This window comes from Thamnophis elegans, chromosome 9 (genome assembly GCF_009769535.1).
Source record: "Thamnophis elegans isolate rThaEle1 chromosome 9, rThaEle1.pri, whole genome shotgun sequence".
Lineage (NCBI taxonomy): Eukaryota > Metazoa > Chordata > Lepidosauria > Squamata > Colubridae > Thamnophis > Thamnophis elegans.
Window position 1 is genome coordinate 27,126,091 of NC_045549.1, and position 132,114 is coordinate 27,258,204.

The window sequence follows — 132,114 nt, forward strand, 5'->3', positions numbered from 1 at the left end:
CCTTCAACCTGAGTAAAAACCCTCTGCACATTTATCTGAAAATACCTTCAGTTAGAGAAGAACACAGGCAAAAATTGAATCAACCAATAACCTCGGGGGAAATCCTGCAGGTAATTAAGCAATTAAAGCCAGGGAAAGCACCAGGTACAGATGGCTTGACAGCGGTTTACTACAAAAATTTACAGTTAGAAATGGTAGAACCTCTTAGAGAATTATTTAATATGATTCAAACGGAAGGTAAAGTCCCTCCATCTTGGAAGACAGCGTTTATATCTTTGATACCCAAAGAAGATCAAGATACTACTCAACCCAAAAATTATAGACCCATTTCATTACTGAATGTAGATTATAAAATTTTTACTAAAATATTAGCAAATAGGTTAATGTTGGTCATTCAACAATTGATACATACGGACCAAACAGGTTTTATACAAGGGAGACAGATGAAAAGTAATGTCAGATTAATTATTAATGCATTAGAATATTTGGGAAAGAACAACCAGATCCCTGCTGCGTTTATATTTTTGGATGCTGAGAAGGCCTTTGATCGAGTTAACTGGCAATTTCTGCTGAAGATATTGCAAAAAATGCAGATAGGAGATAATTTTTTACAGTCAATTAAAGCAATATACCAACAGCAAACAGCACAAATCATAGTCAATGGAAGTTTAACAGACTCTTTTCAAATTGGAAAAGGTACAAGACAGGGTTGTCCTTTGTCCCCATTATTGTTTATTATAACTTTGGAAGTATTGTTGAATAAAATACGGGGCTTGGATGGTTTAAAAGGGATCAAGATTAGGCAGCAAGAATATAGAGTCCGCGCTTTTGCGGATGATTTGGTCATAATATTGGAACAACCGCAGGAATCCAGTATGGTTTTAATGAATACGATTAATCAATATGGTCAAGTGTCTGGCTTTAAAATAAACTTAGGAAAAACCAAAATATTAGCTATAAATATGAATATTAAACAAAAGGAAGAATTAGGAGTGATGCTAGGATGTGAGGTAGTTAAAAAAGTCAAATATCTTGGAGTTAACATTTTAACTTCAAATGGGAAATTATATAAGCATAATTATGAACCACTTTGGCATAGCATACAGACAGAGATGAAAAAATGGGAGAAATTGCACTTATCTTTGCTGGGCAGGATAGCGGCAGTGAAAATGAACATTTTACCAAAATTTTTATTTCTTTTCCAAATGTTACCTATACTTAAAAAAGATGCGAACCTTTTAGAATGGCAGAAGGGTATCAACAAATTTGTGTGGGCAGGAAAGAAGCCGAGGGTAAAGATGAAAATAATGCAAGATGTACGTGAGAGAGGAGGATTGAAACTACCTAATTTAAAACTATATTATGATGCAGTGGCATTATCTGTAATTAGTGATTGGATTCATTTAACCAATGATAGAATATTGAACATTGAGGGACACGATCTGCTATTTGGTTGGCATGCTTACCTGTTATTCAACAAAAAATTGGATAAGAACTTTAAAAGTCATATTTTGAGAAATGCTTTATTGCGGGTTTGGAAGAAATACCAATATAAATTAAATGACAAGATACCCATGTGGGCAATTCCTAGACATGCAATTGAAAATATGAATACAGCACAAAAACAGGATAGATTTACTTACAGACAGCTTCTTACCTCGGAAAGGGGGGTATTACAATTAAAATCTTTAGAGGTATTAAAAGAGGAGAAGGTAGTTCAAACATGGTTCCAGTATGGGCAATTACAGGCTAGGTGGAAAATAGATCAAAAAATTGGCTTTATTCAAGTTGAGGATAATCTGTTTAAACAAATAAGAGATCAAAGCTTAATGCATATAAAGAGGATATATAATGTATTAATACAGATGGATTCGGAAACAGAATTAGTTAAAGATTGTATGATAAAATGGGCTCAAAATATTGAGGAACCAATAATGTTGGATACATGGGAAAGAATTTGGGTAAGAAATGTGAAATTTACACAAGCTCAAAATCTGAGAGAAAATTTTTACAAGATGTTTTATAGATGGCATTTAGATCCTAAAAAGTTGGCTTCTATGTATCCGAATGTACAGCCTAAATGTTGGAGGTGTGGTTCTCTCGATGCTACATATTATCATATATGGTGGACCTGTCAAAAGGTTAAGGCATTTTGGATAAAAATATGGTGGGTCATGCAAAATGTTTTTAAAAAAAGGATAAAGTTTATTCCTCAGTTATTTTTACTAGGTATATGTACTGATTTTACAGTGGTAGAGACCAATTTGATTCTGCACCTGATAACTGCAGCAAGACTGTTGGTGGCGCAATATTGGAAGAAGGAAGACTTGCCTACAATCCAAGAATGGACATTGAAAGTAACAAACTTAGCTGAAATGGCTAAAATATCGGCATATCTTAAAGATCATTCAAATGAGAGATATAAACGAGACTGGAAAAAATGGATTGACTATATACAAAATAAATACGGGACTAAGAAATTCCAGTTAGCCTATGCTTAAGATCAGAAATGATTTAAACTGTTAAAAGTTAGTTCAGTAAGAAGAAGCTAAGTTCAATCTAGAATGTCATTAATTTCTTTATTTCTTTTTTCTCAATAGATTTTAGACTGTGTTAGTTAAAAATCCATACCGTGTACGGGTTCGGGGAAGTCGGGGGGGGAAGGAGGAGGGGGGATGGGGGGGTGGAGGGAGGGAGGGGTACACACAACAAAAAAAATTGTATTTCAATGTCTTAATGATTGACAAATGATGATATATTTGTGTTTGTTTGTTTTTTTAAAGAAAAATAAAAAAGTTCTCTTAAAAATAAAAAACCTGAGTAAAAACCCTCTGCACATTTATCTGGCCAACCTACTTTATTGGTCCTAAAGTAGAAACCTCGCCTCTAGAAGGCAGTTTAGATTTAGATTTTGACAACAAATTTGCTGATTTTCTGGCCACCATCAGATGAACTGAAGATAAGTTCTACCTGAGTTTCCCCCCCCCCCCCAAAGTGACTGAGGAGTCCACAGGGATACTTTAGAAAGCTGTTGTAGCAGTAATAGTTGTCTTTAAAAAGGAAAGTAGAGCTCGAGCCCCACCCAGATGCAAACGATGTGTTAATGAAAATCTCCATACATCTTGGCCTTTAAAACTATGGCAGCGATTGCTGGGAGAGTTAAGAGTTTGAATCTTTAAAAATATGCCAGTGCTCCGCTGGGAGATTCAACCTAGAACCCTGGCCAATGCAAACAATGTGTGGACAAACATCTCTACACATTGTCTCTATACGTCTTGATCTTTAAAAATATGCCAGCACGGCCTGGGAGTTCAAGATAGAAACAGAACACCCCAGGGCAGAGACAGGTATTAACAATCTAGTGCTTAAGGAGATAAAACAACGGCCGTAACTTCGAGCAAAAATAAGACATTTAGCAGGTAATAAGGTAAAGCCTATCTGAATGGGAAGACCTAGGTAATTGGACTTGATTAATTTGATGTAATGTCTGTTAAAATTCTTAGGTGTGCATCTATACTAATAACATGTAGAATTGAATGGCGTTGCATTGATTGTGATATGTTTAACCAAGCTAGCAGAATAAATAAGCTTCTCAGCTTGGACTTGAAGCTGTGGGGAATGGGAGTGTAATTAGGATTTAAGCTGCTCTCTGAGTTTCCTCACTGCTTGGAGAATGAGCCACATGTTCCCCATGAAAGAAATTTGAAGATTTAAAGGAGATTCTTGTGTGGGTTATTAATTTTTCCCCTTGTCCTCTTTCTGTCTAGTGGGATGGAAAGTTTGTCCAAAATGTCTGTATTTTCCATAATGTAGAAGCAGCTACGCACACACACACACACACACAGACAGAGAAAGAGAGACAGGGAGAGAGACCCCATTCAGAATTAGATTGAAACTATCTCCTTGACTTAACTTAACAAAGCTTTTCCTAGGTTGATTTTTGCCCTGGCACAAAAGCCTAAGCAATGATATCTCCCTTTTAATCCTGTGGGGTAGGGTCAATTCCCCTCAGACAATCAGTAGCAGGAAAAGTGGGGGAGTGCAGTTTTTCTGCTCCCTTTAACAATTTTTTTTTCTCTTTACCCTTCTGTCTGAGAAAGGAGGGGCTACTGGGTGGACTGCTCATGTAGCTTTGCCTTTCATTGTTTTGGTTTTCTTATATTTTCTTTTCTGCTCTGAATATAATTTTAATTTTGTTATTTCTGGGAAAGTTTTGAGGTTTAAGATGTAAACTAAACCTATATAAAAAGAAATATTTTGAAAGATTTTGTTTGCATTTGTACCTGTTTTAACCTACTTAATGAGAATTTGCTTCCATCTGAATGGAATCTGAACTTAACTCACATTTTACTAAAAGTAGAGAACTGACACAAAAGTTTGATCCAAATATATTTCACAGCATGGACCCAAAGTACTCCATTTAGATTGTTTGTTTTATTTTTGAAGCTTCTTTTCTTACCCCTATTTTTCCCCTTCCTTAAATGTCTTTATGTTTGAATGCATTTTGAATGCTTTGTTGGGGCATCACAAGTTGTTGCCCTTTTAGAAAAAAATCTAAAAGATGGGAAATGTGAAATGGAAATTGTGACAGAAGCTCAGAAAGTATATGTGAATAGAGATGGCAAGATAGAAGAGAAGATAAGAAAGTGTTGTTGTCAGTTGTAGGAGTAATGATGAATAAGAGGTTAGGAGACCAGAAAAGACAGAGAAGGGACTTTGGAAATTGAGGATAATGGAAAGGAAGGTGGCAAGGCAGGGGAAGAGGAATGTGGGCAAGACAAAGTGGAAGAACTCAGTGTTTTAGATGTGGAAAGGATGGACATTTTTCTAGAAACTGTCCACAAAAGGAAAGAGAAAGAGAGAGGGAACAGCAAGTATATTGACTGATGGATGAGGATGGAAGGAATAGGGTGGATATTGTGGATCATTTGACTCGATGGGGGGAAATGCAAATGCAAAAACTACTGTTAGAATTTTGTTGAAACATATCGTACCCAGAGGAAAGAAGTGGGAATATCACCATTTAAGATGTTATTTGGAATACCAAATATGGGGAGGGAAGGTCTACCAAACATTGAAGTAAAAGACAAAATGTTTAGAAAATATGTACAGGAACTGTCCAGATGTTTTTCTTTCTTAAGACAGAAAGGCATTCATGTGCAAAATGCCTCCCTTGAACTTTGCAGTGCACCAGTTAAAAGCAGGACAGTGGGTGCTGATAAAGACCTGGAGAGATGGAAAACAAACTCCAAGTTGGGAAGGACCTTCAACTGTCCTGTTAAACTGATGTGTTTCTTCTTGGATACATTTTCTTGTAAATGGTCTTGCAAAGTTCAACATATTCCAGTTTATTAATGAAACTTCTGATATTCTTCATTATCCATCATTTTTTCATTTTTCATTAAATCAATAGTTTAATCAGAGATTATTGCTATCTGGAGAAGAACTAGACCTAGTAGTAGTAGACCACTACATATATCTTGGCCAACAGATCTCAATGGAAGGTGATACAATAAAGGAAATTGAAAGACATGTTAAATGTGGTTGGCAGGCATTCAGCAAGCTAAGCATAATTTTCAACAACAACCTCTCCCTTTACCTGTAGAGAAAAGTTTCAATCGGTGTGTGCTAGTTTCTCTAACATATGCCAGTGAAATACGAATACTAATGTCAAATCGACACAAAAGTTTGAAATGGAAATAGGCTGGTCACATAGGAAGAAGAACTGATGGCAGGTGGACCACGGCACCTGGTAAGTAGAACTGCTCTATGATGCTTCTTGTCAAAAGGCTAGTAAATTTCTTGATTAGAGAGAGCTGCCTGCAGTCTGAATGAAAAGTGATCTCTCTGACCCATGATCCTTTGTTGACTCTTGTATGTTGTTCGTATGAATCCTGTTTGTGCAAGAAACCTTCAACTTCTGATTTACAGACTAGCTGACAATCCTTACTCAACTCTTGGAACCTTGCACTGAATCTGGACTATTCTTCTGCATGCACCTATTAAAAGCAAACCACCCATTTCTTTTCAAATTTGTTATGAGCTCTTAATTCTTCTTAAGATAAGAAGAACTAAATTGATTAAATAAAGCAAAGGAAAATATAGAACTATTTTAATATTTATTTAGATAACATAGTAAAGGCAATATGTAAGGGTAGGTGAAAGTCACTTTTGGTCTCCCTAACAGATTTTCACTAAAAGTTATATGGGTCTTAATTATTTGCTCCCAAATATCTACTTCAGAAGCATTCTTTTATGGCTATGCAACATTCTGTTTCAGTTTCCAAAATACATTTTGGAGTGTGTAGTGGCATGAACCTAATATTTCTATCTACTTCTTTAAAATATCCTTTTTTTCTCCCTAATATAGGTGGCAAACACAAACTCAGAAGAATGAAATGCTAAAGTGATTAATATTCATATTTCAGGACTTTCCAAAGTATCTTTTTATTGCAATGTAATATTATGCCAAATGTGTCCCTCTAGTTTTGAAACAATTGTTCTGTGGTTGCAATTCTATACCCACTTCCTGTGATATTACATAAAATAACGCATGTATCAAAAGAATTGACCACAAACTGCAAAAACAAATGAAGTTTAAACGATCTTCCACCCTGTTTAAAGCATTATCAGTCACCTAAGTCTTAGGGTAGTGAACATAACACAGCAATAAGTATAAATGTTTCATAATTAACTCCTCTAGTTCAATTTTAGAAGCTCTATAACAGAGGCCAATAGTAAGATATCTGTTTGACAACAGGAAAAGCTATTGCCAACCAACATAAATACTAAGGGGCTATTTGGATTGCTAAGCATATACAGGCATATTCCCATGTTCATTTTTTGTCAACTTTTCCAGATAAGCAAAGTCAGGAATTAAACAATGCAGGAATGTCTATGGAGAGATTCTCAGTTATCCAGGTCATAGTTGTCTTAAAGGTGCTTTTTCAAAAGGCAACTGGAGTCAGACCTAGATTTACAGAAAGCTTCATTTTAAAATATTACATACATTGCCTTGAAATCACAACATCCATACAAAAAGGCTTTAAAATTGCATTGCCCAAGTTCATTAAAAATCAGGCTGTTGCAATGATTGCCAATCATAACATTTGTTCTCCATTCTGAGACTGAATATTAGTTACATTGGAATAATGGGAAAACAATGTTGCAGTCATTTCTTCTTTTGAACTTCCTTTCAGTGTATATAGTTGACTTTCTATTGCGGAAAAAAACATTTTACAGAAAATTTTTGAACTGCTCCAACAGAACTCTTTGTATTTTCTTATGAACCCTCTTCCCCTATCAGTTGGTATATAGGAGGATAGGAAGAAACGCCTGCATTGTTTTATGCTGTTCAATCATTTTTACATTATGTGAAAAATAAAAAAAAAGCTTTTCCCCCCCTCCATCTGGAAAGAAAGAACATTAACGTAGGATGGTCTGATCTAGGGCTCTTAATACAGATGTTGGTTACAAATTAATGAAAATTTGTCTATGATCATCTTCTTTTCCACTAATGCTACCATCTCTCCAGTAGTTTGCAGTCTCCCTGCCACCTGATACTTCAATTAAATCCTAAGAGAAAGTGGGCTTCTTCAAATCAGGCTGCCAGAAGTGACAACAAGGTGGAGCCCATCCCACTAAATCAGTGTTTCTCAACCTTGGCAACTTGAAGATGTCCGGACTTCAACTCCCAGAATTCCCCAGCCAGCATTTGCTGGCTGGGGAATTCTGGGAATTGAAGTCCGGACATCTTCAAGTTGCCAAGGTTGAGAAACACTGCACTAAATGGAATTGCAACATCTGCCATTGTTCAGCAGTCAAGCTCAAAACCAGCAATTCAAATGAATTCAAAAGAAGATCTCAAGAGCCCTATGAATGAGATAGAAAACTGAAACCTTCTTTTGTAAAGACGACTTTAAAAAAAAAGAAAGTAGGGATTTCAGCAGGATGTTTGATTGATAAGCTATTGAAACAATGTATAAATTTAGTAATTTCCTTTCTTCATGAATTATAATTATTATTACTTAAATTACTAAGCACAAATGCACTAACAATGACGCCTAATAAAACAATTCTGTTCCACAAGGTAACTCTCTGCTTCTGTCTTCAGGAGCTCATTGCCCTGATTAACTGGATTTGGCTTGGTAGCTCATTAAATTCCCTGTGCAGTTTTACATTTCTATCAGGAGGTCATGTTCGCAAAAGAGAGATGCCCTCTAGATAAGCTTGCAAAGCTTATAAAAGGCTTTGAATATCATCAAAGAGACCTTACATAGGATTCTGTCAAATGGAAACACACATTGAAGATAGCAGCATTTAGGTTTGACCATAGTGACATGGTTATTAAGCAGATGTAGTAACTGTTGTTTCTTTAATGATGTAGCTTTGTCCTGGACTTACTCTTAAACTGAGTTTTATGATGCATGCCCGATTGTGAGTTTATCATAGGTTTAGCTGAAACACTTTTACTTTGCATCACAAATTACATGTAAGAGGATACCACTGATCAGCTGAGTTTTGGTATCTATCCAAATTAGCAAAAAGATGGTGAGGATAACTTTACAGCTTGAAAGTTCTCTTCATATGCATTTGATGCATACAACACATACATACTTCCAAATATGTCATAGAATTATCTTCGCTGTATATTTATTGGAAGTAACTAATTTAGGCTAGTTAGCTGTTGTTAAGAATGATGGAAAGAGAATTAAACTTGGAAAATAATTAGGTGGGTTAAATACTCAAAATGTTCAGATGTTATTTAAATATGATGTTTTTCCTTCTTTTTGTTTGTCTTTCTGTCATTTCTTTCTTGCACTGAAAATGAAGAAGCATACTTTACAGGTATTTTTTGTTTTTAGAGAACAAATAGCTACATCTTTAAGGGAATTTGGATTCTACCTAGGAAATTGATGCCCTTGCCTATTCTCCAGTTACTTTCTCATTTGATTTCCCTTCAATCTTTCTTTAACAATAGACAAGTGTATGGAAATAGCTGACTCTTAGTAATAGAAATTGGAAATATTTTTTATTTAGATCAATTTATTATTAATTATCTAGAATATTTACATTAAAATGACCTCCTTTGTTATACTAGTTTCATATTCCAATAAATGAGTGAAATAATAAGTTTAGTTTTTGAAAATCACACATTCTCAAATTACACATTATACCATATATTGGCCACTCATACTTTCAGCTTTAAGCCATACTTTATGTCTTGTGCAAAGCTGTTACATGCCTCTACTTTTTCTCCACTAACAGATGATAGATTTAATTTTTATTGCTTTCTCTCCTTCAACTACTTTCATCAAGATTGCTGAAAGGGCAAATTATAAGTTCATTAAAAATAATAACATTATAGTCTGGCATATAGTTGAGTCAGTTGTTTTATGGAGTAAATATGTGGTCCAGGGATGGTATTCACTTTCTTTCCCTACCATTTTTCAAATGTGAGTGCATGCACCCCGTCCACACATGCGCTCAGCCTTCAGCACCTGTACTTTGATTGCACGTGTGACTTTCACACATGCACGTAGCTTGAAAACATGCCTAAATAGGACGGCATAGAGCCGGGACAATTTCCACTACTGGTTCGGGTAAACCAGTCCGAACCGGCTGAATACCATCTCTGATGTGGTCCTGTATATTTATCCCTGTAAAGCGAATACCTGTGGATGAGAAAAACCAAGAAACTGGGATTGGAAAATTCTATAGGCAGAAAAAATTAACCCTGTCTGCAAGAGGGCAATGATTCAAATCCCCCAGCTGCCTTTGCCCTTTTAAACTAGTAAAGGACACTTCAGTGAATTCATTAGCTTTGCTTTTACAGAGAATCAAACTTTTACTGAAGATTTACAAGTACACCAACAAATTCAGTTTGATTTTTATGATCATTGGTTTGATAAAAATTAAATCTTGTAAATAGATTTTGCATAATTGTCCATTTAAGAAAGAGAAGGTTGAAGGCTCATTTATAGGTAGAACATCCTTTCATTGAATTAAATATGAGGACCGTGTTGCTAAGGAAACTAAACTGTTCAGGGCCGTGTAAAAGAATATTTTGAATATTCTGAAATTTTTGAAGATAAGCTATGGGTAGCTAGGAATGTTTTAATCTTAAAGCTGTTTGTGAAGGGAATAAAAATGAAGTCTCATTTTTGAGTCTGGAAGAAATGAAGTATCTTTGGGTATAATATGGGTACTGTAGGTTAGAGTGCTTCTTTGAGTGTCTTAAATATACCTCTAATCAATATGTTTTTAAATAAAAGCAAATACTATAAAATATCAATACTTTTTGAAACCTGTGTTATAAGCACTGAGCTTCTGAAATTTCTTTTAATTCACATGTAATATCTTGAAGGAAAGGATAAAAAGAAACATAACATTTACCCCTATTTTTCTAATATCAGCTTTTTTATATTCAAGATTTGAAAAAGGAATATTTCTGAAATACAACGATGGCTTTTTAAAAACTCTCTGTGATATGAAATGCTTTAAACAAAAGGCTGTGTTATAACATAATGGTCATTTGACCAAATTCTGCTTTGTGGTACATCAATGCTTCTTTGTTAGGGTGACATCTCTAAAATATGCCTTTGTCCTGAGTGGAATGTTTCTAGAGGCGTTATACATAAGTAGCTTGGTAGGCAGTTGGTAGTCTCAGGATGAAATATGCAATCAAATCATTTAAAAACTAATTTTAAAACAGTATATTATCTGTATCATATCCAGTTCAGGGGTGGGTTTCAACCGGTTTGCGGCGGTCCCTGCGAATCGGTTGGTCGGCGAACCCGGAAGTAAGTAACTTCCGGGAACGGCGACTGGCCCACCCGCCAATGTTCCCTCTAATTTTTTTTCAGTGTGAGCGGAAAAGTATAGTGTTTGAGCGGCACATTTTCATGCCTGAGCACCTGAATTTTTTTCACAGATGTCACCCAAGACCATTCTAGTTCAAACTTCCAGCTGCACTTTTTCTTCGGAACAACATTTACTCCAGCTTTATGTTTTGACATCATCACTGACTGATGATGTACCTATAGGGTTAGGGTTTATCAATTATTACAATTATCTTTTCAAATTCATTTTGGATTAAATAAAAAAGAGCTTTGAAATGAATATATAAATGGCACTTAATACCACTAATATTAAAATAGTAAATGTTTGATATACTTCATTTTAATGAATTTCCCTTGATATACTTCATTTTAATGAGTTAACATTCAATTGCAAAAGTTGTCTATACACTGTATGCTTCTGTGAATGTATTATATGCAATTTGCTATTTTAAATGAGTAAAATTATTAAAATCACCATAATTTAAGTCTCATTCACATCTAAGAGTTTTCTTCCATCGTTAATTTGTAAACTCAAGGATTTATTGCCTGCATGTTCAACAATGCTTGTTGATTGTTTAAAAATTTGTGGGAATTTGCTCCTTGTACTTCAGTAGTAGGTTACTGAAACCCTGTACAGAGGGTTTCAGTAACCTACTACTACTGCAAAACTGCATACTACTTGCAAATATAGATTGTTAAAATGGCTCCACCATAACCAAATAAGAGAAAAAAACACCTTCCTTTTGTTTATAAAGTAGTGATTTTAGTTTGCTCTATGGAAGTCACTATTTTAAACTGACAGATAGGAAGTTTAATTAGATTAAAAGCAAAAATATTCTCAATGACTTTGAAAATCCCAATGAGTTATCAAATATAGGTACTCCTTCGTTACAACGTGGGACTGGAATTTTTATTACTCAGGAATGTGGTCACAAAGCTGATGTCGTGTCATGACTCATGTGACCGGGCTCTCTCGCCTCTTTCCAACTCCGAGGGCATCAATCATGTTAGCCAAGTGTTCTGCAAAAGTTGGCTCTTTTAAGACTGGTGGACTTCAACTTCCAGAATTTTGAGAGTTGAAGTCCACCGGTCTTAAAACAGCCAACTTTGCAGACCCCTGTGTTAGCCCAAAGCCTGGCGCTGGGCTTTGCTCCCCCATTGGTGGAGCCCCGAGAAGCGAGGAGGGAGAAAAAGAGCTCAAAAGAGCTACATTGTTGCTAAATGAGCCAGCCCAGGCAATAGCAAATTAGCCGATCTCGCAGCAGGTCTGAAAAGGGGGGGGGGAGCAAAACTCCAGGCAGGGCTCTTTGAGTCTGTTCTAATTCCCCATGAAAACTGTTGTTGCCTCTGAAGCATTAGCTCCAGAGTTTTAAATCTTTAAGATCCCCCTCCCTCCTCCTTCCTTTTTTCTTTTTGATCTACACAGAATCACAGAGAATCCTGAAGTCGGGTGGGGCTGAGGAGGGAGAAAAGGAGCTCAAAAGAGCTACATTGTTGCTAAATGAGCCAACCCAGGCAATAGCAAATTAGCCGATCTCGCAGCAGGTCTGAAAGGGAGGGGGGGAGCAAAACTCCAGGCAGGGCTCTCTGACGGTTCTAATTCCCTGTGAAAACTGTTGTTACCTCTGAAGCATTAGCTCCAGAGTTTTAAATCTTTAAGATCCCTTTCCCGTTTTTCTTTTCAACCTACACTGATTAGAGAATCCTGAAGTCGGGCGGCAATGTGCTGCAGTAGAAAAGGTTTAGCTGGAGGAGGTTTTGATTGCGATCGCTGGCTCTGTAGTTCGTGTCCAGATACCTGCCCCACGTGCCTCTGCGCGGCAATTAGAAACTACTGCGTGGGGAATTGCAGCCATGTGCGCGGCCGTGCAGGCGCGCACCTTAGAGGGAACAGTGCCACCCGCCCGCCCGCCTGCGCTCCTTACCTGGTTTTGACGAGATCTGCGCTTCCACGCATGCGCAGGATGCATACAGCGCCTGCGCGATCCTCCAGGAGCAGCTGGAGCATCGCACAGACGCTAGTACGCATGCGTGCGCCGCGCGCGTGCACAAGGATGCCGCCGGCCCCGTTCCAACTGAACCGGTTGGAACGGGGCGAGAAACCCACCCCTGATCCAGTTCTTTACCTTACTGAAACTTAATCCTGAACAGTAGAGGCTAAACGCTCTAACTCAAGGAATCCAAAATATTTTATACATAACTTACTGTATAGCAAAGCATGAAATAAAGGAGTATCATATTTTCCTTTTCAGTATAACAAATTGTTTGTTCAGTTCCTTTTGGACTTTGATGTCTCTGTTCACATATGGAAGTATTGTGAGAACTATACCTAGGAATATTTAATAGCTACCGTATTTTTCAGAGTATAAGACGCACCAAGGTTTTGAAGAGGCAATTTTTTAAAAAAAGGTTTTGCACTCTGCAAACCTCCTAGAAAGACCTGTTTTTCGTGAAAACGGGCCCATTTTTTTTCTTCAAAAAAAGAGCATGGATAGTCTTTAGGAGGCTTATAGAGTGCTCCTGGGAACTGGGGAGGGCAGAAATTAGCAAATAATGGCCCGTTTTTTGCTCATTTCTGCCCTCCCCACCCCCCAGGAGCACTCTGAAAGCCTCCCAAAAGCTATGCATGGCCATTTTGGTGAAGGGGGTGGGGTTTTGGGAGGCAAAAAATGCTGTATTCAGTGTATAAAACGCACCCAGATTTTCAGCCTCTTTTTTGAGGGAAAAATACTCTGAAAAATACGGTATTTAGCCCCACTGGCAATGTTGCTACCCTTCAAAAAGACCTTGACTATGTTTCAGAATGGTCAAACAATTGGCAACTTCAAATCTCAACCAACAAATGCTCTGTCTTACACATTGGCAAAAATAATCAGAACACAAAATACAAGCTGGGTGGACACAACCTTGTAGACGACTCTCACTCTGTCAAGGACCTTGGAGTACTCGTATTTAATGATCTAAGTGCCAGAGCCCACTGTAAAAAGACATTAAGAGTTGTTAACCTAATCTTGTGTAGCTTCTTCTCTGGTAATATAGTACTGCTAACCAGGGCATACAAAACATTTGCTAGACCAATTCTCGAATACAGCTCATCTGTCTGGAACCTGCACTGCACATTAATACAATTGAGCGACTCCAGAGATACTTCACAAGAAGAGTCCGCCGCGCCTCTGCTTATGCCACCAGAACACCTTATGCCACCAGACTTAAAATTTTGGGCTTAGACAACTTAGAACTACGCCACTTTCGGTCTGACCTAAGCGTAGTAAGTACATAAAATTACGTATCTGCTACAATGTCCTACCCGACAATGACTACTTCAACTTCATACACAACAATACACGAGCACACAATAGATACAAACTTAAGATAAACTGCTCCAAATGCGAATTCTGAAACAGAGTGGTTAATGCCTGGAATGCATTACCTGACTCTGTGGTTTCTTCCTGAAAACCACAAAACTTTAATCTTAGACTGTCTACTGTCAACATCACCCCATTCCTAAGAGGTATGTAAGGGGCATGCATAAGCGCACCAAGGTGCCTACCATCCCTGTCCTAATGTTTCTTTTTATTCATATCCATTTCATGTATCCAAAATCATGTTTATACATGTATACTGTATGTTGTCTAATACATGCTTGATGAAACAAATAGATAAACATAAAATAAAATAAATTTGGAATCATGTAAGGTTTGTCTTGTTCTTAGATGAAATAGGGCAACTACTTTAACCAACAGATATTTGAAGATTATTGAAATACAATAAATTGTCATAGATATGGTTTGATATATATTATTTAATAGTAGCAATAGGAAGAAGGATAATTTGGATCAGATACCAAAATACTTTTAGTCAATTATTAGGTAATTATTACACATTAAGATATATGAATCACCAATATTTCACATGTACCATGCTCCACGTGACCAGATGATGGCATGGAAAAGAACTAGATCTGCCAATAACCTTGAGGAAATAGCAGATCTCTGCAATTGATAGATGAAAATTATATCTCACTGCACATTGAAAGCACCTATCCACTAGCCTCATAAAATGGAACAATTATGGCTCTTTTATTATATATTATAGAGCCGGTTAGGTTTAGCTGTACCAACAGAAAGAATTGAGAAGAATTGCAGAGCTATTGTGTGAGAAATCAATAGTCTCACCTGCTTCCAGAAACAGTTACAGATCTACCCTTAGATGTAAATAATTTAAAAAATAAATAGCAACTAGTTCATATCCTGATTCTGAACCAGGAACATTGCATGGACAAGCAATCATGATGACATAACAGTTAAACCTCATTATTTTTCTACAACATCCTACACCACAGTACAGCTTGTGCAATTCAATATGATCAAGTTATCATGTTTTTAGAATTTGAAGAAATTACAGGAAAGTGAGATAACCATGACTTGGAATTAATCCTTTGAAACTGGGTATCAGATAGAAAAAAACTTTCTCATAAATAAGTGGTCAAAAGTGTGTGTGTGTGTGTGTGTGTGTGTGTGTGTACGTGTGTGCATCTACGTACGTACTAACAACATACAAAAAAACCTTGGAAAACAATATAACTCATTCCTGAGCTGAGCTCTTAAGAATTCCCCATTCCTTACCATAGTGCATCAGTACAAGTCTTGTTGCCTATTTAGACATTAAACATAGCACATCAGTTCAGGATAAATATAATTGCCATTTAATTAGAATCAATTAGCCATATTATAAATCTCCCACATTTTTTTCAAAAAAGAAACACTTTAATATTGCTTCTCTTATTGCACTTATAGGTCTCATAGCTTCATCAAACTGAATCTTTTTTTAAAAAAATCCTCCTACACATATTTTCCTAAATAGCGCCTGTTTTAAATGAATTGAGGATTTACTGAAATTGTAATAGAAAATAAGTTTAGAAATGATCTAAACTGGTTTCTGGATTATGATCACAATTATCCAAAATTCACTTTTCTTCTGAGAAAGTCTAAAGCAAAATGTTCTTCACTAAATTGAAGGAGAATCATGAGGGGAAAAACCGTGCCTGACATCATTATTAACATCGATGTGTGAACAGGATAACAATAAGAGAATGTACACTGATATTATTGGTTAACTAGGAAAGTCTTACTTACTTTGTACATGTTATACAAGGGAATTCACTGGAGAAAGCAATTATGTTTGGAAGAGTTAGTGGTAAAAGGAAATCAAGTAGTCAAAGCTGACAGCAGCCAGAGCATAGAAAAACTCAAAGAAACCGTGCAAGATCAAAGATGTGGCGAAACCTGGCCCATAGAATCATCAAGACCCGATTGAACCGATAACATCACCATCACCAACTGAACACAAAAACATAAGCACCCATAAATGTTAACCATGGTGTGAATAAACTACAAAGTCAGACTGATTCTGATTAAGTAGGAACCTAACTAATTGATTGGAAACTGGGATCCTCTGGGTATATTATGCAAACTTTCATTCATGCAGCCACATCCTAGCTTCTTTTATATTTTTTAAGGTCACTGGCTATTTCTTCAGGTCTATGGCAAAAGAAAGAATGTGGTCAGCTTCCCCATCACTGTTGTAATATTGTTGTGAACTACAAATAGCCCAAATTGTCCACAAACAACAAAGTTGCAGGGTCTTATTTTCTTTGAAAAAACAAACAGGTGGGCCTGTGATAAGGCAAAGAAATATTGGGTAAGATTCACATTTTAATAAAGATCTCAAAATGAATATTAAAAAGGCGAAAGATTTATATGATCTGAAGAGAAACCAAAGATCTTTTTTAGGCTTAATGAACAAATTTTTTTTTTAAAGAAATCTGGAACCTTGCTGTTATATATATTGTCAGCAGCAAGAATGCTTTAAGGCACAAAAGTTGAAAGATACTTTGATTCTCACAATAGAGAAATGGCTGAAAAAAGTGATAGAAATAGCAGAACAGCTAAATTAACAGGTTTAGTTGAAAAAAACACACACACCCCACATTGTTTCTACTTAGGAACCACTTCTGGATTTTGTGGGAGAGATGGAAAAAAATGAAATATTGACTTTGTGTTTTGCTGATTAGATACATAGTTATAGAAATGGCTAGTACTTGTGAAGTATGTAAAAGGACAAAGTTGAGGCTGTAATATTATGTTATTTTCTTCCACTAAAGAGAGTCAGAAGGTAATGCGTTTCTTTCTTTTCTCTTCTCCTTTACTGTACACTTCTTTCTTTCCCCTTTTTCCTCCTTAGTTTTCCCACTATTTTCATTTTCATTGGTATTTTCTAGTTTGATAAGTTTAATAAAAACAATTAATTAAAAAAGAAAATAAAAAATGTTAAAAAACATAATTCCAAGAAACAGTCTGCATTTTTGTTTCTTTTTTAATCGTAATAATTTTATTAATTTATAATTTATTATAATAAAATTATTTATAGCAATTTCAATTTAAACAAACTACTACAAACTAAAAAAAATAGAATGGGTTAAAAAAACAAATAGAAGGGGAAAAAGACTATAGTCAAGAGAAAAAAAGAAGAAATATGTTTAAAAAATTACTTCCCCCTTCATCAGCAATATAAACAATTTAGTAACTTATCACCTTCTCTTAAAATAAGATTAAGAAGCTATTTTTCCTATATCTTTCTTATCTATAAACCAATCTTGTAATTCAGTTCTGACAGCAAAGGCCCATTAAGAGCTGGCCTTTTAGCATCCATTTTAACTTTGATCAAGTAAATCAATTTTAATTATTTTCCTTTACTTTTAACATCTTGATCTTTAATTCCATCAAATAACGTATTGAAACTTGTTTTTATCCAGCTCCCTCTTTTGATTTGCAACTTGAAAATCCCCTTTAATAATTATGACATCACTTGCCTTCATTTGTATATCCAATGCAGCATCTTTTTCTATATCAATCTTGTTGCCTATCTTTTTAAAATCCATCTTCAGTTCAGTCTCAGTGTTGAAAGGTAAAACTTATTCTTCTTCTATTACTTCTTTTAAACACAGTCTATCTATAATGGCAGACATTTTTGAAATTAACTTCTGGATCTATTGTTCAAAAATATCTTTCAGTATGTCCAATGGTAAAAAATATTGCTCCCTTCTGTATTAGTAAGTCAAACTTAAGTGTTCTCCCTTAATTGTAATCTTTAGTACCTTCAGGTTTCCTCTAATGTCCAATTTCAAAGCTTCACCCTATCATTTTAAAGTAATTCAAAAACCAAATCATTTTGTCATAGGAAGAATTGCTATAATTAATTTCAAAATCTTATTTCATAGTCCATTGACATGTTCCAAAATCAGTGTTCTAATTATATTTTTTCTGTTTATTAAAAAATGTTTAAGTTCTTGAACTTGTATTTAAAAGTTTTTTTTCACTGAGTATTGAACAAAACTCACCCAGTGCTATAAAACCTGTCAACCCAAAGATTCATAATAGTTAAAATGCAACTAACAAGCAATTTCTTAAAATAATTGGGAAAGGAAATATGAGAACTCAGTGTCCCTAAAGGCACCAACAATACATTAAGTGAACCTGGCTTTCCCTTGTCTTCCAAAAGTCTAAAACATCTAATATCACTGTTTAGTGGTCTGTTTGTGATACGTAATTGACTGGAGCACTTGTGGGCAATCTCAGGTTCTCTCCTTATCAGAAGAAGAATTACAAAGAGTCACTCTACTTGAAGGCTCTTCTTTCCACTTTTACAGAGCTATCTTCTGCTTATAATTCCTTCCCCAGAAATCTAGGAAATGTTAGAAGCACTCATTGGCCCACCAAATTAATCCTCCTCTGTCAATATTTCTTTTTTTAAATTATTATTACAGATTTTCTGATGCTAATCAACTGGAGGTATAAATCTCATTTCAGAGTTGACCTCAAAATTTAGTCAGTCAATGTTATTGCATTAAATTGGACTAGGTTCTAAAACATCAGACCAGAATACAATCCTGTGGTCAATGCATATCCTTAGTATTAACTAATAAAGCTATAGGTGTAGGAGAAAAGCAGGAAGAACTGGGGGGTAGAGTTAAACACATCATAACTTTAGAGTTCTTGCATTACCACAAGAGATCCAAGTCCAGCTGCCTCACCCTTGAATTCCATTCCATCTTTATCCATCTAGCCGCATTCTTGTGTATAGATGTGAGCAATAAATCTTTCTGAGCCACAAGTCAACCTATGGTCCAGATCCTTTGTGCCTGACAGTAGGCAAAATAGTACTGGATTGTCTTAAGGGCATTTTCTCTTTTTCTTGAGAATGTTCTTCAATATCTGAAGCCTTGCTTGGCAAGTGCTAACCCACTTCTTTAATTTATTACATATAGAAAGTTACAATCTAAGATTTGGCACTAGATAAAATGATTAAACAATTTAACAAATAAATGATCTGATAAATATTAATATGATTTGATAAATATTACATAAAACACTTTAAATCCCTACTAATTAATGTATTTAAGATCTTATTTTTAATAGCCATAATTAAAAAGCTGGGTTGTTGCCTCTGTACTTTTAGGATTTTTATTTGCAAGTCAAAATGTAACATGCTCAGAAGTGGGCCTTCTGTTTTTTATTTTAAAATATGGCAGATAGCATCCTACTGAAGAATTTTATTAAATTCACAAAACTATAAAATAGGATTCACCTTTTCAAGATCATTACTGTTATAGGGACAACAAGTTTGAGTGATGGGGATTTTTTGCAATCAACTATATGGAATATTTGATGTTGCTACCATACTTGATGGATACTGATTAGGAATAAGGATTCCATGATTGCTACATCCAATTTAGTTCTTTCTCCTATTTCTCTATCAATAGCAATAGCAATAGCAATAGCAGTAGACTTATATACCGCTTCATAGGGCTTTCAGCCCTCTCTAAGCGGTTTACAGAGAGTCAGCATATTGCCCCCAACAAACTGGGTCCTCATTTTACCCACCTCGGAAGGATGGAAGGCTGAGTCAACCCTGAGCCGGTGGGATTTGAACCGCTGAACTGCTGATCTAGCAGTAGCCTGCAGTGCTGCATTTAACCACTGCGCCACCTTGGCTCTATCACCGTGACTTCCTTCCATCTCCTAAAGAAACACAACTTTTGCCTTGGTAGTAACATAAAGTGAGACGCTGATGAGAAATATAGCTCCAAATGCAGCATGTTTGTTAAAATTGAAATGTATCTTGCTATTTCCAAAGACTATTCTAAAGGAGAGGACATGTCTTAGATTATTCTTAGTAGTGAATCAGGAGGGCAGTAGGTGGGAACTTTCCCTGAGTGACTATTCATGCTGATTCATGAATGGTGGTGATGTTATTTATTCAGTCATGACCAACTCTTGGTGATTCTAAGGGCCAGGTCTCTCTACATCTTCTGATCTTATACTACTTCTTCAGGTTGGTCCATGCCCTGGCTGGTCAGCTGAGCCATTAATTACAGCAACTAATGCATAATAGAACTTACTTTGGAACAAACATGCTTAACATTGCATTCTAAATACACAATGAAAAATATGAATTTATGTACACAAAGTTAGTAAATTCAGAATGATCTTATAAATACTTTGCATGTAGTAAGTTTGTAAGATTATGCATTAAGCTACAATGTAAGAACAGTTGTCTCAACACCAATAATATATTTAGTCTGAAATTTTTATTGAAGGACAATAATTATACTTCTCAAATACAGAGTGTGATTTATTTTTGTAAAAGCTTGCCTCCAAACAAGTTAATGATTTAAGAACTATAGCAGTTGGGAGTCAATAACTACACTTTGCTGTCTTCTAAAAGTTTTTTTTTTAAAAAAAATATTGTTTGCATTATTCCAGGCTTATACAATTTAAGTCATGAAAGACTTATATTCTTCTGTAGGAACAGTATCAGTGTGGACAGTTGAAAGTATTTTGCCCTATTTTAACCAAACAATTCCTGAGAATTAGTTTATATTCATTCATATCAAACTAAAACTATTAATCTTAGGCATGTACTCTACATATAGAGAGATTTTTGAAACAGGTTTGGAAAATTTCATTTAGGAACAGCTAATGTTCTCAAAAGGAAACTTTTCCTAATTAAGATTTATTCTATGTACTTGTCTAAGCTAATGTAGCAGAATTCACCTATTTGCCTACCTAAATATCATATTAACTTTTTGTGATGTGTAGGATTATATCACTATGAGGGAATCTGCTTGGGGTGTGCATGTTTGTTTCCAGATATTGGCCATGATGGCTGCAGAATCAAAAACTCCCAATTTGCATATTGCCAAATCTCTTAACCGAAACTATTTTGTTCTCAGTTTCACAAACCAGTGAAGTTCATCTGAAGTCTTCTAGATGAACATATGAATCTTTTGCATATCACAGCCAAGCGAATTTCACCATAACATCTGAAACCAGATGACTCACATGAAACCAACTGCTTGAGCCTTGGATTGCTAGGAATGTACTCTTTGTTGTATCATTAGTGTCATTCTTAGAATAAAATAGAGATTGCTATCTTGTGCGAGAGTTCACAGTCACTTTATCTTAGTTCATTATTTTTCCTGCCCTACTTTTAAAAAAGGAAGTTAGCAGTTACAAACTAAAACATCATCCTTTAGCATCACTGTTTATCAGAATAACTTACAACATACATACAATTTATAGAAAATGGAACTTGCAAGGGTCTAGAATCTTCAATTTTGTTTAGAAATTTGCCTAGCTACCTGAAAAAAATCTAAAAGAGATGGTAGGTACTCTAAGAATTAGAAGATATGGCAGGCATTTCTCTAATAAATCTGCACATTATTTATTCATTAAACAGATTTTTATGAAGTCTTACTCACACATGAAGACTCTGGGTAGCATGTATCAATAAACAGCCACAATTTAAAAAACAAACAAAACCCAACACTCTCTCTCCATCCTGCAGCAGCAGCAATAGACACAATCAAACAAACCACTCTGTACCAACATAGGGTCACCAAGCCTGCTGACTGAACCATGCCTTCAGGGCATTTCAGAAAAGTAACAAGGTGAGAACCAATCTTATATCTCAGTGAAGATGTTCCACAGGGAAGGAGCCACTATAGAGAAGGCCCTCTGTAAGAATTGGTGGGATCACTCCAGTGGTGGGTTGCAGGCGGTACGTCCCGGTGCGCGCATACTGGAGCCAGTCTGGAGCACATGATACCGTTCTAGTACGGTGCTCTGGAGGGCCCACCCACCCACCCGAGCTCCTTACCGGAGTTTAAAGGCTTTTGCGCTTCTGCGCAGGTGCATGGCACATACAGCACCTGTGTGACACTCTGCGGAGCAGCTGGAGCATCATGGAGCATCGTGGAGCATCTTGGAGCATCCTGGAGGCGCTTGAACGCATGCGCATGTCCATGAGGATGCTGTCGGCCCTGTTCCAACTGTACCTGTTGCAACGGGATTTGCAACCCATGACTGGACCACTCCAACTCTCAAGAAGAAATTAATCATTGCTCAGACCCACTCACACATCCACTCTCATGAGGCTTCAATCAGTCAAGAAGGGCTGTGGTGGGATTCAAATAATTTAACAACTGGTTCTCTGCCCTAATGATTTCTTTCAACAGCTAGTTCACCAAACTGCTCAGAAAGTTAATAACCAGTTCTCCCGAAGTGGTACGAACTGGCTGAATCCCACTGTTGAAGAAGGGCAAGGATAGAAGAGACAAGTCGCCAAACTAGCAACTGAGAGAATCCTGTCCACTTCCTCAGGTTCAATGGGCTCAAACGTCTCAGACTGGCTTGTAAGATGTAGTTCCCATCACCTCCATAGACTCTGCTCCAAAGCTGAAGCCCAACATAGAGTGAACGTGGCTATTTTATCTGCCAGATGCGCAGCATATTCTTCACAGTAATCCTTTAGGTAGATTTTGGCCTTACTCCCTCCAAGAAGGGACTGAGTCACCCGAAAGAGGTTTGCTAGGCAACTATCATCAGACCCACAAAGGCAGAGAAATAATTACATTTTGCCACCCTTATCGCCATGAGGTAGACCTGAACAGTGGCTCTAGATTGTTTGGTCATCTCTTTCCCTTTCACCAACAACACTCTAGGCACCTCTTAGCTCACTTAAGTTCCCTTAGTTCCATTGTGCACCAGGGAGAAGATTGAGAATCATGGGGAAGATTGGGCACACCCACTCAGATGTGATCCAATCTAAAGCTGCTGCCACTTATTATTCCATGTGACTATCAAGGCTTCAACCAGCCTAAATAGCAGGATTTTCAGAATAACCCCAAGTTCCCTCTGGAACTAATTGGATCCATTAATTGCCTGGGGAAGACTCAGTGGTGGATACCTACCGGTTTGGCCTGGTTCAGCTGAACCAGTAGTGGTTTAGCGGCCTGGGTCGCTGGAACTGGCAGCAACCCAGGCCTGCCACGCCTCTGAACCAGTTCTCCTATGACGGTGGCATCTTGATTTTCTGTTCTGCGCATGTGCAGAACAATTTTCATTGCCCAAATTCATTTATTTTTTTCATTTGTTAATGTTTTGCGCATGCACAGATTTATTTTTGTGCAGATGCACACGCACACACCAAACTGGCAGTAATGCCAGCAGCAAACCACCCCTGGACAGACTGATCCAATCTGCCTGCGGAGAGGTGTGGCATTCAAGAAATTGAGGCTCATTTGTGAGTGATCTGTCCATGGCAGGAGAGAAATCAAAATTTCCAATTCCAGAACACTCTTATCATTGTTCCAATAGAAAAACCAGCTTTATTAAGAGTAGTTATATTTAATCCTACATGTGTTGCTTTGGACCTTTCTTTTACAATACAGCATTATTGTTGACAGAGGGAGGTTTCACTTAGCAGGGATGACTCTGGTGCTTTGATAAGCTGTCGGAAACAATCTCTAATTGTAAACCTGGCCTTTTTTTAAAAAGCAGGTTGAGTTATATTAGAAAATCATGAGTTTACTTAGGCTACTCTCTGGGACTTGGAGACTGAAAAGTTTTAGTAATAATCTTAAAATAAACAAAATTAATAATCCTAAATAAAGGTCAGTTAGTATTTTGATTTTCTTTGAGGCTCAAATATTTGCTTGGCTAAGAGCATTTAGTCTTCTTGCTTCATTAAGTCTAAAATATGGATAGTCCTCGACTTATGACCACAAATGAGCCCAACATTTCTGTTGCTAAGTGAGACATTTGTTAAGTGATATTTGCCCCATTTTACAACCTTGTTTGCCACAGTTGTTAAGTGAATCATTGTAGTTGTTCAGTTAGTATCATGGTTGTTAAGCAAATTTGGCTTCCCTGTTAACTGTACTTGTCAAAAGGTCACAAAAGCAGATCACATGTTCCTGGGACACTGCAACCCTCATAAATATGAGTCAGTTGCCAAGCATCTAAATTTTGATCATGCGACCATGGGGATGCTGCAATGGTCGTAAGTGTGAAAAAATTGTGTCAGTTTTTTCAGTGCCGTTGTAACTTAGAAAACTCACTAAATAAACTGTTGTAAGTTGAGGACTACCTGTAATTTGTGAAACTCCTTAAAAAGGGCTGTCACAGGGATGGAGGTATTTCAGGTGGGCACTGCAGATCTGGCAGAAGCTAAGCGAAGACACTTTTGAGTGTGAGTAGGCTGATGGGGCTGCAAATGGGTCAAGGGGAGTTCTAGCATTTGCTACGGAGTGCAGGTAATGGAAAATGCTCCAAAGCAGCACATCTTTGCAAAATTGGAATGTATCACAAGCATACATTCTGAAATTTAATTCGATGCACATTTGGCAGTTGTTATATACTTTGGCTACCTAATGGGAAGGAAGGACTCACTGGAGAAGAGCCTAATGCTGGGAAAGATTGAGGGCAAAAGAAGACAGGAACGACAAAGAATGAGGTGGCTGGATGGAGTCACCGAAGCAGTCTGCGTGAGCTTAAATGGACTCCAGAGGATGGTGGAGGACAGGAAGGCCTGGAGGAACATTGTTCATGGGGTCACAATGGGTCGGACACAATTTCATGACTAACAACAACCACAAATCTAAAATGGAAATATTATATGTATATTTTATTTCCCATGCACATTAAAATAGTTTATTATTTATTTTATTTATTTATTTGTTTATATGGCGGTCCAACTCATAGAAGGTGACTTGGGGAACCAAATTGTGGGTCGTCAGTCATTCAGTTTCAGTCCTTAGTGTAGTGCAATAGGGATATAACAGCATGAGAGCTTAAGGAAAAAATATACAGTATAAATAGCTACAAAGGCAAATATGATGCTGAATTATGCCCCTAAAATATAGAATTTGAAAAATTCTAGTTTTATCAAAATTATGTATGTAGATACCAAAAATATATACTACTATTAATATTAAAGAATGGATTCAAGATACTGTATGTGTTCTTTCTCAATAGTCTAAAAATAAATAAATTTTAATAAGATTGAGATTGGGTTAATTTTATTTTGAGGTCAAGGTGGCGCAGTGGTTAAATGCAGCACTGCAGGCTACTGCTAGATCAGCAGGTCAGCGGTTCAAATCTCACCGGCTCAGGGTTGACTCAGCCTTCCATCCTTCCGAGGTGGGTAAAATGAGGACCCAGATTGTTGGGGGCAATATGCTGACTCTCTGTAAACCGCTTAGAGAGGCCTGAAAGGCCTATGAAGCGGTATATAAGTCTACTGCTATTGCTATATTGCTATTGCTATTGCTATTGCTATCTTTTGTTTTCTTTTTCTAAGTTATTTTCACTTACATTTACTGTATTTTATTCATTCCCAAGCATGTACTTTCTTATATTATCACTACTCTATTATTCCTTTTGTTTATTCATTTTTTATAGTTCAATAATTATAATAAAAACACATAAAGTAGCATACCCATCATAAGCAACATTTTCCCCGTGTTCTATGGCTGAAATGCTTTCTGTACCCACTGAGTGACCATTAGAGCCAATTCAAGATAACACCCATCATTGCTCTTTCTCTTCAGAGTTGCTGGAGAATTACTTATTTGATCAATGATCAGCAATTATTACAAAATGACATATCAATAATACAACATAAACAGTTACTAGACAATGTCGGCTGGCGGCCCCCTGGGTGAGGACCTTCTCTGTAGCTGCGCCAGCCCTGTGGAACGATCTACCCGTAGAGATCCGGACCCTTACCACTCTCCCGGCCTTCCATAAAGCCACTAAGACCTGGCTGTTCCGGCAGGCCTGGGGCTGTTGACCAATTTTCAGCCCCACTTAAACAGTATGGATGGTGTGTAATTTTAACAATTGTATTTTTACCTTTAAATTTTTAAATGCTTTTTTATCTTGTCTGTAAGCCGCCCAGAGTCCCAAGGGAGTGGGCAGCATACAAATTTTATTAAATTGAAATATAAAACTGAAAAAGGAAAACTTTAAAAAATGGAATTAAAACTATATGTAAAAATTTAACATCAGCAGATAAGATGATTCATGCTGGATATAATATTTACTCTTCACCACCTCTGAGCTAGTTTTGTGATAGTTGTTTGCATACTTTCTTGTACTTTTTACAGCCACCATGTGAAAGGCTGAGGTTGTTCTTCACGGAATGAAAGATTGCATTAATGAGGTAGAATGTTTTATATGCTGGTGGAGTTATGTATTAATGCCTTTTGACCCAGTGCAGCTCAGTTGTGAAAAAGCTGGAACAGTTTTAGCGGATTCTCACAAAGAATAATTGTTTGGGTTTTTAGGTGTGGCTTTGATTCTTTCCACTATACTACAAGTAAACTCACTCTGTGAAGAAAAAGGAATAAAGCACAAACCATCCCACTCTCCTGCTTAACTCAGTATTGGTCATAACTTTCTGATCATGTTTTCTGCCTCTTTTTGTGTCTGTGACGGATCAAAAAATCCTACCTGTCATGAGTAGAAGCCTTTCTACCTTGAGAGTCTTTTAATTAAAAATAATAGGTTATGAGCAGTTCACCATGAAAGCCAAACTATTAGGAGCACAGCTGATATTTTCATCTGTACTTCAACAGATAAAGGTGAACATCCAGTGAGGGAATGGAGGACATTAGAAATAAAACACTGGCTTTCAACAGATGGCGCTATATAGAGATATTCGGTTTCTATACCATGATCTACACTGTCTACATGAAGGGCTTGTAGCAGAGGAGGACCTGCCCCTCACAAGAACTGGGAAGAATATATTTGGAAAATGTCTGCCTTTGCTTATACAAAGGGCTGTGGACTAAAATTGAAGGGGAAGGGTGACCAATCTTTAGGATCTTTAAGATTTAATTCAAAAAAATAAACCCAAGACAACTAATCAAACAATGAGGTAGAGAGTAGTGCAGTGATGGGTTGCAGGCGGTATGCCCCGGTACGGGCATACTGGAGCCTGCCTGGAGCACCGGCTACCATTCCTATACAGTGCTCTGGAGGACCCACATGCATGCATGCGCTCCTTACCTATCTTTAAACTCTTCGGGGCTTCCACGCACGTGCATGGCATGTACAGCATCTGTGCGATGCTCTGCCAAGCAGCTGGAGCATTGCGGACGTTCATGGAGGTGTTGCTGGATGGTAAGATGCATGCACGCGTCCATGTGGATGATGCCGGGACCGTTCCAACCATACCGCTTGGAACAGGATCCAGAACCCACCACTGGAGCTGTGGGAAGGCAAGAAAATCCAGTTATAAAACAAGAGATGTCAGAAGCAAATGTGGGGTCAGCCATAAAAGACTCAGATGCCTATACACTATGCTCAAGTTTTAAGAAACAGAGTGAAGTAGTAGTACATGAGGGCAGGTATGATATTGTTGCCATTACCAAACCCTGGTGGGATGAAACTCATGATTGGAATGTACTGTTGGAAGGATATAAACTGTTCAAAAGAACAGACCTAACAAAAGAGAAGGTGGATTTGCATTACATGTAAGAAGTTATTATGCCTCTACTGAAATGCATAAAACTTCTTCAATGCATATGAGTTAATATAAAAAAGCAAAAGAATGACTTGCCATACAGTACTATATGCCACCCACCCACCCACCCGAGGAAATAGATGGATTTTTTGCTAATGTTAGCTATTTAAGCTATGAATTAAGGTAATATTATGTAGGAAACATGCCACAGTAGTAATGAGGAATTTTAACTACCCTGATATCAACTGGTAGACAAATTCTGCACCAAATAGGAGATGAAACAGGTTTCTGATAAGCTGACTGACAACTTTGACATCCAAAAGGTAGAGGAGAACACTATGTCAGCTGTGCTCCACTTAGTCCTTACTAACAGAGATTAAATGGTAGAGAGGGTTGAAGTGGTAGGTATTTGGAGGACAGTGACCATGTCATAGTGGAATTCAACATAATATAGGCACAGGTATTGTCTTTATAAGGGGCATGGGGGCTCAAAGGCTCAGTGGCTAAGATGCTGAGCTTGTCGATCAGCATCTTCGTAGCAGTTTGGCAGTTTGAATCTCTAGTGCTGCATAACAGAGTGAGCTCCCGTTACTTGTCCCAGTTTCTGCCACCCTAGCAGTATGAAAACATGTAAAAATGCAAGTAGAAAAATAGGGAAAACCTTTGGTGGGAAGGTAATAGCATTCCATATGCCTTTGGTGTTTAGTCATGCTGGTCACATGATCACGGAGACGTCTTTAGACAGCTGGCTCTTTGGTTTTGAAATGGAGATGAGCACCGTCTCCTAGAGTCCAGAACTACTAGCACAAATGTGCGAGGGCAACCTTTACTATTGCCTTAATTTTGATGTAGACACCTATAGTTCCTTAGACTGTAGACCTAATGCAAACAATTTTATTCAATTAGTTAAACAATTTATTTCTATCAATTTAGGATTGAGCATTGTCATGTTTAAAAAAACATGGCTTATGCCACATAATAGTAGCCTAGCCTATACACACCTGTAATTGGTTGTTTCTCAGCTACTTAATGTATTAGCAAGAAGACCTAATTTCTGCTTGAAACTCAGAGGAGTGGGGAGGGGGAGGAAGTTCTTTTTCTGTTAAGAGATTTCTCTTGTGATCACTTCTGTTTCCAAAATTCAGAGTTGTGTGTGGCTATTTTGGATTTTATTATCCACACAAAAAATATAGAAAAAGGTATAGGAAAATCCATCATGCATGCAGGAATGCTAGAATTCTTAAAGCATTCCAGAAGGTTCTCTGTTTCAATATATATGAAATGCTAAATAACTCTTGGGGAAAAACAAAAAACTCCATTAAGAAACAGAATTATTTGGCAGAATGGCATGGCTAACTAGAATTCCTTAAAAGGAGTTTCCACATGGCAATATTTTGTCTCTCATCTGTTCATTTATTATAACTTTCAGAAACTCGAGAGGTGATTTCTCTCCATTCTTTCCAATTTTTACTTCAATGTTTCTACATTTAAACCGGTATCTTGCCTGATGATATCTGTCTTATATGTTGTTTGCCAGATTTGTTTTTAAGGCCCTCCAATCATTCCCAGCATAACTGATTTTTCTAAGAAATTGTATTTCATCAAAATAAGACATCCTTTGTTGGTAATCTAGAAATTCTCTGATATTTCTAGATTAATTTATCCTTGTTTATCCACAATATACAAGTAGCCCTCTTGAAACCAATGTTCAAAGGAATCAAATTTTCTTTTGTCTGCTTTTTATTTCTAGCTTTAACAACTGTAGTTGTTTAAAGAGAAAACAATAGCTTTTACTATCATACTTTTGGTATTTGCATTTTCAATGAATACAAATTAAATAAAGTGACTGTATACAAGCTTAGTTCCTATTATTCCCACTGTTAACTATTTTGTAGCCTCATAACTTTGCTTTCTAGTTTTCAGCAGGCTGGAGATGAAGGATTGGTGCATCCTTGATTTTAATAGTTATCATTATTTGTTGTAGTCACATAATTAAAAGCTTTAGTAGAGTAGCAATATCAATAGCACTTAGATTTATATACTGCTTTACAGCGCTTTAGAGCCCTCTATAAGCGGTTTACAGAGTCATCATATAATCCCCGTCTCTGCTGGCGGGCTGCCGTGGACATAAGCAGGCAAAAGAAATTCTCTATCGCCCGCCTCTGCTGGCGGGCTGCCGCGGACACAGGCAGGCAAAAGAAAGTGACTTTTGGCCATCTCTACTGGCGGCCTGCCGCGGACACAGGCAAGCGAAAGAAAGTCTTTTTCGTCCGCCTCTGCTGGCAGGCTGCTGTGGACACAGGCGAGTGAAAGAAAGTGCTTTAGGCTCAGACAGGTGAAAGAAAGTCTCTTTTGCCTGACTGTGCTGTTGGTCTGTCCTCCTTGCCTCTCCTACCCCCTTCCCTCAAACAAACTCTCTCTCAAACAAACACACACACTCTCTCTCTCACACACAAAAAGTTGCACCAGGAGGATGAAGTTTTAATTCCTCCCCCTCCCTCCGACCCATACATACCTTTTCCAGCTGTTTCAGAGAGGATTTCAACTCTGCTGTTGCCTGCCATCATGAAAAGAAAAAAATATAAAAGGAAAAAGGCAAGAGCTGAGGTCAGACTAAGCTATTTGCTGCCAGAGTCCCCATGGATGACTGTGCTTAACTGTTTAAAAAAGCCTCTAAAAAAACGCCCTCTACAGGAGGAGACAGGAGAACGACATGCCTCATCTACATCAGGAATTTTTCAGCTTTTAACCCTTGCTTAACTCTGCTCGAGTGATCATAAAGTAAGACTAGATGAGGCACGTCGTTCTCCTGCCTCCTCCTGTAGAGGGCACTTTTTAGAGGCTTTTTAAAACAGTTAAGCACTAAGCAGAGTCATCCACTGTGACTCTGGCAGCAACTAGCTCAGCCTTTTTCCTTTTACATTTTTTTTCTTTTCATGATGACAGTGATGAGGCTCTGCCTCCCCTGACTGCACATCACTGCATTGATCCATTGCTGTCTCTTGGCTACTGCTGCATTTTCTGTATCTGCTCACCAACCTCAAATATAACTTTAACTCATGACCTCAATTCCTTTAGACTTGGGAGATATGTTAATTGAAAAAAAGTAAGGAGAGTTCATTAGACTGTGTGTGTGTTTTTTTTTTAAAGATCTTAATCTTTTAACTTGTGTTCACTGAACTTGATTTTCTTCTTTAGACAACTCATTACCAGATGGAGTCTGGTAGTAAACCTGACAATTCAACCCCGAGCTACAAAAATTTTCCAGAGTTGAGACTGTCATTTCATGCACTCCTGCTGAATCAGTTTCCTCCTCAGGGCAGGAGGACCTCCTTGGATTTCTGAGAGTGGATTTCAGTTAGTATATAAACAGAAATGAGCTTATTTTGTAAATAGTTCAAAGTAAATCACTTCCTAATCAAGATCTGTTCATTTAGGATTGAATAATAGCTGTATTTAAAGGTTGATCCCTAACTCACATTTTTTTGGCAACTTAACATTAGTTGGCTGCTTAAAAAAAATAAGTTTCTATATGCTAGAAAGAAAAGAAATTGGATGGCAATATCATAAAAAAAAGGAAGAACACCCTGCCATTTTCTTTTTTCTTGCTTGTTGGGTAGCTTTTAAAGTGCCTTTAAAGCTAAAGAATTATATTTATAAAAGTATCTTGCATCTCAATTTTGTTATTGTTGTTTTTCAAAAAGCAGTGGCTTACATTTTAGGCAGTCAGGACAAATGGGCACATCACATAGCAAAATCCATGTATTCCTATTTAAAGGAAGACATACCATAGGCATAGAAAAACATATTATTGCCATTGATTCCACTCACTTTTCAATAGTCATATTGTTTGTCATCTTTTATTTATTAATTTTAAAGCCAACTAATATCCCAAATTCTGTTATTTTTTCCATTAATAGTTCTATTCCTTCTAGAGAGTCTTCCAAAGTTGTCATCAGCAAATGCTTTTAATTTATCAATTTCCCTTTTAATCTTCACTCCAGAAATTATCTCACCTTGATTGATATCAATACTTCAAAAACCATAATAAATAACAATGGTGACAAAGTATCCTTGCCTAATCCCTTACCAGTCTCCTCACAATTTTTGTTAATTTCTCATTCACAATGATCTATGCCTTTTGTGGAATGTTAATTGATTTTACGTATTTGATAAAATTCTCACCAAACACCTTATCACCCAAAATTTTAAACAAAATCAGTTCAAATTGTCAAAGACCTTTTCTGCATCAAGAAAAATTAATGCTGCTCATTTCTCATTATGTTGCTCCATGTATTCCAAAATATCCAATACATTTCTAATATTATCTAATTCTGTTTTTATGTAAAAACTGAAGCTGACCTTCATGAACAATATCCTTTTAAAACTATCTGTATTCTCTCACTTAAAATTATCATAAATAATTTAAAATCATTATTCAATAATTATAGAATGCTGGTAATTTTTTGGTGAGACAAAATCTGACTTTCTTTAAATACTAATGCTATATTACTCTCTATCCAACTGTCCAGTATCTGATCTGTAAAATAGACATCACCATATGTCGCAATGGTTGTAGTAGTCTGTCTTCAATATGCCTATAATAAGCCTAATTGGTATTATTCTTTTATATAACCTTGAGCGTTTGGAGAAAAGATGAGAATTATTAGAAGACAGCAGCTTTGGACTAATATAACAATTAATTTGCTACCCCTGTACCTGGCTGGTTTTGCAAGCTGATTGGTTACAGCAGGGATGTCAAACTCATGTCATCATGACAGCATCACATGATGTATCGGGACTCTTTACTAAACCGGGCATGGGTATGGCCAGCATATGACATATCTGGCCCGCAGCCCGAGACTTTGACAGCCCTGAGTTACAGCAACTTTTTTGTCTTCTTTTCTGAACTAGGCCCTCTAATAAAACACAATGAAGATCATTATTATCTGAAAGTGAACAAGATGGAATCAATTTGGTCTGTTTTGGGATAGAAGGACATATGGATTTGCTAGTATGTAGATTGTTTTCCTTTTTTGGATGAGTAGTTTGATTGTAGGATTCAGAAAGTTTATCATGATGATCTGCAGAAATGTCAGATGACAAATCCAAAGATATCAGGTCAGTTAAAGGTTTGGCTGCTCCTCTTCTTAACAGCCATGTTTCTTTCAGTTGATCCAGTGTTCTCAATATTTCATCTTGTTTGCAGTTTGGTAAGGTTTCAAGAGTTCATTAATCCTGTTTCTAGAACTTCATTAGCACCAACATGCCTGAGACGTTAAGCCAAGGAGTGCAGACCAGAGGTGGTATTCAGCAGGTTCTGAACAGTTCTGGAGAACCAGTAGAAGAAATTTTGAGTAGTTCAGAGAACCAGTAAATACCACTTCTAACTGGCCCCGCCCCATCTATTCTCCTCCTCCTGAATGATCAGGAGGAACAGGAGATTTTACAGTATCCTTTCCCTGACCCACCCAACAAGCCATGTCACACCCACCAAGCCACGACCACAGAACCAGTAGTAAAAAAAAAATGAATCCTACCACTGGTACAGACCTATTTCCATTTTGGAAAATATGAAGTAGGTATATTTGAACATTAGAAAAAAATATTTCTTTTTGAACAGCAGGCAGGAGATGGTGGCATAGTTAAAGGACAGCAGAATTAATTTATAGGCTAACATTCTAAGAAACCATTTGATAGCACTCAGATCAATCATATGATATTAGCACTGAAGAAATGAGCTAAGTGATACAATGATAACTCTTCTCATAGACCAATGACCAGCAATGGTTGTGTTGAGCAGTGACAACAATGTTAACAATAAGCAATGTTAGTTCTGTTAAATCAATGGAAATATATAGCTGAATTAATTTGGGTTTCTTTGGTAGGAAATGAGGCTGAAAGCTGTGCCTGTACTTGTTGTCTTTTCTAATCTTTAGTTCCCCTGAGGATTTTTTTTCATTTGGTTGACCAGTAAACCGACTGGAATTGTTTCAATATTTTTAGTACCTGAAAGCTGCTAGCATATCTGCATAATTTTGTATGAAAGTTTCAGAGACTGTTTTTAAAGAGTCCACATTTGTGTTTGTATGGGTTAAATATTCAAAAATTGGAATTGCAGTTTATGCAACTAATAGATATTGTCTTACAGCAAAACCTGTTGCGCAGTTTTTGGTGATTGATGCTGTCCCCCCACCTTCAAAATGGTGCAATGCAATGCAAAGTAGAGGAGTAAATTATCTTTAAATATCTGTTTCCAAATCCCAGTTCAATATATTGTACATAACGGAGGTAGTGATTACAGGGAGATCATTTGTTATTTTGTTATTATTCTTACTCTCAGTTTCCTTGTTGATCAAATGGTCCAATTTTTTGCCTCCTTTATTTATTTAGGCATGAGCCTGTGTCCTCTCTTGTTCTTCCCCATTGCTTCAATCATGAAAAAAAATCGAAATTTCTCTGGCCATTATTAATATTCAATAATCCATAATCTAAGCACTCTTTTGCTGTATGATCCCAAAAAAATTATATTAAAAAAATTTAAACCAAATTTACACTATTACATATACTAATAATACACATTATTATACAATATATGCAGTATATGTATTAGTATACTAATATAATATACCAGTAATTTATAAGGCTTGGTTAAGGTTAATAGACATAAAGAGTGCTTTGCAAGTGTGAGCTTAATGTAGTTCTAACTCTCAGACAACTCCACTCCACTAAAATGACTGTAAAAAGAGTTCACTGTCCATGGTCTACTCATGAGCTAGGGCTGTTAGGAGCCATGTGGATTATCTCAATGATCTCTCTTTGGTTCTGAAGAGATTATGCCAGATTGGATCCAGTATCTAGTAGTTCCAGTATCCAGTAGTCCATTCTCCTCACAAAAGCTGTCTTTCTAGAGAAAGCCAGCAAGGAATCAGCTTGCCATGGCACATTCAGGAAGTCTGAAAACAGTTCCACATAGCAATCTTATGCTGTTCATCCCCACTGCTGATACTGGCTAGAAATGAATAAATTGGGTGAATAAATTGCTGTTCTGATTTCAACTTTGGCAATGATGTTGGCCAGTATCATCAATGGTTATCATGATTTCTGCTGATGGATACCCACCACCACCACCACCACCACCACCACCACTCAATGTGCACCAGGAAAGCAAGTACCAATTGTATTCCCTTCCTTGGGTAGGTCTTTAACATTTGTTTCTATTTGAGGGAGTAAACAACATTTAGTATTCACAGAACCCAAAACTCCAAACTCCTGCTCAGTGCCAAAGTTACTCATCGTAAGCATACACACCCAGTCCATTGATGGACCAATGAAAACCATCTTTCCATCATTGTGGCTATCACCTAGAATGGCTAGAGTGATCAGTGTCAACTCTGAAATGGATCAAGCCCATACTAGCCATCTTCCGTTTCTCAAGTTGCCACACAGCTCAGGGAGGGGGGGGGGAGGAGTAGAATCCGAACTAGTCAAAGCAACCTACTATCTCATGGGAACCAAAGTCGTTCCCAGCATGTGCCAGTCAGAGACTGAGACTAGTCATCAAGGAGACATAAGAACACCTACTTGGACAATGTGACCTGTGACACTAGGGGAGGGGGGAATCTCTTAACTTTTAACTATCCTGAAACCACAGGAAATAACTAGAGCTAGTTTTAGGATCATCTGTGCTGAAATGATGTACTCAATAAAGCAGTTCTTTGAGGAAACAGAAAGTCTTGGAGTGCTGACACAATTGGGTTCATTAGCCAGAATCTTAACAATCAGTTTAACTCTAGCCCTTTATTAAAGGTTCACCAGTTCAGTCCAGCAGCCCCGGCAAAAGAGGCATGATGCCTCAATATGCAGTAGCCACGTGGAGTAGAAGAACTGTAGATAAAAAAATTAAGTATGGTGAACAGACCACATAGCACCAATGAGCTTGGCAGAGTTGGAAGGGATTACCTTTGAAGATAAGACAAACAAAAGTTGCCTTCATGGTAGGCAAGGATCATTATATCATATCAAGCAGCAAATGCAGATAATGAGTTTGGTTCCAAAGAACAAGCCAGTACAACCTTTTACACCATGATAATAAATGATGCCTAAGGCATTTTGACATGAAAATATTCCAACTTACCAAAAACTGTTTCGAGTATGAAACAAAACAAAATATGGATTCTTAAAGGTTTGAAAAAAGGAACAAAATATGTTGTTCTGTTCTGACATAGCTGATTTTAGTGATGTTGTAATAAATGTTTTGGATTGCTATTTTGTTGTTTATGATAAATGTGTATCTTTAAAACTCTTTTTCAGTCTAGCCAGTACAGTGTCATGATCAATCACGTCTCTGCTACTGTTATCTTAGACTGAATAGAATAATGTAGGAATGGAAAACTGAGAGAAGCTTGCTTAATAAGTTACTAATGCTTTAATAACACACACAAAACAAAATACAAGCCACTGAAATAGGGAAGTTAAAATTCATGAGGGAAGTTAGAATTCATGAAGGAGGTGAGATGCATATATATTGTGCCATGCTTTATTTTCCAGGTAATTAATACAAAAGTGTATGCATTTGCATGCCCAAGTATGCTTGATGGATAAATTTACCGATTTGTCAAAATTATATAGCCACCCATGTCATGTGATTTGACTCTGGGTAGTGTACAATAAAACTGACCTTTAAAACATTCTATGAAACCAAGTATAAACAATGAACATAAATAAGCAAGATCATGAGAGGGAAGATATTGCATATAATACAGCCAGTTCCCAGGCTCCTTATAAGTAGGATATCCATTTGCTGGGGTGGGACAAAAAGTTTTACGTGTTGATAATACTCAGTGGTGGTTTCAAAATTTTTTAGAATCTCTTCTGTAGGCGTGGCCTGCTTTGTGGGAGTGGCTTTCCAGCCATGTGACCGAGTAGGAGTGGCTTGGCAGTCATGTGACCATATGGGAGTGACTTGGCAGTCATGTGACTGGGTGGGAGTGGCCAAGGTGATGTCACTGCATTCTTTGTCCCAATGGATGATCTACAAAAAGAAGATATAAAAAAGGAAATTTATTATTTTGTGCACTTACTACTTAAATAAGATTAAAATAAGTACACAAAACAATAAAAGAGATACTTACAGAAGGAAGATGACTGTCCTTGCCAGTCTTCAGTATCACTGACTCCAATGAATGGCCTGCACAAAGAAGAGTCACAAAAATGAACTCTTCCATTGCATGCACTGCATTAGGATGAAACCAGCACACAAAACAATAAAGACAGCTATTTACAGAGGAAGGATGACTGCCTTGCCGGTCTTCTACATCACTAACCACACTTGCTCCAATGAATGGCCTGCACAAAGAGACACAGAAAGAAAGACTTTAATTGCATGCACTACCACATTAAGGATGAAACCAGCACACAAAGCAATAAAATGTCACTTGGTCTTACCTGAACTGCATGTTTCGAAGATAGTGTGGGAGTAGTCACACATGGGTATTAACACAGCCCTTTTGCCCTGGAGACTGAGGTAAATATTGAGGCCACACCTCCATTCCTCCACTGACTTCCCAGATTAACCGATGGTTCGTAGCAGACCACCTGGAAAGAAGGGACAGAGAAAGCACACACATCCTTCCTGCCTGGCCCTGACTGACCACTGAAATAACTCAGGCCCCTGGTGCAGTGCGCACTGCACCTCAAAAATGGTTGCCAGGGAAACCTGCTAATGGTTGCCAGGGAAACCTTGGCTCCCTGGGTAGATGCCTGAAAGGAAACGAAGAGGGCCTCTGAACATCTCAAGGATGCGCAGGGCCCTTCTAATGTCCAGCCAGTGCCATGATCTTTCTCTATCCCTGAAGGGCTGCGGACAGAAGTCCGGCAGAACTATCTCTAATGCCCTGTGGAAGGGAGAGTTGACCTTGGGCATAAACGCGGGGTCCAGCCTGAGGACGACCTGGTTCTCCAGAAAGGTGCAGAGATCCGCTCTGCTGGAAAGAGCGTTAAGCTCAGATACTCTCCTGGCTGAGGTTATGGCAACCAGGAAGACAACCTTAAGGGTCAGAAATTGTAGGGGAACCTCCCTCAACGGTTCGAAAGGTGCCTCTGTCAATCCCTGGAGGACCGTGGGCAGGTCCCAAGTCGGGAATCGATGGACCACTGGGGGTTTCAGATTTGCCGCTCCCTTAAGGAAGTGCCTTAGGACTGGATGTTGGGACAAAGACGGGGAATCCACCACCCCCAGGACTGTGGAGAGGGCAGAGACTTGTCTCTTAAGGGTCCTGGGGGCCAGACCTTTCTCCAGAACCTTCCTGTAGGAAATCCAGAACCTGGGGTATGGAGGCCGAAGCTGGAACAATGTCCCTTGCTCAGCATCAGTCCACAAAAGTGACCCAGGAGGCGGTGTAGACGCGAGTGGTGGACTGTCTCATGGCTGCCTCGCTAGTCTTAATGACCTTAGCGGAGAAATGGGCCCCTCTTAGTTGTTCCCGCTCAATTGCCAGGTGGTCATATGGAGCCACTCTGGATCCAGATGCTCCAGGGATCCCTGGTGCAGAGACAACTTCCCCGGGGGAATCTTCCAGTGAGGAGCCGAGGAGAGTTCCACCAGGTCTGCTAGCCAGGGGTGACATGACCAGAAGGGAGCCACTAGTATCATCTCTGCTCCCTCTGACACTAACTTCCTCAGAACCCCGGGGATGAGGATAAGGGGAGGAAAAGCATAGAGAAGACCTGGTGGCCATCTGCAGCAAAGGGCGTCCGTGTCCCTGGCTCCCCTGGACAGGAACCTCGATACAAAGCTCAGTAGCTGGGCATTTGCTGGGGTTGCGAAGAGATCTACCGTCGGGTGCCCGAACCTCTCACAGATCTGTAGGAAGACGCTGGGATGGAGCTGCCACTCTCCGTCATCGACTGTCTCCCTGCTGAGCCAATCCACTTGCTGGTTCTCTGTCCCAGAGATGTGTTCTGCTCTGATGGACTGGATATGCCTCTCTGCCCAGTTCCCCAACCGGAGGGCCTCGTCGCAAAGGGCCTTGGAATAAGTGCCCCCTTGTTTGTTCATGTGGGCTGCCACGTTGTCCATCAAGACCAGGACATGGTGCCCGGTCACAGTGGTCTTGAAATGACATAGAGCCAGATGGATGGCCCTGAGCTCCAACCAGGTGATGTTATTGTGCAGGTCTGTTGGAGTCCAGCAGCCCTGGGCTATTTGGGTCTCCAGGTGTGCTCCCCAGCCGAACAAGTTTGCATCTGTTGTGAGTATCTTCCTCGCTGGTTCCTTGAAGAGGGAGCCCTTGTCTAGTGCTGGGGTCATCCATCAACGGAGCGAGAGCAGCACCTGGGATGATACTCGAACCTTGAAGCCGGTGTCGCTCGTCCCGGCTCTCTGATATGGGAGCAGGAACCACTGACGCTCCCTGAAGTGTAGACGAGCCCAAGGCACGATCCTTATACAAGAAATGAATTTCCCAAGGAGCCTGGAAAGAAGAACTACAGGGACAGAGCGTAATTTGCGCATCTCATGAACCAGCTGCACAATGCTGTCCCTTCATTCCTGGGAAAGGAAAATCTCCCCAGACACCAAATCTATAATGCTCCCTAGGTGTTGGAGTCTGGTAGATGGAACCAGGTGGCTCTTCTCCAGATTGATAGAGAACCCCAGGGACCTGAGAGTGTCGATGGTGAGACCCAGGTCCTGCCTGGCCGTGTCTGGGGACCTGGCCAGGACGAGGATGTCATCCAGGTAGCAAAGGAGTTGGACTGGGATGGCACGAAGGTACCCGCGCCCAGGACCTTGGTAAGGATCCTGGGGGCTGAAGCCAGCCCAAAGGGTAGGGCCCTATATTGGAAGTGACTGCCCTCATGGGAAAATCTAAGGAACTTACAATGTTCAGGAGCGATTCTAATGTGAAGGTAGACCTCTGTGAGGTCGATGGAAGCCAAGAAATCACCCTGTTGGATGCTTTCTAAGATGGATTTAAGGGAGGCCATCTTGAACCTATGGTATACCACCCCGGAATTAAGCAGTTTAAGGTCCAAAATGGCTATCTACCCCGCTGAACTCTTGGGGACCAGAAACAAGTTCGAATAGAATCCAGAGCCCTTCTCTCCTTCTGGTACTCTCTCTATGGCCCTGATGTCTAACAGGTGCTTAATGGCCTTGGCCTTAAGGCCCCGTTTGGTTTGGTCTCTGGAAGAAGCGAAGGTGCAGAATCTATTCGGGGGCTGCAAGCGGAACTCCAGCTGTAACCTGAGCTTAACTGTCTAGAGGACCCACTCGTCCAATGTGATGCGATCCCAGGCCTTCGCAAATAAGGAGAGCCGGCCGCCGATGGGGTGATCTGCGATTGGATCACTTGAACCTGCAGAAAGGCTCCTCGAAAGTGCCGATTGCTCTGCTGCTGGCCTCTAAATCTGTCCTTTGGGAACTATCTATCCCCTGTCTATGAAACCTAGGAACCAGGTACCTCTGATTCTGGGCATCCGTGTCAGGTGGGTGGTAAGATGTCCTCCTGGGGTAAGGAGCTTGTCGGTGATCAGACCATCTGGTTGTAGCCGGGAAGACCTTTCGCTTATTCTTATCTTCCACCAAGATAGGATCCAGAGAGGCCCGGAAAAGCTTGTCCCCGGTGTAATCAGCTCCTGCCAGGTGCCACTTAGCCCGAGACTCTGCCTGCCAGTGGCACAGCCACAGCAGGTGCCTGGACACTACAGAGGACGACAAAGCTCGAGAAGCATACTTAACTGCATCCAGCGTAGTGTCTGCCTAAAACTGCGTGGCTGCCAGCACCCTGGAGATGTCCTGCAGGAGATATACCTGTGGCCGGGGTCCTGTCTCTCAGCTGTTCCAGCCACAGCACTGTTGATCTATTAAAAAAGGATGCAGAAGCAGCCGCCCTAATAGGCCATGTTATTGCCTGGAATGACTTACGCAAAACCATTTCCGCCTTCTTGTTGTCTGCCTTAAGACAGTTGGCGATGTCTCCAGTCACCATGGTCGAAGCTGAAGCCAGGGTGGCGACCGGAGTGTCCATCGAAGAAACCTGCAGAGCTTGGGCAAAGGTAGAATTGAGATTATAGAATCTACGCTCATTGCCCCCCGGATTGGGAAAAGACCTTGGCTTAACCCACTGGGATTTAAGTCCTTCTAGGAACATCTCTGGAGTGGAAATCTCCTCTTTCTCCACTGGGGGTCTATGGAAGTGCCCTTTCTTGTTACCCCCGCTAGTGCCTGGCATGGCAGTGGCAGGACTGGGTTCTGGAGGCGTGTCCAGGTCTACTGTGGCCATGGCCTTATGAAGTAAGGTGCTAAACAAGGAAGGGGGAAAGAGACTGGTGATGTTGGGGGCCTCAGGGGCCTGGGCATCCTAATCCTCAGAAAACCCCATCTCCTTCAACTCCCCTTCCTCTAAATCCAAAGCCTCACTGGCAGTGGAGGGGGAAGGGGACCTGGGCCCTCTGGTAGCAGAGGCCCTGGAGCGATCCAGGTGACCCCTGGATTGGTCCCAGGAAGACCTACTCCTGGAACCCTGGGACTGGTGTTTCATCCCTGAAGCAATCCCTTGAGCTATGGCCCTGGCTAGCACCTTCTGGAAGCTTTCAGGAATCTCTGGAAGAGAGGGGTACAGCTCTGGGGGTTGCAAAAATTTCCTAGGTTCAGGGGATTGCAGTGCCAGTCGGTATCTGGCAGGGCTGGGTGCCCTGAGCCCGAAGGGGTCTCCCCTAGCCTCAGATGAGTGGGCAGGTGAAAGTGGGAGCAATAAGGAGCTGTGCCCTCTGCCTGAGCCCCTTGGAGAACCTGGGGATGTCCCCCTGGTCTCTTCCAGAACAGGAAGCCTGTGGGGGGAGCAAGATCTGGAAGGAGAAGGGCTGATGGTGGCCCTGAACCTCCTTGCAGAAGCCCTGGTAACTTGAACCTCCTTCCTAGAGATTCCCTTCATATGAGGCCTGGGGGTGCCCTTCTTGGTGGGAGATCTCCCTCTGGAAACTGGGGGAAAACCCCCCTGGAGGTCTCCTCACCTGGATTCAAATCCCCTGGGGACCTAGGCCTGGCACCCCTGCTTCTCGCCACCTCCGCCATAGTACTCACAGTTACTGTACCACCTCCTCTCTCCCTGCTGGCCTCTTTTCTCTGTGTGCCTTGATCTTCCAGACACCAAGCTTCTCTAATGATTGCTGCCGCTCCGCGGCTTGATTGCCAGCTCACCGCTGCTTCTGGGCCCTCCCCGGATTGCCAGCAGAGTTGAGGCCTCCTCCTGTAGTCTCTTCTGGCTACTGCAGTGTCTTTTGAGTGCTCTCAGCCTCCGTAAGAGGGTCATGCGCTCTCCCACATGTTCTAAGATGGGGGGGAATCCAAAATGGCCACCGATCTGCGACCCAATCTCCTCCGAGGCTCGGGAACGTTGGTGGAAGGCCCTGGCTGGTTCCTCGATCACTGGTGCCTTGCAGAGGTCTCCTGGATGGCCTGCAGCTTTTTTTCCCTTTTACGCGGCAATCCGGCCGCTTGGGACTCGTGCTGGACCACGGTGAGGCTTGCCTGTCAGCAGCGCTGAGCATGGGTGGAGAGAAGAGCAGATCTGAAAGTAAAGCAAAAAAATGGAAAATCCTAAAGACTTAGAGAAAAAACCTAGAAAAAACTGAGAAAAAACCTAGAAGTCTACGAAGTGAGGGAGGGTCAGGTAAACACTCCTTCTGGGCCAGAGACTGAGGTTAATCTGGGAGGTCAGTGGAGGAATGGAGGTGTGGCCTCAAGATTTACCTCAGTCTCCAGGGCAAAAGGGCTGTGTTAATACCTATGTATGACTCCTTCGATGCCTCACTTCGGAAACCAGCTACTTACATAGGAAAGATGACTGTCCTGGCAGTCATACTCTGTTGTCTCTTCATCCTGTTAAATTATACTAACTGCAAAAGAAATAAAACAATGTTGGACTTGATTGTGGTTGTAAGCTGAGGACTACACTACAGGTAACAGAAGGGACCTCTGTTTTCACCCAACAATGTACAGTCTTTTCATGAAGGATGTCCCCCAACAAACAGGAAAGATATAGTTTTTCATTAAAGAAGTTAGATCAAGAATGAATGTCCTGGGTAGATTCACAGAGTAAAACAGATTTCTTTTTCTGAAATTTATTCCTCAGTTCAAAAAACAGGAATATGTGAATTAGGTTCAGTACTTAGGACAGACCAAGTAGCTATTCAAGAATTAGTGGTGTCATGGTTAGAAGCAATGGTAAAGCAAGATATGGATTTAAAACCAGAAATATTTTGTTGGGTATTTCAAAGGGAATACAATACATATTTAATTTTACACATGTTAACAGCTGCTAGAATTGTGTTTGCACCACAGTGGAAAAAAAGAGATATGAAAATGAATAAATATTAGAATATGGAGGAATGAATAAATTGACAATTAAAATCAAGAAGGCTTCGACTACTTTTTCATGTGGGATTTGTTTTATCAATTGCTAACTAACAGAAACAGAAATTAGAAGTCTAAAAGTATGAAAGAAAACACCAATTATGTAAGGAAAGGTCACTAAAATGTAAAGGAAATGGCAGTTGGTCTTACCTGAACTGCATGTTTAGAAGAAGGTGTGGGAGGAGTAACCAATGGGTATTAACCCAACCCTTTTGCCTAGGAGACTGAGGTAATCTTTTGAGGCCACACCAACGTTCCTCCTTCTGACCTCCCCAGATTAACTGATGGATCGTAGCAGAGCACCTGGAAGGAAGGACAAACAAAGAACAACACAAACACACATCCTTCCTGTCTGCCATTGCTTGACCACTGAGCTAGCTCAGGCCCCTGGCGCAGGGCGCCCTAACACAGGGGGGGGGAAGTGACTCCTCCCACACCTTCTTCTAAACATGCAGTTCAGGGACGACCAACTGCCAGTTTCCGAAGTGAGGTGTGGGAGGAGTAACCAATGGGACATACCAAAGCTAGATGTCCTGGGAGGGAGTTAATGAGCCTGAGCCCCTCGAGAGTCAAGGACTGCCTGCAACACCCTCCTGCCGAAGGCTGCTTCCACAGAGGCATAAGCGTCTAGTCAATAATGCCTAATGAAAGGCGAGGGAGAAGACCAGGTGGCAGTCCTGCAAATCTCCTCTATGGGTGCCTGGGTGGACCAGGCTGCTGAGGTGGCCGCACTTCTGGTGGAGTGTGCTGTGATGCCCTCTGGGACTTGAAGTCCCCGTGCCCCATAGGCCTGAGAGATGGCCGCTCTAATCCACCTGCTAATGGTGGCTGGGGAAACCTTGGCACCTCGGGTGGATGGCTGATAAGATAAGAAGAGGGCTTTTGAACGCCTAAAGGGAGCTGTGCGCTTCAGGTAAATGCGCAAGGCTCTTCTGACGTCCAATCTGTGCCAAGATTTTTCTCTATCTCTGGAGGGCTGCAGACAGAAATCCGGCAGAACTATCTCTAGGGCCCTGTGGAACGGGGAATTGACCTTGGGCATGAACTCGGGGTCCAGCCTGAGGATGACCCAGTTCTCTAGAAAGGTACAGAGATCCACTCTGCTGGAGAGAGCGTTGATCTCAGATATTCTCCTGGCTAAGGTGATGGCAACCAGGAAGATGACCTTAAGGGTCAGGAACTGAAGGGAAACTTCTCTCAAGGGTTCAAATGCCGTCAATGCCTGGAGGACCGTAGGTAGGTCCCAGGTGGGGAATCGATGGACCACTGGGGGTTTCAGATTCGCCACTCCCTTGGGGAAGTGCCTTAGGACCGGATGTTGGGACAAGGGGGGAGCAACCACCCCCACCCCCCGGACCATGGAAAGGGCGGAGACCTGCCTTCTAAGGGTGCTAGGGGTCAAACCCTTCTCTAGTCCTTCCTGGAGGAAGTCCAGAACCTGCGGTACAGAGGCCGAAGCTGGGTAGAGATCCCTAGCTTGGCACCAGTCAGCGAAGGCAACCCAGGAGGCGTTGTAAATACGAGTGGTGGACTGTCTCTTGGACGCCTCCACGGTCTTAATGACCTTCGCGGAGAAATGTGCCTCCCTCAGCTGCACCCGCTCAATCGCCAGACGGTCAGATGGAGCCACTCCGGATCCGGATGCTCCAGAGACCCCTGGAGTAGGGGCACCTCCCCCGCGGGGATCCTCCAGTGGGGGGCTGAGGACAGCTCCACTAGGTCTGCTAGCCAGGGACTGTGTGGCCAGAAGGGAGCCACTAGGATGACCTCCACTCCTTCTAACACCACCTTCCTCAGAACCCCGGGAATGAGAGGAAGGGGGGAAAGGCGTAGAGAAGACCTGGTGGCCATCCGCATCGAAGGGCATCCCTGTCCATGGCTCCCCTGGCCGGGAACCTCGATACGAATCTGTAGGAAGATTGAGGGATGAAGCTGCCACTCCCCGTTGTCGATCGTCTCTCTGCTGAGCCAATCTGCTTGCTGGTTCTCTGTCCCGGAGATGTGCTCCACTCTGATGGACTGGAGATGCCTTTCTGCCCAGTTCTCCAGTCGCAGGGCTTCGTCGCGAAGTGCCTTGGAATGGGTGCCACCCTGTCTGTTCACATAGGCCTTGGCCGCCACGTTGTCTATCAGGACGAGGACATGATGGGCAATCTGGGTCTCCAGGTGAGCTCCCCAGCCGAACAGGCTTGCGTCCGTGGTGAGAACCTTTCTTGCTGGTTCCATGAAGAGGCATCCCTTGTTCAATGCTGGGGACAGCCACCAACGGAGCGAGAGCAGTACCTGGGGTGACACTCAAACCTTGAAACTGGCGTCGCTCGTCCCAGCTCTCTGGTATGGGAGTAGGAACCACTGAAGCTCCCTGGCATGTAGTCGGGCCCACGGCACGATCCCTATGCAAGAAATGAATTTCCCAAGGAGCCTGGAAAGAAGAACTACATGGACAGAGCGTAACTTGCGAACCTCATGAACCAGTTGCACAATGCTGTCCTTTCGATTTTGGGAAAGGAAGACCTCCCCAGCCACTGAATCTATAATGGATCCTAGGTGCTAGAGCCTGGTGGATGGGACCAGGTGGCTCTTCTCCAGGTTGATAGAGAATCCCAGGGACCTGAGGGTGCCGATGGTGGTCCCCAGGTCCTGCTTGGCAGATTCTGGGGACTTGACTAAGATGAGGATGTCATCTAGATAACAGAACAGATGGACTGGGAAGGAGCGCAGGTGGCCTGCGGCTGCTGACAACACCTTGGTGAAGGTTCTGGGGGCTGAGGCCAACCCAAAAGGAAGGGCCCTATATTGGAAATGGTTGCCCTCATGGGAAAACCTAAGGAACTTGTGGTGTTCTGGGGCGATTCTGATGTGAAGGTAGGTCTCCGTGAGATCGATGGAGGCCAGGAAATCGCCCGGTCAGATGCCCTCTGAAATGGATTTTAAGGAGGCCATCTTGAACTTATGGTAGACCACCGGGAATTGAATAGTTTAAGATCCAGGATGGCTCTCCACCCCCCTGAACTCTTGAGGACTAAGAACAGGTTCGAGTAGAAACCGGAGCCCTTTTCCCCCTCTGGGACCCTCTCAATGGCCCTGATATCTAACAGGTGTTTGATGGCCTTGGCCTTAAGGGTCCGTTTGGTCGGATCTGTGGAGGAAGCGAAGGTGCGGAACCTACTAAGGGCTAGTGAGCGAAACTCCAACTGCAGCCCGAGCTTTACAGTCTGGAGGACCCACTGATCCGACGTGACTCGTTCCCAGGCATCTGCGAAAAGGGAGAGGTGACCGCCAATGGAATGATCCACGGACGGATCACTTGAACCTGCGGAAAGGGCGACCGCCTCCTCCTCAAAAGGGCCGCTTGCCCTGCTGTTGGCCTCTGAACCTGTCTCTATGGAACTGCCTATCCCCCTGCCAGTGGAACCTGGGGTTCTGGTATCTCTGGTTCTGTGTCTCCACTTCAGGTGGGCAGTACGAGGTTCTCCTGAGATATGGAGCATGCCGGAAGTCTGAGCGTCTGGTAGTCGCCGGGAAGACCTTCCGCTTGCTCTTATCCTCCACCAGGGTAGGATCCAGCGCAGTTCCAAACAGCTTGTCCCCGGTGTAGTCTGCTCCTGTCAAGTGCCACTTAGCCCAGGACTCCGCCTGCCAGTGGCGTAACCACAGCAGGCGCCTAGACACCACCGAAGATGACATTGCCCGAGACGCATACTTAACTGCGTCCAGGGTGGCATCCGCTGAGAACTGCATGGCTGCCAGCATCTTGGAGATGTCCTGCAACAAACGAACTTCTGCGGCCGGACTCCTGTCCCTCAGCTGTTCCAACCACAGCACCATGGACCTGTTGAAAAAAGACACCGAAGCGGCTGCCCTAATGGCCCAGGTTATAGCCTGGAACGTCTTACATAGCACAATGTCTGCCTTCTTGTCCTCTGCCTTGAGGCAGCTGGCGATGTCCCCTGTGATCACCGCTGACGTTGAAGCTAGGGTGGCAACTGGGTTGTCCACCTCGGGAACCTGGAGAGCTTGGGCAAAGGTAGGGTTAAGGTTATGGAATTTCCTCTCATTTCCCCCTGGAGTGGGAAAGGACCCTGGCTTCACCCACTGAGATTTGAGCACCTCTAGAAACATATCTGGTGTGGGGGTCTCCTCCTTTGCCACCGGTGGTCTATGGAAGGGCCCCTTCTTCCTCTTGCCCTTGCTAGTGCTAGGCGTTTCAGACACAGGTTTGGGATCTGTGGGGGGAATCCAGATCTGCTGTGGCCCTTGCCTTATGAAGCAAGGAGCTAAATAAGGAGGGGGTGAAAGACCAGCAACGGTAGAGTCGTCCTCTGCCTGGGCCTCCTCATCCTCAGAGAACCCCCACCTCCTTTAACTCTCCTTCCTCTAAATCGGAAGCCTCACTTGCAATAGAGGGGGAGGGAGACCTGGCTCCTCTGACAGCCGATGTACTGGGGCAATCCTGGTGGCCCCTGGAGTGGCAGGAAACGCTATACTGTTTCAGACAAATGGCTATCCAACATCTTCTTAAAGACTTGCAGTGTTGGGGCATTCACAACTTCTGGAGGCAAGCTGTTCCACTGATTAATTGTTCTGTCAGGAAATTTCTCCTCAGTTCTCATTCCTCTGGTCTACTAATTTTGTCACTTTGTCAAAGAATGCAATAAGATTAATCTGGCATGATCTGTTTTTGACAAACCCATTTTGGCTTTTGGCTATTACTTTGTTTACTTCTAGGTGTTCGCTAATTTGTTGCTTGATTATCTTTTCCAGAATCTTTCCTGGTATTGAGGTCAGGCTTATAGGTGTGTAGTTTCCTGGATCTATTTTTTTCCCTTTTTTGAAGATGGGAACTACATCAGCTCTTTTCCAGCCCTCTGGCAGTTCCCCGGTGCTCCAGGATCTCTGAAAGATATAGTTCAGTGGTTCTGAGATCTTGTCTGCCAGTTCCTTCATTTAATCTGTTTTAATCAGTTTGCAGGCTGGAGGCTGGATGCATCACGTGCAGGCCACACCCACCCCAGCTCTGCAAACACAAAAAACATCACAATACATCACTTGATGCAATCGAATTTGACACCGTGCTTTAGAAGATGCATGTATCACCTGTCTCATGTAGTCCATCCCCCTACCATCAGAACTGAAGAAGCTTCTTAGATGAGAGGCGAAACATTTCAGTTTTCTTCTTCTTCCTTAAGGAGAAGTCCTTCCAGTTTGAAGAAAAACCACATCTTTGAGACACGTCTCATAGCTGCTGCCTGATCTCGGGAAGAGATAAAGCTGTTTTGAGATGTTCTAGTTGAGTACTTCAAGTACACTCCAAAGTTTTTTGTACAGATTAAATCAAAATTGTAACAGTTCTCATAACATACAAGTCTGTAGTATATCAATTAAAGACATTCTAGATTTCTTGCCAGGGAGGAAAGAATAACAAGTATAGGAGTGATGTCAACATGCATGATATATGAGTGTTCAATACCCCAAATACAAAAAATCTGATCCCTTGTTTACTTGCCAAGCAAACCCTACAAAGTTCAATTGTGACAGATTTAATTATTAATTATTTATAACAAGTGCGTAAACTGCCTGAGTATATGCCTGCCTTGAGTGCAGGTGTCAAATTGCATATTTCCCAGATTGCCTAACAGTGCTTCTGACAAATTAATCCTGTGACTAGCTATACATATTGCCCATTCTTATATAAGAGAAGAGCCATAAACCTGTTTTAGATTACCCAAACAGAAATATGCTTAATGGAAGTAGGAGAAGAATCTTGGAAAAATACACAAACCAAGATGAATACCAAATATAATCATTTCTATGCCAATAGATTCTAAGCCATATTGGGAAAGTAGAATTAAAAGCAAACCATAAAAGCAAACATAAATAAAGTGGGTATTATAGAAAGATGTACAAAAATGACCAGAGTGGGTGATGTTATCCTTTACATGATAATGAAACAAGAGAATCAGTATTGGAGATAATATCAAGTCCATAAATTAATTTAGAATTTTATTTTTCTACCCCTCTTGAGATTGCCTGCCTGATTTTATTTTCAGTTTGATCCAGATTGATTCTATATTCTTATTGTCACTCTCCATTATATATTTCCTATGATATATTTATCCTGCCCTCATTATTAAGATACTGGATGATCCAGCAGTGTCAAGACCAAGCTATAATGATATAAAAATAAATAGGTATCTTGTGTTTTATCTTACAACAGCATGTTTAAAATAAACGAAGCATATACAGGGTAGAAGGCCAAGCCTTGAGGATAAATAGCATAGTACATTAACACACCGTTCCACCCATAATTGAAGTGAAGCTTCAGGGAGAAGATATAGCCTTGGTGTTAAAGAATGAATTGTTATTTCATATATCTCATTTGCATGCCCTCAGATGTCTAATTGGTGCCACTGGGGTTGTTCATAATTCATAAAAAGCTTAAATATTACCTGTGCCCCTAAAATTCCAGAATGCTGTTCCCTAAGATTCTAACTCCGGGATTGGGCGGCCTATAAATTGATAAAATAATAATAGTAATAATAATAATAATAATAATAAGAACAACAACAACAACAACTAAAACCAGCATTAAAATTATAAATAATCAATGATTATTAGATATACTAGACATCAGATTCAGTAAGACAAAAGTGATTTATTGCTAATATAAAAGAAAGCTTCTTAACTGAGCAATCTTACCATAGGAAAAAGAGTCATTACAAATTAGGTCTAGGAAATATAGTCTTGATAACCTAAGAATCTGTCTAAAATCTATATGGAGCCTGCTTGTCCCTGGAAGTGGACATTTTGTCCCAAAGATGCTTTCTCAAGAGGCAGATGAACTTTCTGGCTTTCTTTGAAGAAAAAAATAAAACCAGAAAGTCCAGTTGCCTCTTGAAAAAGCATCTTTGGGACAACCATGACCTGGATGACTGAGAATGTCCATAGACATTAAGTAGACATTTCCTTATAAAATCAGGGGTTTTCACAGAAAATACTGAAAGCATCCAACTCATTGCCCATGTGAATGAAAACTGTTTATGGGGATAGAAAACAATCTTGGAATCAAATGTACTTTTTCAATTGATTTTCTAGATAGCCTAAGCTTCACTGTACTAAACCAATATTAGTGGGTGCACACTCTTCCTACGGAGCAGGACCCTTCACTTTGGACACTACAGAGGAAACCGGCAGCTGGAACTGGAAAGATGTACCGGCTGCCTAGTATTGCTTTGCCCGCTGCAGCAAATCTTGTTTGGATGGCTGATGTTCAGGAATGTAGAGAAATGACAATTAGTTTCATCTATACCTTAAAACTACCAGACCAATCCGCCACCATCTTCCCCTTCTTTTGTTCTTCAAGGTACTACTGTAAATCTGCTCTCCGTTGTCATGGTGTCGGGAGTCCTGGACGCCATCCAGGACGCTCCCCCCCCCTCCATTGGCAGCCACGTGCCTTTTTCGCCTTAACCTTTTTTCCCCCCTGAAGGCTGCTTGTGTCACAGTCGCAACTCGCCTCTCAGATGACCCCTCCCCCCCTCCTCGCCTGAGAGTCTCTAAGTGGTCAAACGGCTTGGAGGGAGGGAGACTCAGTCCCGCCTGCCGGGAGGTGGAGATGGGGATTGCCCCACGGAATGATCTAGGCAGCCTGGCTAGAGCAAGCGGTCAGAAGGCGTCCGGGGCTTCTGGGAGCGGCTTTCGGCACGGGAGGTGGAAGGAAACTGATTTCACCGCCGCCTGATCTTCTCATCTCTCTCTCTCTCTGAGGACTTTTTGCTCCTTGCAGCGGGCGAGACTGAGGAGAACATCTCCAAAACTCAATGTCATAGCGGTCCACGGGCGGAGCCGACGCCGAGAAGCCGATTCTGAAGTCAGTGGACGACGGCAGGGAAAGAGGAGGAGAAGTCCCGAGAAGTTGAAAGAACCCGGAGCTGCAGAAACCCTCCTTTTGCCTTGAAGCCTGAGGCGATTGCGAAATCTCGCAGCAGGTGCAGCGGCTAAGAGAGAGAGAGAGACCACCTTCCCTCCACGCGCAGCTACCGCCGCCGCCGCGGACTCGAAAGATAAACGAGAACGCGCGCAGAGATCACCCGCTTCGTTTTACAGAGAACGAGAAAAAAACCCTTATCGCCGCGGGAACAGAAGAAAATAATAATAACAATAATAATAATAATAAAAATAATAATACTTCTATAGCTGCAGAAAAAAGAGCATTCAAACACTCGGGAAGCCGATTTGGACCCTAGGTAAGTCAGCGCAGCCCAATGCACTGGTGAGAAAGCGGACAGAAAGAGTACCTTTCGCTCTGATGAGAGCGCGCGCCAAAAACAGAGGAGAGGGTTGCTGAAGGTGAAGTTGGCGCCGAAAGCGAGGTGGGCGAGGGTGGGGCAAGTGAGAAAGTTGGAAGAGGATGCGCGCGCCTGTGCGAGAGGTGCAAAAAAAAGAGGGAGGGGGGGTGGAGTTACGCGCGCACCGGGGCGAGGAGGGCCGGCTAGGGAAGGCAGCTCGCCAGAAACTTGACTTTGTGGGTACATGAACCCCGCGGCGGTGGAAATTGGCTGAAAAGGTGTGGGGAGTAACGAATGGGGGATGTGCGGCCGGGAGAGGAGCGAAGGATGCCGGAGGTTCCGATGGGGTGGTGGGATAGAGAGTTTAATATGGAGGGGGCGCATATCCTCTTCTCGGTGCGGGTTGCGCGAGCGCATCTGCCCCCTCCTAAATAAATCGCAGCTGGCGAGTCACCTGGACCTCTGACGGCCTCACCGCAGCCTGTTTCTGACCTCGGCCGTTTGGAGGGTAGAGCCAGATGTGCTCTGAATTGAGCCTTGGGGAGCGGCCTTTCCTTCCTCTTTCCCGGAGCTGCGTCCCCAATTACCTGCCTTTGCCGAGTCCAAGCGCCCCTTCCTTTCGCGGCCGGGCCTCGCTGCCTATAGGGGGCAGTCTCGTTTCCTTCGCGGGTGGAAGGCTGCAGCCGAGCGCGGAGAGAGGACTGGGGGCCGACAACCTCAGGGGGTGAGAGGCTTCTTGTGAGGGAAAAACTGTAGGGGGAGTAGGAATGCGGAGCTAGCTGGAGGATGGAGAACATCCTGTTCTGGCCTTGGGTGCTGAGGCGAAACTTCACTCCTTCGGTGGCAGGGGAAAAATGGATGAAATGCTGGAGGGCAAGGTTATTCAGGGTAAATAGTATAATAACACACCGGCCCCACCCCTGGTCGAAACGGGGCTTCAGAAAAAGGATACAGTATTGTTGTGCTTTGGCGCTAAAAAGCGCAAGTTGGTGGTTATTTTAGGAAGAAATGAAACCCCATCTTTGAACTTCAAGGAAGTAGGACCGGAAAATAGGTGATTCCTGATAAGTCTGGCCGTGCTAAACCAAGGTCGCTAAAGGAAAAAGAAGAAAAATGAGAAAAGTTGTCTGGCTGGGTAACAGTGGGTCAGATGGGGAGCTGAAAGAAAAATAGTTTTAAGCGGGGAGCACCCAAAGTTTTTTTTTTTAATCCAGGCAAAAAGTTAAATCCGAAAATCCTGTGTGAAATTTACCAGCCTTTCACAGATCATTGAAAGGTATTGGTTTTCCCTTTGGAACTGCAGAAAACGGAGCAGAATATGAAAGATATTATGGCCAGAAGATTAAATATAATTAAAGTGAAAAATGGGGGCTATATTTGGTGCTTATTAATGCAAGATTTGGTTCCGGTCCTTGGACAAAATGATAATGGAAGGACATATATTTGTGCACATACTGAAATGGATCAGGCGGTATAACCAAGGCCTTGTGACTTTAGGAAGATGAAATGTCAGGTGCAATTTGACTTTGCTGACATTCTTCAGCTATGCTACTGCAGTAATCAACTCCTTACTATCTGTTTCTTCTTATTGCTATTGAGTCTTAACATCATTTGTGCATCTCAGAATACTTGGCATGTAAGGTATTTATTATTTTCCTATTAGATTTTCAGGCTAAGATAACCAATGATAACTCTGCCTTGGCCTTTTTATCAAAAATTTTAAACTACGGTAATTGTGTGGAGAGAGATTAGTGACAGTTATGATTCTAACATTAAAAGTGAAATGTGAACGCCTAGTACATGCTAATTGCTAAATAATGTTTCGTGTAGAATAAATCAAATAACAAAACAGACATAATGAATTGTATGTACATGGCCTGCTTAGGCAAGCATTCAGACATGTTAAAATATTTTCATGCCACAAAATTGTCCTTTCAAATTAAGTTAAAGAGGATGGAATGATTCATGAGCACATGTGAAATATTGAGAACATGATATGGAGATGTTTATAAAGGGCAGCCATGGGAAATGTTACCAATTCACAAAATAATAATTTACCAGAATACAAATATTGTTAGTCCTCCCCCCACCACCCTCAAATGTCCCATTTGGATTCTCTCAATTACCCAGCTTACTTTTTTTTTACATCCCAGGCACTTTTCCAAAAAAATCCCCACAAAACTACTACAGTTACTTAATATTGTTTTCTAAGAATGTCTTATTAATTAAATTTATATGTTGTCCATCTCTCAGTCACTTGTTCTTTAGCCCTTTGCCTTATGTCATCAGATTATTCATCTTGCTTTGAAATATGCACATCAAATTCTGTTTCGCAACAGTGCCTAGAAAGAAATAGATCCTCACTATGACTAGTATTACCAATTGAATCTTAGCCTGTATACATTCATTTGCAATTGTTTTGTATGTGAATTATGTTTATTTCCAAAGGATAAAGGTATAGTTTTTTTCACTTTCCATTTTCATAAATGGTTTAGGCTAAAAAAAACCTGCATGCTGTACTTAATACAGTACATACAGTCTCTTTGCTCATAATTCTGAAATATTAAAATATTATAGAGCTTGGTTGACTGAAGCAAGGAAGTGTGCAGAAAGAGAGGAACATAGTTTATGTACGTTGCCATGACATATAGGATTAAAGCTGCTATACAGTGGAGGAGGAACATAGTGCACTATCATGGTCTTGTTAGGCTAAGAAAAATGTCATGGGATACCCTTAGTAGGGGTATATAGTTGCCCCTACCTGGGATCCTGTAGCCAGATTTTGGGCACCTGGCTTCAAGCTGGTTAGTACTGATTTGGTAGTGGACAGATGGGCAATTTGGATTATATCACTGAGAACCTATTGAGAGAAAACAGTGAGGTTTTCTTAGGAATCTACCCAGCCAGATTTCAGCCTGTAGTAACTTCATTGCCAAGGCTGGGATAGTGTTGATCTACTGTGATGTGTTATCTGCAGCAAGGATTGCCATTCCAAATGTGAGTGGATATGAATATGTATCCAGTTAGATAGTAGGACAAGCTAGATATCCTTTTGGTGGACCACTTGCTGTGCCCTTCCTTAGGATCCCTTCCTATGTGACTAGACCTGGTTGCTAGACTGTAGGTAGAGATTTCCCCCTTGCCATGTGTTGGTACAGGGAAACTTCAGTCTCCAGGTGGAAGGGACTGAGTCTTGTAGTGCTAGGAATTTCATTGGCCTCTACGACAACCGAGAGTCGATCCTAGGTTATATTGGCTCCGATGCATGTAGACATTACGTATTAAACTTAGGTTTTATATCTGATTACAATTGTGTAATCTGGTTATGGATGTTACTATAATCTGCCCTTTGCCATGAACAAATCACTTACTAATCCAGATGCCACTTATTTGTTCTGCAGGACCTGACCCATTTATATGCCTTCTTCCTCTGGTCAATCCTCTTGTTTACTGAGAACTTCCATGAGATAAGGTGGCAAAAATAATGTCCAGTGAATAGGTAGAAAATAAGGTACACTAAATTTTACTGAACAGGGTTGTATGTCCCAGTGTCGCCCTGGCCTTCCCCAGCTACGCTCATCCAGTCGGCCACGACAACCAGGCCACGCCTACCCCAGCCCCCCAAAGGCAAACAAAATCCCACAATGGGATCGAATTTGACACCCCTGCTCTATGGCATACCTGTTTCTACTTTGTTACTGCTTTGGCTGGTTATCATCTGGTAGCCTTTTGGGGGTGGTTAATTCCCTTTTGGAAAGGAGCTACCATGTGTCCTCTGTGACTAATTTGCTCAATGTTTTGCTTTAATTTTTATTGTATTTGAGATCTATTGGGGCATTTTGCCAGGTTACTTGCATTTCATTTTGGCCTATTACCTCTGAGAAAGTAAATAGGGTGCTCTCTAAAATGTCCTTGGATCCTTGTTCTTCTTGGCTTCTTCAGAAAGCTAGGAAGAGGATGTGAGCAGGTTGTTCCCTGGATCTTAGAGGCTGTGAAAGCCTCACTGCAGGATGGGTTGATGCCTGCATTCCTTAAAGAGGTGTTGGATTGCCTCTTTAATAGGCCATGTGTAGATTTGCAAATATTAGATAAGTGTCTAATATCTACCTTTCTCTTCTTAGCAAAGATTATAGAAATAATGTTTGCTATTATCCCAACCCTCATCTGTCAGGATTCAGAACTAGGTATGAGACAAAGATGGTATCAGTTGATTGATGATATATGTCAAGATCATTACAGAACTAGTGTGTGCCTGTCCTGATCTCTTTGGATACACTAAACATGGGATTTTTCTGCATTGAATGAGGATTTGGGAAGTTGTTTTATAGGGTTCTGCTCCTTCCTCAGTAGCTGGTTCACGTCAGTGGTGGTATGGTGTAGGATTTGGCCCAGTGGTTGCTCTAATTATTGGATGCAGCAGGATCTTTCTCACATTCTTCCCAGTTATTGAACATTCACATGAAGCCTCTATGGGAGCTCAACTGGCAATATGAGGTTGATATCATAATTATGACCTGTTATATGTTGGAAATGTTATTAAAGTTTTTTTCCAATGTCTGGAGACTATGAGGGTCTGGATGGGAGATAACAGCTTAATTGTACCCCGCAAGGTGGAGCTATTTTTTGTACATGAATTCCTTTATGTTCTCTGTTTTGTCTGGATGAGGGTTGTACTGCCATAAAAGCATATCTGTGATGTAGGGATTTTCTTGGACTCCAGACTTCATCAGGAGGTGGAAGCCATGGCTGGGGGTGAGGGTTTTGCACAGTTTTGGCTGGTATGGTAGAATCTGATTACTTGATGGGGAACCTATGGCACACATGCCGGAGGTGGTACACAGAGCTCTCTCTGCTGGCACGCGTGCTGTTGCCAGAGGTGGTACACAGAGCTCTCTCTGCTGGCACGCGTGCTGTTGCCCCAGGTCAGATCTCTGTGGCGTTTCTTTCGTGAGCTTCTGTTTCCCTGCAAATGACGAAACAAAAGCTCACGAAAGAAAAATATCTCAGCTCTTGCCGCGCTGCCAGTGCTGGGATGCCCCGCCTCCCACCAGCCAGCTGGTCTTTGGGTCTCTGTTGCGCATGCGTGCATGTCCATGCATACGTGCGTTCACCTTTCAGTTTGGGCATGCACATGTGCACAGTTTGGATAGATAAAAGGTTCACCATCACTGACTTACTCCATGTCTATCTGATTGGAGTTCTGAATCATACTATGTATGAACCTGCCTTTAAAGGCTTCCTGGAAGTTTTAATTGGTGAAAAATGTTTACTCTGGGCACATATTATGCCTGTCTTGTGGCCTCTGTACTGACTTTCTATCAGCATCTAGGTACAATTAAAATGCTAGTTTTAACCTATAAAGCCTTTGATGGCTGGATCCTGGATTATCTGTAGAACCACATTTTCCCACAAGAATTGTCGTACCATTTTGATCATGCCAAGAAAAGCAGTTAGTTAACTTTCATTTCCGGGAGATTCAGGGGGGCGTGGCTGCCGGCGTTACTGCCTGTTCGCTTTGCATGCATTAATGCTGATTCACTTGCACACACGCGTGCCCACCATGCTTTGTTGCGCATGTGCAGTTGCCTGTAAATTGTTCTCAGCATGTGCAGAACATTATAAAATGCCTTAAAAACATGTTGGCAACAGTATGGGTGACCGCGGAACCAGTTTAGGGACTGGGCCAGTCTGCCATCCCTACAGGTTCAACGACCCAGTCACAATTTCCACTGTTGGTTCATTCGAACTGGTGCGAACCAGTAGCAACCCACCTCTGGGGAGATTAGGCTAAAGCCCAGAAGTGTGGTTTTCTTTTCTTTTTTTTTCTTTTTAGAATTTTTTTATTACATATTTTTTTATTATTTTATGAATAACTCAAGGAGACAATCACACCTAATAGTCCTTCCTCCTCCTATTTTCTCCTTAACAAGAAGCCTGTGAGGTGAGTTGGGTTGAAAATAAGTGACTGGACAAAGTCATGGAGCCAGGTTTCATGCCTAAAAGAGGACTACATCTCAGGTCTCCTGGTTTGTAGCTTAGTGTTTTACCCAATACACTAAACTGGTTTTTCTTATGAAAGGGCCTGCATTCTGGAATTTAAGGAACTCAGATCAATAATACTATGTTTCCTTTAAAAAAAATGAAAATAGATTTTCTGGAGGCTTTTTAAGTGTTCTTTTTAAGCCTGTTTATAAGGTGTTTGTCTTTGGTATTATTGTGTTTGTATTGAATGCCATAAGAGTATTTTTATGATTCCGCTGAGTAATTTTTATAATTCTGGTGGCTTATAAATCTGAAAAATAAACAGCTCTCCAGACCCAGTTAAAAAAGAATTGGTATATAGTATCTTGGACAAGATTTTATAGATATACATTTGAAGTCACAGCTAAATACACAGCTAAATAAATGTACTTGAGGGTGCATTTTGTACTTCCTGGTGGTTAATACAATTTAAAATCAGTTGGTATTTCTGAAGTGTAGATAGTAACGTTAACTATACACCATTTACCTTATATTTTCTACCACACTGAATGTACAATATTTTAATGCTTTACCATTTAGATCTAGAAAAAACTGAAAATGTATATTGAACCAAAATGTATATTGAAGTCAGATTTCTTTCAATCTCACATCCCCAAAATGTTTTTGATATGTAGTTTGCCTTCTTTCTATGTTTTGTGATAGATTTTATTCATGTTAATTCTTGGAAGAAAGTTTAGGAACATAAGCATTTTGAATAATTATAGCTTCAGTTGTACAAATAGTTTCCTTTCCATTTTCATGAATAATTTTGCTCGGCCATGACTAAACATTTGTCTCACATTGTGGATACTTCCGACACTGTAAGAAAAAGAAAAAGCTCCTTCTCATTCAAATGTACAGAATGTACATCTTGTTCTATTCCTTTACTGTCTGTCAAATAAATAGGTACATCATTACATATTTGTAAAGAGGTCTACTGTGATCCTACTTTGGATAATATGATGTGTTGTTGTCATCTAAGGACCTCTCTCTTCCATATCTTTGTGAAATTTAATCTTCTACCTTAGCTATGTAATTCACAAAAAGTAGGACTAAATATGGCATAGAATTGGCAAAAGCCCAAGAGAAAAAATGACAGGAAAGGTGATATTGAAATAGGAAAATAAAGCCAGGTTAGTGTGGATATAGGGATGGAAAAGACTTTGAATAAAATGAAAACATTGAATAGCAGTAAAGAGGATATCTGGGAAAGGAATCGTTTTCTGTCTAGGGGATTTGATGTTGTATTGGTTGTACCCCTGAAGCTTGAATATTTCCAAACCAAGGTGGGTTGCTACTGGTTCGCACCGGTTCAGGCAAACCGGTAGTGGTATGTTAGCCTGGGTCGCAGAACCAGCAGTGACCCAGGTTGGCCACGCCCCCATACCTGTTCCCCGGTTGACGCTGCCATTGCCAGCATGTTTTTAGTCCTTTTTTGCAGAACATTAAAAATTTATAGGCAACTACATGCGTGCATGAAGCAAACCGGTAGTAATGCAGGCAGCAATCCACCCCTGTTCAAAACAGCTGTCATTAATGATATTTGGATAAATAGATATATAAAGATATAACTCCTCCATGGTCTTAAAGACAACTATGTCTTTACTTGTTATATTATTATTACTAACATAATCATAACATGTTAATAAATCTCTGATTTGTTGCATTCAAATAAAAAAAACCATAATGCCTTGCTGAAAATTAGTTCCATTCTTAAATTCCATTATTCTTAAATAGCACTTCTTTCTTACAGTAAAGTCTAGCAATTCTTGTATGCATAACAAAATGGAGCAAAAATTGAACCGAACTAGCCAGTTTATTTTAGGTAAAGGCACCAGGTTAGAAACCAGAAAGCTGTGAGTTCTAGTCCTGTCTTAGCCATGAAAGCCTGCTGGGTGACTTTGGGCCAGTCACTCTCTCAATCCAACACACTTCACAATGTTGTTGATGTGGGAACAACAAGAGAAGAGGAAAATATTACATATGTTCCCCTTGTTTATAATAATAATACAGGCAGGATATAAATAAAATAAAAAAATAAATATGGGAGTATAAAATATGGAGATGGAAAGATGGTTTGAATCTGGTTGTTTCTAAAGTCTATGCAGTTACACAATGGAGTTGGGAAAAATTTGTTCAGATAACAAGAAATCTGAAAACAACAGTAGTACAAATGGTGTCACTAATCACTGAGCATCTCAGAAGATTCAAACAATGCTTATCTTTGTCCCTTATCCAAAACGTTGATATATTCAGAAGCAAAAGTGTCAAAATGTTTATTAATCAGATATACTGGTATAATCTATGTAAAAAAGAAATAATTGATTTATTTGATTTTTAAAAAGTCTTTACTGTATCTAGTTTGATAAGGTTTATCTTTTTAAATTTCTTTTTAAAAATTGCCTTCAAGATTTGCCTCAATTGTTATTTTATGAAAAATTCGCTAGCAGCTTGAAACCGTGCAATGGAATTACACCAACACAAACATTTTTATTTTTTCCAAAGTCCCCCAAATCTGTTCTTATCCAAACTTATGGCTTTTAAAATTGTTAGTTGGAAAAGCTCCTACCAAACTTTTTTTTAAAAAATTCTTTGACTATCATAGACTCACATAGCTGTCCCCCTACTTTGTCTAATAAACAATATGTTTCTTTGTCAGCATTTGGAAAGGAATAACATAATTGTTTCTATTGTTTACGATCACCCCGGCACCCCATTGTTGTCTCTGCCTTTACATACTAATACAATGGTTTAAAAAAATCTCTTTGGCCCAGAGACGAGAGTAGGGCAAATAAATACTTGTTTCTGCATTAATGAGACATAGGTTGCTGATTAGAGCAGAGGACAAGACTGATTTTGAACAAGGTCACAGTTTCAGTGTTTGGCATCTCCAAATGAAAAAATCAAAGACTAGAAAGACCTCTGCTGGAGACCTTGGATAATGACCACCAATCCACATGATATGCAATACTGAGTCCCTCTAAAGGGGTATTTGGCCAAGGTTTTGTTACAGCAAGATACCCATAAATTTCCTATTTATCTCTAAGAAATACCATAAATGCTTATTAGTTAATAAAATATAGCTGTTTAACTATGAAAGATATGGCTTTCAATAGCTACTAATCATTTAATCTGTTTAATTCTAATTTAAAGCCATTGGAATAGGCATTTACTCCAGCTAGCTCTGATTTTGAACTATATATTAAAAACAGTAAGTGCGATAAAATGAAATAAACAGGAGCATTCAGTAAAATGGATGCATTCTAGTATTCTACATCAGTGTCTCTCAATTTTCACAACTTTAAGATGGGTGGACTTCAACCCCAGAATTCCTCTGCCAGCATGAGGTTGAGCAATAATCAATCTGAAATTAAATCAAATATTTCATAAGATTTGGCAAACTTAATGAGAGGGCTGTGTGAACATGGTAATTGCAGCAAGCCCAAAAAGTAATTTCCCTCCATTTGTCTCCAAGGATTGCTCCATTTAAGAGGTATACATCTAATTTGTTAATATACAACAGGAGTGTCAAACTTGATTTCATTGAGGGCTGCATCAAGGTTTTGTTTGACCTCGGGGGACAGCTTGATGTCACTTGTGTTAGGGGCGCCTGTGGTGGCCTGAGTGCTCTGCCAGTGAAAACAGGCTCCTGATTTCCGTTTTCTCCTGGGATGGCCTCCTGCAACCCTCTGCCAGTTAAAACAGAGCTTGGGAGGGCCGCAGGGTCCTTCGCTGTTTCCAGGGTGATCCCGCGGGCCGGATTCTGCCCAAAATCCTTGAGTTTGATACCTTTGGTATACAGCACCAAACAAAGTCCAGCTTACTTTCATTTTCCACCCTTAGAATGGCACCGCTATAATCAGGGGTAGTCAACCTTTTTATACCTACTGCCCACTTTTGTATCTCTGTTAGTAGTAAAATTTTCTAACCGCACACCGGTTCCACAGTAATGGTGATTTATAAAGTAGGGAAGTAACTTTACTTTATAAAATTTATAAAGCAGAGTTACAGCAAACCCCTACCGCCCACCATGAAAGCTGGAATGCCCACTAGTGGACGGTAGGGACCAGGTTGACTACCACTGGCTATAATGGAGGAGGCAAATAATCTTTTTGCAGACCAGCAGTGGCATAATACGTTAAAGATGAGATCATTTGTGCCTAGTCTTGAATTAAAGTTACCTCCTACTACAATCTGGGTTTGAGGATGATTGCTAATCTGCTTAAATCACTAATTTTCTAGCTCCTGTCATATTCCTTTGCTCTGAAATTTTACCTCTAATATAGGTAAGCAAACATTTAACAGCAGAAGAGAACACATTCTTGAATAGAACTAAGTTTATTACAATACAATATGCCTTCAGTTTGATGAAACTGAACTTGACTAACTCTTCTGGTTCCTTCAGTAACCAATCTGGTTTGGTTTTTTTTTCATGATCCTTCTGCAAAGGCTTATTCATGGTTATCTTCACCAGCCTTCTTTTCTCGGGGGTTTATACAATTTCCATCAGAATTTGTATGTCAGATCAGTGGGGAGATGCGGTGGCAGACAAGTCTGATGAATTGTTGCAATGTCAAGCTAAAATGGTGTGCCTCAGTGTGGCCAGATCGAAAGGAAAGACCTTGAAGGTAGCGTCTGAAAGAATTAAGGAAGTGAGGAAGGGATCAGGGAATGTGAAAGGCAGAAAACGGTTTTAGTGCAAGATGAGGAAGAACTCCTGAGGCCCCCTCCATATGCGCCCGTGCCTGCGGGGGAAGTGGCTGCTGCAGTTGTGGAAGGAGGAAGGGAGGAAGGCATAGCTGGTGAATAAGGTAAGCCAGAACAGGATGTGTGATATAAGGAGAAAAAGCCCACAAAGTCTCTATTTTAATATATCTGCTGGCTTGACTGTAAAAGCTGTCTGAAAGGACACAAGTCCATCTCCATCAAAGACCCTACTGCATTTAGTGAAATTGCACAGTGTTGATCAAATATTAGTTCTTTCATTTATGTTGCCTATAAAAAGCTAAAATCAAAATTTATTGTATAGCTCTAGCATCTAGATCTCTTATCTCTCGTGCTGCAGTTTTCCAGAATAGTAAGGAAACATAATGAGGGGATAGTAATTGCCACCTATAAGCATGAAAAAGACCACTATAATAAAAACAAATGAGAAAAACGGCATAGAAGGAGCTCAGATATCTGCTAAAGATATTAAGCAATTTTAAATAGAAGACACAGAGAGACATAACATTACAGGAAGTGAATGGTATCTTTATTGTCTTAATAAATGTGTAGCCCATGATTCAGAAAGTAGAGAATTATTGTCTCCTAAGTGGCTGCAGTTAGAAGTTGGAGAGGGAGAGATTCAAATATTTATCTTGATCCTTTTTTAAAATAAACATTTATTAGCAATTTTAAATGCAGAGTAAAAACTAACAATAACTAATATTTAGAATGAAAAAGGAGGAAAAAAGAAGCACAGACAAAAGTGCAGAAATCAAAGAAAAGGAAAAAAGGATTATTAAAAAGTTTCAATTTTATTTTATAGCAGCTACAAATATGTTAACCTTTTACTCTATGGTTAAGTATTTATATTTTCTGAATAATCTATTTTATTCTAATCTTCAAAACCAAGTAATGTGATTTCATTTTTTTCCTGTTTCCCTTAAAAAGTCCCATAAGGGCTTTCCAATCATCATTAAACTTTGGCAGTTTAATTATAAATTCCCTACATTGATCCAGATTTGTAGTTAGTGCCCCAAAATTATTTTCTGGCAGTCATTTTTAATGTATGACCAAACATAGTACTGGATTAAAACAGATGAGTTCAGTGTCTCCCTGATCTGTACATAGTAAGGAAAAAAACCTTTAAAGGAGAAAGTATTTGTATGCCAAAATGATATTCATTACAAAACTTTTGAAGACCGAACAAAGAATACATAAATTACCAGAAAATGCCTCATATGAGCTTTGCTCATTTATAAACATGGTATCATGATCCCACAAGCAAATCGGAACCTCAATCTTACCATTTGCACCCTCGAAAGGCACGGCTTTTCTGTCAACCAGGAGAAAAGTCACCTTACTCCAACCTCCAGAATTCAACATCTGGGCACGGTGATCGACTCCAACATTTGCAAAGTCTTCCTCAGGCAGCAATGAGCGGACAGCATAACCTCCCTTGTACGACGCATCAGAACGTCAAGGTCAGCCTTGTGACTCTTTCCCAGCTTCTGGGAAAGCTGGTCTCATGCATTGCGGTAGTTCCCTGGGCTCGAATACAAGCACAGGAGCTCCAGTGGTTCTTGCTTCCGATTCAATGTCGTAAGGCCAGCAATTCCAAGAGGATTGTGAATGTCCCTCCGAGAGTCATCACATCGCTCAGGTGGTGGCAATCGCCGGCTCTGCAAAGGGGCTCCCTCTTCAAGGATCCAGAGTGCCTGATCATAATGATGGAGCCAGCCTGTATGGCTGGGCTGTCCATTTTCTGACTCACGTGGCACAGGGCAGATGGTCGCCAGCGGAGCTCGCCCACAATATAAATTGGATGGAGCTCAGGATAGCCAGGCTGGCACTTTGCCACTTCCGCCAGCATGTCAAGGGCACACACGTACTAATACTGACGGACAACATTTCCACCAAGGCATACATAAACCATCAGGGCGGCACTCGATCGAAGGCCCCGATGTTGGACACAGAGGCTCTCGGGCATTGGGCCAAATGCCACCTCGGGTCACTAAAGGTGGATCCCATCTCGGGGGAGGAGAACATAACTGCAGACTGGCTGAGCGGATCAATGATCAGCAACTCGGAATGGTGACTTCATCCATCTCTTTTTCACCAACTGTCCGAGAGATTTGACCTTCTGGTAATAGAACTGTTCGCCAGTCCATCAAACACGCAGCTCTCCTGGTTCTTTTCGCGATTCCAGAGTCCCAGTGGAAAGGGCGGATGCCCTTCGATGCCACTGGCCTCCAGATCTCCTTTATGCCTTCCCGCCTCTCAACCTCATTCCCCAGGTGATCAAGAAGATCCTACTGGAAGGTGCCGAGGTGCTGCTGGCTGCACCCCATTGGCCGAGACGATCCTGGTTTGCCGACCTTGTCAAACTGTCAGTGACCACATGCTGGTGCATTCCTCATGAGTAGATCTCCCTCAGCCAGGGGGCCATTCAGCACCCGGACCCTCAATGTCTCCAGTTGGCCATCTGGCACTTGAGGGGGACCTCCTGAGGCAAGACAATTTCTTGGGCAAGGTCATCCGCACCATCCAGGCATCCAGACGTTCCTCCACAGTGCGTATCTATGACATGACCTGGTCTGCCTTTTCATCCTGGTGCCTATTGCGTCAAATTGTTGCCACTGCAGCAACTATTCCACAAATTCTTGACTTCATTCAGGACGGATTGGAAAAAGATCTTGCCCCTAACACCCTTCGGAGGCACCATCTTGTCCAGAGATGAGACTACAACACTCAGCAGACACCCCAGGGTTCGCAGCTTCCTGAAGGGAGATACCAACTTACATCCCCCGACGGTCCACAGGTACCCGACTTGGGACTGGGCAGTTGTTCTGCAGACATTGCCCTCTGCTCAATTCGAACCACTTCGTTCCATCACCTTACTCCATATGTCATTTAAGACTGCCTTTCTAATTGCAATCACTTCGGCTTGCAGAATCTCCGAATTGGTGGCCCTATCAGTCAGGGAGGGCCCCTGCGTTGTGCATCCGGATAGGGTCATTCTTCATCTTGACCCTTCCTTCCTCCCAAAAGTTAACACCTTGTTTCACAGGTCGCAGGAGGGGATTCTCCCAGATTTTTGCCCGCATCCCAGGCATCTCAGGGAATGAGTTTGGCAGAAGCTGGACGTAAGACAGGCTATACACATATACAGGAAAAGGACAGCCTCCTTCCGAAGTCCGAAACCTTCTTTGTTTCCTTCCAGCCCGTTTCGATGGGCAGGAAGGTTTCCTCCTCGACTATTGGACATTGGCTGCGCACCTGCATAAAGCTGGCCTACGAACATAAGACCTGGCCGGTTCCTCCTCACATCACTGCCCATTCCACGAGAAGCGCCGCAACCACTGCTACATGGGCAATGCAGGCACCCATCAATGAAATATGCAGGGCAGCTACTTGGATCTCACCAGCCCCATTTATTCGTAACTACAAATTGGACTCCTTTGCAGCTGCAGAGGCCTTCTCTGGGAGGAGAGTCCTGCAGCGGGTCCTGGCAGCTCCAGACCAACAAAATTCCTCTGCTTCCCACCCTGGGACTATATAGCTTGGGTATGCCCCATGTTTGGACACTCCAAGCAGCACCTAGGAGAATGACCATTGGCTTATCTGAATGGTCACTCTCTAGGCACTGCGGGAGTGTCCAACACCACCCTGGGGTAATCTGGTGGAGCCGAGTCATCTCTTCTGATGACATAGTTCACCTTCTTATGACATCTTTCTGGACTCCACACCATCGTTTTTCAAACTGACCTCTAAAGGGAGCTGGAGGCATGGCTACACTAAAGATTTAAATTCAGTCCTTGGGAAGCAAGCTGAAGTTAACCATGCTTGGACACTCCCACAGCGCCTAGAGAACGACCATTCGTAAGCCAACAGTCAGTCTCTTGGGATAGCATCTAGATCTTTATAGTTCCATAGTGGTTCTAGAAAATTAGTGACAGATGCTTCTTTTTATTTTTCCCCTGCAACTCTGGCATCTCCAGCTGTATGAAGCATATACAGTAAAAATTAAAACGCTACTTACTCATTGAAAAATGCTAATCATCTTTAAAATGTGGCATTTATATAGTAAATGATTTCTGCCAATTTGTCTCCTGCCACTGTTTTGATTGCTGGGAAGACTTATTATATTAGAATTTATCAGAACTGGTAATTAGTTATAAGTTTAGCATTTGAAATATTTTTGGCATGTAATTTCATTGCCTAACCTGAAGATAACATACATATGCCAATCTTAGATCAGTAGAAGGATAGTTATTGTAGGGTACTATGTTGCATTCTAAAAAAAGTACAGCAACAGAATAATACAGTGGTAACTGGGTTGAAATACTTTTTGTATGAGTTTCATTAAAGATTTTCATATAAGATAACCTTGAAATTATTCGGAATGAACTTAAAGAAAGAGAAATGAAATTTTAAAAAAAGGTAGAAAAAACAGTGCAGATAAAAAAAGGAGAGAGAAGAAAGTGACTTCTTTACAGCAGTTAGAAATTCATTATTTCTCCTCCCTCTTTAAAGTTATAATTTGGTTCTTTTCTTCCCATAGCCCTTTGTAATCAGCAAATCCTTAAATCACCAATTCATTTTTTCCATTTTCAACAAAAAGGCTATAAGACAGGGATGTCAAACTTGCAGCCTGTGGACTGGATGCGTCACACGCTGGCCACCCCCACCCCCATTTTAGCGAAGGGGGGGAAAGTCACGATACATCATGTGATGACAGTGTCATCAGATGATGACATCACGTGATAATGTCATCGCATGATGACTATGTCATATTGTGAGTTTGACACCCCTGCTATAAGAAGTTTCCTTTCACCATCTTCTTTCTGTCATCTTCCACCAAGTTCTGCTATCTTTACTATCTGTTCCTCCATTATGTGTATGTCAGTATTTTCCATCTTTGTGCATATAATAATCTTGTTGAAATTATCATATATAAAATCAATCTTCCGCAAGTCTTATCTAACTGACTGACTATTAGTCGCAATAAAAAAACCTTCTGATTTGATTATTGATCTTTTAAATTGTTTACATTATCAGAGGGGGGGGGGGGGTTGTTGCTTTTTTGCAAGTCTGCCAGGCATGGTAAAATGTGCCCTTTCTTTTTTTTCACATTTCCAGCATTTCCAGCATTGATTAGAAATACCATTATATATCCATAATAATTTCTCTGGAGTCATATACAAATGGTGCATCATTTTATAAAATTCAAATTATAATACAGCGTAATTTCAGTAATTTTATCTAATTCTTTCCCAAGTCAGGGAGAAAAAGAGGCAATTTTTTAAAATAATAAGTAAAAAAACCCCTAACTTCTGACTTTCTTCAAACAGTTATGAATATAAATTACATTAAACTCTTGTTCTAAAACTCACAGTATTTCTGTGATAAGCAGTTCTAATAATCAAATCTGAAAAGTAAACTCATTTCTTCTTGTTTCAAGCAAAAAGTCCAAAAGTGATTTTCACATAGAAACAAAACTAGGCAAAAATCTGTTGTATGTTGTTCAATACCATCAATTACTTTTTTATTTATATTAAATATCTCTCTTAATTGAGCATATGAAATTTCTTGGGTGCTGAAGGATACTGAATGCTTTAAAGTAGTGTTCCCTAAACTAAAAAAGAACAGCCAAATAAACAATAAAAACTGGGATGAAATGTAAATTTGTCATTTAATACCTAATCAAATGTACTTTTTAATTATTTTAGATGTTGCCACCGTACAGAGACAGTTTTTAATAACTGTATATCTTGTACATACTGCAGCTGCAATGTGTCCTATTGGTTTCCTTTAAAGACTTCTAATATCATTTCTATTTTGAGTAAATCTATGCTGGAAATATCTTAAGATGACTGATACATAATTTGCAAATTGAGAAAATTAGTTTTCTTGCAGATAAACTTTACAATTGGTATAAGTAATACAAAAACAGGTGTGTTTTTACTTCTACCATGGAGTGCTGGAGTCCAAAAGGGCAGAGATGGGAGAGAGATCGGCAGGTCAGTTGAGTTAAATGCACCTGTGGTAGTAAGCATGGGGGGGTTACCAAGTGCCTACATTTTGATGACATGATGGTGGATGCACTTCAATATCTTTAATTTCAGGGACTAAGATTAAGATTTGTTCAGTGCTGCCATTTGAATGGTCATGAACAAATAGTGGTACTTTGAGGACTATCTGAATAGATATAGCTATTTAAGATGTTGTTATTCTTTTCAGGTGTCTAGAATAAACTATCACGTCACAGTATATTTCTATCTTGTTGCAAAGTGAGATAGCTTTTCTGAGATATCTTCTTACATTCTTTTTTCCAAAATAAAAATAGTGTAGATCAAAATACTTGTCAACTCCTATAGAGGCATTACCTGTGAGTAAAGCCATGCAATCCCTAGACCAGGGGTGTCAAACTCAATTTCATTGAGGGTTGCATCAGGGTTGTATTTGACCTTGCGGGGCCAAGGTCAGTGTCAAGGTGGGTGTGGCCAGCATGACATCACTTGTGTTGGGGGGGGGCACCTGTGGTGACCCAAGTGCTCTGCCAGCCAAAACAGGCTCTCAAGCTCTGTTTTCAGCTAAGACAGCTTCTGCAACCCTCTGCCAGTGGAAACGGAGCTTGGGAGGGTGACATGCGGCTCTCATGAGCTCTGTTTTTGCTGGCAGAGGCACCATGGGCCTGTCCTTTTTGTTTCCGGAGTGGCCCCATTGTCCAAATCTAAGCACTCTGTGGGCTGGACCCAGCCCCCTGGACCTTGAGTTTGACACCCCTGTCCTAGACTATAATCAGTGAGGTTGATTCAAGCACTTAGACTTGTTGTTTGGTGAGCCCAACTAGTTGGTTTGTGTCACCAACAAGTGTCAGGAGTTTCAAATAGAGTCTTCCTCTTGGAATAGATCATTTACAAACTATACACAAATCGAACAACTAGGCTCACTTAGCAACAAGTCTAAATGCTTGAATCGACCTCTCTGATTCTAGTCTAGACATTGCATGGCTTTACTCATTTTAGTTTAAAAACAAAACAAAACATTGAAGTTGTTTTGCTGTTTTCCAGTTTTAATTCACTGCCAGTCACACAGAATCACAAGAACAGGATGGCCAGCCCTATACATGGTTTGTTTAAATAAGTAAATAAGTAAATAAGTAAGTAAGTACCGTATATACTCGAGTATAGGCCGACCCGAATATAAGCCGAGGCACCTAATTTTACCACAAAAAACTGGAAAAGTTATTGACTCGAGTATAAGCCTAGGGTGGGAAATGCAGCAGCTACCGGTAAATTTCAAAAATAAAAATAGATACCAATAATGTTTTTGAATATTTATTTCAAAGAAAAACAGTAAACTAGCGGTGTATTCAATGAAATACTTCACTCACCTCATGATGCTGATGTCCCGCTGTGATGATGATGTCCCGTGCAGCCGCGGGAGCGATGTCCCGCCTCCTATGACACACGGCACAGTGATTCCTATCATTGGATCACTGTACCAGAGGAGGTGGGACATCGCTATGTGGCTGCTTGCCATAACAAGGAGGAGGTGGGACATCGTTGCAGAGCGGCAGGAGGGGGAGGAAGGGGAATCGTAAGACAGCCCTGCATTACATTAGAACGTGAGGAGGGGGGATGGTGCGGTGCACGCTGCGCGGCAAACTGACACAGAGGGAGGGGAAACTCACAGGGGCACTGGGCCATTCACGAGTGTCACCCAGCGGCATGGCCCCGCCCCTTTTTCTCCTCCATTTCGGGCAAATTTTTCACTGACTCGAGTATAAGCCGAGGCGGCTTTTTTCAGCCCAAAAAGTGGGCTGAAAAACTAGGCTTATACTCGAGTATATACAGTAAGTAAGTAAGTAAGTAAGTAAGTAAGTAATCACACACACACACACGATGTTCAGTCATTTATTTTATTCAAAGTACAAAATGGGGTGGATTAATTCTGACTTTGGTGCTAGGAGTCACAACTCATCTTCCCAATTTTGCTTCGAATCAAGCATTAATTACTCTAATATATTTCAAATGGAGCCCACTGTGAAACAAATTTAAATCTTGATAGCAGATTGTTCACCTGTGAAAGTTTCCATAAATGCCCTGTTTCAAATATATTGGGGTTTTCTTTTTTTGTAAATTATAGGAAATGTAAGAAAAAGAAATGTCCTGCTAAGTATGCTTTTCCTTTTACAGATTACACTTACACCTTCTTTACAACATGTCCCAAGTGCCATTTGCACGAACTGTACAGGTCCTTTGCTGTAACCGTTACTTCTCAGACTATGCCCTAGTGTACTTTGGAATATATTGATTTATGTGGGAAAAGAATTTAAGTTACTGGAGTTCTTGTCACCCCATCCCTTATCAAAAAATCTTACTGAATATTTTTTGCAAGAATCATCTTGGAAAAGTTATTTTTAGTTCAGTCAGTTGCCAAAGTATTTGCCAATGACTTAAAGGTTCTTCGAAATTGTACCTTTTTCTCAATTTATGAGAAAAAGCTAAATGAGCTAAAATTAGAATGCGCTAATTCTAATTTTAGTGCATTTGTTTAATGTTTCTAGAATTTAGATTGGTAATCCCCAAACTTTGGTAAATTACCCCAAATTGAGTAAGAATTATTTTTATTTTGGTAATTGAATTGAATTGAATTTTATTATTTATATGCCGCCCTTCTCCGGGAGGACTCAGGGCGGCGAACAATTCAAAGGGGAAAAAAAGGGGAACATAAAACGAAATACTAAGAATTAAAATAAGCAAGAGTCACACAACCATACAAGTCGAGAGGGGAGGGAACTCATCACCCCCAGGCTGCCGGCAAAGCCAGGTTTTGACGGCTTTTCGGAAGGCCTGGAGAGAGGTGAGGGTCCGAATCCCTGCGGGGAGTTCATTCCAGAGGGCCGGAGCTGCCACAGAGAAGGCCCTCCCCCGGGTAGTAGCCAGATGGCATTGGCATTGGTAATGACATGCAAATACACTCACCAATCACAGCAGGTGCATTTAAATTGATTTAAAGTGTTTTACTTGCATTGGGTAAAGAGGACTTTTTGTTGGGTTATAAAAGAAAACATTTGGGAAACACTTGCCCAGAAAGCTTGGGTCCTTTTACTTGACATGAGAGCCCAGCAAACCACACCTGATAGATGAAAAGGAATAAAACTGCAAGTTCCAAAATGGGCCCTACGCCTTTGTGGAGTGAAGCCCCCTTTTACATGGTTTTGAAAAGCACTGCCATGAACCAATCATGGCAACGTATATCCAGTAGTGGGATTCAATTTTTTTTACTACCAGTTCTGTGGGCATAGCTTGGTGGGCGTGGCAGGGGAATGATACTGCAAATCCCCATTCCTTCCCCACTCCTGGGGGAAGGATACTGCAAAATCTCCATTTCCATCCCACCCTACCCCACTAACCTGCTTTCCAGCTCTGTTCTCCTGTGCAGGGCAACAAAAGAAGACCCAGACGATCAGCTGGGACTTGGGAGGCAGCGAATAGCTTGGGGGTGGGGGCAGTCAGGTGGTATTTGCCGGTTTTCTGAACTACTAAAAATTTCCGCTACCACTTTGGCAGAACCGGCTCAATATATAACCAGTTCTGCATATATCGCTCTAAACCAATAATCAAAATCAAGGTTTTGTCTAAATTTCAGTAATAATGCTAACACACAGGTAGTCCTCAACTTACAACAATTCGTTTAATGACTATTTGGCAACTGACTCATATTTATGGGGTTTGCAGTTTCCTGGGGTCATGTGATCCTCTTTTGCAATCTTTTGACAAGCAAAGTCATTGGGGAAGCCAGATTTACTTAATAACCATGTTATTAACTTAACAAAACTTCAGCAATTCATTTAACAACTGTGGCAAGAAAGGTCATAAAATGGGGCAAAATTCATTTAACAAATGTCTCACTTAGCAACAAAAGTTTTGGGCTCAATTATGGTCATAAATTGAGGATTACCTATAGTTCAACCAATGGTTGCAAGGTATACTGAGATCACATTTAGTGAAGAAGAATATATAATATAATGTATATAAATCAGTGGTGGGATTCATAAATTTTTACTGGTTCTGTGGCGTGGCTTGGTGGGTGTGGTGTGGCTTGGTGGGCATGGCAGGGGAAGGATACTGAAAAATCTCCATTCCCTCTCCACCCCACAATCCTGCTTTCCAGCTCCGTTCCCCTGTACAGGGCAACAGAAGAAGACGAAGCCAATCAGCTGGGACTCAGGAGGCAGAGAATACAATCTTGTGGGGCCATATTATTATAACTGTCCAGCGATGCATGCAGCCTATGGGCCATGGGTTGGACATACGTTATCTAGATGTACAATGATTTAGCTTAATTGTCTTTCAAGTGTAAACACAAGTACATGAAAACTAAAGTGGGGACTTCAATGGACATACACATCATTTACAGGGGGAAGACAAAAATCCCTAATGGGATTACTTAAACTACCAACCGCTTCTCTCAACCATTTAATGTTTTCTGGATGGACTGTTAGGAAAATGGCCTTTTTATTAACCTCTCAAGATTGTGCTAACCTCAATCTCATTTTTTTTGTTTAAATAAAAACAACATTATGCATTTTAACTACAAAAAACCCTTTAATGCTCTTTAATTTTTCAATGGGTTTCCAGAATCAAAATTTATAAAGCTTGGGAAGAAATTGGCACAAGAGTTTATTCAGTGTTTGGATTGCTTGTTCAGCCAAAAATTGTTGTGGAAAAAATTCAAATAGACCATGAGTCAATGTAGGCTCAATCAAACATTGCACTATTGTTTTTTCCTCTTTTTAAAAAAATCTTGTGACATATTGAGGGACACACAAAATCCAGCAAGCTTCTCTTCATAACCATTTAAAGTCTAGACGGATCTTGCTGTGTTTGGCCATTGAACTATATATTGTATTGTAGTTCCAGCTGCTATGAAAAGACCCCACTCTTTCCACAAGGTCCCATACATATACAAAAGTCTAAAAGTATGCTGAAAATCAATATAAATATTTAAAGGCAAAACATGGAAGTTGCAATCTGAGAGCTGATGTTCAGTGTATGTGTGTGTGTGGGGGGGGGGGTTCCAGGGATTTTTGCAATATAAAATTTTAACCGTTTTTGTTGCAAAACAAAGACAATTTTACAGTAATATTATATTCCAAAAACCCATTTCAAAGCTATTTCACTCTATCCTCCCAACAATTATGTGATTAAAGATTTACACTTAAGAAACCTTTCATTTTGGTCTTAGTGAAGGGATCTCTATTTCTGATGTTTTAGGATGCATCCAAGAGGATTACATTCTCGAATTCTACTCTGTTCACCTTCCATTTCGCGCTGTGGGTTGCTTCCTGTTTTCTTCCTGATCCCAGAAAATCCAGTAATGATTTAGAGGTTGGCAGATGCTGGTCTTGGCATTTGCTGGAAGATAAAAACTCATCCGTGCATCACAGGTGAATCTATGGTGGTCTTGGCATTAACAGAGAGTCAGGTGCTGAGAAAAACCCAGCATGCTTCACCGGTGAATATATCCTGGTCTTGGCGCCCAGATGCTAAAGCCTCATCGGGTCAGCCCTAAATGATTAGATAATAGAAATGGACCTATGCTTGTTCCTGATGACATCTTTGAAGATTAAGAATGTAGCCCTTCCCCAGCCACTTTGGCCTCCTTTCAACACTTTTTGATGTTTTACGTTTGTATCTATGGCATCACTCTTATGCCAATCAAAACACCCAACTCCAGTTTATTCAGTGACACACTCATTCTTCCTTGCAGGGGACATTTACACATCTCTCAGCCATTCACTTTACATTTACCAGTATTAAGTCTGTTGGCTGATGGTTCAGGATCAGTTTGGAAGATGCAGATGAGGCCCCTTGACCCTATTCTGCCACCAAAATTGTCCAAGAAAGCTTGAGTCCTTTTACCTAGCATGGGAGCCCAATGAACCATATTAAGATAGGTGGAAAAATAATAAGACTTTTTATCTGTAAATAAAAAGTTACCCAGATCTGTTAGATTCGTAGTTATTGAAGAGGCGTGAGGCAGCTGAGGTTGTGGCTGGTCGTACGTCAAGGACTTTAGGACCGGTCGCAAGTTGAGGACTTAGCAAAATCAAGCTCCAAAATGGGCACACTTCTGCTAGAAGTGAACTCCCCTTTTATATAATTTTGAAAAAGTGTGCATTGCCATGAACCAGTCATAGGAACATACATCACTAAATTAATAATGAAAATCAAAATCTACCCTACATTTCAGTAGTCATAGTAACATAGCTCAACCAAAAGTTACAGGGCATGCCAAGACCTTTATCTTATCAATAGCATTCCTACACTAAAAGCATTCCTAAGTAACCTGGTACCAGGATCTTGTCTATCACCTTAGTAGACAGGCATTTTGGAGCCCAAAGGCAGGTGATCAGCCTCCCATCTATTGCTATCATCCCTGCCTAAGAAAGCAGGTAACCAGTGCACTGGTGAGATTCAAATTTTTTTACTACCAGTTCTGTGGGCGTGACTTTGTGGATGTGACATGGCGTGCTGGGCTTGACAGGGGAAGGATACTGTAAAATCTCAATTCCCTCCCCACTCCAGGGGAAGGTTACTGCAAAATCCTAATTTCCTCCTGATCAGCTGGGACTCGGGAGGCAGAGAATAGATGGGGGAGGGGCTAGACAGAGGTGGTATTTACCGGTTCTTTGAACTACTCAAAATTTCCAGAATTCTCCAGAACTGGTCCGAACCTGCTGAATACCACCTCTGAATCAGTGGACAACCATACCAATAGATACGAAGCACCATCCCACATATATGTTAAAATAGGCTGTCCCAGCACACTAATCTTGGCTTTCAATCAGGAATGACAGCAGTAAAGTTCATAAAAAAGCTTACCAGGTTTTTTATTATTCTAACAAAAATATAATAATTGAGAAAATTTCATTAAAGTTTCTACTGTTTGTATTGCGTTCTTACTGAAATACTATTGTTTTCTTTCCTATAAATTATTAGTTAAGTCTTGGATAGACTTGAAAATGGCTTCTGTGAAGCCCTTGACTGAATATGCATTTTGAGAAATGTGTTCCATAACAAAGAATTTGATAAAGCATTGTAATACAGACAAACATACTCTTTTGGTTTAAATTAAAATTAGGGCCATCTGTCCTCCTCCCCTCCAGAGGGAGACAAACCCTGTCTGGTTTTATGAGTCTTTTTTCTCCTTTCAATATGGCATCTTGATGCTCTGTTCTAGATTAAGGTCTCATGTTTAAGGCCTCCTGGTAGGCCTTGATCTCTGCAGTAACAATATCCTTATTTATATCTTGTTCTTCTCAAATCCTCAGCACAAGTAGCTGGTTAGGTTTCATTTTCTCCCATAATTTTGCTTGAATGATTGCTGACAAGTCTCTAAATTAGATGATTTCGCTGCCTGCTTCTTCCCTATACCAATTTTTCTTTGGGAGGGGTTTCATATTAGGAAGTACTTCCATTTTGTTATTGCTGCATTATTAGTAACACACTGCAAGCCTCAGCAGGTAAAAATATGGTTATGCTCTTAGGTTAATGTGCCTTTTTTTCTTCTAATATAGTAATATTTACTTTGCTCGTAAATGATAGTAGTGAACTAAATAGACTCAGTTTATTTAGAACCAATGGCAATGTAACCCTGTTTTGGATGGTGATGATTGTGATTAAGAGGAAGGTTTGATAGTAGTTGCCTTTAATTTTTTTGAAGTCATGTATAAAATACTATTATATTGAGTTCTGATATCACAGAATCATAGAGTTGGAAGAGCCCAGTCAGGCCCTCAAGTCAAGCCAGTGCAGAATTTCTTATTTCTACTTTGCAAAAGCAGTATTTTAAAAATATCTTTCTCCCGCACCCTCCTCTGAAATTTGTGAAACAGATTAATGGATATATTGTGGAATAAATTGTAATAATGAACAGCTATTTCATGAAGGTGATAGATAGGCGTAAGTAATTTTACTTTACAATTCTTTCTCTCTTTGGAGAAATGTGTAAATATATGTCTGTTGATCTAATGAAACAGCTTTTCCTAATTTTAATTTATTGTGGTTTTATGCAATTGATTTTTGTACTAAGCTATGTTTGCTTAACTACCCTTTATTGAATAAACTAGGGTTGGCTGGGTTCATACATCATTATAAGCCAAAATTACATTTTCACTTAATGTGATATGGGAATCGGTCATTAATTAATTATTCTATATTTTTATACTCTCTTGTTTCTAATATATATTGCTTATATTTTATTGCTTATATTTTATTTCATAATCATGACTAGCAATATTTGCTCAACATGAAATGATATAAATTGTAAAGGCACTTTAATCCTAAATTTATGTTATCATACAACTCAATTTAGAAATTATTGTGAACATTTATTTATTAATATAATGAACATGGAAATTAAAAATCCATCAATTTGGCTCTCCATTTTCTGTCTTTTTCATACATAATATAACAAACATAAACAATTTCTTTTACCAGAATCTTAACTACTATTTAATTGGCCTATGCAATATATTAAAAATGGTGCTTCCTTTTATAGGAGAATATTTCAAATAATTAAATAGATTCAGTCTTTTCAAGTCTCACATTGTTGCTATGGATTCTGCTCTCAGTTGTCTCTATGTTCATTTCTATTTCTTCCCAGCAAGGTGGCAGCATGCAAATACTGAGGTATGAAATACTGTTTAGGGAAGGCTTACTGTATATACTCGAGTATAAGCCTAGTTTTTCAGCCCACTTTTTGGGCTGAAAAAAGCCGCCTCGGCTTATACTCGAGTCAGTGAAAAATTTGCCCGAAATGGAGGAGAAAAAGGGGCGGGGCCATGCCTCTGGGTGACACTCGTGAATGGCCCAGTGCCCCTGTGAGTTTCCCCTCCCTCTGTGTCAGTTTGCCGCGCAGCGTGCACCGCACCATCCCCCCTCCTCACGTTCTAATGTAATGCAGGGCTGTCTTACGATTCCCCTTCCTCCCCCTCCTGCCGCTCTGCAACGATGTCCCACCTCCTCCTTGTTATGGCAAGCAGCCACATAGCGATGTCCCACCTCCTCTGGTACAGTGATCCAATGATAGGAATCACTGTGCCGTGTGTCATAGGAGGCGGGACATCGCTCCCGCGGCTGCACGGGACATCATCATCACAGCGGGACATCAGCATCATGAGGTGAGTGAAGTATTTCATTGAATACACCGCTAGTTTACTGTTTTTCTTTGAAATAAATATTCAAAAACATTATTGGTATCTATTTTTATTTTTGAAATTTACCGGTAGCTGCTGCATTTCCCACCCTAGGCTTATACTCGAGTCAATAACTTTTCCAGTTTTTTGTGGTAAAATTAGGTGCCTCGGCTTATATTCGGGTCGGCCTATACTTGAGTATATACGGTAAATTACTCCCTTAAGATAACTTGTCAAACAAAAGTTTGCTAAGCATGATTCTTTCAGGAAGTTTGTATTTAGAGATTAGAAGAAGGAATAATGGTGCAGCTATGGTAGACATAGCATTTAGAGAAGATTGTTTAAAGGGTTTTTTTTTTAATTCCACTTTTATTATTTTATAAATAACAAGGTGGTAAACCTAATACTTGTTTCTCTACCTATTTTTCCTGAAATAACAAACCTGTGATGTGAGCTGGGCTGAGAAAGATTGGCTGACCCAGTCAGCTTTCCTGCCCAAGGCAGGACTATAATTCACCATCTCCTGGTTTCTAAACTGGTGCCTTAACCACTAGTGCAAACTGGTTCCCTGGTCAAAAATCAGAATCAGTCAAGATTTTGAAATAATTTAAGATGTTCAGTCAAGATTTTAATCAAGGATTAAAACCATACATAAATTTCAGTACAGAATTAAAACAGCAACGATCTCACAATCCAAATCCACATTGTCTAAGATTCAAACAATAGCCCTGTTTAAAAAAAATAGCTTGCCCAATTGGCTGATCCAAATGCTTGGGGGAAATAGGTAGATCTTCAGTTCCTTACAAAAGATTGATTTGGGGCCATCTGGACTTTTGAGATGCTGTTCCTGAGTTCAAAAAGATGTCACTGCTTGATGGAAAGCACCTGAACCATGTTCTCCCTACTTGATCAATTGGAGTGAGCAGACACTCTTGACAGATATAGCACAACAGTATATTTCATTAGCTACATTTGAAATTCTTTCCTGAGATCATAAAGACTCTTGAGCATCATAGGTGACATATTTGCCCTAATAATCTCCCCTGTCTCTGACCTAATTGAACAGCAGAAGCCTATTGGCTGGAACTCTTCAGAAATGTTTTTTCTGATTTCAAACTACCACATTCTAACTGAAATTCCACCATATACATAAAGGAATAGCCTGCTAACTGAAGGGACCTGGATAAACGGAAGGAAAGTGAAAGTAGACTAAAAGAAAATAAATTTATTAGTGTGTGTCACAGGGGTAGGCAGAATAGTTTCTATAATTTTGCAGGTCCTATTTCTGATAAGCTAGATTTCTTAGGGACTATTTCAACAGTGCAATCTTTTTTTTTACTATGATACACAGTCACTAGACTAAGTGCTAATTAAGTGCTCATTAGTAAATGAATATACGGTTTCAGGAGAGTTAGGTAAATACAGTGCTGCGATTTCTGCCCTGTTTTATTATCTCTTAATAGTGTAACAACTAAGCAATTTAAAACCTCCTGGTAACATGAGTACAAACTGAAGCTGCAAAGATTACTCAACAGGTGACCCTGTAATGCTGTTCACTAGTTAGAAGAGCATATCTATAGCCATGGATACTCTTCTCGATGAAGATTTAGGGTGATCAGAAAGAGTGCAGTGAACTGAACAAAGAAATGGGAAGATGTGAGGTAACATCAATCTATTTATATTGTTTTCATTTATCTCCGTGAGATATAATTGTCATCTTTCTCTTTTCCAATTTAATACATCTCTTGAAAATATATAGTGATTATCACAGGTATATATCAGTGTGTGCATGCATAGAAATATATTCCACATGGAAACTTATGGCCAATGAAGTGTGCAAATAGTTAACTTTGCAGTCCAATTCTAAGTAGTCAAGGTCCACGTGATCTACCAGATATTCAGCTGACTAAATTTGTACCAAATCCAAATCCTGCACAGTCCAGAAACTCTGTGAATAATTATTTTGGAACTCTTACAATTGATGTGTAGTAAATAATTTAGGACTAATCTTGTCCTGTCTTTCTCCAACATTGTTTTCCCATCCATTTGACGTTTGAAAGTAGCATAGTCCAGTGTTTTTCAACCTTTTTTGTGCAAAGGCACACTTTTTTCATGAAAAAAATCACGAGGCACACCACCATTAGAAAATGTTAAAAATTTTTAACTCTGTACCTATATTGACTATATATAAAGTAATTCTCCCACGGCACACCTTACACTATGTCACGGCACACTAGTGTGCCGCGGCACAGTGGTTGAAAAACACTGGCATAGTCCATCTCTTCCCTTGCCTCTTGTTTAGGCTGTTCTGCAGAAATCTTTATTTGCTAATAGATCTTGGACTCAAAAGCTATAGAAATTATTGATACCGATCCTCTTTAGCTGGAACTTTTTAAAAACAGTTTTGGGGTTTTTTGATATAAATTTTGGGAATGTGCTAATGCTAATTAAGGATACTGCAAGTTCCAAATATTCCAGAGAAGGTTAGGAAATAATGCGATAGACTTAGTAGCACTGCTTCAAGGGAACGAAAAACGTTAAAAAAAACCCAAAAGCTTGTAAAATTGTGCTTTATACAGTTTGATTAATAGTGTCTTGGGGTTTTTAAAAAAATCTTTCAAAACATCCATTCTAATTTTATATAAAAATGTAATTGTTCAAATCAATATTAAACTTACTATTGAAAGCAAATAGGCAGTTTGGGTATTGCCCCACCAACTTACCTTGACACACTTTTCTCTTTTGCTGAACTATAGTATTAGAAATGGCAGTGTTTGGGGGGGGGGGGGGCGGGCGAAGTTAGCTACAGTAACTGCAAGGTTGTATATATTTTCTTCATTTCAAATAGATCATAGTTGTACACTTGTTGATAAGATAAGCTTATATAGTCACTCCAATTAATTTAACCATGTTTTTGCATTATTAATAGTGCTATCTTATCTCAGTCGAAGCAATATTAATGATAAAATATTTTTTTCTTTAGAAATATCTATAAACTGACTATTATACTTTTGCTTTCTAAGATTTCCTCAAAATTTCAGTTATTTTGAAAGCAGCAAATGACCTTAGCTAAAGTGAAGTCGTTATGTCTCGTGACATATTTTAGTATCTTATTCCTTTAACACCAATGCAGATCTGGTTGATTTTAAGCAACAGTTTTTTGCACAATGCCGGACCATGCAGTATTTCATCCCATTTCATCACTTATGATTTGGCAAGAATTCGTTTGTGCTTTACTGAATATTACCATTGAAAAATCATAGGCAAATACCTGACATTTTACAAAATGCCAAGATTTTATCAATGTCAGGTGCAAAGAATCAGGGCCACACATTAAGTTCCAGTTAAGATGATTTATTGCCTACACACAGGAATCTAGTCAATGGTCAGCACTAAACTGGCTCTAAACAACAACAGAATTGAAAGAGGATGGTGGTGGACTTGAATTGCTTGTGCCAATGTAACAAATACAGGCTGATTCCTCTCTTGGCTTCGTCCACAGGCTCTGCCTTTTCTTTTCCTACAATAAAGATGTTAATTTTAAAAAGACAAAAAGTTTAATTTTTGGTATTGAGAACTACTTACATACCTACATATCACACTATTCCCTTTCAGAGTAAGCAGTGTTATAGAAAATACAAAAAAAGGAAAGAAGTATCAAACACAATAAATAAAAAGTATTGGATAAAGAAAAAAAATACAAATGCAGATAAATTGAGCAAACAACATATATTGTGCATCTCTATATTTTCTGTCTTAACCATCCTTGCTTGCCTCTATCATATCTGTACAGCTCAATATGTTGCCTTTTTAAACTTTCTTGCCTCTCATTCAGGATCCTGTGAAACCAATGCAATAAAAGCTTCTTTAGGATTTCTCTTCCTTTCAATCTTTTTATATATTTGCTTGGATATTTAATCCATGTAATTATCTCAATGACCAAAATGCTTTTTCACTGGTCACTTTTAAATTCAATCTACATTCATTCAACACTTTGCATCCAGTTTACCTTTATATTTTTCCTGACATGCCCAATTGTCATTTCTATGTAACAAGACACTTTAAACCTATTTTTGCTTTTCCTGACATGCTGTGATCTTGTTTGTTTTCCTGCAGATGTTTTAATCAGGCTAGATAATATCATTACAAGAGAGATTGAATTTTGCTGCTACTCTATATATAAACAATATTGAGTGCGGTGTAGTTGGTCTGATTGCTAGTTGATATTTGTGGATATATTGTGCAGTCTTGAGTCTGGTTTATGTAGTGACTATTACAGTCCTTATCAGTGGTGGGATTCAAACATTTTTACTACCGGTTCTGTGGGTGTGGCTTAGTTGGCATGGCTTGGTGGGCTTGACAGGGGAAGGATACTGTAAAATCTCAATTCCCTCCCCACTCCAGGGGAAGGTTACTGCAAAATCCCCATTTCCTCCCGATCAGCTGGGACTCGGGAGGCAAAGAATAGATGTGGGCAGGGCCAGTCAGAGGTGGTATTTGCCAGTTCTCCAAACTACTCAAAATTTCTGCTACCAGTTCTCCAGAACTGGTCAGAACCAGATGAATACCACCTCTGGTCCTTATGTTGGATATTGTGGGTGATTCCTGTTTTTCCTGTTGGTGAGTCTTTTAGTATGCTTAAGATATTTGGGGAAGCTTTCACTGCTTTTTGTGCTGCAGTAATGCCAAGAGGTTGTAGTAGGTTGGGGTTGTCTCAAAGATATTCTTAATATATAAGAAAATTATCTTTTTCATAGGTTGTGTTGGTTGTGGTTGTATTAACCTCTATAACTGAGCACATTTTCATTATGATATGTGTGCCTGGTTGCGCTGGGAGGTGTTGTAGTGGTAGCTTATTTTCTCTCTTCGGCATTCTGGGATATGACAGTGTGCTTTTTGTTTGTCTAAATAATGTTCTTGTGCAGTTCCTCTTATCGGACATTGGGTTGTTGCTTAGTATGTTTGCAATTTGCCATTGTTTTCTCTGCTGATAAGGATATCTAGGAAGGGTAATAACTTGTTTTCTCTAGTACATCCTTGCTTAGAGTAGGGGCAAAATCCAACAGGTTCTGGAGAACTGGTAGCGGAAATTTTGAGTAGTTTGGAGAAACGGCAAATGCCACCTCTGGCTGGCCCCAGAGTGCTGTGGGAATGGAGATTTTGCAGTATCCTTCCCCTGCCATGCCCACCAAGCCACGACCACAGAACCAGTAGTAAAAATAATTTGAATTTCACCACTGCCTTAGAGTGTTGTATGTGTCATGTATATTCTGTAATTGTTCCTATCTTATAGAATTATATTAATCCATGCATAATAGGTTAATGATTGGGATTTTGTGTGTGTGAAAACTATTGCTTCTCATCTCCGAATGGGATGGGTAATCTCAGGGTTGTTCCTCAGACTTATCTGTACATTTGTCTATAGAATTGGAAAGAAATGTGAGACAAAGACAGTAAGTTCCATGAGTATGGGAAATTCAATTTTTGTATGTTCTGTTAACAAAAGAATGGAATCTAGATTCATAGATATGAAGAGTGCTGTAATCAAATGAATTGTGAACCATAAAATGTAACAAAAGAATCCATTGCAGCAACATTATACAGGCAATGTGTACCATACATATAAATTAGAGAAACACCCATTCTTTACTATTAAAACATTCATTGGCACAGACCATCTACCACCTCCTAAAGGTTCCGTACTTCATCTATTCACTTTATATATCACTTTTAATCTGAATTATTTCATGCATTTTCCAGTGCACTGTTTTGGTCCTTGTTTTCTTTCCATTTATTCAATTAAACAATTACAAGATTCCAATTATCAGGCACTGGTGCAGTTGTCACATGTTAAATGTCAACTATTCCCTTAAGAAACCATAATTATTTTAATCCATTTTTTCTTGAGCACTAACTTGTTTAGCAATCAAATGATTGCTAAATTCTTAAAACATATCATTGTTCCCAAACAAATTAAAAAAAATGTTTCCAGCATTCTCTTACTTAAGTTCCATCCAAAATAATTCATTACTTTTATTTTTAATTATGTTAACTCTACTGGAGACTCTGTGTTATTTTATTCATTTAGCTGACACCAAGTGTAATTTTCCTCTATTTTTAATCATTCTCAGTACATTCTTTGCTGTTATATCTTTCTCTAAATGTATATTATTCAATATCTTTCTCTCACCCTATTTTTACAGCATTCTTTTTTCTAAACTTTACCTTCTTTTCTGCTAGCATTTTACCAAGTGTCCTTTTTCATATTTCTTGTTATCATATGTTTCTTAATATACTGATTATACGTCTCTTCAGATCAGTGGATGACCTCTCCCAGTGACCTCATTAAGATGTTAAAGAGCTATAGGGAAAGAGCCAAGCTCTGTGACATCCCATATGGAAATAGCCACAGATGTAACAGCTCCTTATACTTCTTATTGAAACTGATTATCAAGATAGAAGTGGAAATGGTTGATAGTATCAAAGCCAGTTGAGAAATCTAAGAGAAACAAAAGGTATGTGCAGTTTACTGTCACACTCAGGATATTGTTATAAAATAACCAATATAAAATACTGTACAGATAGTCCTTGATGTACAATCATAATTAAGCCTGGAATTGGGTTGTAAGTAGTAGTTGTCATTAAGGGATACCCCCATGCGACTGCCTCACTCACTCAATGACCACAATCCCATTTCTTTCTGTTGCTGTTGTTAAATGACTATACAGGTGTGCCTCAAGGGGTGAGAGAGGATTGGGAGGCATAATGCCCACCAGTTGCAGGTTGCGAGGAGGCCTCAGCTGGCTAGCCAACCAGCATATGTACCATTTCTCTTCCACCTGTCAGTCCCGAGACTCCTAGGCCTTCTGCCTGCTCCACTGAGCCCAGAAGGCCTCCGCTCGCTAGAGCCACTAGGGCAAGGTCTCCTCCCTCCCTGGGTCTCCCATGAAGCGTGGGCTTCTGCTCTGCCTCACCACTTCTGGAAGGTCTCTACCAGCTAGGCCCACCAACGTGCTATGGACTGGAAGACCTCGGCTAACTAAGTACAGCAGCATGCAGACTTCCTACTTCCCCACTTCTTAGAGGCCTGGGCCTTCTCCTTGCCCCCATGACTTGGTCCACTTACTTTTCCCTTTCTGTGTAGTGCTGATAGGTGCACCAGCGAGTGCGAGGCTCAGCAATCTTTCTCAAGGCTAGCCAGAAAGAGGAAGTCAGCCACCAGGATTTTTGCATACTGATGGACCAAATCATTTAAGGCCTTCTGAGTGTGATGGGGCAGAGAGAAGGTCCATGTCTCTTGGGAGTGCTGGGGGAGGGAGGCCAAGAATGGGGCTATCGGGCTGAGACCCACGGTGATGGGAGTTGCGGAGTCCCACTGTCATAAGAACGGAGATCTGTCAAATGCCTGGATTTTGATCATGTAACCATGAGGGGCATTACAAGGGTCGTAACTTCAGGCAGGAGTCATAAGTCCTTTCATTCAGACCCAACATAATTTTGAATGGTCGCTGAATAAATGGTCATAAGTCAAGGATTACCTGTTCTTAGTGCTGAAAAATACAGTATGTGTTGCCAACAGACACGATATCTAAACTTATTTCCATTTGGTTTTAATCATAGGTTCTGGTGTCACAAAAACTTCATAAAGATTTCCAGAATTTTATAGAAATTTGCCTTTGTTTAATCTTGATCAAACCAACCAACTTTGAACTCCTTCCTTTTGCTACTAGTAGTCTTTATATTTAATTCATTTGGATGTCATAGGATTTGATCTCTCTTCAGATTTTCTTTCTCCTATCTTGAAGACTTTTCGTTGAGGCTTTAGCAAACCTCTTTTGTAAATCAAGTAATAGTCATTATTCTTTTGGGTTGTCATTTCTATTTTTACTATTATCTTATTTTATAATCCACATTTTTCCAGTATTGAAACAGTTTTTATATGCTAATATTTCTGCATCAGAAAAGATTTGTTTCATCTCCTTATCATATAGATATTCCATAGTATTCCCTTTTACATCATTTCACAGTACAATTATTTTAATTTTTCATTCCACACCCCATTTTGCAATTTATCTAAATACTAGAATAAGAATGATAGAGGACAACATCTTATTAGTTTCTTATACCTTTCTTTTTATCAAAACATATTTTAAAAGAGTTTATTTAATTTAACATATACATTTATCTTCATTCTTGCCTAATCCCTAATATATAATTTAACAATTCATTATAATTTTTCAAGATACATTATTATTATTTAAACAGTAATTAAAATTACTACAAATGTTATACTAAATAAAAGACAAAGCTAGATTGGGACCCTGCATACTTGAGAATGGTTTGGGAGAGATAATTCATGCATGAGTGCAGTACTTCTTTGCTGTTTAAAATAGCCCAATTTCTGTAGTTGGGGGTCTGAATTCCCCCATACTCCCCAGTGCTATTGCATTAAGAGTTACATTAATGTTACCAAGAGGATTCTTTAGAGCAGCAGCATTTTATATATGTTTCAGGCTCCTATTAAAGCATGATGTGTGCAACACTATATTACACTGGGTAATCATGAAAAATATTTATTAGCATTTAAAAGCCACCAAAGCATATTAAACCAAAGTTATATTACCTGGGAGTACAATTTCTGATAATGGAGTAACAAACCAAGAAATCTAGTCTTTATATTTTTATTAGAAGTGTCACAAAAACCTATTGTGGAATGTGCGTCAAGAGTAGAATTCTGACATTAAATTTTCTGTTCGTCTGTATTAAAATGTTGTATATTAACAAGTTTATATTAGAAATGTAATCTAAAATAGATTAAGAGGTTGGTTTGATATAAAGGTTCACATATTCCATTAGCTGGTGATTTACCTGTTTTAAATATGTCTTTAGCTATTTCATATAGTAACATCATAGTTTGTGAGGCAGCCATGCATCATGCGAGGCCTTCTTCTGGTCTTGGGAGGAAACTGCTGGAAAGCCTTGTGTGGCCAACAGCTATTCACAAAATGCCAGGCCAAGCATGCTTGATCAACAGTAGGAGCAAGAAGCTGGCAACCGGCAGCTGCGGCGATAGAGTGCAGGGTGACATGAGGACAGAGATGGGGGAGATAGGCAGGTAGGGGTTGCCATCAATGTAGACAGGCTGCCAAGCACCTGAATTTTGATTGTGTGACCACAGGCGTGCTCCAAAATTGATAACTTCAATGTGGACCAGGTGTAAGCGCTGTTGTAACTTGGAATGGTTGCTGAACAATTTCTGTTTGTTTAGAACTCTGTCCCATCTCTTCTTCATGGTACATTATTTATTAGAGCTACAGTATGCAAATCTTCCAAAAGAGGTGCTTTGCAAAAAGGAGAAGCGCATATGAATCCCTTCTCTGAATAATTAAAACAGTGGCATCTTTTTCCAGGTTCGTGTGACAGTTTCATAAGTTTGTCCTGGATTCCTCTATGTGCATAGTTTGGGAAAAAATGTCAGTACTTTAATGACTGAAAGAAAAGTGTTTTGTATGCTATCCCCCACACTGGATTACAGAATACCATTTTGGAAGCTTTTATACATCGTTATGATTTATAGAATGAAGTAAGATCAACTGAGAAGGTGACTAGGAAAAAATGTTCTGGTCACCCTACCTTTAATGATGATTAAATATTAAGATATCAGCTGGAGAAGGTTACTATGACATGGAAATAAATAGAATACCTTACTAATATCTGCAGATTTTAATTAAAGATAAATATATTGTGAGTTATTGAACAACTGGCAATATATAAGTAGCTATATATTTCTGGCATATGCCTATATCTTACAATGCTTTCTAGTTTCATTCATATATATATATATATATATATATATATATATATATATATATATATATATATATATATATATATATATATATATATACACTAAGCTATAATATTATATATATATATATTTATCAGCACAAATAAACACACACATAAACACACAGACACACACACACACGCAGACACACACGCAGACACACACACACACACACACACACACACACACACACACACACACACACACATATATATATATATATATATATATATATATATATATATATATATATATATATATATATATATAAAATAGCTTAGGCATGGTTTGTTTGGATAATTTTGTTCCTAGGAAAACAAGTTTTTTTGCCATAAAAATTTCATCTAAAGCTATATTCTAAAGCATTTTCCCCTTTGATTGTCAGTAACATCAGTTTCATCAGTTTTAGGGTTTAAAACAATTTTCCCAAAACCTGATGCCCTCCAGACATGTTGGAATACATTTCCAATAAAATAACTTGAATTATGGGAATTGTAACATAACTGAATAGTACTAGATTGGAAAAGACTGCTTAAAATATCCAATTGTTACTAAGTAATGGCTTTAAAAATATTTAAATGGCATTTCAGTCGTGTTGAATAACATTTTTGTTTATCATTTCAGCTATGAAGTCTTACATTCCATTTTTCATTCTTCTGTGGAGTGCTGTTGGAATTTCAAAGGCTGCCAAAATAGTTATTGTGCCGCCAATTTTGTTTGAAAGCCATCTATATATTTTCAAGACCCTGGCTTCAGCCTTGTATGAACATGGCCACCAGACTGTTCTGCTTCTGTCTGAGGGCAGAGAAATCCCTCCATCAAGTCATTACAGACTACAGCGATACCCAGGGCTCTTTAATACAACCACCTCAGATGAATTTCTTCATTCCAAAATGAGGAGTATCTTTTCTGGAAGACAAACGGCGTTGGAGCTGTTTGATATTCTGGATCACTATTCCAAAAATTGTGACATGGTTATGGGCAACAAGAAGCTCCTGCATGCCCTGAAACAGGAAAAATTTGATCTGCTACTAGTAGATCCTAATGAGATGTGTGGATTTGTTCTTGCCCATCTTTTAGGGATTAAATATGCTGTTTTTTCCACTGGCCTTTGGTATCCTGCAGAAGTAGGTGCACCTGCACCATTAGCATATGTCCCTGAATTTAATTCACTTCTCACAGACCACATGAACTTCCTAGAAAGATTTAAGAACACTATTGTTTATCTGGTTTCAAGATTTGGAGTCAATTTTTTGATTCTGCCAAAATATGAAAGGATAATACAGAAGTATAGTGTACAGCCAGCAAGGTCCATGTATGAATTGGTTCATGAATCCAGCCTGTGGATGCTATGTACTGATGTAGCACTGGAGTTTCCAAGACCTACACTACCAAATGTTGTTTACGTGGGAGGAATCCTGACCAAACCAGCCAGTCCTCTACCAGAAGTAAGGTTTGCTAAATTTTGTTGTTATGAAAGATTGTACAACTATATGTGAATAGTTTGCATGCTTACTTATTCCTAAGATTGGGTTGTTCGCATGCTACTTTATTTTGTTTCTTACACGTTCCTTCCTTCCTCTGTGGTCCTCTTGTAAAAACAGCTCCAGAGAATTTGTGGGAGTGCTTTTGATTTGGAAGGAGAGGACATGCAAGACATCAAGAAACTAATGAATAGAATTTTTAAGTTTTAAATTATCCAACCAGCTGTTTGTCACATTTGCACATGAAATCAAGAAACATAGAATTCCAGTGTAACAGTGGTGGGTTGCAGGCGGTATGCCCCGGTACGGGCGTACCGATGCCTGCCCAGAGCACTGGGTTCTGGTACGGTGCTCCAGAGAACCGCCCACCCGCCTGAGCTCCTTACCCGTATTTGAATTATTCGGTGCTTCTGCGCACGCGCACAGAGCACACAGCGCCTGTGCGATGCTCCTCCGAGCAGCTGGAGTGTCGTGGAGGAATCACAAGAGGTAAGTACACATGCGCGTGCTGCACGCGTTCATGTGGTGCACACTGGGCCCCATTGCAAACGTACCGGAACCCACCACTGCAGTGTAGTAATCAACACCGGATAGTTCACACTGTTTGATACTTTAATAATTGTTATTTCAGTAAATTTAAAAAACAGAAGAGCTTCAAGCCAAGTTAATAAAAATTGGTTTTCATTAAATTTGTAAAAGAGAAATTTAAGATTGCTTAAATATATGCTATATCTATTTGTGATTAAGACAAATAATTTGTCTTAAAATAGTGCAGTAAGTTTTAATTTGAATGATATAAGTCACAAGGATTTGTTTGCTTTCTTTTGAACCTGAATGTTTTTGTGTGATTCAGTAAAAGATCTTATATTTTTAAAATGTATGAGTCACATAAAACATTGAAACATTGTTTGTAGTTATATTAGTGTATGCTTTTTAAATTATAATTTTACTGTACTTTTTTAAAAAGTACATTAAAATTTTAGTCAAAAGGTGCAAACAAGCATTTTTCTTAATCACCTTTTAGAGATAAATAGTTACATAACATAAAAATAGTTTTTAATAAACTCTAGAAAATTCTGACGATTATATCAGTGCAGTCTTGCTCTTTAGCAGTTATCCATCATAACTTTCTTGCCTTTTTTTTAAACTACCTGTTTTCTGCGCTTAACCCACTTGCAAACATTTTCTCTTTCATCCCTTGTGAATAGCAGCTGTCGATGTGCTCGGTCTTCATTGTTCAGGTGCTGAATGGGGAAAGAGAAATAAATACCTCAATCCCCCTACTTTAGCAGCCTTACTACTGAACATTCTGATATTTCTTTTTTCATTCTGAAAGTGGTGAGGGGTCCAAATTATAATAAGTAAATATGAGAATCTTAAACTAAAGAAAAATATCACAATTTAAATAAATTAAACTCTGCTTTTAAATCTGGTAATATGGAGCATATGAATATAAGGAAAAACAGTTTGGAAAGATTAAAAAATGCAAACTCCATTGAATTGATGTTTCAATGTAAATTAGTACTTATTTAAAGATTATAAATTTTCTAAATTTAGGGGTCAATATTTTTTCAGCTTTTCAGTTTTATTTTTTAAATGTCTTTCTTTCTTTAAAACTGACAGAGGATTATGAGAGAATGATACAGTGATTGCAAAAATAAACCCCAAATCTTCAAAATTAGAGGGATTTAGACTGCAAATTGAGCTAAAGGATTCATGTGGCTTGCAGATCACCTATGTTTTGTTTAATAATAAAACAAATAACTCTAAACTACAGTATTTTCAGTAAGGTTTATGCATACTTGTAATAGTTGACTTATTTTACTAAGCTGAGTTTAAACCTATGGAACCAAGGGAAGCAGGACTTTGTCAAATTAAATTTGTCAGAATATTCTTTTTTGCTAACTTTTTGTGAGAATGAATTTTATGAGATGATTCTCCCACATCCTGGTCAGATCTGAATTTGGGAAAAGTCTAATATTAATTTCAAATCTAGTATAAGGGGATCTGCCATGTATTCATTTCTTTTTATCATTACAAGTTATTAACATGGATGAATATATAAAAGCATTTTAAAAATCACCGAAAAGCCAGCCCTGATTGAATCACATAGGTGTGTGTGTGTCTGTGTGTGTGTGTGCTATCATATAATCCATGCGTTATGTTCTTAGCCAGGGAAGTTGAATCACAAATGAGGCCTGTAAACACACAGAATTCATACTCCTGCATGTCTTAGAAACACCTTCCCTCTCCAAGGGAACATAGTTATGATAGCCATTTCCTTCAGCCCTAATGAATCTGTTGGGCAATTCCAAAATACTGACATTTCAGCATGATGCAAAGGGATAGGGGTACTTGAGAAATTTTCATCGATAGCACAGCGAGAGAATGAACAGAATACTAGCAAATATAACAAATTTCATGAGTCAGGCAAGACTTGAGTAAAAATGGAGAATAAAATTGTAAAGTCTCTATATTTGCCTGCCTGCAATGTGCATTCATCCTCCTTAACTGAGCATACTGTGCTTCTGGGGGAGAAAACTGTTTATTAAGGAGATATTTTTTCTTTCCTTTTCCTTGTTTTCTTTGCATAAAAGCCAAGTTTTTAAAAAGTGACATTTGTAAGACGCTGTTTTCTTCAGCATCAAACTGGAAGTGATAGAAAGCATTACCTAGCTATAGAAGAAAAACAACAGTTGCCTGTTTACAGTTTTACCTAAAGTTAACAATAAAATTATATATTTACACAAAATCCTTCTGTGAAAATCTTACTCAAGCAACAAATGGTTTGAGTAAAGTTCAGTGATGAACACAAAAACTGCACTTTGTTACTAGGGCAGTAAAAATTTCTGGACACGTGGATTGCTATTCTGTCAGTGAAAATTTTCCAAACTGGGACTCAGATAATATTGAGCTTCAGATAGCCATCCAGCAGCCCTGTTCCAGGTGACCAAGTCCCTCCTGGATAATTTAGCGGATCTCTTAAATGAGACTCTGAGGAAAAGACAGACCCAATTTTGGTAAGAGACAGATCCCTTCAGAGGCAAATTTACCTCTGTGACAACCCTCATAGTTTCTGTGGGTGGTTATTTATTATACTGTGTAGTAATTAGTAAAACTGTAGTAATGTCATGAAGAAATACTGCTTTTTCAGAATATAGGAAAAACAAAGAAAACTTAGAACCAAAGAGAAATTTCCTGACAGAACAATCAGTAGAACGACTTGTTTCAGAAGTTGTGGGTGCTCCAACTCTGGAGGTTTTTAAGAGATTATACAATCATTTGTCTGAAATGGAATGGGGTTTCCTACTTGAGCAGGGAGTTGGACTAGAAGACCTCGAAGGTCCATTCCAATTCTGTTATTCTGTTGTTGTTGTTATTGTTATCATTATTATTATTAAAGTTTACTTGTGAAGCATACTTTATTTGGGGGCTTGAGCAGGGTTATAAACTTTATTAGGAAAATAATGAAAAAATGCTGACATACTTCTAGCATACTCCCAATAGTCCCAAAGAATTTTTTTTAATCTTGGAGGAAAAAAGAGAGGAATCACTCAGCCTCCTTAAATTTATCTTACATTTTGCTTTGCCATCTCAGTAGTGCAGAATAAATGAAAAGATTGGATTTGGGAGGGATGGGGTGGGGTGGGGTGGAATGAGATGAGATGAGATGAGATGGTGGGAGATCGGACTTGAAAAATGAATGGCAAATGTTTTGTTTGCAAACCAATTCATTACATTTGTCTGTTTGTCTATCTCTCTGTGGTGTATATATTAGCACACCATTTTGCTGCATTAATGGGAATAATAAGCATAGTGCTTCAGAATCAAAAATAATACCAAATAATACAAGTTTGAGAACCTATGTGGTCTAAACTACAAATACCAGCATTCTTTGCTGTTAGCTGCTTGGTTAAGACTCAGTGTGAGATTTCCATGGAAACAGAAAATGAAAAATCCTTTTGTAATAATGTAATATTTCCAAATCTTGTAGCAGAAGCATCAATGAGCCAGAAGAATTTTCAGAGGATATCTTAGCAAATTGGTCTAGGAGATGTGATGATGGATTTTAATAAATTTGATTTGATCTAAATTCTCAATTTGATTTTAGACTTTATTTTTATAATTTATGTATTTATATGAAGATTGACCCAGAATCACTTCATATAAAAATATACCTCTACAAATAAATACTCATGGCTTCATTGCAAGTATCTTTTTCTATAAATGATTTGTCACAAAAATATTAGGAAATAGTCACTGATGCTTCTGCATCTCTGATTCCAAGAGCTGAACAGAGAGCGTTTTAGACGTTGAAGCTCGGTTATGTTTGTATTTGTGTGCGTTGTTTATCTGAAACAAAGCTCAGTATTAGGCACCACTGGTTACTGCCAGCTGGGACCTCACACTATATAGTCACAGCTGTGCATTTAGTATTTATGCCTGCAAAGAATAGCTAATTACAAAAAACCCTAAGAGGACAAAGGACACTCAGTGGCATAAGTACAATACCATATCTGTCTTGTAATCATGTATTTTAAAATACTAAAATGGTTAAAACTCTGAGCAGCATCTAATAGAGACGATTTCAGTTAAACATGTTCACCCACTTGGTCCTTTTACTTCTATAATATAATTTTATATAAGTTTTGATTTAATTTCATGTTACTTATTTATTTTTAGGAATACACAACCTGCCCCGCAGAACAAAGTTTTCAACAAGCAGACTATATTCATTCAATGTTACCTTGTAGTCGTATTTTATTTTTTTCAAAAAACTATAGTGATGTTCATAGTCCTTTTAATATAGATTTTGCTTTTAAAAAGACTACAAATTATGGGTGACACCTAGTTTTTCATAGTTCTTATATCGGTATTTTATTAGTGGAATATATTCTAGGCAGTGTTTCTCAACCTGGACAACTTTAAAGATGGGTGAACTTCAACACTCAGAATTCTTAACCAGATATCCAGATAATTTCATAATTTTATTTTATGAACCATATTATATTACTTGCCATTTTCTGATATTAATGTTCTGCATAGGGTTTAATAGAGGTTTTGACATTGAAGATATTCAAGTATCCGTAATCACTAATAAATATGGCAGAACATAACTATCACATTTGTAAATTCTTTGTTATCTATCCAATTCTTTTTCTTTTTTCTTTTTTAATCCTTTATTATTTTTATAAATAATTAAAGCTGTGAATATATTTAATATTCCTTTGTTCTATTTCCCCCCCCCCTCGCCCCAACAATAATAACTGTGATGTGAGTTTCGCTGAGAAGAGTGACTGGTCCATTTGATGCCTAAGGCTGGACAAGAATTCACCAACTTCTCTTTTCTAACCTGATGCCTTAACCACTGCAACTATTCATGGACTTGACCCAAGTAATCCAGGGTCCGACTCAGCGGGGCACACACTCGACCTCGTATTCCTCTCGGAGCAGTGGAGTCGTGATCTAGATTTGAGGGGCATTAAGATCTTGCCCTTGTCATGGTCTGATCACTTCCTACTGAGGCTTGACTTTCGGAGACCAATCCCCCACTGTAGGGAGGAGGAATCGATTAGGTGGTTCCGCCACAGGTGCCTGATGGACCCTGTGGGATTTCAGACGGCGCTTGGAGAAATACCTGACACTCTCGTCCACAATCCGGTAGAGTCCTTAGTCGCTGCTTGGAATACAGCGGCGGCGGGGGCTCTAAACCGGATTGCGCCTTTACGGCCTCTCCGAGGTAGTGGATCCAGGAGAGCTCCTTGGTTTACTGAGGAACTCCGGGAGATGAACCACCGCTGGAGGGCCAGTAACTCCGAGTCAGATCGAGCACTGATGAGAGCCTTTATCAGGACCTATCTCGTGGCAATACAAGCGGCGAAATGTGCACATTTTGCCGCTCTTATTGCATCCGCTGAATCGCGCCCAGCCGCCTTATTTAGAATAGCCCGCTCCCTCTTGAAAGGGAGGGATGCGGACGACCCTTTACAAGGTAGGGCTGAGGAATTTGTTCAGTTTCTAATGGATAAAGTTGCTCGGATTTGGACAGATCTGGACTCCAATTGCACGGTACCAGCCGAGATACCGGGGGAAGGTCTTGAGCGAATTTTATGGAGCGAGTTTCAACTTGTCGCTCCTGAGGAAGTGGACAAGGCCATGGGAACGGTGAGTGCCTCCACCTATATACTGGACCCATGCCCCTCCTGGCTGGTCTTGACCAGCAGGGAGGTGACATGTGGCTGGATCCAGACGATAGTTAACACCTCTCTCCAGGAGGGGTCCTTCCCACACCTCCTAAAGGATGCGGTGGTGAGACCCCTCCTGAAGAAACCTTCTCTGGATCCAGCCATCTTGAGTAACTATCATCCAGTCTCCAATCTCCCCTTTGTTGGGAAGGTTGCTGAGAAAGTGGTGGCCTTTCAACTCCGACGGTCCTTGGATGAAACCGATTATCTGGATCCCTTTCAGCCTGGTTTCAGGCCTGGTTACAGCACGGAAACTGCTTTGGTCGCGCTGATCGATGATCTCTGGCGAGCCAGGGATAGGGGTCACTGCTCTATCCTTGTGCTCTTTGACCTCTCAGCAGCCTTCGATACCATCGACCATGGTATCCTTCTGCGACGGTTGCGGGAGGTGGGAGTGGGAGGCACCGTTCTTCGGTGGTTCTCCTCCTACCTCTCGGACAGGTCGCAATCAGTGTTGGTTGGAGGGCAGAGATCAACCCCTAGGCCCCTCAATTATGGGGTGCCGCAGGGTTCGGTCCTGTCCCCCCTCCTATTTAACATCTACATGAAGCCGCTGGGTGAGATCATACGCCGGCACGGGATTAAATATCACCAATATGCGGACGATACACAGTTGTATCTGTCCGCCCCGTGCCAACTCAGTGAAGTGGTTGAAGTGATGTGCCAGTGCCTGGAGGCTGTCAGCGTCTGGATGGGAACGAACAAGCTGGTGCTCAATCCCGACAATCCCAAGTGGCTATTGATGCTTCCTCCCAAAGATGGTCCAGCTATTTCATCTCTCAGCCTGGGGAGTGAAATTATATGCCCCTCAGAGAGGACCCGCAATCTGGGAGTCCTCCTGGATCCGCAGCTGACTTTAGAACATCATTTGTTGGCTGTGACCAGGGGGACCTTTGCCCAGGTTCGCCTGGTGCACTAATTGCGGCCCTACCTGGACTGGGAGGCCCTTCAGATAGTCACTCATGCCCTCATCACCTCAAGACTGGACTACTGTAATGCACTCTACATGGGGCTGCCCTTGAAGAGTGTTCGAAGACTTCAGCTTGTCCAGAACGCAGCCGTGCGAGCGATTGTGGGTGCACCTCGGTACACCCACGTTACACCTATCCTCCGCGAGCTGCACTGGCTGCCCATTGGTCTCCGGACACGCTTCAAGGTGCTAGTCGTTACTTTTAAAGCCCTACATGGTATCAGACCTGGGTACTTGAGAGACCGCTTCCTGCCAGTCACCTCCCAAAGACCTATCAGATCCCACAGACTAGGCCTCCTCCGAATTCCATCTGCCGGCCAATGTCAGCTGGCGACTCCTTGGGGGAGGGCCTTCTCTGTGGCTGCTCCGGCCCTCTGGAATGATCTCCCCGTGGAGATCCGGACCCTCACTACCCTTCTGGCCTTCCGCAAAGCAGTTAAGACCTGGCTGTTCCGGCAGGCCTGGGGCTGCTGAACTATCCAGCCCCATTCGAGGTTATGGCTGTTGTAGAATTTTAAATTGCTGTTTTTTATTTTATTTTTTTGTATCCCCTCCCTTTTTATTGTTAGCTGCCCTGAGTCTCTCGGGAATAGGGCGGCATAGAAACTTAATAAACTCAATCAATCAAATAAATAAATCAATTTATAGATTTAGGAGTCCCAGGTCAATAGAACAAAGGAATTTCTGGCAATTCTACCCATGAATCATGAGAAAATTGAGCATTAAAATGGTTCTGGTCTTAATCTGCTCCATGCCATTCCAAGATTCCACAGTTACAGCAATAGACATATCAATGCAGAATCATCATGATACAAATCTCAATATTGCCCTCTAGAGACTTGCTAGATATGATAGTAGAAAACTTTATTCATTTAGAGCAAGAGAGTCATGGCGGTGTCACGTGATACATCAGGACTTTTTTCCCTTCCTTAAAATGGGTGTGGGCGTGACCAGCATGTGACGCATCCGGTGCATGGGCCAGGAGTTTGACAGCCTTGATCTATAGTTTTGTCTCCAAGTGGTGAATTACTTAACTTGCCATAACATATCAACATGAGAAAATAGTATCCTGCCTTAATTGCCTGCCAGATGATCAGAGGGGAATAAACAAGAGTTGTTGTTGAGTTTAGTCACCCTGCATTCAGTCTTGGGTGTCCTGGCTGGAGATTAATTATTCTTACTAATTTTGTTATTGGGTCCTATGATGACAGCTACCAGAATGTCTTTGCAAGTTTAGGAACTGTAGTTCTGTAATTGGGGGGTGGGGAATCTGTTTTTCACACTTTCCACAGGTGTGAATATTCAGGCTGCTGCATGTTTTCAGCCAATCATTCAAATTGTGAAGTTTCTCTTTGATGGTTCTCTAATAGTGGCGTGCATAAACCAGCAGGGTGGCATGAAATTACCCTCTTTACTCAACCTCTGTCTGAGGCTGTGGGATTGGTGTGTGTAGCCTGACATCACTTCCTTATATCTTACAGAGAAAGACTGTGCTGGCATATGTTCCTAGCTGCATGAATTAATTAGAGTAATTGGTTCTTGATAGCCTCTTTTGTAGATGGGGAATTCAAGAAATAAATATTTAGCAATCCATGGGAACCCTGAATGTGTTCAATATTTCAGTGGATGGGAGCATGGTCTAAATTCATTTGCAGACACCAGTGTCTCTGGTTATGTTGCAGCTTGATTGCCAAGTTGGTCAAAAAAGTATTTAAGATGATACCGTGATCTCATAACATCTGCTAGGCTTGCTGAACTTAAAGTATCCAAATATAGCTTTGTATCATGGACATTCATATTTCACTTTGGTAAGGTATTTCTGTCATCTCCCATGATCAAGATAAAAGCATGAACTGAGACCATTCAGTACTTTCTCCATGAAAATGATTATAACTACTAATAATTTATTAAACATGTATGCAGCCCAACTTGCAATGACTCTGGAAGGCTTACAACAGATAAATTATAATAAAACAATAAAAAATAAATATTAAAGATACCCAGCATGATAAAACTCCATATCTTACTTTCACTTTCCCTGGGGAAAGAGCCAGCTCTTCACAATTCTTCTAAACAACAGCAAAATGATGTCATTTGGATCTTGGGGAAACGTCATTCAAGAGTGCAGGTGCTACTACCAATAATGCCTGGTTTCTCAATAGATGACCATTGTTTAATTGAAGGAATCGGGAGCATGCTCGCCATGCAGGATTAATCAGCCAAGCAGATGTTGCAAGAAACAGATGGACCAACAACTAACCTGGTTAGCTACCTTGTAAATCTTTATAGGTAACAACCAGCACCTTAAATCACACCAGAAATGAACTGCCAAAGCAAAGTTTTTTTTATTCTTCTGTTGACAAGTACTGTTATATGCATCCCATTGGACAACATGGTTGGTTGTCTGCCCTTTAATCTTCAAATAGTTTCTGCTTTTTTGATAGGTAGGTAGGTAGGTAGCAAGGGTAGGTTCCGGCTGGCACTACTGCCAGTTGGCTTTGTGCAGACATGCTGTGTGTGTGCAATAGAAATTGTTCTGCGCATGCGCAGAACTGAAAAACAAGATGGTGACGGCGGCGACCGAGGAAGCAGTTCGGGGGCATGGCAGGCCTGGGTCGCTGCCGGTTCCAGTGACCCAGGCCGCCAAACCACTACCAATTCAGTTGAACCGGTAGGAACCCACCACTGGTAGATAGAGAGAGGGAGGGAAGGAGAGAGAAAGAGAGAGAGAGAGAGAATCACTTCTTCTGTTTTAATTTTCGGTGCCCTTTGAACATTTAACCACCTTGATTGATTGGGAAATAGTCTCTTAGTGGTGTTCACATCAGCTTAACAGAACAGTAGATTATGTTTATTGATAAACTTACTTTGCATTTAGTTCTCCTTTGTCATAGTGCTTTTTTATTATTAAGGTAGTCTTGAGCTTTCATCTGGGCAGGACAAATTCTACCTAATTTCTTCCTCTATAACTCAGGTGAAATATGTTAGTTCTGCTGTTTATTCTGGAAAGATGGGATTCCCTAAACAATGCAAGTAGCTGTCAAAATACTGGTGGCTAATACACTCTGTTACTATCTGAAAATACATCCCTAGAAATGGGGTATCTGCACACATTAGACAGATCAATCACTAATAATTATTTCAATGCTAGGTGTGCTATTCTGAGCATATTTCACACATAGCCAGTGAAGATAACTTTTTACTTTCGATAGCCATTTCTGTTTAAACATCAGATTTCACTTTGCAATCTTTGGGCATATTGCCCATTAGTATTTTCCAGATGTGATCCACTTTTAGTTTATTACCCTTATATCTGAATCAGATATCACTCTGAAGGCTACTTGTGAATTTGACTGTAATCGAAGTTTTTCAAGTCATCTGTGAATTCATACAATCTACCTACGCTTCAAGGGAGAGTAGCTCAGCTTTGATATTTCATTTCTTTTTTTTAAACTGTCCGAGTGAAGTCACTTTGAGCATAGGATAAGAGCATCTGAAACAATAATTGGACTATTGATTGATTGATGAATCTTCAATCAAATACTATATTATTGTTACGACATCACACTTATGGTGTGATGTATTTCCAATAGTATGTTTGTTGATAGCAAGCCAATTATTTCCATAGGATCTGCAAACATGGGTGAATGGTGCTACTGAAAATGGCTTTGTCCTTGTATCATTTGGAGCTGGAGTGAAATACTTACCTGAAGATATAGCAGATAAATTGGCACATGCTCTGGCTAGACTTCCTCAAAGAGTAATTTGGAGGTAAGATATTAATATTATTTAATTTATAAATAAAGTAGGATTGATGAATATTTTTGTTTTATGGAAACAGGTGGATCCTAGAGTGAGGGGTCTATTCCTTTTCTCATTTTTACATAAAAGTTTCCATCTCGTTCTTGAAAAACTTTCACAATTTCAGATGTTGTATTTCAATTTCAAAAGCAGTAGTGTGAAATCTTGGGTGAGATGCAGTACTCGCCCATTCCACCAGGTTAGAGTCAGTAAGAGGCAGGAGAGCTATTGGCTCATTTTGCTTCATGAAGCAGTCTACCCAAAAGATTATTTTGCTGGATCTTAGGAATGCCTAGTGCATTTGCTGAGCGTGAGGGCATATGTGTTGTTAAATGTTCTTTCCAAATGGAAAAACTGCTGGAACAAACCAATGTCGTAATCCAGGTCAATCAATATATGGTAACATTTGGGTGTTTCTGGTCAAATTGTACAGTTCATTTAATCTTAATTATTAAGTAAATAGAAATTGATACAATATGATGCAATGTTAAACAAAACGTATTTCTGAAAATGTAATGTGTATATATCATTTAGGTATATCTGTTAACATTCCGAATTAAAAATCGCTGACTATAAAGCAGGTATCTGAAATAGGCTCCCTGCGCAGTTGATTCAGCACTATATTTGTTTTAGTGTAAAGTTGTTAATCTTCTACTGGTGCCTTATCATTGTGGGGGTATTATTAGAAGTGATTAAGGAGTAGTGCCAGGACTGTATGTCAGAAGTATAATTCATGGTTACCATGAAAACTATCCCAGCTGCTGAACTAAAGTAAGTATGTATGCCTTGGTCTCAACAATCTTTGTTTAAAAACCTCCAGTAATAGACATCTATAACTTGAGTAGGTAAGCTATTCTATGTTTTATAGCTTGCACAATCAGGAAATTCATATTAATTTCAAATTAGGATATCTCTCTTTAAAGCTTCCACTTATTGTTTTTTGTCCTATCCTGAGGCACTATGGAAAATAAATCCATATCCTCCTCCATGTGACAGTTATTCAAGTATAGAAAAGCTATTATTGTTAGCTTCTTGTTTTTATGCTGAACCAATGATGGTTTTAGGCTAACTTGACTGTGCTGATGTGATATTACACCTCTCAAATGAAAGGGGAACAATTCTCCATTTCCCCTCTATCTAGGCCACTCTGAACAATAGCACTCGGCAGCAATGCCAAGGTTAGGCCTAAAGTAGAGGCCCTGAATTCAACTTCAACTCTAACACCCCCCATGGGCCACTGAAAAAGACCACCTCATGCTGTTCCCCAAGGTATGAGAGCCTTGGGGAATGGTGCAGTTGCCCCCATGGGACAGCACTTCCTAGGATCTGCAGCACGCCACCTAACTTTCAGGTGATGTTCTTTTTCTGTTCACAGGCCCCTGTATGCTCCTTGGGGTTGTTCCATATTGCACAAGGCTTTGTTCTTGAGGCAGCTTCAGAGAATACTGTTTTCTCCCCTGCCATGGTCATATCACTTCCTGGTAATCTCCAATTCTTTGGTGCCACCATTCTCCATGATACACAGAAGAAGGAAAGAGAGAGTTTTAAAAAAGTTAAGGGATATCTAGAGCCCACTCCCATGTCCCCCAGTATGGAGGATCTAAAACAATATCTCACTATTTTGCTTTATATTCTCTTCAATGCACTGTAAATTAAATTAAACAAATTCTTCAATGCATTACACTACCTTACTCAGTCTAGTGCATTTTCTATTACAATATGGTATCTAACCTCCTGAAACTAATTTTTAAGACTTACTCACTTTAACAAATGTCAGTACATTTATTGTACCTATACGATTACGGTACGTATATATAGTGATATATCTATAAATATATGTACAGATATATTTAATATTTAAGTTCATATTGCTTTTTTATTTATTTTTATTGATAAGTTGAACATTGAAAACTAACAATACATTACTGTATTCTTTTTGGAATCTAGTTTTAAGTTTTCATTTCTTTTGTATTTTAGATTTTCAGGTAAAAATCCCAGGAATTTAGGTAACAATACAAAACTTATAGAATGGTTACCACAAAATGATTTATTAGGTAAGTATTGTTGGAAGTTATCATTTAAAGTTAACCTCTTGTACCATATTTGTTTTTTCATACTAGACTTACAGATAATCCTTGACATATGACCACAATTGAACCCCAAATTTATGTTGCTAAGCAAGACAGTTGTTAAGTGAATTTTGCCCATTTTATAACCTTTCTTGCTACAGTTGTTAAGTGAATCACTTCATTTGCCAAGTTGGTAACACACTTAAGTGAATCTGGCTTCCCCACTGACTTTCCCCGTCAGAAGATCACAAAAGATGATTACAAGATCCCAGGACACTGCAACCATCATAAATATAAACCAGTTGCCAAGCATCCACATTTTGATCATACGATCGTAGTCATAAGTGTGAAAAGTGGCCTTAAGTCACTTTTTCAGTGCAACTTTGAACAATCACTAAATGAATGATTGTAAGACAAGGACTACCTGTATTTGTAGTCTAAATCTATATAGGAATATTGTTAACATGGATCATTAGATAGCTGACCATTTCTGTTAGCTTTAGATTATAGGTGGAACGGTTTTTCTGTATCAAGATCTACATTCCCTCAGAGGCAATGTGTGAGGTAGTTGGGAATGAAATCACGAGTGTCTTGAGCAGGTTGCTACAGACTAAACTATACTGCTAATTTTTTATGATAGACAAGTAATAAACACAAATTAAATTTGAAATACTGTATCAATTGAACAGTCATAAGACATATATTCATATGCTGTATATTCATACTGAAGTACAGGTAGTCTTTATTTAGAACTGCCTGAGATAGGGACTGTTTGCAAATTTGATAGTAATCAATTGGTCACTTTCTGATCAATGCACATATTTACAACAGCAAAATCCTTCAGTGTAAAACCGATTAAGTCAATTTCAGGCAGCAGTCACGGGTGTTCTAATCAACTGATTAAGAAGACAGAGTGTACCTTGCTTAAGCAATCTCCACCTTGGGAGGACACAAAGAAAAGGTCAGACCCAGGACATTGTATGAGAAAACTTTATCTGAATAAGATGGCAGCAATCAGTAATTTTTCAACCCCTTTTGCCCTCTCTAAATTACATGATTCTCTTAGCAACTATGAGATTTTTGCCAGAACTAACTGCAGTCACTAAATGAGGACTACCTTTATTATAGGAGAACTATCTAGTTTCTTAAATATTGATATCGGCCTCCCAAGTAGACCAGATAGGAAACACAATCAGATAAGCTCTATTTTATTGTAGGGCTATATTAACAGAATCTGCAAATGTGAAAATATAAATGCTCCTGTTGTCACTTTATATAGCCTGATAAATTAAAGCAAGTCCTTTCTAAGTTTATTTCTCTTCCTGATATTCAGTTAGTCTAACGTAATGAGTACAGTTATTTCATTTTCTGTGTCCTATCTATGGTAACAGCAGTGAGAAATTCCATGTGTGCTTATCATCTCATCTGTAACGGAAAAAAGAATCAAAGAATCTGAGTGGGTTTTATTATTCCAATATTAAATTCAATGTGCATACAGGTTTTAGATGCATGGATTTTGTTCTGGGTTGTGATTAAACACTTTTCTTTCCTGTACCTTACCTTTTGCTGCTGTAGGTCACTCTAATATTAAGGCCTTCCTTAGTCATGGTGGTCTGAATAGCATTTTTGAAACCATGTACCATGGTGTTCCTGTGGTGGGAATCCCTCTTTTTGGAGACCATTATGACACCATGACTCGAGTGCAGGCCAAGGGCATGGGTATACTACTAAACTGGAAGACTCTTACGGAGGATGAGTTATATAATGCACTGGTGAAAGTTATTAATGAGCCCAGGTAAGAATTGTCTTTTCTTTAAAAAAAACAAAACAAAGTTTGCTAAATTTTCAGTGAAATAAAAGTTTATAAAGAATTTATGGTAATTATGCTGTCCTAACCATCTACCATACAGGTAGTTCTCAACTTAACAACAATTAATGGATGTCTGGGATTAGGGTGGTATTGGAAAGGGTGTTTTATGGTTTGTAAAGCACTTCTAGATGTTACAAAACGTTGCATCATCACTTCTGCAATCAAGTGATTTGCGATTTGGGAGCTAAGCATCTTGTTTGTAGTTACGACTGGTTACTAAGCATTCCACAATCCTGTTCCATTTGCAATCTTCTCTACCCACTTCCCAGAAAGTCAGTGGGGAGGCTGGCATGGAAGGTTGGTGCTGCCTGCTGAGTAGATTTCGGCAGGGCAAAATTTCAGCTCCTGAATGGAAAGATAGAGTAGTAAGGAAAGGAATCTGGGGTGCCTCAGGGGAACTGGGGGAGGTCCAGGGAGGGGACGTGCAGGCAACTTGGAAGTGTTTCTCCACTCAGGAGTTCGAAATTCTGTTTGGATTTTGACAGGGAGGAATTTCAGCTTCTGAGCAGAACCTGCCAGAATTTCCCCCTCCAACCTAGGCTCCTGATCTGAGGTTCTGTCTTCTCAAGAACTTATGAGATTGCTTAAGGACAACAAAAAGTGCCAGGATTGCAGTTGCTCAGCAGAGCAACTGAGGTTGAAGTTGAACAACCAAGATTCCAGTCCCAACTGTGATCATAAGTTGAGGATTACCTGTGTAATAAATTATGTTTAATTATGATAAAATAGTATGGGAATGTTAGAATTGAAAATGCAGCGTTGTTGTTGTTGTTGTTGTTGTTGTTATTATTATTATTATTATGTTTTTAATTTTTATTTCATAGCTACAGGCGACAGGCCAGGAAGCTGTCTGAAATCCATAAAGACCAACCAGCTCATCCTGTTAATCGAACAGTCTACTGGATTAATTACATCCTTCGTCATAATGGAGCACAGCATTTACGATCTGCAGTTTACACTGTCTCTTTATATCAGTATTTCTTATTGGATATTGCCTTTGTTGTGCTACTTTGTACTGCCTTACTCTGCTACATTTTGGCCAGGATAGCAAAATTTATTTGCAAGCAAAGCAAACATTTTTGGTCCACTGATGAACATGTTACTGTCAATGGACATTACCAGAATGGGATACCAAACGGCAAGTATAGAAGAAATGGTCACATTAAACATGAAAAAAAGGTGAAATGAGCCAACTACTCAATGTACATTAGCAACAAATCAGTACTATAATTAAATTTTATAGCTGTAACATAGTATAACACCTACTTAAAGTAAAACAATAAACAGTTCTAATGCTCCCCTACAGTATGTAATCTTATGCAATTAAATTCTGCAGAACTAAGAAAAATCTTTAGAAAAATGAAGCACAACCTAAAGTACAAAAAGTATTTTATTCTTAATACTGATGGAGAAAGGTCATTCTGGCACTGAAGTTTTCTAGAAGCCTTAATTCTCTGAAGTAATTCATTAGGTATATTCATGTCTGCTCAATTTGTGAATAATATGTGTGTCTCAGAAAAGGAATGGTTTCCTTTTACTTACAAAGATTCTTCCTTTTTTCATGCACATTTATATTTTAGCAAAGAAATCTTGGTTCTATTTATCTAAGGTTTAATTTGTTATCTGACAATGATGTTAATTAAAGTCATCTTTCATAGTGTTCAGTACATAGAAATAAACAAACTGTAGAATTATAATGCAGCCATAAAAATCATATTCTTAAAAGGCATTGAAGAATATGATGATACACTGTAGTTTTGATATACCACATAACTCTTCCATTTTCTTCCATTTCTTTAAAGAAAAGGAAATTGCACAAGAGTACCATAAGGTGTAATTTTATATTTATGTAAATTTTAGTTCTGTTCCTTACCTTTCCCCAATTCATTATTTATGCCATAGTAAGGTTGTTCTCTTTCAATAACTACAAGGGCTATGTGGATATAATAAATCGATATAAAAATAAATGAAGCAGAGAAAAAAATATTCTGCACTGGCTCTTTGGAAAAGGATTATTCTTGTCCCTTGAGCAATGCAGAATCAAACCATTTTTGGTTTGTTATAAAGTTGAATGTCTTAACTATTATATTACTACAATTAAGGTTTTGTCCCCCCCCCCCCCCCAAACCATAATGGTTCAGAGGTTCACTTAGTTCTGTCTATAATCTTTAGAGTAATCTGGTCCATGTTATCTAGTTGCCAACATCATTTATTTGAATCTAAAGGAGGTTATTTTTTGGTCAGTTACACTGTTTTTGTAGAGGTTTGATATCATGCATGACATTAAACCTATAAACTAGTTAAACACTGTGCCTCTTCCTACACTCATAGCATTATTTTTCTGCACAATGCTTTTTCAATCACTGCAACCAATATAGGTATCTGTTTTTAAACAGAGAATGGGAATACAGGGCATTAAAATATTAGGATTGTCCCGTTAAACCAGTGTTGGCAACTATATGTTTATTAAATTTCCTTGTCATCCTGTTTACTTGGAATTTGCACTGCACATGTTGTGGGTGTATACTTTATTTATTTGCAGTTTGAAATCCCATGTCTGACAGCGTTAGGAATAAAAACAAAAACAAATCTAAACTGTGTATTCACTAACGTGGGAAAAGTTCTTAAAAACTGTAAACTAAAATCATCTTCATACACAGTGACATGATGCTTCATTACCATCCCATCAGGAGCCTCTATATTATAGCAATAAAGTAGAAACTGCAGATGCATTTCTAAAATTTAGTACAGGCATTTGTACTTTCCAGATACTTGAAAGGGTGTGGTGTTATTAATATGCCTATAGCTTTATCTTTTTACAATCCTATCAATATGTGGCAACTGAGGAAACACAAAGAGGCAATGAGTGGTGGGAGAATGACAGAACCTAGAGTGTATGAATGAGCTAGTTTTAATGTTTTTGTATTGAAGAAAGTACACAAACACTGACTGGATGATTAAGAATAATTTAATCTCCACTGTGATAAAATTTAAGCAATAAACATGGATTTAATACAGAAAAAAGTTGTTGAAAGTATATCTTTATTCAAATATATTGTTGTATGTGTAATTAGAGCTGCACGTACTGTCTGTATATATGAATAATATATATTGTTCTATTTCTCAGAAAATGAGAGAAGGGGTGAATACTTGTTTAGTATATGCATTCAGTGTCATTTTATGAAATATTTAATGTATATAACAATTTTCCAGAAGCATTTTCAAATAACCTCCATGGTTATCACCCTTATTGTTCTCTTCCTTAGCCCCATTCCAATGATCTTCAATTCCTTTATGTTACTTCAATTTAAACATATTGGGTGATAATTTTTAAGAATGATGATTACCTATAGGGATTGCTGTTTTAAATAATGCATCGCTTTGTAGAAAGCTTATTGCCAAACCCTTGCCAGGATTTATTTATTTTGTTAAGTGCCTTATCAAATGTTGCTATATCTTATAGCATTTTTAACTTTCAGAATAGCTCAGGAAGTATCTTAGGCTGAAAGATAGTGGTCTGCCCAAAACCAGCTTCAGATCTTCAAGAGTGAGGAAGAAATTGAATCTAGCCCCTCATATCCAGGATTATAAAATGCATTTGATTGCCTTGTATGTTTTGGTAATCAAAATAAACAAGTATCTTTGAGTTTGCAAGCTAAAGATTCTTTGACATATTTTCATAACCCAGTTCTAAATAAATAATCAAAATACATATTGGCAGTTGATAATTTTTATGTGGTAAATATGCACAGATATTAAATAGACTGTTATCTTTTTTTAGCTCTAAAATAGCAAAGTTACTAATAATTTTGCATCTAGTAGTACTGTTTCGTATGGAGACAAAAAATGAACCCAACAACACATTTCTAATGCAGTTCATTGAGATCAAGTAGAATTATAATCCTTATCAATGTACTAATTAGATATAAAAACCAATCTTCACTAATCTTGACTTTAAAATTATCCCTGAATATTAAAATAACAACATTCTGAAGACCTTAAACTGAAGAGAATGTGAGATATATTTGTTAATTTAAGTAGCTACTTTTTTTTGCATTTATCATGATGTCTTCAGTTTACTCTCAATCAGATTTATAAAATTAATATTTTGCTTGAATACCAAAGATGATGCTTGACAGTTTTATTCAGTTAATTAAAATCTAGTTAGCTGACCACTTTTGAAGGTGTTTATAATGACTAAATACAGTATAGAAGATGTTTAGATAAATAGGAATGCCATTTACACTATTTTATTATTAGCTCAGTAAAGATGTCAATATTTGTGAATTCAGAATGTATTCATAAGTTAGGTATTTGGAGATGAAATGTGTTATAAATGACAACACATACAACAATGCATATTTAAATGAAAATATTTGTATTTTTTTAAACAGATCAATAAAGAAACAGATTATAATCAAAGTATGAAATAATGCATGCAAAGTTACATGAGTGACATATACAATGAAGAACATTTGTATCTTGAAATATGTTTCACTTTAATTATTTAATTATTTAGCAAAGGGTCAAACTACAAATGTGTGTTGTGTGTAAATACATAGATACATACATACACATACACACACATCAGAGACTGGAATGTAGCATTTTAAGACATTTTTTAAAAAAATCTTTCATAGCTCTATTGGCTCAGGAAAAAAATGCAAAGCAGAAGTGGGAAATGACAGACAATATAAGCTGATAATACAAAAATAATGGTTTGCACATCATAATATCACAAAATTAACCTTCATATTTTACATTTGTATCCTGATATCCAGTTGAAATATACCGTATGAGTAGTTTGTATCATGATGTACATTTTATTACTTGTACTGCACACATAGGTTTCTGTATTATTCATTGGGAGAAAGATATAGATTTATACTTCTCTTATACAGCATTATCACAGCACTGATAATCTGAATTTTAATATTTGATCTGGATTGGGATTAAAGTAAAGGAGTTAGCCTTTGTTTCCTCTGTGATGACCCAATGAAAATTGCTTCCCACTGTTCCAATTGCTTCCTATCTCTGGAGAAAATCTTTCATTGACACCAATCACAGTTTTGTTCATTGGAATATGTGAATAGTATTTAAATCTTGAAGATTTTCACCCACTATTTCCCATTCCAAAACTTTAGCAGCAGTAGGGTGATTGTCCCACTCAATATTCCATTTATAAGTGGCCTTGAATTGATTAGTACTCTGTCAAGCTTCACTAGAATATTGTGCAATGTTTTATCAAATATGTATTTTGTATTCTGGGAATTACTGTTCCAACTTATCTTGGAGCACTACATTGAAAAAGTCTAATGTACTAAAGTGGTTTGTTTGTTATTAATTTCTGACTGACAGAAGTCTTTCCAAACCTGAGCTTGCTAAGAAACATGTTCTTAGTTGATAATAATATAACTGAATGTAACAAATATACAGTGGATATAAAAAGTCTACATACCTTTGATAAAATGCCAGGTTTCTGAGGGGTAAAAAAAATTAGACCAAGATAAATCATTTCAGAATTTTTCCATTTTTAATATAAAATATAAGCTTCACAATTCAATTGAAAAACAAACTGAAATCTTCTAGAGAGAGAAAATAAAAATGTACAATAATGTGGTTGCATAGTGCGTCACCCAATTATAAATAGGGATGTGACTGCATTCAGAATTAACCAATCACATTCAAGCTGATATTAAATAATAATCAGTACAAATCTGTCATCAATTAAAGTAGGATTTTTCTAACATTTACTTAGTTGCCTTTTAGAGCAAAAGTCATGGTCAGGAAACAGCTTACAAAGCATCAAAAGGTTATGATTGGAAGGTATCAGTCAGGAGAAGGATACAAAGAAATTCCCAAGGCATTGGCTAGACCATGGAACACAATGAAGGCAGTCATCAAGTGGAAAAAATTTGGCACAACAGTGACATTACCAAGAACTGGATGGCCCTCCAAAATTGATGAGAAAAACACGAAGAAAACTTGTAACTTGTAAGCCAACATCAAAGGAGCTACAGGAATTTCTGGCAAGTTGTGGTTGTATACCACATGTGAGAATAATCATCTGTATTCTTCATATGTCTGGGCTGTGAGGTAGAGTGCCAAAATGGAAGCCTTTTCTTACAAAACAAAAAACCAAGCCTAACAAAAAGCATGTGAAATCTATATTATGGTTTGATGAGCCAAGATTGAACTCTAGGCATCATTCCAAAAAGAATGTTTTGCACAAAAACAACACTGCACATCACCAAAAGTACACCATAACCATAGTGAAGCGTGGTGGTGGCAGCATTATGCTTTGAGGCTGCCTCAGCTGGAACTGGGACTTTAATCAAGGTGGAGGGAATTATGAACAGTTCCAAATTTCAGTCAGTTTTGGCCTTCAGGCCTCTGCTATAATGCTGAAGGCTTGTGCTTTCAACACAAGAATGACCTAAAGCATGCATTTAAAGAACACAAGGGCTTCACCAAAAGAAGAGTTTTGAAATGGGCCATTCAGAGCCCAGATTTGAATCCAATTGAACATCCATTGGGTGGCCTGAAGAGAATTGCATAGGAGAAGCCCTCCCAATTTCACAGATTTGGAGCATTTTCACAAGGAAAAATGGACAAAGATTCTCAAGGTAATATATATAATGCTCCTGAATTATGTCATAAAATGGAAAGATGCTTCAACAACGTATTGGTTTAAGGGTGTGCACACGTATGCAGCCACATTATAAACTTTTTATTTTTTCCCCTAAAAGATTTCAGTTTCAATTGAATTGTACAGTTTATATAATATAGTAGCTGAAAAATCGGCGTTGTCCAGGTTTTTATAGGATTCTAATGTTGGATTTTCCCCCTTACTAGAGGGAGCCCCCTTGTGGAGTACTGTGAAACCGTTAACATGGCAACTCCACTGTGCTGTACAGTGGAAGCCATTTTAAGGCACAACAGGCTGTATCTTAACATGCTTGTAGTGCTCCAAGATAAGTTGGAACAGTAATTCCCAGAATACAAAATATATATATCTCTGTGTGTGTGTTTGTTCCACCATAATTGAGCAATTTCAACCAAACGTGGTACACAAATAGCTTACTCTCTGGAAAAAAAATACTGTGGGGGGTAAGACACATGCACTACATGCTTCAATGCCAGAGTTTCTGAATAACTACTTGGACCGACCTAAGTACTAATTCATAATTTCATATCCGGTCACATGGGCGGCCAGCCACTCCCATCCGGTCACATGGGTGGCAAGCCACTCCCACAAAGGAGGCCACACCCACAGAGTAGGTTCCAATAATTTTTGAAACCCACCACTGATGCGCACCTATCTCTTTTTCCATCCCCATCCTTCCTTTGCCATGTCCCTAGGAGTCTGGGCCTGAATTCAGTATTATAGGCTGTTTTTACTGGGCCAAGTGGAGCAGCCATTTGCAAACTGACCTCTGCAAAGCAGCATTTCCCCTGCCTTCTGTCTTTCTGCATGGCCTCTTTAACTCAAAACAGGATAATGAGCCACAATTTGTGCTTTGCAGTTTCTATTTTTCCTTGTGAAAAAAGTTTTAAAAGGAAGGGGGAAAACAAGAGCAGTGAGATGGAGAACAAAGAAGGGTTAAATGTTAAAAGGGCAATGCAGGGGGGAGGGGAGCAGCTTTGCCTTCCAGGTTAGACTTCAAACAAGGCATTGCCCTTTTAACCTCCACCATATCTCAGCCCATAAAATGATTTCACGATCCTGGAAAAAAAACTAGGAAATATGATAGAACAATTAAAAAAGATTCAATAAATAATTCAAGACTCAACAGCACATGGAACAAACACACTGAACAATAAATATCTCAATTTGTAAAAATGTAAGCTTCATTTGAATCTTCCACAGCATTATTGAAATTGCAAACATCTGCTTTTATATTTAGATACTTTAATAACAATACAACTAAAATTAAGGAAAGAAATGTAAACCTGAACTTTGCTAAAAAAAAAAAAAAGGTAATGTTGAATTTTGGTTAAGTCTTGACTCCACACTACATTTTATTAACATCTTGCTCATTTAATAATAGCTAGAATTTCAATGGGATTTTAGACACCTTTGAAAGCTTTCCTGTTTCCATATTTTTAAAAATTCAATATATCTTATACTTTTGTATCTTTGTCAAATGTATTAAAAAATTCAGATTTACTAGAGACTAAGCATAATATTTTTGTTACCATATATGGTCCATTTTGTTATATACAGCGCATTTAAGGTTTAAATATTTTAAAGCATTTCAAATGTAAAAGGAAATGGAAATTTTTCTAATCCTAAATTATTGTGACAAATATATCTCATTTGGACATGAATTCAGAAATGTAAAAATTGTGATGTTTTCATTTATCAAAGTCATTAGTTGATCCTAATGAGCAAAAGATAATGAAAATCTGTACTATCCTAAAACATTCAAACCATATCAAAAGCTTTTTCAGCAGCTAACAAAATATATGCCACATACCTCCCAACGACCAACAAGATCTCACAGGCTGGGCCTCCTCCGGGTGCCGTTGGCCGGACAATGCCGGCTGGCGGCCCGGGGGGGGGGGGCTTCTCTGTAGCTGCGCCGGCCTTGTGGAACGATCTACCCGTAGAGATCCGGACCATTTCCACTCTCTCGGCCTTCCAAAAAGCCACCAAAACCTGGCTGTTCCGGCAGGCCTGGGGCTGTTGATCAAATGTCCAGCCCCACCTAGACAGAATGGATGATGTGTAATTTTAATAATTGTATTTTTATTTTTAATATTTTTTTTAAAAGTATCTTGTTTCTGTAAGCCGCCCAGAGTCCTATGGGATTGGGCGGCATACAAATTTTATTAAATTTCAAAAATTTCAAGATAAAATGATTAAAATGTATCTATAGCTATATTCATACCACGCAAATAATATAAGATGCTTGCCTGTTTCTTTATAAATGCAGATTAAGATAGCTGTATTATGGATGGTATTATTATCTACAGTTTTCTAGTTAATATTGCTTTTTAATATCTATATTAAGCAAACATAGTTATCCCATCTTATAGGATCTTTCTCTAGCTAATATAACTGTGATACAGGCCTCATAAAACAATGAAGAAACTATATAGAGATTATATGATTGATTAAAGACTTTCAACAATCTTAATGTTACATTTTAAAAGATTTACACCATTTAGCAAGATACCTCTCTCATCCAGGAACTTTGCCCAATTTCATAGATTACTGACCGAACTTTATTTCATTGACCGATAAAAATACAATCAATAAAATGAACAACTCATTTAATGCGGATGAAGCTTTCACAATATAATAAAAGTTTGTTACTTTTATGGAAATCTATTTTATTATTTAGCAGATAGTGCAGGTAAAAGCTATTGAATGCCCTGGAAATTTAAATAAAGGGTGCTAGGGTTGTGGTGTGGTTTCAACCAGTAGATAAAGATACAGTATGTATCCAAAAATTAAATTCAAGTTTATTGACTCCTGCTTTCTGTTGAAGTAGTGCATTTGGAACAATTCAATGAAAGATACTTTTTTGAAATTTTATTTGAATCTTTTCTAAAGTGATCACACTGTTATATGGTTCCAACTGAGCCCTGAATAGCAATTGTGCTCCAGCTTTAGCTGAATAGTTGATACAGATTTTTGCATTGGTAGATACATGATGTAAGTGTGCATTTCTGCTACCTGAGACTTGTAAAAATTTTCTTAGATATCTAAAAATCTTAACCTACTCAATATTAAGTTCCACCTAAGTTCCAGCTTCTCTGTTTTGGGCATTTAGAAAAAGTAATAATCTTAGTGTAATTTATTTTTTATTTTAAATTTATTTTTGTTTTTATTAAACAAAAACACACACATACACACAAAAAAGAATCATCTTTCGTTACATCTTGTAGAAAGTGTGTCCATTGGTTACAAATACATTCGTGTGTTTCTTCCACAATCATTGCATATACATCATTCAAATTAAGTTGTACATTTTAGAATGTATGTATTTTACTATCACTGTACCACAATTTTCATTTGATTACAGTTACTGAAACTTGCTTTTATCTAAAATCATTTATATTTGAAAACACAACCACCTACTGGCATACTTTCACAATCTCAATGAGTCTACCATAACTTTACATCTTTATAACATAATCGAAAAGCGAATCAATTAGTAGGATATCTAACATTCCCTCCCCTTTTCCCCCCAACTCACAAATTAACGCTTTTGTCCAATTTACTTTTACTAGTACAACACACCTGTATATATCATTGTCAAAGTCACTTTTCCAGCTTCCCTTCTTTCCACTTTCACTCACATTTACTCCATTAGTGAGTTCACCTATTATCTTTGTTTTCTGTATTTTCATTCTCTTCTTTAATTTTTGGGGCTCCAACCCCATCATCTTTTACTGTGATACCCAATAGTCTATCCAATTTCTTGTCAAATCTCTCAGATCCTTCTAAAATATTTTGAAGTCCATCCAGGATGTTTTGAAGTTTTAAGTTTTCCTGATCTGAATATTGATCAATTTTTCCAAAAGAAAAGAGATGTAAAGAAAAAGAAAAAGAGGAATCTGATAATCTCTGCCACTCTAGCCTGTCAAAAAAAAAATTCTTGAAGAATATATCTATATTTATTTTAAATCTTAAGCACAAGTTCTTTTGTGGTTTTCAAAGTAGAAGGGTTCTTGCCTTTTTCTTTCCTTTTCCTTCTTTTGCCAAAATATTTTCCAAGAGCACCTGCAAAACACTGTTCGTGCCCTTGAGTCTTTATCAGGTTTTATAAACAAGTTCCAAACCCTTCCTTTGCAAAGTCAGTGAAGTCAAATAGGGATGAACAAAGAATACATTGTTTCAAGAAAAAAAAACTTCAGACTCAGGCTTCCGACTGGCAGATTCAACTTTTTTTATATACTTTTTCTTCAAGTATCTTTAATATGATTTTATAACAAATAGAAGGAGGAATTTGTTAAAATAAAAAAAGTTTTAGTTTAAGCCAAAAAAATTAAGGTAGTAAAAAGTAAGGGGGAAAAAATCAGTCCATTCACTTCAAGCGGAGAAACAGGAAACGTTGCAATCACTTCAATCCACAAAACATCGTTTCAAGCAAAAGCAAAGAACTTTCTAAGGCAGTCCAATAAGGATTAAATTTGCCGCTTTATTCTTACTTAGAGGACTAATATCTTTTAAAAAAAGATTTCTTAGGGCAATCTTCTGAAAGTAAAAAAAAAACCTCACCAGATGGAACACTTTCACTTCTTCTTTCCTTCTGGAGCCATCTCCGACTTTGTCAGTCTGGGGGCTGTCTATTTGCCGCCTGTTGGAAGCGCTTCCCTTGGGTCGATCAGGGACTTTGCTATGTCCCTGCGACCAGCAAGGTTTTGTCTTCCTAGTCACCATCTCTTCAGGACGGTTTAGGTCCTACCGGACCATCCAGGGGCAAAAGTTTCATCGGCGGACTCAGACAGTCGAGTCTGCATGATGTATCGTCCTGACGTTGGCTCCTCCTCCTTAGTGTAATTTATTATTAGTTGCTCCTCAGTACAATGTTGCACAAATGATCACAGAACTCTTTTAAAACTAATGGCGATTAATGACAGGATTAGTGTATCATCAGCAAATAGTAATAAATGTATATGTCTTTGGGATAATCTAGGGGAATGAAAGGTGGAGTTACCTAAGTAAAGAACTAATGAGTTTATATAGTAGTTGAATAAAACTGGAACCAATATATATCCCTGTCTAATTCCATTTCAAAAACAAGTAGACCCAAATATGAAGAATTCTATTACCTGTTTTATTGCTCAAGTCTATACACAGGAATCTTCTCACACTTGACAGTTTACACCTGGTTGAGACTAGATAAGGGAGATAAGCAGAGGTGGTATTCACTTACCTTCCCTAGTGGTTCACAAATGTGAGCGCACATGTGCACTTCACTTGCACATGTCACCGTGCATGCACACAGCCTTCCACACATGCGCTTTTGGCCTAAATGGGATGCCATAGAGCCTGGGCGGGTGGGCGGGGCCACCCACAATTTCTGCTACAGGTTCAGGCAAACTGGTAGAATGCTATCTCTGGAGATAAGACTTAATCCTCTTGTGCCCTTGTAGGGATGATCCAGGCTGATTCCCTATTCTCCCCACCCCACATTCCCAGCTCGGCCAATAACTTCGCTCACTTGCAAATATTTCCCTTCTGATATATCCTTGATTATTGCACCTAACCTTCAATCTTGTATTCTTGTGCATTTTGATAAGCAGCTGATGTTTGTCATTTGTGGGAGTTTTTTTAAATTTATACCACAGTTTACTTCTAAATAATGATATTGATACTGATACTGTGTTGAAAGCTGATCTGAAATCAATAAACACTGCATAAAGGGATTTTCCTGAGTTGTGAATAATATTTCCTACTAGATGTTGCAGCACTAAGACATGGTCTAATGTTGATCATCCTGTTCTAAACCCAGCCAGTGCACCCCTCAGAATGTCTTTGGTTTCAAGCCAATCAATTAGTTTCTCTTGAAAATATTTGGCATGCATTTTGCTGATCTAAGTTAGCAAACTGATTAGGGGGTAGTTAGCTTGATCATCTCTTTTGTCCTTCTTACATTTTGATATGATGCTAGCCAAGCCCCAGTCCTTTAGTATAATGGCTGAATGATTTATTGTCGTAAGAAGTGATGCTACCACTGCGATCCACCATTCCAAAATATTTTTATTATTATTCATACATCATTAAAATTTGAGCCTCAGGCTTCATCTGATTAAACTGTTTAATTATATTTCTGATCTCTGAACATGTGACTAGGGGCCAGTGGGAAAGAGAGATTGCATCCAACTTGCAAGTCTGCCGCTGAATTTTCTGTTTGTCCATATAGGGTTAAAAAACGGGGCTACCATCCTCCAAAAGATGGCAGAATTATTTTTCACTGGCAGCTGAAAGCAAAAGTTACCAGGATATCCACATAGCATTCTTTTTGTAATGAATTAATTAAATTGGGTGGGTTTTTTCAATTTCACTAGGTCAGAAATTGAACAAAAGCCAGGATTCCATTTGCATAAGTTAAAGAAACATTTAGAGCGATCCAAACCAGTAGTGAAATTCTATTTTTTTTTCACTACCAGTTCTGTGGGTGTGGCTGGGTAGGCGTGGTAGGGGAAGGATATTGCAAAATCGCCATTCTCACCCCCTCTGGGGCCAGCCAGAGGTGGTATTTGCTGGTTCTCCCAACTACTCAAAATTTCTGCTACCGGTTTTCCAGAACCTGTCAGAACCAGTTGAATTTCACCCCTGATCCAAACTTCATGCCATTCATGATTGAACCAAACATGATGTGTTCTTCAATCATGCCTAATTATAACAGATTGGGAGTCAGTTAACAATGATTGAAACAGTTTGGTTATTTAAATTATCCAGTACAATGTTATCTAACTATATGCCCCTTTATGATTTAGTAAAAAGTTTTGGTTGATTCCCTTCTAACAAGGTTGGTGGTTGTTGTTGCTTGCTGAGATGTCTATTTGGCACAAGTAGGGCAAAGTCATTGGCCGCTGTTATAGGTCACCTATCAAAGGTTTCCAGGTGCTGGGTAACAGGAAAGTGGTAACTTTCAGATCTACTAACAATTGCAAACCTAGAATTAAACTTTAGTCTAGTCCAGGGCAGTGGTGAAATCTAACTCTTTTGCCCACCGGTTCTGTGGGTGTGGCTTGGTGGGGAGGGTGTCATGTGACTGGGTGGGCCAACTTTTTTTCACTTTTTAAAGTATTACTTTCCTGCCGGTTCGGGCGAATAGGCAGGAAAAAATGCTTTAAAAAGTTGGGTGGAGGGAAGCTTCCCATGATCACACAGCTCACAGCTGAGCTGCACGATCCTCAGAAGCTTTTTTTTTTTTTTACTACTGGTTCGCTGAACCAGGGACAATCATCCCCACCAGTTTATCCAAACTGGGAGGATTTCACCCCTGGTTCATTGAGGGCCACATCAGGGTCATGTTTGACTTTGGAGGGCTGGGGGCATGGTCAGGGTGGGCATGACCAGCTCAACATCACTGATGTCGGGCTGCCTGTGATGGCCCGGGTTTTCAGCTGTGACAGCCTCCTGCAGCCCTCTGCCAGCGAAAACAGAGCTTGGGTGGACCCTCCCCTTTCAGAGCTCCATTTTCACTGGCAGAGGCATCACAGCCCAGTCCTTCACTATTTCCAGGGCAGCCCCATGTGCAAGCTGCATCAAGCCTGTGGGCCTTGAGTTTGACACCCTTGGTCTACTCCAGTGGTTCCCAAACTTGGCAATTTTAAGACTTGTGGACTTCAACTCTGAGAGTTGAAGTCCACAAGTCTTAAAGTTGTCAAGTTTGGGAACCACTGGTCTAGTCTAAGAAAGAAGGTGTTAACTGGCCCTGTGGGTAAACTCAGTTGGTAAACCTCTGAAAAAACTCACTTAGTATTCACTTTTGCAAAAGTTTGAACGAGACAAAAATCCTCTGCGGTCACTGAATCTGTTCTTAGACTAGCAGCATAAAATAGGAGATGTTATTACAGAAGATAGAAGCTGGCAATGAAATTTAGCAGAGGGATTTATTGTTTGTTCTAGTTTTTGCATTTAAGTCAGTATTAAGTATGATACAGGGAATGCAATCTATTTTATCCCATTCATGTTTCATTTATGATCATATTCACAGAGATGGGACATGCATATTAATCAAGGGGAACTGGTTTCTATTGAACTGCAGGAGAATTGCCAGTGTATATTGCTAAGCTAGTTATTTAAGCCTATAATGAGGCTGATGTTAAAAACCCTCACAAGGCCTCCCATATACTGCATAAAGCACAGCTTCCAATGTGTCTTAAACACATCTAGGGGTTCACCCACATCCATCCAATGTCCCCTGATTTTAAACACCCTACATCATAGCTAGATATATTGGACAGAAAAGATGGGCCTCTACCCCTAGAATTCCATCCAGGGAATAAAAGACACGTAAGTAATATTGGTTGAATGTCCTTCAGTTTGGCTGAACAAAGATATTGCTCAGCCAAAGGCATTTCTTGAGAAACACAGGGACAGGGAAAACATCCCAAAGCTTTGCACTGCCAACTGCTGTACTGGAACAGCCTGTATAAAATATCTGAGTGCTCTTTAATGGGGCCAAGATTGGGTTCTGTGAGTGCTGATCTGCAAACTCTGTGATTTGCAGGACTACGTTTGCAACTCCCAGTAGCATGTTTGAATTTTCAACTGACATCATCTTTTTAAGGAGCCCATAATCCCTTGTGGATTGGAGTCTGGGCAACTGAATGGAGCTGAGTGTTTACTGGCCAGATGCCCTTCCTGTCGCCAATACGGAATTATATTCAGCAGATAAATTCTCAGCGTGCCCAGAGAGAAACATCTGCCTCTACCTAGGATTGAACTCACAGCCTCCTGATTGTGAGGAAGAGTACCACCTGTAGGTCACTGCACCACTCCATGTTTCAAATTTCAATGAGGCAAGCTAATTGTCTGTCTGATGGTCTGCCTCTGTCTAATATTAAAGATAAATTCATATTAATACTGCTTTTGCAGCCTATACAGCTTCTACACAGAGCATAGAAAGCAAATCAATTAGTGGAGCAACTGTCCTATGCACTGTAGTTAACGTCTGTGTAAAATCCTCTAACATCTTTAGTATCATGTTTCCCTGAAAATAAGACAAAGTCTTATTTTCTTTTGACCCCCCCCCCAAAAAATAATAATAAATAAACAAATAAATAATAAACAATAAGTGCTTGGCCTTATTATATACCCTATCTGGTAAAGTTCCAAAGTGGTCAATTATCTCTGCGTCCAGTGGTTCAATCGTAATTGTTCCCTCTGCTTCAAGTTGCTTATCTAAATAAACTCTCAAGGACAGGCTGGTGTGCTTCCTTTGCAGCTGGAAGTAGTAGCATCCACTCCTTATTTTTTTCAGTTAAAGTGCTGGTAGCATCTTGATGTAATGACCCAACAAGTGAGGAGATCTGTGTCTTACAAAAGACTGACTTTGGAAATATCAAGAAAGTAGTCATTATGAGCTTCATTTTGAAAAGCATACTTGAGATTATAGCCTACTTTAATGTCAGCAAAATTACAGCCAGCGGTGGGCTGCTATGGATTCCCTGGGGTTTGGGAGAACCCGTAGCTAATGTTATGGCTGGTTCAGAGAACCTCCAAATCCCACCCCTGGCTGGCCTCCACCCCTCCCAGAGGCTCAAGGAAAGCCTCCGGAGCCTGGGGAAGGCAAAAACGCTCCCACCCACCCCGAGTGGTACAGGAGGCCGACTAGGCCATGTCAACCCAGAAACCGGGCAGAGAACCCATTGCTGAAATTTTTGAAGCCCACCTCTGATTACAGCCCATCTTGCTAGGTAACCACCAAATATAAGTCAGTTTTATAGTAATGACATTGAAATCGCTAATAGCTATATTGCTGTCTTTGATTCCCTCTTCTTTGTGGCAACCCCTGAGATATTGGAACACTACTATCATGACTTCCCTAGTCCTTCTTTTCATCAAACTAGACATACCCAGTTCCTGCAACCCTTCTTCATATGTTTTAGTCTCCAGTCCCCTAATCAGGGGTGGGTTTCTCGCCCCATTCCAACCGGTTCGGTTGGAACGGGGCCGGCAGCGTGCACGTGCGCAGCACACGCATGCGTACTAGTGTGCTCCAGCTGCTCCTGGAGGATCGCGCAGGCGCTGTATGCATCCTGTGCATGCGTGGAAGCGCAGAACTCGTCAAAACCAGGTAAGGAGCGCGGGCGGGCGGGTGGGCCCTTCGCCGTTCCCGGAAGTTACTTACTTCCGGGTTCGCCGACCAACCGGTTCGCGGGGACCGCCGTGAACCGGTTGAAACCCACCTCTGCCCCTAATCATCTTTGTTGCTCTTCTCTGCACTCTTTCTAGAATCTCCACATCTTTTCTACATCATGGCAACCAAAACTGAATGCAATATTCCAAATGGGGCCTTACCACGGTATTAGAAAGTGGTATTAACACTTCACGTGATCTTTATGTAAAATTAGAATCACAGCTGCATGATTTGACATTGAAATAACATGTGTAGAAGAATCAATAACCTTATCCACAAAAACAGAATAATTTTTTTTGAAAAGTCTATTCAAAAACAGTTTTGATATAGATGTGAAAAATAACTATATTCTCTATATTATGGATTTTAAAAAACCAAGCATCTATTATGTTTAATTGCAAAATACATTTTCTAAAGTCTACCGGTAGTTTTGAGATAATGAGGTTTTTTGTGGAGAAATGCTTCACCTCTTGAAGTTGACTGAAATTGATAGTTAAATAAGCTGTAAATATTTCTGGAGAATTCCTAATAGGAACTTAATAAATGATAAGTACAATAGTAAGAGTTGCTATCTTACCTATCAAAAAAATAAAACATCCTTCACTGTCACAATCTTCATGATTCATATCAATTTTAAGATTGCTATTAAATATATGCCCTACATATTGAACACCCACTAATATAAATTTGTCTAAGTCCCAGTCCTTGGAAAAAATATTTAATAAGAGTCATGCCTCTAAGCATAATAATATTAGGTGTAATTTTTCTAACTATTTTTCCTCCATGAAGAACGGATTAGAGATGATTTCTGGCATTTGTGTGGGGGATGATTTCTGCTAATTATTTTAGAATAATTGTTGAAAGTAATCAAAGAAATTACGTTTAGACAAATACAAAGTTCTTCACTTGGAAAACAAAGACACAATATGGGGATATTTGGGTTGATGTTTTTGAAAATAAACTTGTACTAAGTAGTTTATTTATTTAGTGACTTCAAGTCAATGCTAACTCTGGGAAACTGCCTGGATAAGTGCCATCAGTTCATTTGGCAATATTTTTGGGGGAAGTGATTGCCGTTCCCTGTTTCCTAGAGTTGAGAAAGAGTAACTGACTCGAAGACTCCCAGCTGTCTTCATTGCCTCAGACAGGAATAGAACTCACAATCTCCTAGTTTCTAGCCTGATGCCTTCACCACTACACCAAAGAGGCTCTCAAGTAGTTTATTAAAAACAGAGTATTAGTTAGCAGCATGATAGCACGTGCGATTTTACATAGTATCAACAAAAATCTTGCAAAATCACAGGATGTAATTGTTCCAAAACACCAATTGAGTACTCCCTCTCCTTTTCCAGCCAATATATTTTAAGAAGGATGTAGAGAAACTGAATCAGGGTCAAAAGGATAATCAGGAGAGTAGAAACTAAATCCCACAAAGAGATATTGAAGCAGCTGAGCTGTTTAGCCTTGAGAAAACATGCCTGGAGAGGTGGAGAAATATGATAGCGCTCTTCAAATACTTGAAAAGGTATCACATACAAGTAGATCAAGACCAATTCTGTTTCAGTACAGAATACTGGGTTCAGAATAATGGTTTCAAGAAGACATTCAATGTTTTGAAAAGCGTTCTGCTAGTAAGAGCAATTTAGCCCTTGAACCTGCCACCCAGAAAAAGGGGGGGAGCTCCCCTTTACTCAATGAGTCAAGCCCCTTCAACTCGAAGGTTTTGTGCTTCTGCAGTGTATATTACAATGCAGGAGTGAAATTCAGCAGGTTCTGACAGGTTCTGGAGAACCGGTAGCAGAAATTTTGAGTAGTTCGGAGAACCGGCAAATACCACCTCTATCTGGGCCCAGAGTAGGCAGGGAATGGGGATTTTGCAATAAACTTCCCACAGGAGTGGGGAAGGAATGGAGATTTTGTAGTATCCTTCCCCTGCCACGCCCACCAAGCCACGCCCACAGAACCGGTAGTAAAAAAAAATTCAAATTTCGCCACTGTTAGTGTATGACTTTTTGAATATATATGTAGAATAATTTAGTTTATTTCATTTAAGTTATTAAGTATTGAAACCATTTTATAAATTCAAAGTCTCCCAAATGGAGTTGTGGCCAGGATATGTCATTACATTATAATAATTTTAAAATGAGTATATAATGTCTGAAAGGAAGAAGATAACACAGCTACTATTCTATTACCTTCCTTTGTCTTTTGTCTTTTGTCTGGTCTCGTAAAACACTGAAATAATCAGCAATAGAAGTGCTAACTGTGGCTTACATTCAAGAGATTACAAAGGCCGCCATTATTCAGCCTGAAAAAGAGATACAGTATGTCCTCCCTGAGGTGTTTATAAAAAGACAGTGATAATGGAACTAAGTCTCCATTTTCTCTTCTATAGAACTAGAAAAAAGTACTTTGGGATGGACATGAAGTGAAGAATGAAAAGAAACATTTCCACACCCACTGCGTAAGTTTAGAAGCCATCCCATTTAAAACATAACAGTGAAGGGAAGCGATGGTAGGATACAGAGTTACAGGAAAAAGCAGTTAATTCATGCAAACTAGTTAGAGTGGTATTTTAGTAATACTCTCATTCCATTTTCAATCAAACACACATTTTCAATGCTAACATATAATTTTGAGAGGTGGACTTCTTAACAAAATAGTTTTATAAATATATGTGGCATATTTAGTTCATCATATACAGTAACATTTCAAGACTGGAATGTATGAATAAGAAATTCATTCACATCCTTAAACTGTAATGATCTTTGTAATAAAAAATTAGCAACCTTATAGATATCAAACCTCATGTCAAAATGGAACATTAATATGATAACCCAATATTTTAAGAACAAGTTCTCCAGTACAGTTTACCTTCTGATATAATTAACTTAATCTGCACTTTGAAAATATTAGCTGAGGAGCCCAGGAATTTTTGTTAAATAAATCTCATGTTAATACCTTTAATATATCATTTCATATTTTAGGGACCCTTCACCAGAGGTGGGTTTCTGCCGGTTAGCCCTGGATCGGGCAGCGGGAGGTTCTGCCCACTTGCCTGGACACTTCTGCACATGGGCAAAAGCGCTGTTGAAGTGTGCGAGCGCACACGTGCGCATGAGCTAACTGATGATAAAATAAATTGAAACCCACCACTGCCCTTTACCATTAATTAGCTAGTATGATATTCCAGCTCCTTATTCCAGAATTCGTGCAGACATATTCATCTTTTAAAATAAGAAGTAAAACATGGATTTAGGTTTATGTAAAATGAGTTCAATAATGAACCTAATGGACTGTGATATTTGTGTCTCTCTCTCTGCGTATACTATACTAATCATCTGACAATTGCAGTCACTGTAAACATAGGGGATTACTCCAATTAGTTGAATAACACTGTTGCACTATTGATAAATATTTAATAAATAGAAAATATATAATTATAAATAGGACATACCATCTGCATATAATAACTACTGTTAAACTCAAAATGTCCTTGGATGTAAGTCTGTATTGTATATATTCTAACTGGGGACCTTTTTCTTATTTTGTTTCTTATTCAGAATTAAAGTGGAAACTTATAATTTATTACTCCAAAATAAGATTAGAGAGAGAGGGAGGGAGGGGAGGAGAGGGAGAGGGAGAGAGAGACTCAAACATGATTCACAATAGTATAGTCAATTAAGTTTATTAAATAACTTAAAATGGGCTGGAAAGAGGTTAATTTATCTATTGGCTCTTAATCTTTGTCTTCTCAGGTCTTAACATATCATTCATAAATCTCATTTTGGCATGTGGAAGTTTTGCTGTGCTTAGGACTTGGTGATTTCCTTAGTATCTTTACTTCCTACAAAAAGTCTATCATGCTTACAACTCATTGCAGTTTCATTACCATAACAAATCTATTAATTTCATAAACCACCACAATTAGACTATGTAATTAAATAGAGTAATCTGTATGACAAAAGCAGTATGTTTCAATTTCCTTCCTTAATAGATAACTTTCAGGAACTCCCATTAATATAGACACTATCTGCTTCCCTTGTCAGGTTTGCTCCTAGTGAAATATCTCCATCTTCTTCAGTGTCTCTTTGCCTAAGAAAAACTCCATTATAAAGTACAATCAGTTTTATTTACAAATGGTACTCAAATTACAAAAGTTCATTTAGTGATTGGATTCAGACACTTGGTAACCGGCTCGTATTTATGACGGTAACAGCATCTTGGGGTCATGTGATTCCCCTTATGCAATCTTCTGATAAACAAAGCCAGAATCCCTTAACGACTGTGTAACTAACTTAACAATGGTGTGATTCACTTAACAGAAGATAATTCGCGCATGGGCGAGAAAGATGGCTGCCGGGTTTGCCGCTCGGCTTCTGCACTGACAAAATTTCTGCAAAGAGGAGGATCTGGCATTCTGGAACTGACCCAAGATGAGGCGAGTCTGCCGGAACATCTAGCGGTCCTGGGGCTGGCAGCAGCAGCGGAGAATTCGATCCCTCCGAGCTGCCAGCTCGGAAAGACGCCGAGCTCTAGAAAGCGCCGAGAGACATCGTCATCGCTGGCCGCCAAAGCTGCTGGCCGCAGACACCGCCCGTCTCTTTCTATCTAGGCCGCCTAACATCGCGGCTCGAACGAAACGAAATAAACGTTGGGAAGCGTTGCGGACGGCGGAGATTGAATTAAATAAAAAGAGAGCTGGTGAGAGGGGGAGTTTGGGAAGTGTTGCGGACGCTGAGGGACGCTGTTTGTTGCTGGCCGCCGACATTGCCGGCCGTGGATGCCATCTGACGCCGCCTAACATCGCGGCTTGAACAGAAGAAACCTGTGGAGACTGCGGAGATTAAAAGAGAACAAAGGGAGAGCTGGTGAGGGGGAAATTGGCCCCTGGGACCCAGTTGAGGGAGTGGGGGAGCGTCCTGTGATTTGGAGCTGGCAGCGGATCGGTAAACCTTAATTCTCTGAGCTGCCAGCCTCAATGGACGCCAACATTGTTGGCTATTGACACTGACCACCTTGGACTTGTTTCTCTGACGCGTTGGGCCCTTAAGAACGCTGGGCCCGATCATTGAATGGAGCGTCCCCCCCCTCCCCTTCCATCGGAGACAAGCTTCCTTCCCTCCCTCTTTTGACTCTTTTGACTCTTTTGATCCTGGAAATGACATTAAGAGAAGCTGTTGAAATGAACGTACCCATTAGACTTCTTTCTATCATGGTTAACTCCCCGGTTCTCATTATTGCAGTTGACTCTCGAATTCACTCTACCCCCCAGCCCCTCCCCTCCTTGGACTATACTGAACTTCTCAGAAGAGCCCCCCTCAAGGTGTGGCCCTCCCTTAGGAGAGGGCGGAAGACACCTTTGGACTACCATAAGCTTAGTACAGTTTCTGTGAGCCTGCGCAATTTTTAATTTTTTTAATTTTTTTTACTTTTAATATGGTATGCTGAGTGCATGGGATTGATTGGGATGATATGAATGATCTCACTTTTATTACTATCATTGCTGTAATTTTGTGTTTTAATTATTCTGTGAGGACTGCTTGAGTGAGAGCTTGGGTATGACTGATTCGGAGGACCTGCCGGGGTATGCGGGGGTCACCGGGGTGGTTGGGGGGACTACAACCACGGGAGAGGGTCGGAGCATTGCGGTCATAACAGGGAGAGGCAGATATGGCGGGGACTTTAGGGCTGGCCATTATCGGGGAAGGAGGGCTCGCTACATCACAGAGATCCCTCCTTCTGGCCCTATGAGTCCCACTCCAAGGTCAGATGGCACGAGTAATCAGGACCCTGGTCTCAGGCTGCTGTCGCTAAATGCCAGGTCTGTTGTTCACAAGGCTCCCCTCATCCGGGACTTAATTTTAGACGAGGGGGCAGACCTGGCATGTATTACTGAGACATGGCTGGGCACGGAGGGAGGAGTCCCCCTCGTAGAAATGTGCCCAGACGGATTTCAGGTGCTTCATCAGCCGAGAGCCCAGGTAAGGGGTGGCGGTGTGGCTATTGTTCTCCGGGAGTCTTTAGCACCTCGTAGGATCCCTGCTCTGGAGCTTGTCGGGTGTGAGTCCCTACTGGTGAAGCTGGACCTCAAGGGTCAAGTGGGTCTGCTGCTAACGTACCTGCCTCCCAACTGCGTTGCAGCAGCTCTCCCCTCGCTCCTCGAGTCGGTAGCCGAGCTAGCAATTGAGTTCCCTAGGCTTATGGTTCTGGGGGACTTCAATTTGCCTTCGCTCGGCGAACACTCTGATGGAGTGCAGGAGTTCATGGCCTCCATGACAGCCATGGGCTTGACCCAAGTAATTCGAGGCCCAACCCACTCAGCGGGTCACATACTCGACTTCGTATTCCTCTCGGAGCAGTAGATTTGTGATCTTGGTCTGAGGGGTAACGAGATCATACCCCTGTCATGGTCAGACCACTGCCTACTGAGGCTAGACTTCCGGAGGCCAAACCCCCACCGTGGGGAGGAGGAACCGACCAGGTGGTTCCGCCCCAGGCGACTTATGGACCCTTTAAGGTTCCAGACAAAGCTTGGGGTTATTCCTGATACTCTCGCCCACAGTTCGGCGGAGACCCTTGTTGCTGCCTGGCACTCGGCAGCATCAGAGTCTCTTGACCGAATTGCGCCACTACGGCCCCTCCGGGCCGGCAGATCCCGGAGACCCCCTTGGTTTACCGAGGAGCTCCGGGAGATGAAGCGCCGAAGGAGACGCCTAGAGCACTTGTGGAGGTCCGATAGGTCCGAATCGAACCGAGCACTTCTGACAGCATGCACCAAGGAATACATCAGGGCATTAAGGACAACTAAAAAAACACACATTGCCACCTTGGTTGCGTCCGCCGAGTCCCGCCCAGCCGCCCTGTTTAGGATAACCCGCTCCCTCCTAAATAGGAGGGAGGCGGGGGACCCCTTACAGGGTAAGGCTGAGGAGTATATCCAGTTCTTGGCGGACAAAGTTGCTCGGTTTCGGTCGGACCTGGACTCCACTCCCGCAGATCCAGCCGAGACACAAGGGAATAGCTTGGCAGACCATCTCTGGGTTGAGTTTCAGGATGTTGCCTCTGGGGATGTGGACGAGGCTATGCGAGCTGTGAGCACCTCCACCTGTATACTGGACCCGTGTCCCTCCTGGCTGGTTGCCAACAGCAGTGAGGTGACACGAGGCTGGACCCACGCGGTTGTTACCGCTTCCCTTCGGGAGGGGCACTTCCCTGCCGCACTTAAAGCGGCGGTGGTGAGACCCCTCCTGAAGAAACCATCCTTGGATCCAGCCGTTCTTAATAACTATCGTCCAGTCTCCAGCCTTCCCTTTGTTGGGAAGGTTGTTGAGAAGGTGGTGGCCTTCCAGCTTCAGCGTACCTTGGAGGAAGCTAACTATCTTGACCCCTTCCAGTCCGGCTTCAGGCCCGGTTACAGCACAGAAACCGCTTTGGTTGCATTGACCGATGATCTCTGGAGAGCCAGAGATGGAGGCCATGCGTCCATCCTGGTTCTCCTTGACCTCTCAGCGGCTTTCGATACCATCGACCATGGTATCCTTCTGCGACGACTGCGGGAGGTGGGAGTGGGAGGCACTGTTCTGCGGTGGTTCTCCTCCTACCTCTCGGACAGGTCGCAGTCGGTGTTGGTGGGGGGGCAGAGATCGTCCCCGAGGCCCCTAACTTATGGGGTGCCGCAAGGTTCGGTCTTATCCCCCCTACTATTCAACATATACATGAAACCGCTGAGCGAGATCATTCGGAGGCACGGGATAAAATACCATCAATACGCGGACGATACACAGCTGTATCTGTCCGCCCCGTGCCAACTCAATGAAGCGGTGGATGTGATGAACCGGGGTCTTGAGGCCGTTAAGGACTGGATGAGAGCTAACAAACTGGTACTCAACCCAGACAAGACCGAGTGGCTGTTGTGTTTCCCTCCCAACAATTTGGCCAACGTTCCATCAATCAGGCTGGGGGGTCAAAATTTATACCCCTCAGACAGGGTCCGCAACTTGGGAGTCCTCCTGGACCCACAGCTGACTTTTGACCATCATTTGTCAGCTGTGACCAGGGGGGCATTTGCCCAGGTTCGCCTGGTACGCCAGTTGCGGCCCTACCTGAACCGGGAGGCTCTCACAACAGTCACTCGAGCCCTTGTGATCTCTAGGCTGGAATACTGCAATGTGCTCTACATGGGGCTGCCCTTGAAGAGCATCCGGCGACTTCAGCTAGTCCAGAACGCAGCCGCGCGAGTGATTGTGGGCGCACTGCGGTTCGCCCACATAACACCGATCCTCCGTGAGCTGCGCTGGCTACCTGTTGATCTCCGGGTGCGCTTCAAGGTGCTACTCACCATTCATAAAGCCCTTCATGGTAGTGGATCTGACTATTTGAGAGACCGCCTTCTGCCAATTACCTCCCTTCGTCCCATCAGATCGCATAGAGTAGGCCTCCTTAGAATTCCATCCGCCAGTCAGTGCCGACTGGCGACTACGCGGAGGAGAGCCTTCTCGGTTGCAGCTCCGACGCTTTGGAACGATCTCCCCGTGGAGATTTGCACCCTCACCACCGTCCAGACCTTCTGCACAGCCCTCAAGATCTGGCTATCCCGTCAGGCCTGGGGATAAGTCCCTAATCTCGCCCCGCCCGAATGTCGAATGAATGTTGTGTTTTATTGGTTATTTTCTCTTATTCACATTTCTTTTGTGTCCTGTCTTACACTCCCCTCCTATGAAATGTAAGCCGCCCTGAGTCCCCTTAGGGAAAAGGGTGGCCTATAAATGTCAATAAAATGAAAAAAAAAATGAAATGAACAGCCATGGCAAGAAAAGTTGTAAAATGGGGAAAAGCTCACTTAACAAATGTCTCATTTAGCAACAGAAATGTTGGGCTCAATTGTCATAAGTTGAAGACTACATGCATTACCTTTACTAAGCTAACTTTTCCTCCCTTCCCATATTATCTCCACAGCCACAACACCCAATAATCTACTCCTTCCCCTCACTCAAATATTGAGGGGAATGTAAAATAAAATGTTAAAGGTGCTATAGTGCTGTAGATGTTGTGCTCAACATCACCAAACCTTATCTAAGGAAGAGTTCACAGCTTCTGCAGGTGAAGGACTTGTACTATCAGGACATTCTTATGTGCAGAGTATGTGTGTATGTAATTTGACAGTGTATGCTTTCTGCAGCAATTAAAAATGAATTTGCTGAAAATGAAAAAAAAAACCTCAATAACTGAAAAAAAGCACTTCATATCAGTTTTTCAACCCATACTGTATATAACAGATTCTCTTCTCTTAAAAGTGCTCAGGAACAAGAAACTATTTCCACTGGTATTTTGCTATTCAATTTTTTTTAAAAAAATGTGCAATGTATCAATCATAAAAGCATTATTCAACTTTAGGCATTTAAAAAGTCATGAATGGTATCAATAAAACTGGATGCAAGGACTTTTTTTGAATGAAAGACTATGAAGAAATTGTGTAAATAATCAAAGCCTCATTGTATTAGTGTTTACATTAGGGTACTTAGATCTGGCCCATGGAGCCCTGGAAACAGCAAAGAACCGGCCCGCGGTGTTTCTGCAAGCAAAAATGGAGCTCGGGAGGGCTGTGCACAACCTTCCCAGGCTCTGTTTTCAGTCGCAATGGCCTCCTGAAGCCCTTTGCCAGTGAAAACAGAGATCAGCAAAGGTTGCACACAGCCCCCCCAAGCTCCATTTTCGCTGGTAGAGGGCTGCAGGAGGCCATTGTGCTGAAAACGGAGCCTGGGAAGGCCGCACACAGCCCCTCTGAGCCCCGTTTTCTCTGGCAGAGAGCTGCAGGAGGCTGTCGTGGCTGAAAACGGGGCCTCAATGAGTGATGTCAAGCTGGCCATATTAACCCTGGCCATGCCCATCCCAGCCACGACTCCCCCGACCCCCCCCCCCAAAGTCAAACAATCTTGATGCAGCCCTCAATGAAATCGAGTTTGACATCCCTGATCTAGGTTATACCTTTACATCCTTTGCAATAGCTTCTGAAATGGATCATCATTCTAGTCATTGGCAGCTATTCCTATATACAATGATGCCAAAATAATGAGATATTTTTAATGATATACAGCCCAAGCTCTGTCCTTTTATACTTGCATCATCCCATGACAATGGTTATGGTGTTGCAAATAATATTTTTTCCTTTGTATCTTCTCTGTGTATGCCTGTAATCCCAATTATGTTTGGCTAGATTATTCACATTTCTTATATGTGCATGAAATTAGGTCTATTTAGCAATAGCAGTTAGACTTATATACCACTTCATAGAGCTTTCAGCCCTCTCTAAGCGGTTTACAGAGTCAGTATATCGCCCCCACAGTCTGGGTCCTCATTTTACCCACCTCGGAAGGATGGAAGGCTGAGTCAACCCTGAGCCGGTGAGATTTGAACAGCCGAACTGCAGAACTGCAGTCAGCTGAAGTAGGCTGCAGAGCTGCATTTAACCACTGCGCCACCTCGGCTCATTTAAGATCCCTTTTCTAGTACCACAACCACTGTAATATCTTTATTTCTAAATAATCAGGAAATACTGGGGCATCAAATGCTTTTCATGGACTGGCATTGTGGTTTCGTAATTGAAAAATGCATGGATCTGTATGTATCATTAGGAAAAAAATCCTAGTCTTGAATTTTGTTGTTGTTCAGTCACTAAGTCATGTCTGAGACGTCTTGATCCCATGGACCACAGCATGCCAGGGCCCCCTATCCTCCATTGTCTCTTGGAGTTTGCCTAAATTCATGTTCATTGCATCAATGATACTAGGTTATCATCATATCTTCTGCTGTCCCCTTCTCATTTTGTCTTCAATCCTTCCCAAAATCAGGGTTGACTCTTTTCCCATGTCTCTTAGACTCTAGAGGAGGTATTCAGGCAGTATTCAGGCAATTCTGACTAGTTCGAGCGAACCAGTAGTGGAAATTTTGAATAGTTCTGAGAAGCGGCAAATACCACCTTTCACTGGATCCGCCCCCATCTATTCACTGCCTCCCAAGTTCCAGCTGATCAGCTGGATCTTCTTCTTTTTTTAAAGTTTTTATTTATTTATTTATTTAATACAGCTTTATATATATATATATTATAGAAACAAAGTGTTGACCGGATCTTCCCTTTTACGTCCTCTCAATTACATAATCCATTTTACATCATAACTTGGTTTTCACTTTCAGCCAAATTATTTTCTTTCATTATTTTCCATTTTTATACTCATTTTTTCTTAGTACACAAACAATATCTTCCCATCGGTCCTCCAAAAATTGCACCAAATTATCATTTCATATTTCTTTATTGTTCTATTTTACTATAAACAATATATTTCCTCTAGTTATATTTTGACATAGAGAGCATTTCTTTCATTTTTTCCTACACTTAACAATGTATTATACTTTCTTTATTTCTTAATCAGTTGCATAACAATACCAATCATACTACTATTCCCTTTAATCTACTAATACAACTCCCCCACCCTTCTTCCTCTTTTATCCAATTTCTCTTGGGCTCTCATGAATTCCACTTTTAGTCATTTTTCTTCTTCTCTCCCTTTTTCCTAAATTCTTCTCTCCCCCCCCCCCCCAACCTGTTTTTATGGCTGTAGTATCTTTTCTTCAGAGTATT

At 39.8% G+C, this 132,114-nt stretch overlaps 1 protein-coding gene across 1 annotated transcript; it reads left to right on the top strand.

The window, feature by feature from the left end:
• Positions 1-50,819: 50,819 nt before the first annotated feature.
• On the top strand, positions 50,820-105,372 carry UGT8 (UDP glycosyltransferase 8). Its single transcript, XM_032224513.1, has 6 exons — positions 50,820-51,377; positions 87,830-88,653; positions 99,533-99,675; positions 101,683-101,759; positions 103,350-103,569; positions 104,469-105,372. The coding sequence occupies exons 2-6, from the start codon at positions 87,832-87,834 to the stop codon at positions 104,830-104,832; spliced, it is 1,626 nt and encodes a 541-aa protein (XP_032080404.1). The 5' UTR covers positions 50,820-51,377; positions 87,830-87,831; the 3' UTR covers positions 104,833-105,372.
• Positions 105,373-132,114: the final 26,742 nt, after the last annotated feature.

Coding starts and splice junctions, on each gene's coding strand:
- UGT8 (XM_032224513.1), top strand. CDS start 87,832: ATGAAGTCTTACATTCCATTTTTCATTCTTCTGTGGAGTGCTGTTGGA. Junction 99,676..101,682: donor CCTCAAAGAGTAATTTGGAG/GTAAGATATTAA, acceptor TTTGTATTTTAG/ATTTTCAGGTAAAAATCCCA. Junction 101,760..103,349: donor ACCACAAAATGATTTATTAG/GTAAGTATTGTT, acceptor TTGCTGCTGTAG/GTCACTCTAATATTAAGGCC.